The sequence below is a fragment of the Miscanthus floridulus genome, chromosome 12, assembly GCF_019320115.1.
Source record: "Miscanthus floridulus cultivar M001 chromosome 12, ASM1932011v1, whole genome shotgun sequence".
Classification (NCBI taxonomy): Eukaryota; Viridiplantae; Streptophyta; class Magnoliopsida; order Poales; family Poaceae; genus Miscanthus; species Miscanthus floridulus.
The window spans coordinates 69,974,193-70,117,357 of record NC_089591.1 but is presented as its reverse complement, the minus strand read 5'-3'; the positions used below and the strand labels follow the sequence as shown (position 1 = coordinate 70,117,357).

Genomic DNA, 143,165 nt, shown 5'->3' with positions numbered 1-143,165 from the left:
CTAGGCTACAAGACCAACCACCATAAAGATAAACAAGGGACCATCTAGTTCAAGGATAGAATCTATGTACCTTCTGATCTAGCCCTATGAGAGGAAATTCTATCAGAAGCCCATGACTCTAAGTACTGCATTCACCCTAGAAATTCTAAGATGTATCAAGACTTGAAGAGACGCTTTTGGTGGAAAGGCATGAAGACAGACATTGCAGGACATATAGCACGATGTAACACCTGTAATAGAGTCAAGGCTGAACATCAAAGGCCTGCAGGAATTCTAAAGCCTCTTGACGTTCCCAAGTGGAAATGGGAGAGTATATCCATGGATTTCATAATTGGATTGCCCCGTTCACAGAAAGGCAATGATTCCATCTGGGTGATAGTTGATCGTTTGACCAAGATTGCTCACTTTGTACCAGTGAAGACCAAGACCAATGTAGAAAAATTAGCAGATCTATATATTGAGCATATTCTCAGACTGTGTGGAGCTCCCTCTAGTATTGTATCTGATCGTGGTCCTCAGTTTGTATCCCGATTCTAGTAAGCTCTGCACCAGTCCATTGGAACCAAACTTGATTTCAGTACCGCTTACCACCCGCAGATAGATGGACAGACAGAACGAGTAAATCAGATCTTAGAAGACATGCTTCGCACAAGTGTATTGAATTATGGCTCTGATTGGGAGAAGTGCTTACCCTATGTAGAGTTCTCTTATAACAACAGCTACCAAGCCAGTATCAAGATGTCACCATTTGAAGCTCTGTATGGTAGACCATGTAAGACACCATTGATGTGGTCTCAATCGGGTGAAAGATCATTTTTTTATTCCGCTAAGATTCAAGATGCCGAAGAAGGAGTTGCTCAAATAAGAGAGAATTTGAGAATTGCTCAAAGTCGATACAAGAGCTATGCTGACAAAAGGAGAAGAGAACTTAAGTTTAATGTGGGGGACTTCGTCTATCTCAAAGTATCTCCGCTACGTGGGACTGTCAGATTCCATGTGAAAGGCAAGTTTGCCCCTAGATTTGTTGGCCCCTACAAGATTTGCAAGAGAATTGGAAAACTCGCCTACAAAGTTGAGTTACCTAAGGAATTGATGGGTGTACATCCCGTATTTCATGTATCCCAGCTACGCAAATATTTGAGAGTGCCCGATGACGTGATCCCGACTGATACACTTGAGTATAGAGAACATCCTATCAGAATTATGGGTAGAGATACCAAAGAAACCCGAAGCAAGACTATTCCTATATGCAAGATCCAATGGAGTAATCAAGCTGAGAGAGAAGCAACATGGGAGAAAGAGTCTGATCTTCGGCTATGATATCCTTACCTCTTTGAAGAGTACGTTACGCTTTAACCTTAGGGACGAGATTCTGTTAAGTGGGTAGGACTGTAACAACCCAGAAATCCACACACCAAAAATACCAACTACAATTTTTTTTTGAAAATCCCATGAGATGATGAGTGTCATGTATAGGAACCTAACCTAAGAGTTGCATTAGAAGTAACCCAACCCAAGTCATCACATAAGCATGTCATTTATTGATTATGAATATTTAATCTCTAACAAATAAGTGTTGCATACATTTTGTGAGTTGGACTTTTCATTTGTCTCATGTAATGCCTAACGACCCCTTTTAAAGTAATGAACCAAAAGAAATCAAATCAAAGGTTTAAGTGAAAACTACCCATATTTTTGTATAACAAAACTACACCTACTTTTGTTATACAAAATGGCTAAATAAATTCCTAATATATATATTTAAGGAAGTTGTGGGTCACATATCTAAAACCCTAATGAATTTGGTGCACCAATTTTTGAATTCAAAAACCAAAACCAAATTTAAATTTAAACAATGGAGATGAAATGAAAAATAGAAAAGAAAAGAGAAGAGGAGAAGGCCTCGAAAGCCCAGGCAGCTCGGCCCAGCCAGCCCCAGCGCGCGCGGGGCCCAGCTTGCGGCCCAGCAACGCCCACGCGCTCCCCGCCTTCGCTCGTTGCCACTGCCACTGGACCCTGCGTGTCAGACGCACAACGCCCACGCCTGCACATCTCCCTGCCTCCACTTGCAGCCGCTGCCGCTAGACCCCGCAAGTCAGCCCTACTATTCTTCTTCTCCACGCCGTGCACGACCACCGCACGACAGAGCCCTGACAGCAATGGCAGGGTGGGCCAGGGGGTCACGCCCAGGGCATGGCCTTGCCCCCCCTTGCGCCACGCCCACGCAACTACGCACGGCCATCGGATGGGATGCACGCCTCCGATCCCCCACAATCTCCAGCCGCCGAACGCCGGGCTCCATGGCCAAGCTCTGCTATAAAAGCCCTAGCCTCGGAGCCCTAGCGCTCGTTCCATCGCCCTGCCACCACCTCGGTGGCCGTCCACAACCCACCCGAGCCAAGAGAGAAGAGGGAGAAGAGGAAGAAGGGGGGAAAGACGCCAGAGCTTGGAGCGCCGCCGCGGATCAAGCCGGAGCGGACGACACGGCACTGCTTCCGGAGCTACACGGCCACAACTCTTCCCTGCGCCGCTATCTTCTCGCCCTCAACACCGACAGTGAGCCGTACACCGCTGAGACCCTCTCCTAAGCCCCATGGACACGAGCACGCACGGGCGCATGCCGGGAACACGCGCATGGCCGTGGTGGAGCCACCGCGGCCGCATCACCGCAGTAGATGTCACGCCACCGCCTTGGCTGGTTTCTTCCCGCCACAGGAAGACGCCACGATCGCGATCACGGGTAGGCGTAGGCCACCGGAGGACCCCAGAGGCCACACCGCACCATGGCTAGAGCACCACCGCCGCCGCGACAACTCCACCGGGGACAGGATCGCTGGGAGCGCCTGGCGTTCCCTCATCTCGCCCGTCTTGATCGCTAGAACCACACGCACGCCGTGACCACCCCACTAGAGCCACATAGAGACCCGCACTGCCTCGCCGCCGTTATGCTCGGAAGTCCACCGCCAGTGGCCAAAGTCACCTGGAGCCCCTGGAAGACCTCTCGACCTGCCCAACATGCTCGCTGGAGCACCGTGTCGCCCACGCGCACCACAGAAATGGCCTATGCCACAGCACCCGCGCCTTCCCGCATGTCGGTGGAGCTTGAGCCACTGATTGCCATGGCCAGCGCCACAGGAAGCCATGGCCGCCACCTTGACCCCATAGACGCAGTCGTCGTGACCCGAGGAAGCTTTTCCCCTCTCCAATCGGACATCAGCAGTGCCACGGGGGCTCACCGGGCGCTCGCCGCCGATGGGAGCACCACCGCGGAAGAAAACAGGGGAACACCCCCCCCTCGCCGACCACCCGAGCGTGAGCTCAGTGCATGTGAGCCAAGCCAAGGAGAAGAGGCGGTGGACTTGGTCCACCATGCGCCCTGCCGTAGGTCTATGGACCATGAGCGCTGGTCCACCGTGAACCACACAGTGTGAGCCACGCTGTGGACAAAGCCCAATAAAGGCCGACGGCCGCGACGTGCTAGCATCACAGCGTGCCACGTGTTCGGGTCAGCCCGGCCCAGACCGACCCAACCCGAGCCCACCAGAGCCCAGTTCGGACCCAGCCCGTATTGACCGTTGACCGGTCAACGTTGACCATTGACCTGGCCCCACATGTTAGCGACACAGTGTTGTTGGACCCACACGTCAGCTGATGACATCATGCTGGCATCGTGATAACGTCACGCGGGACCCACATGTCAGAAGCTAGCACAACCGAGGTGACATCATGCTGACATCACGCTGACATCAGCTGATGACGTCAGCAGCCCTGGCCCCACATGTCAGTGACCCTGACCGTTGACCAAAGACGTTCACTGTTGACTCGCCGTTGACTTTGACCGGACCCACCTGTCAGTGATTCAATAGCCTCTGACCCCACCTGTCGGTGAACATGACGTTGACGACGTCATGCTAACATCATGCTGACGTCATCCAGACCCCACTAGTCAGCTCGGAACCATGATGCTAACGTCATACTGACGTCAGCAAGCCACGTGGACCAACCCCAGCATGACACGTGTCAGCCCAGGATTAATTCAGCCTTTTTCCATTTTCAGAAATAGATTTAATCTTCCGAAATTGATAACTAATTCATACGACCTCGAAAAAATATGAAACCAGGACCAAAATTCATCTAAAATCAAGCTCTATGCAATGGACCCATGTTTGAGTGCATTTGGCTCTTTTGAATTTTCATTGCTTCTTTGTGCTATTCTATAGACGTCGCTAACGCGACTATAATGCGGTCGTTTGTAGACTCGGAGGAGAACCGGACAGACGAGGATCGTGAGTACCGTAAGGAGTACGGAGATGACTACACTGAAGGTGCCAAATCCCACCCAATCTCGTAGCACCTATTACGCATAGCTAAAATAGAAATGCTAGTGCTTACTTTATTGTCATGATCACATTGTGGTAGGACTTGCATGCTAGTATGTTTTCTTGATGGCCTATACCTTGATGCAACCTTACCCCTACTCACCCTGCTATTAGGCTAGTCACACGCTTGCTATGATATTTCATTGCTTACTACTTCTACTACGCTTGCACTATAATCATGCGTGGTGGAAACTGGTGTTATCTGGACCATGGGAAGAGTGCTGCGAGTGTGACTTGGGTGCGTAGAGGGTGAGGGTTGTGTCGACCAAGTTGGAGTATACGACGAGCCTGGGGCAAGTCTTGCCGTGGGGTGCTACCTGGGCACCCCTAGAATGGATACCTGTGGTGGGTAAATGGTAAATGAGGTGGCCTTGGGTGTGATCTTGTGATGGGAGGAGCCCAGGGTGGAGGTGCTATGGTGGCACAATAAATGGAAACCCTGATGAAGAAATTCTAACTTGGTCAAACCTAAGGACTTACTAGTACTCAGACTCACCGAGAAGCTTTACGTACCACTCGCCCTATATGGTGCGGGACGGCCGGACTACTTGGTAGGATATTGCTACTACTGCTAGGTTGATAGCGGACAGTGTGAGAAAGGTACGGGATTCGGAGGATTTCCCCCACACCCTTCCGAGACTTCATGGAGACCTTGTGGACCCGGCTCATGACTCACAATTTCAGCCACCCCAGACCGGACTTGGGGTGTACTAGGGCTGAATGGTAGAGTGGCATTATCCTAGGCTAGCAAGCGGTCGGAATCAGCCCAGTTGACGACGGTCAGCGATGAAGGCGGATCTTATGGTTATGTAAAACCTCTGCAGAGTGTATGGTTGATCGATCGATACATATGCCGACTGGTCGGCTATGGACCTTTCTTGGGTTTCGCTTAAACTAGATAGAGAGATGAGTCCTTTTCTTCCTGGGAATGAGTGTTCGGACGTAGCCAGGGGCTACGGGCCTTGAGGCAGTGCCGAGAGGGAGTTGGCCTATCGACTGAGCGATGGTATGGCTGTGGTATGATGATGGTGTGGGGATGGTGGTTGTCATTCCTGGCTCTGGAAGGGGAAGGGGGTGGAATGGGTGTGTGAATGGAGTTAAAACTCGACCGACTATTATTATATACTTGATTTACTAATGCATAGGAAACCCCAGCCTTATAGGTTCCTCTTGATTACATCCAATTTGCATCCAATTTCTACAAAGCAATGCTCATAGGGTTGGGAGTGGCCAGTACAAATCGTACTGATAAATTTTGGCACACAGGTTCTGCTGAGTAGTATAGCTCCGAGGAGTTTGACGGTTGAGGGTCTCGTGCCTACGCTCGAGTTTGGCGATCTTATCTTCAAGCTATTCTGAATGAATGCTACTTTTGATTCTGCTAATGCGGCGATGTAATAATTTATGTATTCCGCACTATTTGTACTCTAATATTATCGTTGTATGGATATGATATTTGACTAGAATTTGGGTAATATGATCTACAACGGTCTTATTACACTTTCGACTCTGTGGATTTCCCTTCGTGGGGGTTGTTTTACTGCTGGATCTGAGGCTGAGTGGCTTCGTGATCTTCTTATGGATTTACTGGTTGTTGAGAAATCCATACCAGCTATTTCTATGAACTGCGATAACCAGACTGTGATTACAAAGGTTAACAGTTCTAAGGACAATATGAAATCCACATGGCATGTTAAGAGACGACTAAAATCTGTCAGAAAATTGAGAAACTCCGGAAGTAATAGCGTTGGACTATGTTTATACGTCTAACAATTTAGCAGATCAGATCACTAAGGGCCTGTCACGCAACATGATAGAAAGTGCATGAGAGAGATGGGTTTGAGACCCACTTGAAGTTTACTATAGTGGTAACCTGTTCTATGTGATCGGAGATCCCGTGTGGTAGGACGGTAAAACAAGCTAGTAGTACATTGTGAGGAAAGGTCCTTAGTAAGACTTATTTTTAATGCATATCTTTTCTTTCTGTAAGGTAGGCTGGTTTTTGCCTTAATGTGTTCCAAGTGGCTTGTCAAAGCAAAGATGTTGTCCTACAGAACATCTTTTGAGGAACACACCTATATGAATCAAACTGCTGGTCACAGTCTATGAGATTTGGGTGATATCTAAATACTCATGAAAGGCACTGAAGAATGACTTATATGCTTGAAATAAAGGGGATGCCTTTTGCTGTCCAGTATCAGCTAAGGACTTTAATGACATTCACCTCATACAAAACTATCAATTCAAGAGCTAGTCCATTGTTCAGTTGTGACTGAGTGAAACTATTGTTCTAAATGGATGTTCAACTTAACACTCTCATTTGAAACACTGATATATAAAAGAAATATGGTTCTAAGACTATTTTGTTACAAACCCTATGGTTTGGTGAGGATTGTTGGATATAATATGGGCTTGGCCCATATAATATTTAATGAATCAAATAAAACTATATAGTGCGTAACATTAAGCGTTGTATGGTTTAATACCATACGGGGTTTTGACTGAACGTTGACTCGGCTTATATGATTGGAAATTATTCATCTAAATTAAGAAGCTGAGAAAGGGACAAAGGCTTGCCACATGCGCGCGCGCCGCCGTCGTCGGTCGGGCCGAGGCCGTGGCCGTGGCCGTGGCCATGGCAGGCGGCGAGCGTGCGTGGCCAGTCTTTTGCCACTTAATCTGTATAACAACGGGAGTTACTCCCCTTTGATGGTGGAGACGAACTGAGTGCGGCCGTTACTGTCTCTCCGTCTCCGTCTCCTGAAATTCTCCGTTGTCTCTCTTCTCCCCGTCCATATATCCGAGTCCTCCGTCAGTCCAGATCGACTCCTTCCGCAACCACTTCTGCAGCCTTCTGGTTTCTCCGTCCCGTACCTCTGTGCGCACGGAGTAGCGGGAGAGCAGTTGCCTTCGAAACCCTCGTCCGCGCTGGGTGTCTAATCTTTGTGAGTTCTGTACTTTGTGTTTTTACTGTATTCACCAGTATGTCATCTCTGCATGCTGTAGTGTTCATAAAAAATAAATATATATATATATATATATATATATATATATATATATATATATATATATATATATATATATATATATATATATATATCGTCATAAACCTGCTGACGTTATTTTTCTAAATTAAACTAATAATAAAATTACCTAAATTCCTAGCATGCTGCGAGTGGCAAAGACATGGCCGACGCTGCGAGTGGCAAAGGCAGGGCCTGCCACCCCCTGTACGCTATATACTACACTGATACACGTCTCGATGAAAAAGAAGCTGCGCGTCGCTGCGTAGTAGTAGGTCGATCGCGAGTGCACACGGGACAGTCGTCTGCATGCATGCATGCACGCTCGCATTGACGGCCCCGGTACTAATGTTTGCAGCGATACGACCGGCCCGGAGCTGCCCTCTTTTGAAGCACGCGTGTACGTGACCTGCCTGCAGTGCTTTGTACTTCCTGCGTTTGTATTTACTTGTTAACAACTTTTTATTGTAGTAAATTTAACCATTTATTTTTTCTTTTAAAAAAATCTTAGATACATCAATGTATATAGCACTAATGAAGTATGTTCAATAAAGAATCATATATATGAAAATTTGATGTATCTAAAAATCTTTTACAGAAAAAAACATAGGGTCAAAATTGCTACAGTAAACATTCGGTAGCAAGTAAACGAAAATGGAGGTAGTACTGCCAGGGAAAGAGAAAGATCGAAGTGTAATGTAATTAAGTAAGCGACGCGATGCAAAAGCGAGCGACACGGCCGGTGCGCAGCAACTTTGGTTCTCAGGGCCGTGCGTTTCGCCTGACCCTGACACGGTCAATGCTGCATCATCGATCGATCGTCATGCAGGAAACCCCTCAAAATGGCGCGACCGATTTGACGTCCGAGCCAGAGGAGCACAAAGCAAAGTCATTAAGAACAGAAAGAACCACACACGAAAAGGATCAGTAGGAGTACTTGAAACACATCAGGTGTCTGGGTCCGGAGCTGCCCGCTGTGTTCATTAACAAGGGCTCGCTCAAAAGGCTGCAGCGCGATCTAAGGAGCACGGCCGGAGGATTAGAAATTACAGCTGATCCCGGGCAGTACGGCGGCGTGGATCACCTAGCGTGCATCGATTGGCCGACGGCCAAAAAAAGGCGGGCAGCCTCGCTCGCTCGGCCGCAGGAAAAGATGCACAAAACGCGCGTGCTTGCGGACCCGATCGAGCCGGGCTCTGTTGACGCGACTTGTGCATTATATATATATATACATGCCTGTGCTCGTGCTCGTGCGTGTCATCACAGCGGCGGGGGGACGCCGGGCTCTTTGACCGGCAGCTGCGCGCTGTGTGCAGTGTGCTCGGGAGAACTCCAATCAGTCAGTACGCACGTGTCAACAGTCCGCTCCGCCCGGACTCGGAGCGAGTCAACAGCCAAGCCAGCACGACTCGACTGAACTGGACTGGACTCGAGTGGCCTTTTCCCAAAGGCTGTTCTCGGCGACGTCCGACGTGATCCTCGTCCAGCAGACCAGCAGTGACCAGACGGCGGCCGCACCAACGCGACCCATCCCTCTCGCCTCCCGGGTCCGGCAAACTCCAGGCTCCAGAGTGCAGCCCCCACCCGCTCGGCTCGGGCTCGGTGCAATGCCAATGTGTATATGTATGTGCCGCCGCGCGCGAGCTTTAGCGCTCGCCACTCGCCACGCCTCCCTTTCCGGCCGGCCCCAAAGATTTGCTCGGCGCCTCGCGCCCGCTTTCTCATGGGGGCAAAACCTCGATTTGTCCGCACCACCAACACGCACGCGCCTCCACCACCTCCCCGACGTCTAGTCGTTTTCGGCCCCGATCCACCCCGTTCCCTTTGGCGCCGCATCGAGCGCGAAAACAGAGAGAGCAAACACGGCCAGGGGCAATGCCTGACGCGTCGATGCACATCTATTCTCTGCGCTAGCGCGGTCCAGCACCCATCCAGTCATCAGTCATCAGGTACTACTACTAGAAACAAATCGTGATCCCATCTGATCCGATCCGTAGCGCTAGACGCCGGGTGGCTACAGCAGTTGGTAGCGGAAATAAAGCAGCGCGACCTTGCACTTGCAGCGGGAGCGGAGGGACTGCGATACCATAGCAAGCCGCTGTTGGTCAAAGCTTGGCACAGTGACACAGTGGGCTAGAGCCTACAGGCTACCATAGGCTCTAGCCCGAGCAGCAGGCTAGCCAGCCGGGTCGCCCCGGCCTAGCTAAGTACGGCGCATCAAAAGTTGCGACCGTGGCATGCACGCAGCGCAGCGTATTTCACAGTTCAGCTGGATCACTGGACCCTTGTTACGCTTGCTGCTTGCGTTGCATGCATGCACGATGCACCTGCCACTCTGGCAGCCGCACCGGCCCCGTTGGCATGGCAATTGGCAACGCTCGTCCGCCCGACAGACACGATCCAAATCGCCGTGGAACCCGACGCCCGTACCCGGCACTGACGCGCCTGATTTGCCAACTGGACTTGGACTTGGACCGCACCCCGCGACGCGGGAAGAAAATTAGATGGACACGGTACCATCCACAGAGGCTTCCGTGCATATACCCTCCCATCTTCTGCCGCGTGGACACCCACGGGAATCGACGCATGCGATGCATCCGCTGCTCACCCGTGATTGCGGCTTCCAATCGGCTCCCACGCGGTCAGGCCCTGTACGCTCTTTCTCTCAGCTAATCAGCTGAGGAGCCGCTCTCGGCTGCCGTTTGATGTATTTGGTGGACACGTGTCTTTCATCTGACCAATGTATGCACGGGAGGCCAACTGGAGCCATGCTGAGTCCGGAGGAGCCGTACGTGGTGTGCCCGTCCGTGTGCGCATTGTGCTGGGGGGGCTGCCCGCTGTTAGGATTGGACGGTGACGGCATCAAAATGCGGGAGGAGAGGACGGGCGAGTGCTCGCTCGCTCGCGCGCCACTGCGCCAGCATGCGTGCGTCGCCGCTGCCTCGGCCCCGGGGCCGGCCGGCCGGAGAAAATAAAGGAGGAGGACGCCTGCGCGAGGTGATCTGCCGGCCGGGCGTCTGACGGCCTGAAGGGGGGAATCTGCTTTCGCCTGCTTGCGATGTGATGCTCGTCGGGATCAGAAAAAAAAATCCTGTTGGGGTTTGGGGGGTTGCGTTGCGACCGGAGCATTTATTTGGCATCGTTTTGCTTCCTTTATAATTCGATTTATTCGGCTTTTTTTTTTGAGTCGGAACATCGTTTTTCTCTCACAACAATTCAGTCGGAACAGTATTTTTCAGCTAAATTTAGCCAAACGAACGGGGCCAATTCGTTTTTCTTTTGCCCTCTCAAAAGACTTGATCCACGGGGGGGGGGGGGCTAGGGGGGCTGCAGCCCCGTGAGAGTGATTTTGCTTTGTATTTACTGTAGAAAAAACGTGATTTCACTATTAATCTTCGACATTTGTTCTAAATCTCTATTGATTAGCCCCCCGAGGTGCTCATCTTGGCTCCGCTAATGCTTGCAGTGGGGATAGGTGCCATTTTCAGGTGGATATCACTACAGAAAAAACTGTTGATCGATGGTATTGATACCACGACCACGGTAATGTAAGCTGCTCTCGCTCCTTTTTGCCTTGGAACTATCATTCAGTCACATTGCCCGCTTTCATCTTTAGCTTTTGTTCTGTCGTCCTAACGTTGGCACAAGTGTATATGCTTTCTTTCCCTTGAACTTTCTCAAGAAACCACGCATGCACATTCAGGAATCAGGATTAGACAACCACAATACATTTGCCAGACAGCCACCAATTCATGCACGCCATGGTCTTTTTGAACGCTGAACTCTGAACTCTGAACGCTGAACGCATGAAAGCAGAAAGTTGTCTCGGGGCATTGCTTGGTCAAGCCGAATCTGACGCTCTGTTCGGCTGTTATTGTTTTGGCTGAGCTGGTAGGACTGCTGATCAGCCAACAGTATTCAATCAGGCAGCTTCAGTCCAGCAAGCAGTCGGCCCAGCCATGGCTTACAGCAGCATTAAATGCCATTCAAATTCGAAACTGTTGTCACTGAATACATTCAAATTCTGGCGCCAAACAACAAGGCATGGCATTGCCACTTCAATCTAACAGTTGACAAACAAGTTCATTGAACACTACTACAAGTTTCATATATTACAAACATGGACCCAATTCAACTTCGAATATTGGACAAGTTTACATACAAGTTCTTACATGCCTCAATAGGTTCTAACCATAAATAGAAATTACAGTCCAGTTCAACATTCCATACAACAAATTAATACAACATAGCACTACCTACATATTGGACCATTCCAACGTTATACAATTAGGCATACATACAACAGTTATAAAACTTGTAGCCTTCATCAAGCTACAAAGCAAACTGCATAGACAAGTCTTCGGCTAGACACGTCCACATGCAACATGCAGCTGCACATACACCTTCGCCTTCGTTCTTCGCCTGCATGCACCAACAAGTCTCTTACATGTAATTGAAACCACAGCCCATCTATCTTTAATTCAACTACTTTCCATCCTAATTTACATCACCTTTGCAGAATCATTCTCCCCAGAGAGCCAAAGATATATACTCCCTCATTACTGTTATAGTAATATTTGCATTGAGCTACACCCAGCCGGACGGTGGGTAGGTAGACGAATCCACAAATAATTGTGCATTAAAAAGCATGGCATAATAATCATCTTTTGCTTCTTCCTACGACAGTAAGGTACCCATCCAAAATGTGCCAACGGCCTTTGAGAACCCCAAATATCCATTCGATGATATTGCATAGCCTCGAATGAGTCAAGTTAAATTTCTCCTGTCGAGACAAAGTGTCAACAGGTACGCCCCTAAAATCATCTAGATGGTACTTTGAATTTTTGAAAAAAGGACCCATGTAGCCATACTCTAACGTGTATCCAGCGTCCACCAGATAGTAGCGTCCTGCCACACATGAACCATTTGCACAATTAGTTTTTCTTTTCTGCCCAAGCAACTACAAATTTTGGTCCAATAATTGCATGGCAGTACTCACTAACCGTGTGGTGGATGCGGAAAGTTTGGTTCCTCCCAACAATCTCTCAGGACGGACATATCATGCACCGACCCCACCATCCCGGCACCGACAAATGTGAAACGCCCATCCATGTCGACAAATGGCACAAACATTAATTGTTACATCTCCTTTCCTATTCTTATAGTCAGCTTTGGCTTGCTTATTCACCTTAACTTTAACGTGAGTGCCATCCAAAGGACCGATGCATCTATCACATAATGGTGCATATGTTGCAAGTTGAGATTTCACTCCAGCATATGTGTTATCAGCTGGAACAAGAATATTGTCTGCCCACCTACAGATAACCCCGGCGATATGAGTAACCTTCCTACTAACTGTATCAAAAGACCATTCAAATCTATCCTTGCTCCTTCAAACTGCCTGGTTGTGCGCACAAGTCCACACATATATACCTAAAGCTTCTAGGGATCTTGTCTGTTGTGTACCCTTGGGTCCAAACCCAAGTAAAATGTCATGCAAATGCATGAAGTCATCAGGAGAAATACGCAAGTTGTCGAGGAACTTTCGTGCGTTGCTCAGATTCAGGTGCATCCACTGTTGCCCGGTCATCTTCGGGAAGGGGACTTCAGGGTTGACCACTGGAGCCGCTTTGGCCACTGCTGCTTTGTACCTTGCAAGCGCGATAGATGGGTCAGATACAAGAGGTAACTAGTGGTCACAATATATGGAACTGATCCAGCAAACATATAAGATTATTGTACACTAACATATCAATAATACAATAATAGGGTCTTGTCTTGTTGTTGAACCTAGAACACCAATTAACAGCAATGTAGGAATCAAGTAGATGAACCTAGAACACCAATTAAAAGCAATGTAGGAATCAACAAAGATGAAAAATGAAACGTGTCTTCAACATAGAAAGCAACATTCAAACATTGGCGCAAGCACACACAATTTATTTGGATTCGAAAAAAACAACACACAAAGTTCAGGCCACATACCATATTACAGCGATACAACTTAAACAAACATGGTCCAGGAAACAGTACAACTCAACGTGCACGATTTGGAAAATAAAACTACATAGAATGCTGCAGTAGGAACGATGCTTTAGATAACATCTACTTCGATCTGGATCTCCTGTCCTCCCAGCAGATCTACAGAAAGTTCAGGCAACCCTCTTTTGTTTCCATGGTCAGGAAGTTCCTACAGTCCAGTGTGTTCTTGCAAATAATTAAAGCTTGAGCATACATGGCATTAGACTCTCACAAACCATCTTCTTTCAAAATCTTGACCACTTTGTCCATCTCTTCTTCTTGCTTGCTAATAAGGGCCTATTGCTGCCTATGGTCTTTAATGATGTCGGTTAGCTCGTTAAGGCAGTCATCAATGGAAGCACTCTTCTTACTGGGAGGGCTATTGATAGAATATTCCCTAGTGGATCTCTTGAAGGACTGACCAACACTCTAGACACCTACAGGGTCCTGGGACATGTCATGTGGAGTATCATGGCTAGCAGTACTAAGTGTCTTCTCGCTATGATGTCCACCAGAAGAGAGCAACGTCCCCCTATCACAGGGGGTGTTGAAAGGTTCTTGTTTGGTTTTGGTAATTGAGTGACAACCTTAGGTGAACTAATATGCGCTTCAGTGAGATACACAGGTGATTAGTCCACAAGTACATATGTGTGAGCAACATATGCCATGACGGTGAAGATGGCTCGAAGATGTTGCAAAGCTCACACATGTGATGAAGGAGCTTATTGCACATGAAACATGACATTGAGTCATGTGATCAAGATGGAGAAGATCAAGACATGGCTTGGTTCGACGGACCGGTTGCAAGTGTGAAGGACAAGTTGAGTGATGACTTGGTACCAATGGACAGAAGCAACGGTGAAGAGCAAGTGAAGTCAGGATCGATGAACCAATATGGTCACGTGATGATATGAAATGGATCATATCATTTATGATTGGTTGGTGCATGTGTTGCATCAACGATGGAGGAAATGAAATGAAATGCGTAAGGCAAAGGTATATTTGTAGGGCATTTCATTTCACCGGTCATAGGTGTGTAGAGAAGTTTATGACCGGGTTTAGGATAGATGACCGTACTATTAAGAGGGGCAAACTTGTTTGCATATCGATTATCTAGTGTCACTTGAGCGATCTAACTTTGCATACGTGTTAGGATCGAGTGGCGTGGTGAAAAGAGTGCTAATCCTTTGGAAAAATATTTATGAAAAGCTAACACATGTGCACAAGGTGGTGATCACTTGGTGGTGTTAGCATATTTGCAAAGATGGTGAAAAAGACAAAGAAGAGGAGGCGAAACCGGGCTCGGAGTGCTGCCTAGGTGGCATCGCCACCCCTAGGGCAGTGCCCACCTAGAGACTGAGAAGGAGGAGTTGGCTGGTGCCCTAGGGGGCACCACCACTGCCTGTCCGGTGGCACTGCCATCCCTAGAGCGGTGCCCACCAGACCAAGGGCGAGAGCAGCAGTGGGGTGAAGTGGTTACCACCGTAACCGGTGTACACCGCCGTGGTGAGGGCGGTGCACCATCGCTGGGAGGGCGGTGCCATCGCTGTTTTTTCAGCCGAGGGCTAGCAAGTTGAGGCTAGTCACCGCCTGGGCACCGCCGTGCCTAGGTGGTGCACCGCCCTATTTTTCCAGATGCTGGGGTTCTCGGGGAGTTGGCCCGGGTGGTCATCGCCACCCCCATGGCGATGCACCGCCCCTAGCTGTCCAGTGATCAATGACTAGTTTCTAGCCGTTGGAATTCGACCGTTGGGAGGGGCACTACCGTGTCCGGTGCTCTCACATAAATCAGCAGCTTTGCTCCAACGTCTCTATTTGGCTTGGGGGCTATAAATAGAGGTGGATCTAGGGCATTTGGCTGGTTGAGCACCCTTGGGACTGAGTGTCCATGCTTGGGGAGTGCTTGGGAGCTCTCTAACTCACTTGTGCTTGATAGTGTTCATCCAATCGAGTGAGTGATCGATTCTAGTGCGATTCCATCGTGAGGTTGCATCGAGTGGCACCAGGTGATCAAGTTGCAAGCCGGTGGTGCTTGTTACTCTTAGAGGTTACCACCTCCTAGACAGCTTGGTGGCCTATAACTCCATTGAAGCACACGAGAAGATTGTGCGGTGCTCCGAAGAAGGATTTGTGAGGGGGATTGTGCTCACCCCACGGGGATCGCGAAAGAGCAACTCTAGTTGAGCGTGTCATTAAGCTACCGTCATTTTCGGGGTAGGTTCTTGCGGTGCCCGATATGCGGGCTTGACGGGTGATACCAATTAGCCGCCGAACCACCAAGTGAGCGGTTGACACAATGGGGATGTAGCTTGGTGGCAACCAAGTGAACCTCGGGAGAAAATCACCGCGTCAACACTGTCTTCATCATCTTCTCGGTGGTTTGCATTATGTTAAACACAAGCTTGTATTACTTTCATATACATTGTGGTTGTATAGTTGCTCTTGTAATTAGTTGGCTTATATAGCTTGCTAGTTATCTTCTTGCTTGTATAGCATAGAAGTAGCTCCCTTACGTGGCTAATTTGGTTTTAGTAACCTTGTTAGTCACTTTGCTTAGTTTGTGTAGCTAAGTAATTTACGCTCTATAATTTGGCTTGTCTAGCTTGTTATTGAGCATTGCTAGTGAGCTTAGGTGGCTTTGTGCTTTTGCTTACTAGATTGTGTAGGAGTCCCCTGGTTGGCAAAGTACTAGTTGCATAGGTTTGTGTGACTTTGCCACTAGAATTGATTAGGTGAGCTCTAGCTAGCTCGGCACCTTAGTTGCATAATTAGGATCTTTGTAAGGTGCTAGAGAACATAGATACAGGGGTGTAGTCTTGGCTAGACCGATAGTTTTATTTTCGTATTTGTTACGGTTAGCCGACGCGATTAATTTTAGAAAGGACTATTCACCCCCCTCTTGTCCTTCATATCGACCCTACAGGTGTGTCCCCAAAGAGTCAGCAGTAGGTCAAGGCGTTTAGGAATTTTGGTCCGCTCCACAGCAGATTGGCTATTTTCCTACACGTGTGCCATGGTTCCACAGGTTAGAACGAATAGAATGGGAACATCCCTAGTACTCGGTAGTCAGGGGGTTAGAAAGAAATTTGGTGGAAGTTTGTACCCCGTTGCCACCCTCAAAAAACGAGGGTCAACTGTGGCGCCTCCTGTATTCGGGTCATGGCCTAGGCCAGTGTGGGTTTGAAGGTTGCGCTAATTAAAAAATGCCCGCTCCATCTCGTTGAAATTGTTCTACAGCTGTTTCTTGTCATACGACAACTTCGTTGCCTCTACGAATGCTGGATACAATTTGACCAGCCTATGGTTGGTAGGCCTTTCTGGTTCTAGTGCATTTGGTTTTTCTGAACTATCACTAGTTCCAGAAAGGTTCTTGTAAGGAAAATGGACCCTTGGCCCATTTACTTTGGATTTTGGTGTTTGATGACCAACACAACCAAATTGGACTAATGAATTTGCAAGTGTTTATTTTGTAGTTCAATAGGGTGCAAGACGTGACTTGGACGAAGGCGACGTGATGATCCGATGATCAACACCTTAAGCAAGACCTTAGGAGCATAAGAAAAGACCCAAGATATCAAGCAAAGTCCAAGCATAAAGATAGGAACCAAGCCGTACGCAAGATCATGAAGAAATGAGATCGTAGAGGCGACCGGACGCAAGGACCGGACGCTGGAAGCGCGACCGGACGCTGGACCGGTGGCTCGGTAGACAGGCGACCGGACGCGAGGACCGGACGCTGGCGACAACCGACCGGACGCAGGAACGCAGCGTCCGATCAAGTACAGAGAGGTTCCAGGCGCGCGAAACTGCGACCGGACACGTCCGATGGCAGGCGACCGGACGCTAGCAGCGTCCGATCGGTGGTTCGCGGCTACAACGGTCGGGACGACCGGACGCGTCCGGTCAGGACGATTCAGCGTCCGGTCAGTAGCAGAATTGCGGGAGTTCGACCCCAACGGCTACTTTCTCAGTGGGGCTTATAAATACAACCCCCAACCGGCCATTTGAAGTGTGTGGAGCTGAGGAAACATACCAAGGGTGTTGATACACCATTTTAGTGATCTCCACATACATAGTGCTTAGTGTTTTATTAGGTGATTAGCATAAGTGCTTTGCGAAGTGCTTAGGTTGATTAGACCACCGCTCATGCGCTTGCTCTAGGTGTTTGCCTAGTGTTTAAGTGAGGTTTGCATACCTCTTGCCACCCCGTGCTTGCGAGCACAAGTGATTGTACAACGGAGGGGCTTGAAGTCTTGCGAGATCACACCAACCGCGTTTGTGGTGTGGCCGCCACCGTGTACCGAAGGGAACAAGGCCTGCGGCGTTTCGGCCAAAAGCTTGATAGTGAAGACGGCGGGGAGCATCCGGGAGAGGCTTGCCGAGAGGCACATCGGAGACCCACTTGCGCGTGGGGAAGGCCCGAGGCTATCCACGGAGTTATCCGGCTGGGAGCTTGGCCCTTGCGAGGGATTCCTTGCGAGGGGCTCCAACGAGGACTAGGAGGAAGCTTGCGCGCTTCTCGATACCTCGGTAAAAATACCGGAGTCATCGACGGGAGTTTGCATATCTCTACCTTGCTCTTTAAGCTTCCGCATTTACATTGATCATATTATTATCATTTGCGGTAGAGATAGCAACACACTAGCAAAACCGTAGTTGCACATCTAGATAGATTATCTTTTGCGTAGGTTTTGCTAGAGATTGAAAAAAAGAGGCCATAGTTTAGAGTTAGAATTTTAAGTTGCCTAATTCACCCCCCCTCTTAGGCGTCATGGTCCCTTCAATTGGTATCAGAGCCGGTTGGCTCATATTTGGACCTTTGGCTTAATCGCCGTTGAGCCGACGCTATTGTAGAGTGGTTGGGATGGATACCGCTAGGCCTCCATAATTTGACGGCACTAACTTCCCATACTATAAAGCTAGAATGGCTTGCCACCTTGAGGCGGTTGATTTGGGTGTATGAAGAGTCACTCGCGACGGGATGAAACCCATTAAGAATCCCAAAAAGCCCACAAAGAGTGAGGAAAAAGAAATACATTTTAATGCTAGAGCTAAGAATTGCTTGTTTGAATCATTTAGCATGGATGTGTTTAACCAAGTGTTCACCTTAAATATGGCACATGAAATTTGGTTAAAACTCCAAGAGCTCCATGACGGCACAAGTAATGTCCGTGAGCAAAAACATTGTCTAGCCAAGCAAAATTATGACTCCTTTGCTATGAATGATGATGAGCTTGTTCGTGATATGTACTCTCGATTGAATCTAATCATCAATGAGCTCCATTCAATAGGATTATTAAAGCTAGATGATGCGGACATAGTGAGGAAGATCATCTCCGTTCTACCACAAAAGAAATATGCAAGCATCATCACCATCCTTCACAACATGGAGAACTTGAGCACCATGACCCCGGGCATTATCATTGGAAAGCTAGTGGCATTTGAAATGTCACATAAGATGGGTCAAGGAGAAGCATCTTCATCAAGCAAAGGCAAAGCTCTCGCTTGTAGCGAGAAGAAGAAGATGAAGGGCAAGAAAGTTGAGTCAAGCTTAAGCTCAAGCTCCTCAAGTAAAGAAGAAGATGAGGATGATAATGATGATGAAGATTCAAGTGATGATGATCAATCTTCCTCCTCCACCTCCGACCTTGATGAAGAATCAATCAAATTAATCAACAAGGTGGAGAAGATGATCCAAAGGCTCAATGTCAAGGGTGTGCCATCCAAATTCAAGACCTCGTTTTCACTAATCAAAGAAACGAGCAAAGAAAGAGGGGATGCTATGGATGCGGCGAGTTGGGGCACTTTGTGGAAGTTTGTCCAAACAAGCCCATACCCAAGACAAAGAAGAAGGCGTGCAAGAACAAAGCCCTCACAACAATAAGGTCATGGGATGATTCTTCAAGTGAAGAAAAAAACCATCACAAGAGGCGAGGTCACAAGCACTCATCATCAACCTCTTCTCGTGTGTGCCTTATGGCACGAGGTAACGAAAGCTCATCCTCTAGTGAGAGTGATAGTGATGATGATTTGCCTTCTTACAATACAATTGTGCAACAAAATCTTAAATATGCTAAAGTTTGCACTAGTCAACAAAAGAAGCTCAAAACTTTAAAAGAAGAGCTAGGTAGTTCACAAGAAGCATACAAGAATTTGCTTGAACAATATGAAAACTTTGCAAATCTCAATGTTGAACTATCTACTAAAATTGAGCGACTTGAGGCTAGTGCAACAACAAGTGCATGCACAATTACTGATAAGCAACTTGAAAAGAAAAATGAAAAATTAAAAGAAAAGTTAGCTAGCTCACAAAATGATTATCAAAGTTTGCTTGCTAAAATAGAAATCATGTGCAAACATTGTGATGAGCTAACAAATAAAGTTGCTAATCTTGAGGCCATCAAAAATACCCCCACCAAGGCATCTAAAAGAAATGACATAATTAAAAAGGATGCATCTACCTCTTGCAATGATTTATGTTTAGACTCACATTTGTGCAACCAAGCTTGTGTTGAGAAAGTGATTGTAGATACATGCACACAAGAGGTTGCAAAAGAGAATGATCAACTCAAGCAAGAAGTAGCTCGCCTCACCAAGGACTTGACTCAAGTGAAAGGCAAGGCGAAGCAAACCCAACTTCATCAAGATAACACCATCAAGGGAGTGAAGAAGCTTGATGAAGGACAAACCGTGGTTTGCTACGTATGCCACAAAGAAGGCCACAAGTCCTATGAGTGCAAGGTGAAGAATAGGGGAGGAGCAAAGAAGAAGGAGAAAAAGCAAACAAGCAAGCTCTCCAACACCTACACCAACAAGGTGGACAAGAAGGCCTCCACACCTTATCTCTTGAAGAAGAAGAAAAATAACAAGGTGGTGGCTATCAAGGTGAACAAGCAAGCCAACGATGGGGTCAAACGTTTTTGGGTGCCAAAAGAAATCATTTCCAACATGAAGAGCACCAAGAAGGTTTGGATTCCGAAAGGAAAGTAAGAAGTCCGTCGGAAATTGGGGAATTTGGAGACTTGGCAAAGTATGGGTGCATTTCATGGGGTGCATCTTGATGGACATAGTCATTGCCAAGTAGGTTAGTGAATACTATGGACCCAAATTCCCCTTCCCATGTTAGGTAACTAGATGTCATTACTTTCAATTAGTATTCATTTCAATTGGTTTTGTCCTTCAATTGATATACTCTTAAAGTATCTAGTTATCTTTCATATCTATGTTTACATTTACTTGCTTAAATCTTTTGTCATGCATTCAATAGGTACATCATATGGTAGGCTTGCTCGGTTTCATCATCAACCCTTGGAGCAAACCTACATGGTTTAAAATTGCTTAGAAGCACGGCACATAGCTTGTTTTACAATTATTTATCTAATATGTGCCAAAGTCCAAATTGTAGATAATCTCTCCCAAATATCATCTTTCAAAGTGGTATTTTGATACTTAAATCAATGTGCACAAATGTCACAAGTATTCAACACTTGTGTGCACAAATTTAGGGGGAGCTTAATCTACAAGTTGGATGCCTTGAGACTAACACTTGTTCAAATGATATCAATTTTTCTTGAAAACTATCACATTTGTAGTAGTCTCATTGTAAGGAAATTGGAGTCCCCGGAGTTAAGCATCATTCTTCAATTGGCTTCATCATGTTGATTTCATTTCATATTTACATGCTTTCTCCATGCATTATATAGATTAAACTCTCTTGAACAATAAATTGCTAACTATGCATATGCTTTGTTTTTTATCATATGTATGCATATATTTAGGGGGAGCTTATTCTATATAATATGAGAGTCAAATTTTGTGATCCATTTCACTCTATATAAAAAGGATCATGAAATTTGACCCTCCCTTGTGCTACTAATGTCTTCCTTTTTGGTATTTGATGCCAAAGGGGGAGAATTTGAAGGACCAAAGGCAAGCATCAAGTTGATGTCTACAGGTGGTAATGGTCCGAGAAAGGGAGGAAAGTGAATTATGAATTAGTCTAAGTAGTGGGAGAATTTTTTTTTAGAAAGCTAGGCTTTAAATCCATAATATCATATGGGGACATTTACAAGGGCAAGACAAGCTTTTAAGTAAAGTTTCAATTGGTATCTATCAATTAGTATCATATAAACTTGCCCTTTGCATTGTATCCTAGCAAGTAGGTAGTTTTTAACTCCCAAACTCTTATTATTTGCTTGCTTTGGTCGTGTTAGCATCAATCACCAAAAAGGGGGAGATTGTAAGGAAAATGGACCCTTGGCCCATTTACTTTGGATTTTGGTGTTTGATGACCAACACAACCAAATTGGACTAATGAATTTGCAAGTGTTTATTTTGTAGTTCAATAGGGTGCAAGACGTGATTTGGACGAAGGCGACGTGATGATCCGATGATCAACACCTTAAGCAAGACCTTAGGAGCACAAGAAAAGACCCAAGATATCAAGCAAAGTCCAAGCATGAAGATAGGAACCAAGCCATACGCAAGATCACGAAGAAACGAGCTCGTAGAGGCGACCAGACGCAAGGACCGGACGCTAGAAGCGCGACCGGACGCTGGACCGGTGGCTCGGTAGACAGGCGACCGGACGCGAGGACCAGACGCTGGCGGCAACCGACCGGACGCAGGAACGCAGCGTCCGATCGAGTATAGAGAGGTTCCAGGCGCGTGAAACTGCGACCGGACGCGTCCGGTGGCAGGCGACCGGACGCTAGCAGCGTCCGATCGGTGGTTCGCGGCTACAACGGTCGGGACGACCGGACGCGTCCGGTCAGGACGATTCAGCGTCCGGTCAGTAGCAAAATTGCGGGAGTTCGACCCCAACGGCTACTTTCTCAGTGGGGCTTATAAATACAACCCCCAACCGGCCATTTGAAGTGTGTGGAGCTGAGGAAACATACCAAGGGTGTTGATACACCATTTTAGTGATCTCCACATACATAGTGCTTAGTGTTTTATTAGGTGATTAGCATAAGTGCTTTGCGAAGTGCTTAGGTTGATTAGACCACCGCTCATGCGCTTGCTCTAGGTGTTTGCCTAGTGTTTAAGTGAGGTTTGCATACCTCTTGCCACCCCGTGCTTGCGAGCACAAGTGATTGTACATCGGAGGGGTTTGAAGTCTTGCGAGATCACACCAACCGCGTTTGTGGTGTGGCCGCCACCGTGTATCGAAGGGAACAAGGCCCGCGGCGTTTCGACCGAAAGCTTGATAGTGAAGACGGCGGGGAGCATCCGGGAGAGGCTTGCCGAGAGGCACATCGGAGACCCACTTGCGCGTGGAGAAGGCCCGAGGCTATCCACGGAGTTACTCGGCCGGGAGCTTGGCCCTTGCGAGGGATTCCTTGCGAGGGGCTCCAACAAGGACTAGGGGGAAGCTTGCGCGCTTCTCGATACCTCGGTAAAAATACCGGAGTCATCGACGGGAGTTTGCATATCTCTACCTTGCTCTTTAAGCTTCCGCATTTACATTGATCATATTATTATCATTTGCGGTAGAGATAGCAACACACTAGCAAAACCGTAGTTGCACATCTAGATAGATTATCTTTTGCGTAGGTTTTGCTAGAGATTGAAAAAAAGAGGCCATAGTTTAGAGTTAGAATTTTAAGTTGCCTAATTCACCCCCCCCTCTTAGGCGTCATGGTCCCTTCAGTTCTCAAGGTGGAGCCATCCGAGTTAGCACGATCCGTGGACATCTGTTGCCATATTTTAAATGTATGGTATGATGTACGCAGCATAGAAGGAAAAACCAGCCGTTCTAAGCGTTACAGACATGAGAGTTAGGGCGTAACAAATTGGGACGTGCCTTGGCGAAACGCTTGGCGCGTTTTGAACGAAGATTGTAGTGCATGGCTTCAGGTGAAGAGCACGATGAAGTAGAGGACGCTGCCAGTGTGGGCAACGTTGAGCAGCAGTTGGTAGCACGTCCACAAAATCGTTGTAGAAAGGGTAATACTTCGAATGAGAGCGCTGCATTGCGAGAAACAAGTGAACACGGATGCAGGTGCACGAGAATGAACATAGGGTCCCCGGATCCAGCGAAGCGGCAGACGATTCCGGCGAGCTGAGATGTGGATCCGTGGGTGGCGCTCGGGGTACACCTGCAAAACGAGCACGTGGGGGTCACATCAGGAGGGGGGCGGCCTCGGATCTGGAGTTACCTTGTCGCTGGTGGACGGGCGTCGATGGTGGCGGGTTCTGGGAGGGATACAGAGCTTACGGTCGCCGCGGAGGCTGTCGACGGCGAGAGGGCACCCTCACAGCGTACAGAGGGGGGCGGGGAAGGATCCGCTGACGGCGACCGAGGCGGGCACGACGAAGCAGAGCTCACGGCCGTCGCGGCCCGCGTGGAGGAAAGAGGATGAGGGGCGAGCGAGCGCAAACCCTAGCCGTGCGGCTATAAGGGAACGGAGCGAGGGAGAGAGTGCGAATACAGCCAGACGGTCGTCTTTTAGTCAGCCATTTGGCTGGACCTGAGCCACCGAGGCTGAACAGCCCGCAGCCCGGCCAAAACCAGCCAGTCAGCAGAACGGAGGCTGAAGCACCGTCCAGCGGTCCAGCCTGCTCGGTCACTGTAGGAGCAGTACGCACGATTGCTTGCAGCGGCCTGTGCCGCCGGACAGAGCAGAGAAGGGTCCCAAATATTTGTCTTGCGCACACATGAACAGCCGAAACAAGTTTAAAAAATGTTGGAACGAATAGCGCACGAGAGTAGTAGTGCCGTACACATGGGTAGGCTCGTGCATTTAGGCCTGTTTAGATCTCACCTAAAATTCAAAAATTTTCAAGATTCCCCATCACATCAAATCTTGCGGCATATGCATGGAGCATTAAATGTAGGTAAAAAGAATAATTAATTGTATAGTTTGTCCGTAATTGGCTAGACGAATCTTTTAAGTCTAAATAATCCATAATTGAACAATTTTTACCAAATACAAACAAAAATGCTACAATAGCCAAAAACTAAAAAATTTCGCATGTAAACGGCGCCTTACGCGGGAATCTAAGTAAACTGTTTTGATCGGATGCGTGCGACGGTGGTTCGAACAGATTAGACTAGTCGATCGGCTTTCGGCTGTGCATGCAAAGCCTCCATGCGTGTGCTCAGTACGGCTTCACTACTCACTACGTACTGTACTCAGTAGTTTGTCAGTACAACCAATATATTTATGCCATCGTCCTGTTCATTTGGGTTGGTTTAGTTTATAAGCCATGACTAAAAGTACTATTGATTAGTTTGGTGGGAGAAAAAATACTATTTATTAACTGATAAGGTATGTTTTATAAGTCAAATACGACCAAACGAACATGCTGATTATTTTGCTAATGTACTTATATACCATATAAAAGTGACCGTGCTCCCTGCAATTTTATCGTCTAGTGGAGTACTAGTGTTATTTCAGGTTTTTAACTCGACATGTGAGCGTTGAACTTTTCCCCATACATGTATTTGCCTTCGATCAGGGGCGGATCTAGCGGTGGGGCGGGGGGGCTCAAGCCCCCCCTACCCAAACCGAATCAGTGCAAATTACTGTAGAGCCTCTATAAATTTTTAGGCAAAGTTCTATAGTATAGGGGGAGCTAGGACTTAAGATCGAGCAGCAGTGTTGTTCAGTCCCCCCTAAAATATTTCCTGGATCCGCCGCTGCCTTCGATAGAGGTCATTAATGTGTGACAATATTCCTCGGTCATGTAATATAGTCTACTCTAGAGATGCTAAGATAAATTTAAATAATATACAAAAAAAACATATACCCTTTACTTTAATCGGACACTATCATCAACTTGACTAATGTAGATTAGTTAATAAATGTTAAGTAACGATATAATACCTTCCAAATTTGTGCTACTATTTAATGCAAAAACTATCTCTTGTCTTCTAAAATTCCTTATACTTAAATATAATTTTTAATGCTTGAATGCATTATATTACATGAGAGAGTAGTTATAAAAAATCTGTCGAAATAAAGCTTCATCATTTGTATAAAAACATTGCTTCCATATTCTTAAAAAACGGCACGGTATCGGCCGCTAAACGTATCCACTTTAATTAATAACAATCCTAAATTATCCATTCATTCGTGGAAGCAAATATGCAACATTAGCATGAGCTGCACTGCAATGTGCGAACAAAATGGCCCGATTCCAATTGCAGACGCCAGACGGCAACTACGAGATTTCCCAAACTTTCCATTTCGCATGTTATGTCCGCACGCAGTACGCACGTAGACGTAGGTCTCGGGCGGCGGAGGCAGCATTCAGTTCAGCTCGCCGTCACGATGCCCGTGAGTCCTGACGTGGAGTCGTGGAGACGACGAGGACGGTGGCCAGCGTCCGCAGGCCACAGCCGCCAGGATGACGCCACGGCCCACGGCCACGCGCGCAGGCGCGGTTCTGCCTGCGCTCCGTCCACCGTCCTCGGCTACTCCCGACGGCCGGGGCCCACGCGCATCGTTGCTACGAGTACTTTTGCCACCGTATGTATAGGCTCAGGTGAGGTGGGCACACACACAAGACGACAGCCCACAGGTCTACCAGACCCACACCGAATCCTTGGGTGGGTCCCGCTGCCAGGGGAGTCGCCACACGCCCCGTATCCGACGGCGGGATCCGTTGGACCCACGACAACTCGGGCCCACATATCAACGAAGATGGTTTTGCGGTGACCGTGGACCATGTGGTCGTACCGGGGATCGCGATCTCGGTCGAGAGCGTCGCTGCCCCACCCATACTTTACTTTTACTAGCAGTGTATCCGTACTAATGCTGCGACAGTGTTAGGGCGTGTAAATTACAACCACAAAAAAAATATCACAAACTGGCACTCTCTCAAATTACATTTCAATGTTTTCCTTTATGAGTAATTACATTGCAACTCCACTAATTACCATACAACTACAAGCATAATTGGAACTTGCCGCGAATCCTGACCTGAGCAGTGGAAATAATCTCTACTGCATCACCGTCAAATGTATCATTAGCACAAAAATTTCATCTCTTAGATGTGTTATGAATTTTTCGTTGAGGATGAACCTCGACCTGCACCTAACCTTTTGTGTGTCTTGCCTATTAGCAAGACACCCAAAACTTGCCTTTAAGGTGGAACTTTAGCACTCTTGGATGATCTTGACTCTGCATGGTCATTGATAGGTCCGAAGGAGGTCTCTAATCTCCATCTTAGTCTCTGGTGTGTGATCGAGTATCATGTTTGTTTGACCTGCCACACGAAATGAAGTGCAATGCAAGGAACCCAACAGCCATTTGTGTTCGACCACAAAACATGAGTGACTAAATGAAAAGGAGAAAAAAGAGATTTTGTTAGTTGCGTTTTCATCCACAGTCCTTTGACTTAGAACCAAACAAGAAAAATAGTGACTTCTGGTGCCATGGCAGTACCATGGACTGCTCCTCATATAATGCCCTGCTTGTTTCCTTGGCTATTGGTTAGCACCCTTTCTCTATTTACTAACCAAACAAAATAATAAGACATTGTATAATAACAAAAATGGCTTCTAAGAACTTAAATCTAAGTTCCATAAAAGATAATTGGATCAAAACATGAGAAAAGTGCCACAACAATACACCCGAATGTAGACATGTTGGATATAAAAAAAAGGAAAAGTAGGGACATGTTGGATTATTAATTAAAATAGTAAAATGCAAACAAAAAATATTTTGTTTATAAAATCAATTTTTTCACTGATCTAACTTATTTGATGCAAGGCATAAAAGCGAAACGCTTGACAGCCAATAAGTCTGATATAATAATTGCTACAACTCTGGTCATTAAACTTGCTTTGATAAGCTCTCAGCTTCCATGTTTGTGGGGGGTATGGCCCTCGGTATCCACAAGATAAGACATGAGCTGCACCATCAGAGGTGGTCCAACCCACAAGATCAAGACGTGCACGGCACTGTTTGACGTGCACCGTAAGATATTATATAATACCAAATAGGATACTTTTCTTGTAACCCTACCCCTCCAGAGTATATAAGGAGAGGCAGGGGTCCCCTAGTGGACATCGATCTACATGATCATTCAGATCATACAATACACCAAAGACACATGACGTAGGGTATTACGTCGATCAGACGGCCCGAACCTGTCTAAATCGCTGTCTCTGCGCCTTGTGTCACCATCCGGTTCCTGATTATGCGCACCCCCACCGACAAATCTACCATCGCGGGATACCCCTCGGTGGACTACCGAGCATCTTTTGTCGATAGTTGGCGCGCCAGGTAGGTGCTCGTGTGCGCTGATCCCTGGCTAACCAGATGGCGTAACTCAAGATCAACATCCTTCGCGGCAACTCGACGGATCGCGTCGACATCCTTCGACAACCACGGCGCACGTCTTCGTACGCGGATTGACACCGCCAAGCTCCGACTACATCCATCCTACTCCAACACAAGATCAACTTCATTCTAGCTGTCAAGCGAGCTGCCCACGTCGCGGCCAGATAACGCCATATGCCGCCGACCAGACATTCTGTTTAAAGCTAAGTCACGCTTTAATATTCTTTTAAATATTCTCCAGCCTCCATATATCGCCGCAATGTTTCTCCGAACTGTTTTCTCCATGTTTGCTTTCCAAATGATTTTCTAAACCTCCAAACAGTCATGTTGACACTCGGATGTCCCCAGAGACGGCCATGTCTCTGGCTCCTCCCTACACGTGCACGAGCGTCTGCCCTCTGCATTATGGGTGGTCGATAGCGGTTCCTTAGCGACGCTTTGTGCTTCCTACACGTACATGGGCTCCGCGCTCCGCGTTATGATTAACGGGCTAGCTAGGGCTGGAGACTCAGCTATACACTAACTGGTCGGGCGGTTCATATTAAATATAAACACATCTTCACACCAATTGATCACCGAGCTACATACGCTATTTCATCATCATTGCTAAATTTTCTTCGGAGTTCATATATTTTTACATCATGTACTACCCATTCTATATATTTGTATTGCAGGATCATCGTCCAGGTGATCAGACCACCTGGTGCTCGAACTTCTCCACCGATCAACTGGTCGGACCGCTAGGTTCATGGACTTTGTCGCCGACCAGTTGATCGGACTGTTCGCCGGTCGCTTCTACTCAATGCTCACTTCACCATCAACCAGTTGACCAGACTGTTCGTCGCTCGTGCTTCATCGCCAGCTACGCCGGGGGCTCCTTGGTGCTCGGATATCGCCAGCTACGTCGGTTACTCCTCGGCGCTCGGATTCTTCATGCTCGGGGACTAAGTGGGCACACTTCACCCCACTTCACCTTGCGGACATCGCCAGCTACGTCGGGGACTCCTCAATGCACTAACATCACCAACTACGTCGGGGACTCCTTGGTGTTCGGACATCGCTAGCTACGCCAGGGACTCCTCGGTGCTCGGACATCGCCAGCTACGCCAGGAACTCCTCGATGCTCAGACATTGCCCGCTACGCCGGGGACTCCTCGATGCTCGGACATCGCTAGATACGTCGGGGACTCCTCGGTGCTCGGACGTCGCCAGCTATGCTGGGGACTCCCTTGATGGTCGGATCTTGCTACGCCTCATTGGTGTGCTATCAAGTTGCTCCATGTTGTTCGGATCAGAGTGCTGATCTTGGGCATCACGTTTGGGGTCTTGATATGCGCATGTCAGACAAAGTCGGCAAGCCTTCAGACTTCTTTTTCTTTTACCCTGCTACAAGATTCATTTTTCATCTTCCAGCAGGCTCGGGGACTAAGTGGGCACACTTCACCTTACGGTGAATGTGCGCTTTTCAATTCAGGGCTCCGCCCGTGGACTGGTTGCCTGCTTGGCTGATCTTCTGTCTTTCTTCTACTTTCTGACCCTGGCACCACGTGGCTACATCACCTACTGTTAGGCTCGGGGACTAGCTATGGGGTATGGCCCCCGATATCCACAAGACAAGACATGAGCCGCACCATCAGAGGTGGCCCAGCCCACAAGATCAAGGCATGCACGGCACTATTTGACGTGCACCGCAATATATTGTACAGTACCAAATAGGATACTTTCCTTATAACCCTACCCCTCCAGAGTATATAAGGAGAGACAGGGTCCCCTAGTGGACATCAATCTACATGGTCATCCAGATCATACAATACACCAAAGACACAGGACGTAGGATATTACGTCGATCAGACAGCTCGAACCTGTCTAAATTGTTGTCTCTACATCTTGTGTCACCATCCGGTTCCTGATTACGCGCACCCCCACCGACAAATCTATCATCGCGGGATACCCCTCGGTGGACTGCCGATCATCTTTTGTCGACAATGTTTCACATCAGTACTTAGCATGGCCATCATGTTGAATTGTTGCGATGAATACAACAACTGATAGAAGATGTACTGAACAATAAAAGCATGTCAAGGCTAGTTATGAACCTATTGTTAGATTTCATCTAGAAAAATAAAGGGCATGAGCCAACTGTATTTACAGTTGTGTGTTATTTTTGTCAAACAAGCAGTATGTGGGAATGGCATCAGTGTGACATACACTATGCAAGTTGAACTAAAGTAGAGAAACCTTGAAGCTGACCTATTCGATCGTGAGGCAAACCTCTTGCAGAAAGCTCCTGCAACAAATTAAATAATAGGTTCAGATATTGTGTTGTTATGTTTGCACCAGAACTATTCCTCATATTATGTTGCCACTTCCTTTTGCCCTTTTGCAGTTGCATGGTCGACCTATAACGTTCACCTTGTTTCTACCTTTAGTTGCAAAATAGCAATGGCTCTTTTATGAGCATATGGGCAGCAATGGGTGAGGTTTAGCACAAATCTTATGATACACATGCAAGTATAGAGTACGGTTGATATTGATAAGGAGTTAAGGAGCTAACTGCTTTTCATCAGATAGTAGAGGCAATAAGAATTTGCATTAGTATTCAATTCTAAAGAATCAACTGCAGGCAAGCAATTGACCCAATTCTAAATCACATACCTCCAAGATGTAGATAGGACTAGAACTCCTCTTCATAGTGGAATACCATCGAATACCTACGTTGCATCCAAAAGCAAAACTTGATTAATTTAAACATGACCGCCTGCAATTGCTAGATCCAATGTAGAGGGAGGTAGAGAGTGGATGTCACAGCCATAGAGATCGTGGAGGACATAGACGTTGGCCATGGACGCCATGGAACCAGCTTCCGCCATCGTCATCGGCGGGGGTGGCGCGATCGCCGCCGGCAGCGGCTGGGACCCCTCTCCATCCACGGCAGCCGCCTTGACGACGACGTAGCCATCACGCTCGATCCAGCACCCTCGCAGCCGGCATCCTCGAGGCATGGTGGCCTTTCTTTTCTTTTCTTCCTTTTCTTCCTCTCCTTCCGTATGTAATAACCATCATTATTTGCTTTCCTTCCTAATTCCTTTGACTCCGATTGATTTGCCAAGAGATTAGCGCTTGCCATCGTGCACACGGGTGGGAATATTTTTTTCTGTGTGATTTTTGTGCCGACAATTAGCTGGGGCGTGGGATTCGATCCTCGGTCGCAGAGGATGTGCGGGATGTGGAGCGGAAGTGCAGGTTTGCGTTGAAGCCTAGAGGTGGGGAGATCCAAATAACGTTGGCCATCGGATTGAGTTGAAGCCTGTGCGGGAGGATTAGTAGCCATAGATTTTAAAGATGTTGAAATCTTAGGTGCAATTTCGTTGATGCACATTGGTTGGTTCTCTTAGCGGGGGACGTATTATTGGGTGTACCTAAAATAGTTTGGATTGGTCCCTTATAGTAGAGATATATGCATCAAATTGGTGAATGGATACGGATGCACGTCGCTCTACTTCACCAGATATCAGCTGTTGAATGAACATATTGTATGCTGATGACAAATTTACTTGTCATGTGTTGAATAGATTTTGGTTACTAGTAGGAACATAGATAGCAGATGCCATCGTGCAACACAAGCAAAGATATAGAGTTGATGGTGTGTTCTTCACTGTTTGTTTCCCTCCCGTCTAAAAGCAAGGCAACTGAGTCACACCCTCTAAAAGAAATTGGAAGCAACACAATCTCCAACAAACACTTTATGGCTGGCATTCCACTCAGTAGTACTTCTCTAGCAGATTCATTGTAAGGTTTATTTCAATGAATAAAGGGTTCTCGACAATACAGCTCTGAATAGGACTGTATCAAGGACTATGTGAGTATGTCCGTCGAGGCATAAAACGAACATTTTGGATTCAACCTCTAACTTTCTAGATATTTATTCTTGCCAAAGATACAATTTTTATTGTGATGACAAATATGGTTCAATGGTTGTAATGACTCGAGGACAAATTTTATTCACTACAATAACTATATGTGACAAGTTATATCTACTTTTATTGAACATACATTTCTCAAATTGTGCATTTTTTATTACTAATGAAGACAACCTCTCACCTATATATGCAGCATCAATTAAGGACGAATACAAGACATTTATATTTATACAAGACATTTACAAATCTATCTATATCGGATTTGAAGGCTTGGTAGTGATATAGATAGATTTGTCTGAAGATAGCTTAGAAATATAAATTTTCTATACTTTATAGGTATACTATAATAAAAAATAGTATCAATTTTGAATGCTTGACTTTAGACATCCTAATACTTCATTTTTTATGATTGGATGAAGTAGATCTGTCACCATCATGGAGACCGATCCACTAGACTATATGAAGATTTGGTTCCAATTTTTTTCCACACATCAATCTTAAAGTTATTAGTGGAAGCCTTTAAATGAAGTTGTAGTAGTATCATAGTTGACACTAACCTTTTGTTGTCCTCTATTGATAATTGTTCTCATTAGCCCCATGGGCCTAATTTAGTAGAAAATGACAATAGGACCAAAAAGAAGACTAAGCATGGTAGATGGGCTAGAGGACAACTTTAATGAAGTATGTCGACCGATAGGTGGCATGTGCCCATGAGAGCTATATTGCATGGCAACAGACCGAAAAACTTGGTTGTGGCTAAGCATACTGACAAAGGTTCTATGTATCCAAGACAAAGTTACTAGCTAGCAAAATAAGCTAGTGTCATACTAACGACAAATACACTATGTAGTCAATGCAGGATGGTTGCGTCACTAGGTGTTCCAGTAACACGCTTACAACAAAAATAATTTGTTGGACCAGGCGAATGGATTATGTAGTGTAGTGTGGCATTAGTTGGCTAAGCTCTATAACGACAACGGCAATAACTGGTGCCAAATTGATAGATAGGTCGTGGTATCGTCTAAGCTTGATAATCATCATGATTTTTATAAAAAATGAACAACATGTATATTGATACTTCTCTAAATGGTCCTAAAAGATTAAAAAATAGTTATGTTTTTATGTTATCAAGTCGATTATTCTAAACTTGGTTACATAATAACTTTTGTACATCATATTTGAATGCTTATTAGTGATATAGATATATTTGTCTAAAAAGATAGCATAGAAATGTACATTTTCTAAACTTTATAGATATATTACAATAAAAATAGTATCAATTTTGAATAGTTGATTTTAGACATCTTTAACACTTAATTGATACTATTTTCAAGTGCGATACTAAATTAAGTGTTAAAGATGTCTACAATGATGATTGGAGAAACTAGATTTGTTATCATCATGGAGATCAATCCATTAGACTACATGAAGATTTAGTTCTAGTTTTTTTTTTCTCACATATCAATCTTATTGTTAATAGTGGCATTGAATCCGACAGTTTGGTGTTGGATAATCATATGTCAAAGGCTCTATATATCCAAAACAAAAGTTATTAGCTAGCACAATAAGCCAATGTCATGGTAACGACAAATACACTATGTCGTTGATGTGGGATGGTTGCGTAAATAGGTGTTCTAGTAATGCACTTATGGCAAGAAATATTTGTTGGACTGGTGAGTTATTGTGTAGTGTAGTGTGGCATTAGTTGGCTAAGCTCTATAACGGCAACGGCAACAGTTGGTGCCAAATTAATCTATCGACCGTGGTATCATCTAAGATTGATAATCATCGTGATTTTTATAAAATAAACAACATATATATAGATACTTCTCTAAACGGTCCTAAAAGAAGAAAAAAAAGTTATGTTTTGTGTTGTCAAGTCAATTATTCCAAACATGGATACAAAATAACTTATGTACATCGGATTTGAAGGCTTGGAAGTGATATAGATAGATTTAAAAAGATAGCTTAGAAATGTACATTTTCTATACTTTATAGATATATTATAATAAAAAATAATATCAATTTTGAATAGTTGACTTTAGATATCCTTAATACTTCATTTATTTATGATTGGAGGAAGTAGATCTGTCACCATCATGGAGACCAAACCACTAGACAATGTGAAGAATTAGTTCTATTTTTTCACACATCAATCTTAATGTTATCATTGGATGCCATTTAATGAAGTTGTACTATTGTCATCGTTAACACTAACCTTTCGCTATCGTCTATTGACAATTGTTCTCGGCAGCCCCATGGGTCCTAACTTTCTAGAAAATGGCAATAGGACCAAAAAGAAAACTGAAGCATGGTAGATGAGCTAGAGCACAACTTTAATGAAGTATGTCGACGGATAGGTGGCATGTGTCCCTTAGAGCTACATTGCATGGCAATGGACCGAACAACTTGGTGTTTGCTAAGCATGTGACAAATGTTCTATGTATCCAAGACAAAGTTACTAGCTAGCAAAATAAGCTAATGTCATGCTAACGACAAATACACTATGTAGTCGATGGGGGATGGTTGCGTAACTAGGTGCTCCAGTAACGCATTTACGAACAAAAACCATTTGTTGGACAGGCGAGTGATTTTTTAGTGTGGTGTGGCATTAGTTGGCTAAGCTCTATAACGACAATGACGGGTGCCAAATTGATACATGACAGTGGACTAGAGTAAAACTTTGATGAACCATGTTAACGGATAGGTGGCATGTGCCTCTAATAAGAGCTATGTTGACAATGGACCCAACAACTTGGTGTTGGCTAAGCTTATGACAAAGGTTCTACGTATCCAAGACAAAGCTATTAGCTAGCACAATAAGCCAATGCCATGCTAACTGACAACTATGCTATGTAGTCGATGTGGGATGGTTGCGTAACCAGATGTTCCAGCACTGCACCTATGACAAAAACCATTTGCTGGATAGGTGACTAATTGTGTAGTATAGTGTGGCATTAGTTGTCTAAGATCTATAATGACAACGTCAATAGCTGGTGCCAAATTAATACATAGGCCATGGTATTGTGTAGTCTTAATAATCATGGTGTTTTTTTTATAAAATTAATAGTTTATGTGTCGGTGCAGAAAGTAACCAACACGTAAATATTTATAGTTTTGTCGTACGTTGTGATCGGATGTGGCCTAGCACTCAATGATACAGGGTTTATACTGGTTCAGACAATGTGCCCTATGTCCTAGTTTGAGTCGGTCGGTGACTTTATTCCTGAGCCCAGGTGCTCGAAGTTTGCTGTAGGGTTACAAACGGAAGGGAGAAAGATGGGGGGTACAAGAGGTCCGGTCGAACTCTGGTCTGAAGGGCCGAGAGTGATAGGGAGCTCTACTGTGTGCTAAGTATTCAAGCGTGTGCTCGAGGTTCGAACCTAGTGGTTCTGTTGTTTGAGTTGTTGTGCACTAATTGATCTCTCCTTTTGGGAGAGAGTCACATCCCCTTTTATAGATGAAAGGGATGGCCTTACAAGTGAGAGAGGAAGAGTGCACATATGCTAAGTCTTGTTGCCCACGTCGTCGGGTACAAGATTATTATAGGCGCCCATAATATTATTGATGTTAGATGCATGTGGGAGGTTACGTCTAATTCTTCTGGTATGGCCGGCGTCGGTGTCTGCCATACTGTTGATGCCCAGAGGCATGTAGGGGTTTTTACTATGATCGCCTGGTATGGTAAATGTTGGCGTCCACAACACTGTTGATGCCTAGAGATATGTGGGGGGGAGCCTTTCCGTGTTTGTCTGGTATGGGAGTTGATGGCGCCCACAATACTGTAGGGCAAATGTCGACGCCTACAACACTTCTTGGGTTCTGTCATGCCAGGAAGGTTTATAGGGTACCCTTCTGACATGCCCTGTTGGTACTGTCCTGCAGGTGTACAAGGTACGGTCCTCGGTATTGCGGTTGACTTGAGTGCCTTGCCTTACTTTCTCCGTCCGTTTCCTGGTCCTCACCGAGCGGGCGTCCCCGGTCGGTTGGTCCTAGTTGGCTCCGACTGCGCCAGTCGGAGAAGAGATGTAAGCAGGGGTTCAGGTGCATCCCTGGTCGGAGACGGGGGTCAGAGTAGGAAGTGATGTTTGGCCAGGCCTTCCGGTCGGAGAGGCCGTCCGGAGGCGGGCCGAAATCGGAAGCGAGCAGTTGTTCCTCCTTAGTGAGGCCTTCAGGTCGGAGAGGTGGGCCAAAGTCGGAAGCGGGCGCCGTTCCTCCTCGGCCAGGCCTTTCGGTTGGAGATTTGATCGCCCTTCTAGCCTGTCGTTTAGTTATTTGGGTCGGCCCAGGAGTTGCGCGTCGTTGAGGGACCCCGGGGTGGGAAGCCGATCCATGAGGGACCCCGGGTTTATGAACCTGACAATATGTCAAAGTTATAAAATAAAACAGTCACTTATCTGTAATTGGAGGAAGTAAATCCATCACTACCATTGGGACTAATCTAATGGAGTACACGGAGATTTAGCTCTTGGTTTGTCACATCCAAAGTAAGTTTTAGTGGTGCAAGCCTCTTAGCGAAGCTATAGCATTATCATCGTTAACACTACCCTTTCATTGCCGGGGACCTAACTTTCTAGAAAATGAAAAAAGGATCAAGAAAAATATGCATTTGGGCTAGAGTACAATTTTGATAAATTAATTGATGTATAGGAGGCATGTGCCCTGAAAACTATTTTGCTTATAGCTATGGATCTGACGGCCTGGTGTTGTTGACGGATAGGTGGTATGTGCCCTTGAGAGGTACATTGCATAGAGTGATGGTGCCGACAACCTAGTGTTGTTGGCTAAGCATATGTCAAATGTCCAATGCAACCGAGGTGAAGTTATTGGTTAGCACAATAAGCCAATGCTACGCAAACGACAAATATTCTATTAACTCGACGTGGGTTAGTATGGCGCTTACAACAAAACTATGTGAGATCAGAGCGAGTGATTGTGCGGTATAGCATAGCATGGCACCAGCTAAGCTTGTAACGGCAACTTTTGGTGTAGTACGGCACCGGCTAAGCTTGGTAACGGAGTCGTACAACATGGCACCAGCTAAGCTTGTAACGGAAACTTTTGGTGCGGTATGGCACCAGCTAAGCTCGGCAACGGCAACGTTGGGTGCACATCGATACTTGGGCTATGGTATTAGCTAAGCTTGATAATGGTGGCGGTTTTTATTACAGAAATGCTATACAACACATGTGTATTTTAGCGAAAAAAACACCTGAATTTTTTTCTCTCCTTTTCCCTTCCTATCCGCGGCGATTGCTGTAGCTTGTACTACTACTAGTTGGATGCTGTATACACAGCGTGATTGCTGCGATTGCTGTGCGTGTGCCAATCATTGCGGCGATTGCTGTATACACAGCTCGATCGATATGTACGGTGGTGCTGTGCCTGTGCGCGGTGATACTCCAGTAGGCCTCTCCTCATCTGCTGTGATTTGTCCTTCCATAAAAATAAAATTGTTTCTTGTGATATGTGGATATGAGATCTTGTAATTTGTGATTGTCTGGAGATAGAAGAAGGCTGGAGACTAGAGGTAGAAGGAGGATGGAGGCTGTTGGATCTTGATTCTATGATGTAAAAAAATTCATGTGTTGAAACTACATAAAATACATGGTCGTTGAGTAGACAAACTCTTTTATTAATATAATAAATATCATTTGTATGGATATTTCTTTAAATCGCCCCGAAAGATGGGGAGCAAAGGAACACATATAGGAAAGTACGTGGTGGATCGGTTCACTGGTCATATCGGGCAAGGTTCAACAGCGCACTTGTTGGGAAAAAAATTAGTCTCTATAGAGCAGCCATGGACATTGTTGTGGATTCATATCCGTACACAATCATATAATATTAGTTAGAGAGCCGTAGTTTTTCTTTCTCCAACTTCTCGTGATTTTTTTACTGCAGTCTTACCTGAACATCGTCTTGTTTGTTCCCTACCCGGTGCCACTGCTCTCACTTGCTCTCGAATACCGCCGGCCGCCACGAAATCACACGGCCCCCCACAGAAGCATCATCGGAGTCGCCCCTACGTCGCAGTTCGGGGGCTCCGTTGCCATCCATCCAATGGCAGGGCATGTAACCAGGAGGAGGTGAAGAGCAGCACGGTCCCACGAACGCTCTCGCTTTTCCCGATTCACTCACGCGGTCCGACCCGAGTTTAGCGACGAAAGCGTCGCAAGTGATGATCTGCGCCCTGCGACTTCTCTTCCCTCCACGTCAGCTCCGGTCCTAGTCACCAGTCTGGTGTTGTCGTCGTAAGGGGTCCTTTAAAAAGAAGAGTCCAGCCCAGCCGAGCGCACGAGGCCGTCTTCCCCATCCCGTTCTCCTTCGTTCTCCACCCATTACTCCTCTCCTCTCGGCGAGGGAGACCTCTTCACCGCTTGGACGTGGATTCTATTCTTCATCTGCTGGTAAGTCACCCGCACTACTGCATGCTTCGGATGGATCCCCATGGCCTGTAGGTCCTTGCTTGTAGGCATTGTACTGGTTTTGTTTCTCTGAACCAAATCCTAACCTTTTTCACCGTTTCTACCCAGTTTGTTGCCGTGGCATCGATCAATGGCTTGATTTTTTTATCGTCGTCGCGGTGTTGTTTTTCAGAGCTCAAGATCAGCATCGTCCTCCTGGTACAACAAACGCTAACAACTCCTCTCCTCCTATTTTTTATTCCTCTCTCTTTCTGCTCTGCTTTGTTTGCTCGATGTTCTTCTGCTCGATCTATTTCGTGGTTGAAGTTAGAAAAGCACTATTTCCTACAGAGTAGTTTTTAGTTGGGCCGGTGATTGCGTTGTCCTCTATCGGAGTGGGTACGGTGACTCCGATCCCAAATCGTACGTCTTGGTCGGTCCGGCTCGTCGACGTCGACGCGGCCGGCGGCGGCGGCCAGCCGGGGAACGGAGAAACCGTACGCGGGCAATGCAAACCGCTAGCTGCTGGCGCCGGCGCGGCTGTGGGGGCGCGCACACTGTTTGCACGGCGGGTAACTTCGCGGACGCTGCAAACACGGACACTCTCTAGCTGCTGTGTCCATATACTGCAAGTATCGGCGTATCGCCGTCTCTAGCTAGATCCCGTAGTATTCAATTATCACCTGGCATTGGCAAGGTTTAAGGTTGGTTAGCAAGGCAGCGCCGCCGCAGGTCAAACGTTTCGTCTCGCGATAGCATCTGCAGCACGTCGTAAAGTTCCAACGGATTTAGGAAGGAATTAAAAAAATTCCTACATTCAGATTTCAGAATCGGAAAGGGAAAAGGGCCTCGTGCTGCTAGTAAAATCTTAGGTGGGTCCGGCCCGTTGTTGCCTCGCTGGCTGCTGGGCGCTTAACGGGGCCCGGACGGCGCCTGAGGAGACCAATAAAGTCCAGGCAAGGCAGTACGCTGATCTCGGCAAGAGAGAAGGGAGGGGAGCACGACAGCAGCAGTAGACTGTTGCTACTCACATCTGCGACTGCGCCTCGTGCGCCGAGCTGCTCTGGCTGCTGCTTCGTTTGGAGTCTTCCCCGTACGCGCCTGTCCAGCGTGGGGCTGGGGCTGGGCCAGTAGCAGTAGCCAGTAGGGCGTCCGTGGGCAGGCAGGCGAGAGGCGAGGGCAATGGCGGCCGGGCCGGCCTGCCCGCGCTCTACGCCGTATTTACCTGCCGGTGCCGCTCTGCATCGTATGCATGCAGCCACGACAACAACAGTTGTGGCATGCATCCGCCCATTGCCTGCACAGTGCCTTTACTGTTCGGGAACAACAGCATGTGTGAAGTGAAGCTGATACACTGGCATGTCATGGCGTTGCTTGCTCGCTCCGCTTCCATTTGTTTATGCTGCTCGGTCGATCTGCCGCCCGCCGTGCCTGCCTCGGCCTGGGCTTCCTGTAATTCCGTTTTTTTCAGCTTATTTTTTAAATGATTTTTTTTTCCTCTCAGAACAAAACAGTCGAAACAGTATTTCTACTTTCGGCGAAGCGAACGGGGCGCTTGTTTACGTCTAGCGCCGGTGGAACTGCACGCAAGCTCTAGTGCTCTACTGCTCTATCTGGTCCTCCCCTAGCTAGCCGACTAGCCGCCTATACAGTGCCTCGCATCTGCGGTGTTGTGTTGCCTCCTGGACGGGACAAGAGGCTTCCTTTGCCGGTGCGTGACTGTGTGGTGTGATGCAGCGAGGGACGGAGGCCTTGTCCACGCAAGGCACAGGTACGGATCGTCGTTTGTTCGTGCGCGGTCACCGGCCTGGCCTGGCCTGGTGCTGTGTGTGTACTGTTTGTGCTCTAGCGACTCAACACAACAGTGGTCGTTGTCGTTGTACTTTATACAGTATTTTTTTATGGACATGGATGTCAGCACTCAGCTGGGCAATGCAAGTTTGGTTTGCATTTTACCGTGTTACACGCTGACATGGAAATGGTGTACCACATGCAGGCCCTGCATGTATTATTTTACCATATACAAATGGTGTACCACATCCGGTATACTCCATCTGCCCCAAATTAAGTGTCTTCGTTGGTTTCCGTATCAAAAGTTTGACTTGATTTGTAAAAAATACGTGCAACATCTATATTTTCAAATAAATTTCTTAAAAAAACTAGATTTAAATATCTACCTAATGATATTAATTATGTACTATAAATATTAATATTTTATATATATATTCAGTCAAAGTTGTTTCTCGAGAAGCGAAAGACAGATGACTAGTTTTTTGTGTAGATTGCATGGTTCGAGCGTGTTTAACAATGGATCCAATCCGTGCGTGCACATATTCAACGTGCGGATGCGTTTGTAATTCTACTAGCTGCAGATATACGTCATGTTCGTTTGGCGGATAAGTCATGGTTGAAAGTACTGTTGGCTAATTTGTTGTTAGAGAAAAATACTGTTTGTTGACCGAAAAAATATGGCTTATAAGCCAAGCGAACAGGGACGATTGATATATATACATATTAATTGTTTATTTCTACCTTGATTTCACTTCTCCCAGATATATATGAAACTTTAACCACCTCTTGCAACAGTTGCAGGTTGTAGTAGATAGATGATCTACAGCAGTGACTAGCTAGCTAAGGGCAACTGAAGATGCTGGCATGCATTGCGTGCTCGTCGAAGGAAGGCGGAGAGGACGGCTCCCGTGCCGCGGCCACGACGCCTCGTCACGGCAAAGAAGCCGTCAAGTCTCTCACCTCACAGGTACCACATCCATCTCTATCTCATCTGAGATCCCTACGTACATTTTTTTATTGAGCGGATATCTCCCTCTACATGCATGCTTCTGTCACTGCTGCGCTGTACGTATTATTACTCTTTTGAAAGGCTCGCTCGCTAGCTATACTAGTAGTAGTACTGTGTATCAGAGAGAGAAGAGAGAGAGACAGCATGCACAGCAGCCTCTATCTGACTGACACGCGAGCTATACGCACACGACTGCTTGCGCTGCGCACGACACTGTGCTAACAACATGCCGCTAGGATCGATAGGAATTGCATGCCCAAGCAAAGGGCCAAAGGCCAGTAGTGGACGCCTGCGGGCTGCGGCGCCGGGCCGTGTCGCAACCCGCAACCGAATTGAATTCCTAGCCTAACCGCACCGTGCAGCCGTGCAGGACGAAGACGCCAATTACATCCAAAAAAAGGGCCCCGGTGCATGGTTGACGAGGGCGCATGGGACAAACAACGCATCGGCATCGGCGCATCGCCAACTCCTCCCTGCTGGCTGTCTGTGCGCGCATCGATCCTACGAGTACTTGGCTATCGCCCGCGCGCTGCTGAGTCACAGGAGTAGTTCCGCTGCCCTGACTTGTCCGTTTTTTTTTATCTGAAACAATATTTTTTTCTCTAACAAATTTCTCAAGATTCCTCCAAATTCATTCCAAGCGAACGGGCCAGAGCCTTCAATTGGACGCCTACACATCACCGGTCGTCACGCCTAGCTCACTCGCTCGCTCGTCGTCTTCGGAGGTCATTTGCTTTGTCCATGTCGTCGTCCCTAGCTCCTGGAGCCAAACCACAAAACGAACTCTCTGCATGCATGCCTTTCAGTCCGTCGGTTGGTGTGAGCGACGGGCGTCCAGCAAGCTGTAGCTTTTCCTTTTCCCCTATATACGTACGTACGTCGTATTTACCACGCTGCTACACTCAAAGCCATGTATGGCCTGGCCCCTGATGAAAGCATGCGGCTGGCCACAGTCCACAGAGACGACTTGCTTTGAACAGAGTAGCTACTAGCTACAACAACGGTAGTTTTGTCAAGCTTTGTTTGCTGCAGTGATAAGACTGCTGCTAAACCATGCACGCTCAAAAGCGCAGCGTGAATGACAGCGATCAATCTATCCCCTTTTATCAGTCGTCTAAGCTTGCAGGACATGCATGCATGCTCACGGCGTTAGTTTTCCTCGCCTCATCGGCGGCAAATAAAAGCCGGTCAAGGGAGGATGAGTGGATGCCTGTGTGGTGGGGGATACCTACTGAGAAGAAGCACGCAGCCGGGGCCCTTTTCTTGCCCATCCCCTCGGTGCGCGCCTTTGCAGCTTGCCAACGCTTTGCCGCCTGTGCCGGATTTGAGAGTTTGCTCCCAAACATTCCCCTACCTACGCTACCTTTATTCACTCGCACACCACTGATCACTCATTCTCTTTGCCCCAAAGGAAAAGGCCAGGCTATGCTCCATGCTATATGCTGCGCCGCTTCAGCCACTACAGGATCACGCCATGGCTGCCTCTTTTCCTCGTGGAAAGGCATGCCGCGGCTGCAGTGTATGTAACCTGGGACGTACTGGGATTTGCTTGTTGCTGTCGTTTCTTGAGCTCTCGGCAATCGGCATTCGCCATCGAATAAAGGACGGAGCCGCGGGCCACGGCGGCCGCGCGCGCGTGGTCCACGGCCTCTCGGCCTGCTAGGAATAGGATGCAGCCCCCCACACCCAGGGCCCAGCCTGGGCCTCCCCTTGCCGGCCGGCCGGCCGCGCCCTGGTCACGCACGCACGCAGACACGGAGCGCGGATCATGCCGCGACGTCGACGTGCCGACGTGCCTTGCCGCGGCAACCCAGGCATCTGCAGCTGTAGTCTTTCCGTGCGCGCACGCAACGCATAACACATGCACGCGTTGCACACACACTCGGACCGCAGGAGGGGCCAGCCGGCCAGGGCCATATGCTGCTGCGTGCCCTGCCGTTATGAGCCGCAATCCTTGCATGCATGCATGCATGACACTGTGATACAGCATGGCAAGGTTCCTTGTTGCAGACAAAAGGGTAAAGATTTGCCCCGGACCCGTGTTGTGTCCCTCCCTAGAATGAATCTGATAGATAGAGTGGTCCTCTGTCTGACTGTCTCTGCGAGAGTTGCAGTTCTTCAGCCTGCTTTCTTTCTTTTTCTTCTTCTTCTATCTGTAATCTGTAGCCGTGTTCAGCCTGCTAATCGACGTAGCTGCTTTGATTTAAGCGTGTGCGTTACGGGTATGCTTTGTTGAGCACTCCATCATTAGCTAGGTGATAGTCATGTTTTGGATCCTTCATTAAACAGTCAACACATGCATGGATCCTTCTTGATCCTTCAATATATGTTACTATTGATTGATAATATGATATTCGTTTTTAGACACATTAGGATTTGAAAAAAAATCTTTACAGATGCACTTGGACCACCACTTTCTTTTTACATATACTATATTGTAAAATCAATATCGTGTTAAAAGGTTTTACGCACTAACTGTCCATATAATTGGACTGATTATATATTTATATATTGATCAGTGTTTTTTGAATTTAACCTTTTATAGAAATCCTAAATAGCATGCATACTAAAACCGAACAGGGGCAGTAGTTGATAGCTATTTATATGCTAGTTCGAGTCACCGCTTACGTGCGTTACACTTGTTCATTCACTCTGGCCTATGACAATGACTCTTCGAGTGGTGGTGGCTAACTAGGCGCTCACGATGCAATGTGCTGTCTTCAGCTCAAGGACATGGTGCTCAAGTTCTCCGGCTCCAGCAAGCAGTGCAAGGGGACGGCGGCCGGGACCCAGTCTTTCAGGAGCGGCGGGGGCAGCAGGTACCGCCGCCCCTACCCCAGCTTCATCGACGACACCGGCTTCGCGCCCGCGAGCAAGGTTCTCGGCGACGACTACTACCCGAGGACCGCATTAGCGGGGGCAGGCGCCGCCGCCGGTGGTGGGGCGCGAACCGCGCCGTCGGATACGTTGTACATGACCAGGAGCAACCGCCAGAGCCCCGGGAGTAGCGGCTGGATTCCGAGCAAGGAGGCGGCGGACGACGTCATCGCTGTGGAGGACGCCGCCGTGCCCAGGGAGTGGACGTCGCAGGTGGAGCCTGGCGTCCAGATCACCTTCGGCACCATCCCGAGCGGCGGCAACGACCTCAAGCGCATCCGCTTCAGGTGTGTCGTCGTTACAAGGCCACTGTTTTCGTGTGACCATGCATGTATGTTGTTGAGATCATTGATTCTTGCAACTAACTCCTGAGTGTCCTTGAACATGCGTATACTGCGTCGTCGTCGTCGTCGTCGTAGTCGGGAGATGTTCAACAAGTGGGAGGCACAGCGCTGGTGGGGCGAGAACTACGACCGCATCGTGGAGCTGTACAACGTGGTGACGTTCAGCGGCCGGCTGCAAGGGAGCTCCACTCCGGTGTCCTCCGTCGACGACTCCGTGCTGGTCGGTATCGCTACAGTACACTGCATGCATCCATTGTTTTGATCCGCTTTAACTAACTTGACAAAGTGTTGGATTGCACGCACGCACGCACGCAGAGGGACTCGTCTTACTCCCGTGGAGGCTCGACGAGCAGGGGCGGCAGCCCGATCACAGTGCCGCCGCCGCCGCCACTACCGCTACCGCCGGTGGCAAGCAAAGAACCGTTCTCTCGGAGCGCGTCGTTTAAGGCAACGGCATCAGGGTCCTCGTCAGCACCGTACGCGGCCGCGCATTCCACCAGGGAGGCATACTTCGCGTCCGCGGCCGTGCCCGACCCGTCCGACCACGTCTGGGCGCACCACTTCAACATGCTCAACTCCGGCGGCGGCGGCGGCGGCCGGCACTTCCGCGATGGGCGGCGGCGGGGGCCCGTCGTCCTACGACCCGTCGCGCGCCACCACGTCGTCCCGGGACGAGGCGGCTTCCGTGTCCCTCAGCAACGTGAGCGACCTGGAAGCCACGGACTGGATCGAGGAGGACGAACCGGGCGTGTGCCTCACCATCCGCGAGCTCGGCGACGGCACCCGCGAGCTCCGCCGCATCCGGTTCAGGTATGTATGGCACTGATCAGTCATGGACATGCGGACGGAATCATACATCACTGACTCATCGATAACTAAAATCGTTCTTGATCACACGGTTCATGCCATGCCTGTTCCATGTTTCTGTTGTGTTGCAGCCGGGAGAGGTTCGGCGAGGAGAGGGCAAAGGTGTGGTGGGAGCAGAACAGGGAGAGGATACAAGCTGAATATCTGTAGCAAGCGATCAGACAAGAGCTGATGCAATTTTCAGGCCTGACAGGATAATCAGATGTGTTTGGGGAGATAGATTAGGGAGATGATACCGCTATACATGGTGAAAAGAATGTGAAGGGTGAAACTGTGGAAGTGAAAGAAATGGGAGATGGTACCTGTCTTTAGTTACCTAGACTAAACTAATAATAAGGTTGTACATTGTTGGCACCGTGTCTGGTTTAAAGTTACTTTGTAATGTACATCTTGGTTCCTTCGTTGGTTTAATTTGTTTTTTTTTTAACTCTGTTCATTTCTTTCGGATTTTGGTAAGCGTAGTACGGATTTTGTTGTGGGTGAAAATAGAATAATGCTGGCAAATTGGGGTGGAGACGTGGAATCTGTAGTGCATGAATGGTCATGTCTATTCCCTCCGTCATAAAATAAGTGTCACTGTGGTATTCGTGTCAATCAAATTTTTTTAACTTTGACTAGATTTATATAAAATATTAGCAGTATTTGCATCTCCAAATAAGTATTACAAAAATAATCAATGATTTATCTAATGAGATACTAATTAGGTAATATAAATATTAATATTTTCTTATATATATATATATTTGGTTAAAATAAAAAGTGTTCGACTTTTCGGGAAACGAGAACGACACTTTGAGACGGAGGGAGTACACTCTTGAGCATGGTCGGGATAAGTTGAAGTGGAACATGTCCAGATTCGAGACATGGAGTCACCCTAGTCCGTGAACCCATATATAAGCTTGGCAACCCCTAAAATTAAGTATATTCATAAATTTCTGGGCTAGTCTACTTGCATCCCTAGTTTCTATTCCAAAAAAGAGAGATGCAACTCAATCTATTGGCATTGACAATGGTACATACGGCTGGTTTGGTTTGGGTAATTGAAAGTAGGGAATTGGAGTTAAGAGATAGGAGGTTTAGACATCTTTTTGTGTGTTTTGTCAGAATGGAATTTTTGGTGGGAATGAAGAGGGGGGGGGGGGGGGGGGGGGGGCTCCCACTAATCAGTTCCCTAGGAGCCTAGGGGAGGGGTGGGAATTGGGTTCTTAATAAAAGAAAAATACATCACTGTCCATCATGATTTGTCTTTTAATTTTCCCCTCAAAACCCCCACACCAAACAGGGGATATGAATTCCCTCTTCAATTTCCTTTCTTATTTCCCTCCATGAACCAAACAAGGGATTGGGGCTAAAAGTAAATTTCCCACCTTAATTTTCTCTATCAACCCCCTCCACTGATTCCCATGTCTTTTCCCACCTAATTGCCAAACACACCTGTAGGGATATATAACACAAGGACAATCTGTTTGCAGGCCGTTGAATAATTGGTTACTTTTTCCATCAAAAAAATAATCGATTACTTTCATTTGCATATATGACACTTAGCTTAGGTGGTTGAGTGCTCGTGTTGTGAGCCTGTGATGTTGGCATGTGTAAGAGCATCTCTATGAGTCTTTTTTAAATTTACTCACTGAATTATCATTTGGAAAGATATTTGAGTAAAAATCAGTTTCTATACCCTTGTACCCTCCAAAAGCTTTTATATGTCTTGTGTACATTCTAGAGAGTCATCGTCGCTCTTCATCTTTGACTAACGAGAAATCCAGAATAGAGGATATCTATGTTTATAGATCCAATTAAATATGATGTTTTTTCATCAAAATCTTTATTCCCATAGACTAGTTGAAAGGATATAAAGAGCCCCACTCTAAATTGTCCTAGCTTAAGTACTTAGTCCGTTCGTTTCTGTTAAATTTTCACCCGTATTTATCCTGATTCTGTTTTCATAGCCGGCTGTCTGATCCCAATCTCATTTCCAGTGAATAATGTAGAAATGGAAATAGAAAGGGTATTTTTACCATTGTGTGTTCGTCGGTTCGTCCAGCGAAGACAATGCTACAAGTCACGCTAGGCCGCTGGCCCACTGCACATACGGCCCAAAATAGTCTTGCACAGTCAGCGGTCACCAAAGCCCAAGAAACGACAGGTCCACAGCCGCTGCGCCCAATTGCAACCAGAGACCCTCCCCGCGCCGGCGTCCGGCGATCGCCGGCATCGGAGCGATGGATCACCCATCCACGTGATGGATCCGCCAGCGCCTTCTCCGAGGCCCCCTGCGGGCGATGGGGCACTGCCATCGGAGCGGAACCGGCAGCGACCAAGGTCTGCACTCCGTGGCGCCCTCGGGGTGGCCTTCCCCATCGCGGTATCGTTCCTGTTCTCCTTCCTCGTCGGGCTGGCTGGGCTCGCGCTTGGTGGTCTCTCGTCCACTGCATCGGTCTCCATGCCCTCCACCTGCCGCATCCTCTCCACCGGTCAGTCGCTACTCCCTGCCCGATTTATTTCCGTAACTGTGCTTGTAGATCTTAGTGTTTGGTTAAGGTTAGTGAAATTAATACCGCAGATTAGCTGTTATGTGATATGTTCCAAGAGCTTACTGCAAATTTAAGCTTAATCGTCATTTTGATGTACACATTTTTTAACATTCGTCCGGTTTTACACAGTTCAGATGGTGTGAGCTTGCTATGTTAGCTAGTAAATTGAGGCTTTTCCCCGTGTGCCATTACGAAAGATGCTTCATTTCTACATGCCACTAAAAAATTCACACGGACACTGGTGCCATGACGCTAAACTTTCTTGTCCTCCACGCCATTCCGTTCACCTTGCGTTAGGTTTTCACCGTTTGACAGTCCTGACATACGGGTCCGACCAGTGATAATGTCCAAAATACCCTTCTCTCGTGACCCTGTCCAGAATACCCTTCTCTCCTACGCGGAGGTGAGCTCCATGGCGGAGGAGCAGAACCCGCAACCAGCCGTAGATGCCGTGCTTTCGCGCGCCACGGTGATCACCGACACCCTCACCAAGTTTGCCACATCTGCAGCCTCGCCAGATTGCTTGGCAGCCACTGACGCTGGAACGGTGGGATCCGCTACCGACGAGGAGGCGGCTGCAATCACAGCCTAGCGACGATGCCGAGCTACGTCCTGGATGAGCGCCGCTCTCGCTACGGACCTGTCCGTCTTCGGCATCTACAACCTCAAACCGGCCCCCGCCACCGTCTCCTCGCCGCTGGCCGTGGTCGTCGTCGACGAGTCCGTGAAGCCGGCGGCGGCCGCGGCCACGGCAACAAAATCATCGCCGTCCCCCAAGTCGCGGCTGTCCCCCGTGAAGGGGAAGGCGAGGACGGGGACTGCGTCAGCCGCAGCGGCGCTGACGCCGCCGCCCGCGCCGCCGGAGTGGGAGAGGGGAGGAGGCGCTGAGGAGAGGGGCGAGCTGGCAAAGCGGCTCAGAGAGGAGTCAAGGGGCTGGTTCCTTGGCTTCGTGGAGCGGTTCCTGGACGCCGACGTGGCGGCGTCGGCGCTATGGGACCACGAGCGCGCGGCCAGGATGCTCGCGCAGCTAAAGCGTGTCAACGACTGGCTCGGCGAGATCGGGAAGCGAAGCGAGACTCTGTCGCTGCCGCCGTCAAACGCGGACGGTGAGGCGACCGCCGCGAGCATCGCCCCTGTCCCCGCGAACGGCGGCTGCGGCGTACCTGAGGAGACGATAGAGCGGCCCCTGTCTCCGCTGCTGCCCGCTGCCGTCCCTGCCTCCCTCGTCGGAGCTGAGACCGCCGCTGCCGGCACCAAGGCCGTCGCTGTCGCCCCTCTACTCCGCCTCTTCCCTCTGCTTCTTCTTCCTCCCCGCCTTGCTCCACCGCTCCAAGCGCCGCCGCTCCGCGCCGTTCACACAGACCTTCCCCGCGCTCCCTCTCTGCTTTCCCTTCAGCCCTCTGCTTTGCATCGCGCCACCACCGCGCTGGGAACCGAGCGCCGTCGATGCCGGCCGCCCAGGACCGCCGCCGATGCGGTTGCGCCTTCCCTCGCCGGTGCCGCCGTCGTACTGCTCTCTGCTCTCCGTGGCCCCATCGCTGCTCTCTCCCTCTGTCCCGTTTCCCCCTTCTCCCTTTCTCTCTTTCTCTCTCGCTCTCCTCCTTTCCTCGCTCTGTTGACCGCGCTGTGGGGAGATGAGGACGGATAGAAGCCGTGCCATCCAAAGTGAGGGTATTTGTGACTTTTTTCAACGCAGATCGACATCGTTAGATGGAAAAGTGGATGGAATGGCTTGGGAGGTAAAAAAAAAAAAGGTGTCATGGTACATAGGTGCGTTCAAACTTGTTAGTGGCACGTAGACCGCGACCATCTTTTATAATGACACACAAGTAAAAGGCTCTAGCAAATTGCGTTGCAGTAGCACCACTATTGCTCTTCTATTAGATACTGAAGGTTCCATTGGACCACATCTAGTATGCTTATAATGCAATTGCCTAGCCTTTCAATTGCTTGTTGAAATTGGACTGCTACATACTCCTGCCATTCCAAATTATAAGACGTTTTGGCTTTTCTAGATACATTGCTTTTAGTACGTATCTACACAGAGTGTATATCTATGTGCATAGCAAAAGATACGTATCTAGAAAAGCCAAAACGTCTTATAATTTGGGACGGATTAAGTATATACCATTTGTGCTTGATGTGTTTGCTGGTACATTGTAGGCGTTGACCTTAGGTCATCAAAAGTTTGTGAGCTTGGATTATTGAACTATAGAGCTAAGCATGTCTTCTACCCGTCGAGTAAGAGAAGATTCCGCTGCCATGATGACTACTACTGGGCTTCAGTTTTACAGGTTACAATAACCCTGTTGGGCTTACCCCATATTTGGCTTGTTTGGCTTCTTTTTTCAGCCGGAACAGTATTTTTCTCTCATAACAATTCAGCCGGACCGGAAGGGCGGGCCTGGTGCAAGCGGTAGAGTCTTACCGCCTGTGACCGGAAGGTCCCGGGTTCGAGTCGCGGTCTCCTCACATTGCACAGGCGAGGGTAAGGCTTGCCACTGACATCCTTCCCCAGACCCCGCACAGAGCGGGAGCTCTCTGCACTGGGTACGCCCAACAATTCAGCCGGAACAGTATTTTTTAGTCAGTTTCAGCCAAATTTCAGACCAACGAACGGGGCCAATTGTGTTGTCATGCACTTCCATGCTTACATCTCTAGGAGAACTTCTAAAAATGTTGTTAAAGCTGATGATTGGCTACAATTCCATTGTTAATTGGGGTTAGTTATGGTGCGATTCTGACACTCATTCCTCTAGATTTAGTCCGTACAATACTCTGTTTTGGTTGACAAGGTTTAGAAGTTATGCATAGTTTCTAGTTTGTTTAAATAGGTTCGCATATATTCAAAGAAAGGCAAAAACTTTACATGTTGTGCACCAGCTTTCAGTTTTGCGCATCCTGTTAACCACACACACTTATTTTATTGTGTTTTTAATATTCACGAAGACTTGCGGTATGTGTTTATTTGACTCGTTATCATTTGTGTGGCGAATTGGACTGTAGGTTGAATACACAGAATATTTTTCTGGCCAAGTATCTTATGCAGTGGCAGAGGCCCCAAAAGAGGCTCTTCCCCATAATTGTCGACCTGATTTTGGTGCTGCATGGTCAACAACATTAAAGTTCAAGGTATTTTACTACGAGTTATCTAGTTCCATGTAAGTAGTATTTACTTTCTATGTCCTAACACACTATAAAAGTGCTCTAAGGGTTTCTCCTGTTTTCATGCGAATCTTCAGTTATAACACCACATTTTGCTTGACTGATGTTTAGTTGTCAACTGGCAGTTCAATTTCCGCATTTCCATTTCATGACCTCCTTTATTTGTAGGTAAATGAATCATACAGCTGCAGATATATGCTAGGTAGTAACAAGGCTGACATTCACTCGGACAAGCTATTCAATTGTACTGCTGAGGAGCCTTCCACTACGGAGCTGCTCAAAAGGATTCTTATACTGTGAGTATTATGCTCTCTCTCAAAATCCCCTTAATGTCAGCCACTTGGGTACCGCAACATATGATAATATTGAGCTAATTCAAAGATCAGTCGATCAAGCTTAGATGGTTAGAATTGTATAATCTGTTTGCTAGTTTATTGCTGTAGTCTCTTCCAGATTAATTTTCTAATTTATTACTTTATCAGATGGACAAAAGTCAAGTATGCTTACATGCACTTTCACTACATATATTTTAAGGGACACTACCTCCAGTAGATAATTTGTGACTTTCGGACATCCCTTTTTTGGCCTATGGGCTAGTACAGTTCTCCAATCAGGAACGTCACGACCAGAGGGAGTGCTAGCAGCTTATTTATATCCTTTCTAGGCCTATCTAATTACTGCCACATCTGTACTTTTTGGAAACGGTTCCTTGTTCTCGTTTAGCTGGATACCGCTTTTTTTTTTTCCGTTCCCTTTTGGCTGACTTTGGGAATGGAAAAAAAAAGTGGTATCTTTTTTTTTTGGGCTGACTTTGAAGGGCGGGCCTGGTGCAAGCGGTAGAGTCTTACCGCATGTGACCGGAAGGTCCCGGGTTCGAGTCGCGGTCTCCTCGCATTGCACAGGCGAGGGTAAGGCTTGCCACTGACACCCTTCCCTAGACCCCGCACAGAGTGGGAGCTCTCTGCACTGGGTACGCCCTTTTGGCTGACTTTACATCGAAATGTTACAGGTTTTCAGAGATTTATGTGTCAGAAGATTTCAGTTCAGAACGAATGCTTGGTTATGTAGCAGCAGGTTTTGTGCTCGGCATGCTGAGTTTGATGTTCATTACAGTCTTATTTAGAGGTTTGTATAGATTGTTGCTTGCTTCCGCCAGGTGGGCGGTGAGGAAGCATAGCATCAGAGTATTTGCCAGTCGGTTGAAGCGTGCCTGCCTTCTTGTTGCCTATGTATCTGCTGTTGGCTGGATCACCTTGCAGTATAGCAAATTTATCGGATTGAAAGAACTTTTGTCGGATTCTGAACTCATGGAGCGGTTCTTTTAAACTGTAGATGTATTCACCGGTGTATATTGTACTTGTAATACCATTCGATTGTTTAGGAAGAGTGCAGATTTGGTGCCCAGGGGTACAGAGGTGTATTTTAGCTAACGAGGGCGCCATATGATGTTCCATTTAGGAAGTTTTCTTCTTCTTCTTTTGATCTGAAATCAATCCTCTGTTGTACGAGTATCTACATGCCAGCAACACTTGTCACAGACGTGCTTTTCATGCCACATTTTATCAAGGACAGCTTAGCTGACGACCTGACCTCACAGATGATGCATCTTTTTCCTTGGAAAATGGAAGGAACTGTATGATGCAAACTGCTGGGAATGATTCCACTTGATCACCAATTTCATATAGACCGCTTGAGCTTTTGCCCTTTTCTGATCTGTCGGCCTTCCAAATTTGCTGCAACTGCACGTGCTGCACTTGCATCTTTTGTTCCAAACAACGTGTTTCATGGATCTGTTCATCAAGCAAAGCTAGATAAACATCGCAGTTAATCTGGCATTCAGCTGTTGTATGTTCATTATAAATTTGAGCACGCACCGTGATTATGCATGATTTCTATTCTAGTGAGGTGGAACGAACTGCACCGAAACCTCTCGGAGTGTCCTTTGTTCCGAGGTGGGGAAATGGGGAATGCCTTCGGGGTGTCCTTTGGTCCGAGGGCGCAAATATCTGATTGCTGCTACTGCTCTCATTCTTTTTCCGTCAGGCTAATTGTTACGACATGTCTAGAAACCTTTAGACGAGCAATTTCACTGAATTTTCTGCCGAGAAAGATTCCACTTAATCTCCATTTCGCAGTTGACACTTCAGCTTGACCATTTATCCCTTTCTGAATGGAATCTGGTGTGCTGCACGTGCTGCACCATTTCCGTATTCTATTGCCATTTTTCCAGCTACGGCGAATGGTCAAGTCGCCGCTGGCCACCCGTTTGACCTCCAAAGGCGGATGACGGACGACCAGTAGCCGCGCATCCCATGGCATCGCCGCACGGGGGCGGACGTCCTGGACCCGTTCGCGGCTCGCTGGCCGTCACGTTGTGGGTCAACCATGAGCACAGTAACGATTTCTCGCGAACGGCCCTGGAAGCCGTCGAAGGCTGTTTCTGGCCCGGTCAAGGGCGCATGCGCATCCGTTGGTGCCTTGGTGGGTTCGTCTCTATTGCTTCGGTAGTTCGGTCCCGATCACATCATCTTCCTGCAATCCTGCACGGGCACGGTACGGCACTTGGAGACCACGGCTCACCGCAACGCTGCACCGCCCCGGAAGGCCGGAAGCATCGTGCTGGACTGCTGGGCGTAGCCAAGCCAGGCCCTGCGCACGTATAAAACCCACACCAACGGAAAGCGCCACCATTCCATGCTAACAGGAACAACACAAACCATCAGTTCCGTCCGTATAGCAGGAAAAAAAAAAGGTTTCTTGTCCCACAGGGCAGGGAGACTGGAACAGGAGTCGATTGTGATTAGTTGATCACGGTCCGGACACCATGAGCTCTCGCATGGCCGGGGCAGCGCTTCTGCGCCACCTAGGCCCGCGCCTGTTCGCGGCCGAGCCGGCCGTGTCTGGGCTCACCGCGAGGGGCGTCATGCCCGCGGCCGCGAGGCTTCTCCCCGCGCGGATGGCCAGCACCGCCGCGGAGGCTGCCAGAGAGGATGCCGGTGCAAAACAGCCCGGCGGCACCGAGAAGGCAGCAGACGGGCAGAGCAAGAAGGCCATCGTCAGCTACTGGGGCATCGAGGCGCCCAAGCTCGTGAAGGAGGACGGCACGGAGTGGAAGTGGCCCTGCTTCCGGGTGAGTACATACTGCACATTTTGCAATCACAGGCTGTTTCATGGCGCTTGCGTTGCATGATTAGTCACTCATGATCTCTAAACTGTGACTGACTGGACTTCTGCAGCCGTGGGACGCGTACACGTCGGACACGTCCATCGACGTGAAGAAGCACCACGCGCCGACGACGCTGCCCGACAAGGCGGCGTACCTGATCGTCAAGTCGCTGCGCGTGCCCATGGACCTCTTCTTCCAGCGCCGGCACGCCAGCCACGCGCTGCTGCTGGAGACGGTGGCGGCGGTGCCGGGCATGGTGGGCGGCATGCTCCTCCACCTGCGCTCGCTCCGCCGCTTCGAGCACAGCGGCGGCTGGGTCCGCGCGCTGCTCGAGGAGGCCGAGAACGAGCGCATGCACCTCATGACGTTCCTCGAGGTCACGCAGCCGCTCTGGTGGGAGCGCGCGCTCGTGCTCGCCACGCAGGGCGTCTTCTTCAACGCCTACTTCGTCGGCTACCTTCTCTCCCCCAAGTTCGCGCACCGCGTCGTCGGCTACCTCGAGGAGGAGGCCGTGCACTCGTACACGGAGTACCTCAAGGACCTCGAGGCCGGTATCATCGAGAACACGCCGGCGCCGGCCATCGCCATCGACTACTGGCGCCTCCCCGCCGACGCCAAGCTCAAGGACGTCGTCACCGTCGTGCGCGCCGACGAGGCGCACCACCGTGATGTCAACCACTTCGCGTCGGTACGCACACTACACCTTGCGACAAGATTCATTGTTCTGAGCAACTTTGACCGGTTCTAGCTAATTCATTTAATTGTGTTGCTTGATACATTTCGCAGGACATCCATTACCAGGGGATGAAGCTCAGGGACACGCCCGCGCCGCTCGGTTATCACTAACAAGTCGACGTGGCCTGCTGCTCACTTCAGCAATTTTACACATTATTACCCTATCGTTAATCTTACTATGTTGTGCTAGCCAAAGTTGCTTAGCAGATCGATCAGGACTGGTTTGCTACTCGGAGTAGCTTGTATACTTTGTACGTACTACTATTGAAGATATTTGAAATAACAATATATGAGTATAGTGTTGAATATTTAATCATTTTTTGGCATATTTTAAACTAGAAATAAAACATCTCACATATCATAACACAAATAAGCATGAGCGACCTAGGAACAATATATCCAGATATGTTAACGAACATGCTAATAGCCGTTTCTACCAACAGATCCATCACACACGTAACCGAATATACTAAGTGAAGGTTTATGTTGTACCTTTGACCCAAACCAGTGCTGAAGGCGGCTGGTGGGGCGTTATCACCATGCTAGGTATGCAGTGTGCAGTCCCACGAGCGGTCGTCGGGGGCAGAGAAGCACGAGGAAGAGCAGTCGTGTCGATGCGCTCCCTAGAAACTTATTTTCCATCTACCCATGTAGGTACATAGGCAGACGGAGTTTCCGAGGCCTGCTCACTAAGAGACCTTGTGCGCGCAAGGGATTTGAGCCGGAGATGGCCAAGAGCAGCAGCAAACACAAGAGCTCATTGGAGAAGAGAGTAATGAAGTAGACCTGAGCATTTGCGGGGTGGGTCGGGCCTCGCCAAAAAAAAGGCTGACTATTTTGGGCCGAAAAAGTCTCGCCCATGACCGTCCCACTAGACGAGGCGGACCTACCGCGCAGTTTACAGTGTAAAATAGCTAAAATAAATGTTTCACGCTAGACTTCGGCCAAGAAAAAATTTCTAGGTGGTGGGATATGTGCCCAGGCCCTGTGCCACTAAGGCTCATGGCCTCGTGGGTGGGCCAAAACCTGTTGGGCTCGGGCTCAGGCCTGTGGGGCGAGCTCAAAGTGCTTAAGTCTATAAGGAACCGTATTCAGGATGGAGGAGAGGCGCCTGAGATATAGGCCAGGGACTTGGGGGGTGAACCTGGACGGGTTCCGAAAAAGGTAGAACGGCAAATGCACACTTGTTCTGTTGCTAGTTTTAGACCCACACATTTTACTCATTTGCCCTTCCCGACTATTGCTCATTTACCCATTTTCCGATTGCTCTGAGCAACAAAAGGTGGCTAAACACATCACATCGGGCCAAGCTCAGGCGCGTGCTCGCACTACGGAAGAGGCAAAATTCCCCGAGTGCCAAAAATCGGGCACTTGGCAAAGCCAATCTTCCCCGAGTGTTGCACTCGGGGAAGAATAGTACTTGGGGAAGAGAGGCTTTGCCGAGTGCCGTAGAGTGTCTAGCATTCGGTAAAGAACGGCACTCAGCAAAGGCCCTCTTCCCCAAGTGCAACACTCGGGGAAGAGCGGTACTCGACAAAGAAAAATGTTACTTGACGGCCCATCCCGCCCACACCGTTAAAACTAAAAAAAAATTACTTTGCCGAGTGTCGCACCCTGGCACTCGGCAAAGAGGCTGGCTTCCTCGAGTGCCCTGTCATGGCACTCGGCAAAGGGCCTCTTTGTCGAGTGCCAGGGAAGGCACTCGGGGAAGATTTTTTTTTGTTTTTTTTGCCCCATTTTTTTGTGAGGCCTCTCACATTATTTAAAACTCCTTGTTCAAATTTGGGACAATTTTGACTTTTTTTTGGTATATTTCGTTAATTTTTTTCGTTTCGTTGAATTTTTTTGCATACTTCAAATTTGAACTACAGGTGCATGAAATAATGGAATTTGGTGATTCAAAAAGTGATATTCATGATATTTGGTGTATGTTGAGGTCGTATCCAGGAACTCACATGAAATGTCGAGCATCTTGTTGACGTAACATGACGAGGTACTTGCGGGGAAAATGTATTTAAATCATATAAAATCCGAACAAAATCCGAAAATCACGAAACTTGTCGGGGCCTACCTAAACCTTGGATCTGGTGGTATTAATATTAACTCCTTGAATGATCCTTGTAGTTGGCAACATTTTGATTTGAAATCATTTTGTCATGCAAAAACGACGTTTGAATTTGAAAATTTTAAAATTTGAATTTTTCAAAAGACCTCGGATGGAAAAACTTCCTAAATGAAAATTGTAGATCTCCAAAAGTTACGAAACTATGTAGTTGACAACTTTTTGATTTGAAATCATCTTATCATGCAAAACTACGTTTGAATCTCTCAAATTTAAAATTCGAATTTTTCAAACGACCTCGGATGGAAAAACTTTCTAAATGAAAATTGTACATCTCGAAAAGTTATGAAACTTTGTAGTTTACCACTTTTTGATTTGAATTCGTTTAGGGCCTCAAACAAGCAATTTACTCTCAGTTTAGTATAATATATGAGGATAGATAACGGAATCTAGACACAAGTGACAGTGTAGTGCAGTTGTAGAGCAGCAGACACATGATGGAGAGGTCGTGAGTTCGAATCCCACCGGCCGCGTTAGCCGCGAATTTTGCGGAAAAAATACAGCGACTTCAATGGAGGCGGGCGCGCACTGGCCGATGGCGGCCTCCCCCGAATTTTTTTTTGGGTTTTTTTGCTATTATTTTCGGGGTTTTTTCGTATTTTTATTTTGCCGAGTGTAAATCTTCCCCGAGTATTGCACTCGGGGAAGAAAAAAAAAGAAAACGGCGTCGGCCGTCGACCAACAGCGTCAAATCTTTCCTGAGTGCAAGCACTGCACTCGGCAAAGCCTTCCCCGAGTGCACGATTTTCGGCACTCGGGAAAGACGCCTTTGCCGGATAAGGATTAGCCGGAGGGTCTTCCCCGAGTGCAACTGGGCCTTCTCCGAGTGCAACTAGCACTCGGGGAAGTCACTGGCTGTTGTAGTGTCGGCTTGGCTCGGCATGTCACGGCGGCGCGTGCGTGTGGCCTCCCAACTCTCCTCCTCAGGCTAAAAAGGTGTTGATCATCCTATGAAAGATCACTCAGAGTTAGCATGTTTGAAAAAGGTTTGAAAAACACGTTGTTTGCATTGTTTTTAGGGTCACCAGAGCTCTCCGCTACAAAGGTGCACCTAAGCTTTCGAACAGTGATCCAGTCATGCTATTTTCAAATGCACTTGTTCGCTTCTCTTATAATCCGTCCTTTTCGGCTTGTTTTTTTTTTAGCCGGAACAGTATTTTTCTCTCAAAACAAATCAGCCGGAACAATGTTTCGGCTTGTTTTTTCAGCGAAGCGAATGGGGCCAATGTGCATACAGGAGGTGGCAATTTCAAAAATAACAAAATATGCACCAGGGCTCTATCGTTGCAGCACCGGAGAGCTGCACCAGAGATGAGTGATCCTAGATAGGGCTCTCTCGTGCAATCAAGTAATGCAAGAAAGATAAAGATGTGATGAGACAACTGGTTTTTTCCTATGGTATTGGGTTGTTGCATAACCCCTAATCCATGTTAGAGCATTAAGAGTCCCAAGACTCGGTTAAACTCTCATCCATTAATGAATACCTGTTTGGCACTCAGCATGGTGGGTTTCAATACCGTGAACACCTTTTGGAGCCTCCTCATAATAGTTCCATCGAGGAAGATCACCAAGTCCTTTACTAAGCCATCTAGGCGATGGTAATCACCGGGAGTAACAACTCTTCAAGCTTCAACTCAAGAAATCACAAAAAAGAACATGGTAGCACTCAAGACTAACACTCAATACTCACTTTTTGGTTTTGGTATCTCTCTAATGGTTCACTATTCTCTTTATTAAGTGCCTAACACTCAATACTCACTTTTTGGTTTTGGTATCTCTCTAATAGTTCACTATTCTCTTTATTAAGTGCCGGTAGCAACAGGGTGCAAGAGAAACTCCAAATGAGCCAAGGGTAGCACTGATATAGATAGTGTGGAGTCTGTTGCATGCCTCGAGGTGTGGTGGCCATGAGCACGGTGGTGTGGGCTTGGGGAACCTCTCTCCAGCATGGTGCACATCCTCTTGTGTCGCTCTCGATGGCGGGTGTGGGTTTAGTCGGCTAGGATCTTGTCGGTGGTGGACATTCCAACAGGGTCACTGCACATGCATGTCAACTTCGTCGTCGCGTTTTCTGTCACCTCCATGTGCTGCGCTAACCTTAAGGGCTCTGAAGTTTAGCAACTAGTTGTTAGCACAAGGAATCCAAACATGCCCGTATGAGAGAGAGAATCGTAGGTCCTAGATTTTTGTATGAACTTCAATATGTTTATACATGCCTCGATCTTCGGTGACCTCCACTATTTTAGGCCTCATAATTTATGCTCCCCAAGTTTGTCAAGAACTTAGTACTATCAAAGCATTTTCTCATTTTCTTGCAACTAAAAACAATCCGATGAGTTAATCTTGTTAGACGCCTGTGTTGCTAAGTTCCGTGCACTTGTGTTACTAAATAATGAAAATATTTTCCCCATAGCGATCGAAGCTGATTATAGTATAGCCCTAGCAAGAAAGTCGAAAGGTCAAATGATGGATACAAATATAACGGTATTTTATAAACCGTCTAACGGTATTTTATAAATCGTCTAATCCTTCCTAGGTCTTTCTCGAACCATGTGCAAGACATAAGTATATCAATCATGGAGGCTAGCTGTTGGAGGATGCACTTAGCCGCCGGTTAGTTGCACCGACATATTTTTTGTGTGTGTGTATTGTATCATGGAAGGAAGTCTCAATTCTAATAATTGCTTGGTGATATCCTTAATCTGCGCTCTACGATAGATCCAGCAAGCTAGTAGGATAAATTTTCCCTAAGCAGGGCCCTGGAAGTTTCTGGCTTATGCTTTTGGTATCCTTTTAATCACGCTCTATTAGTAGATTAGCTCTATTTTGTTAGTGGTTTAGATTAGGGATCTTCCTCTTTCTTTTTTTGAATGGGTTAGATTAGGGATCTAATAGATCGCATCTTCCTTTTTGCGTTATTGTTTTTCTTTACACCGTGAGAGACCGTTTGAGGAGAATATTATGCGTGTGATGGGTTGCTTGTACTAGTTTTGGACTGCGTCGTATATCTACCCTAGTCCTGCTTCAAGAACCGTGCAAGCATGTATAGCTAGTACGGATACGTTGTATTACTGTCTGTATAAATTTAGATACAAGCTAATGCAGGTAAATGAACATGTGTTTTTAAAGATGAGGTTAAAATCCTGAGGGGCCACCGGACCTGTCTAAATTGGACTTCAATCTTAAAAGAAAAAAGGTTTGCTGTCCCTGTCAGACAAATTAAGATAATTCAACTAAATATATGAAGTAATTCAGTGTGTGTAAAGATCCGTCTTTGTATTGATTTAAGCATTTGATCGACCCAAAGGTCACTGATTTTAACTTGATTAAAATTTGTACACACGATTTATTGTTTTTAGCATGCGGCAGCAGATATAGTAGCCTAGGCCCGGTATCAAGGGATTCGCTGTCCAGCTGATATATTACTCCGGTAAAAATCACTTAGTCTTTTTTTTAAAAAAAATATAAGGGTCTTTAAGATGATATTTGTTTTGAGTTCTCTTTCTCCCATTACTATGAACATAACACTATTCCATCTATTGCAAATGAAGGTGCTTTACTTTGCATCTTTATTTTTGACTAAGTTTATTAAAGATATATTAACACTACATCTACAATAGCAAATAAATACACTGCTAAAATATATTCTAGGTGGGTTTAATAAAAGTTATCAGGGCCTTGTTTAGATGCCATCCAAATTCTAAGTTTTTTCACTCTCTCTCCATCACATCAATTTTTAGCCGCTTGCATGGAGTATTAAATGTAGGTAAAAAAAATAACTAATTACACAGTTTAGTTGGAAATCACGAGATGAATCTTTTGAGCCTAGTTGGTCCACGATTGGACAATATTTGCCAAATAAGACGAAAGTGGTATTGGACGAGGCCCAGATGTTGTAGACACCATTGTGTTAGTATGTTTATTCTCCATTGTGCATGTGCTATATACTCCATCCATCCTAAATTAAGTCAACTTCTAGAGTTCAATTTGATCAAATTATAGAAAAAGAATCAATATTAAATTGGCATCGCTAAATACATGGAATATATTTCCATAATATGCTTATGTGGTGTCATAGATGTTAATTTTTTCTTATAAAGTTGGTTAAAATGGTTTGACTTAAGGTGAATTTAGGAATTAATTTATTTTGCAATAGAGGTCAAACTTGAGATGCTTTGACTCTTCAAGATTCTTAGAATGACTTATAATTTGGGATGGAGGGAGTACTTAGTAATGTGTTTGTATTGGGCTATTGGCAGTTTCTTTTAGCAGAGACCTCGAGGATTTATTCGCTAATGATTTTACATACTGGCATGTTCTTAAACCTCGCCTTGTCCCTTCTTGCGTGCTAGTATAGAGTTGTGATTATTGTTTACTAGTACCATTTTTTTATAGGGATTGTTTTAGTACAATCTACTATTGGTGCGGGTTTTTTTTTTTAACATTGATGCGGTTGTTGGTACTTGGTGCACTGGTAGTCGCTGACGGCTGACTCGTGCCACTTGAACAGTACTATACGTAGAACTAGATCCAGCTACCACGATGACTACTTGTCGTGCTCTGTTTGGTCGGTCAAATCATATTATGGCACAGAGCTAGTAGATGCCTGCCCTGGATCGGCTCGATCGAGCTCACCTCATCGCGAAACCACCTCGCGGCTGCGCTACTCCATCAGTCCACAGTCCTAAAAGCTTCGCCGCCAGGCGCCCGGGCGCCGGCCGAGTCCAATAGTCCCACTCACCTATAAAACCACTCCACAATGGAAGGACGTCTCGCTGTACCAGAACACCAACAGCACTAAGCCATCTCATCTCCACTCCTGCGAACAAAGCACGTCCACACACACTTCCAGTTTCCGTTCCAGCTTCCAGCTCCTCCAAATATTTCGCGCCACTTGCTGGCTCTGACGGTTTAGTTCCACATCAGCCATGAGCTCCAGGATGGCCGGAGCAGCGCTCCTGCGCCACCTAGGCCCCCGCCTCTTCGCGGCCGAGCCGGTGACCGGGCTCGCGACGAGGGGCGTCATGCCCGCGGCCGCGAGGATCCTCCCCGCACGGATGTCCAGCACAGGGACGGACCTACAGGATATGCAGGGTGGGCCACCGCATACCCTGGGGTTCACCAGTCATAGAGATAGGTAGAAATTTTTAATGTAAAAAAAATTGCATAAGAATTTTTTTTGTTTATCGAATTGCATAATAATTTTTTTTTGCTGCGCATACCCAGAGGTAAAAACCTAGGTCCGTTACTGGTCCAGCACCGCTGCCGCGGAGGCCGCCAAAGAAAAGCCCGAGGCCCCGGTGCCGGAGGGGCAGGACAAGAAGGCCGTCGTCAGCTACTGGGGCATCCAGCCGCGGAAGCTCGTGAAGGAGGACAGCACGGAGCGGAGGTGGTTCTGCTTCAGGGTGAGCACTTGATCTGCTCTACACATTTGCAAACCGCGCAATTCCAACTTGTGATGGTCTCCGTTTGATTGTTTGTTGTTCGTTCATACCTATGCATCATGTACGTACGTGCAGCCATGGGACACGTACAGAGCGGACACGTCGATCGACATGAAGAAGCACCACGAGCCGAAGGCGCTGCCCGACAAGCTAGCCTACTGGCTGGTCAAGTCGCTGATCATGCCCAAGCAGCTCTTCTTCCAGCGCCGGCACTCCAGCCACGCGCTGCTGCTGGAGACGGTGGCGGCCGTGCCGGGCATGGTGGGCGGCATGCTCCTGCACCTGCGCTCGCTGCGCCGCTTCGAGCACAGCGGCGGGTGGATCCGCGCGCTGCTGGAGGAGGCCGAGAACGAGCGGATGCACCTCATGACGTTCCTGGAGGTGGCGCATCCCAAGTGGTGGGAGCGCGCGCTCGTGCTCGCCGCACAGGGCGTCTACTTCAACGCCTACTTCGTCGCCTACCTCGCCTCGCCCAAGTTCGCGCACCGCTTCGTCGGCTACCTGGAGGAGGTGTTATATACTTTGGACCATCTAGGTGTAGATTAGAGAGTGATATCTTTACCAATTGAATCAAATAGACCTAGAGTGTTTCGGGGAAAAGAGATAGAGAGAGATGTAGGAGCATCTGATCGTCAGATGGGTTGGAGGAGCTCCCTGCCATCGCTGGTTCGTCGGTGAAGCTCTGCGCACGGGCAGTGACGGTTGGTGTAGCGGTGGAGTACGGCGGTGGTGGCAAAAGCAGTGGCGCTTCCCGCCGCTGGCAGTGCCTCCCTCTCGATCAGACTAGGGTTAGACGGTGGGGTTGTGGCGGCGGCAGTGAACCTCGTATGCCGAGCCGTTTTGCCCCACCTCCTCTTTATTGGTACTGTGCGACGAGGGCCCACTAACCACTAGATGGCTGGACGTCCCCGATCAGGACGCGGTCAAGGGGTCTGTCTCGATCGTTGGGTCAAGACGGATGAGATCAATTCTAACATTCTCCCCCTTGATCTCAACTCATACTTTAACTTTAAACTTTGACTTTAATCCCTTTCACTTTTATTTGTTCCATCACAGATTAGTGCATAGAGCATGCTTCATCGTCACGGTCAGTCGCCGATAGACTAAACAGCTACAATACGCATCTCTGTTCTGAAACAGATTCTTTAACTTTTGGGCCATTTATTGTCCGGAAATCATAGGCTATACCATAAACCCATGTCGACTGTGTGTTCTCTAAACACACTGGGTGGTAAGCCTTTTATACGTGGATCCGTAAGCACTTGCTTGTTACTTTAATACTTTTAGTATCACTACGTCAGATTGTCACAGTAGGAACGGGGACATTTTTACTGTAGGAGCGGCTGGTGATTCAGCCGCCCCTACAGTGGATGTCCTCGGGCCCCAGCAGCCCAGCCGCTCCTACAGATGGCACTATAGGGGCGGCTGGTAACCTGAGCCGCCCTTACAGTTGGGGCTAATCTGTAGGAGCGGCTCAATCACTAGCCGCCCCTGCAGTGCCCACTTGTCTTTTTTCAAATTTCAAAATTTGAAAGGTTTAAATTTAGTCAAATGACAAGATAACCAAAATAAAAGTTGTAGATCTTGATGACTTGAACAACTTTTGTATTCATCACTTTTACATATGAAAGCATTTAGGGTTTGAAAATTTGGTTTGAACTTGTCAAATTTCAAATTTTAAAATATGTAAAACATTGTCACATCTAAGTTTGATCAAACTTAAATGCTGAAGCATGATTTTAGAAATTTGTAGGAAAAAAACCATTATATTTGGAGTTAGTATGAGGAAGAATAACTAGTTACAAAGTTTATCCACAGATTAAAAAGAGAAATCACACTGTTCACACTGTTCTACATGATCCTTACATGATCATAGTGAACAGTGTGATTTCTTTTTTTAATATGTGGGTCAACTTTGTAACTAGTTTTTCTTCCTCATACTAACTTCAAATCTGATGATTTTTTTCCTAAAATTTTCTAAAATCATTCTCTATCAATTTATTTTGTTGGTTTTATCAATATATACATATGAAAAGTTTGAGCAATTTAAATTTTGAATTTCAAAAAAATGCAACTTCAGACAAGATTTTGGTTCCCCAAATGATTTCAGCTGAAAAAGTGATAAATACCAAAGTTGAATAACTCATCAAGATCTACAACTTTTGTATTGATCATTTCTTCATATGACAAAGTGGTAACAACATTGTTCACAAATGTGACACATCTCTCATATGGTTTTATAAACTATATGAGACATGTGTAAGATTAGTGAACAATGTGTGCTAAGAATTTGTCAAATGAAGAAATGACCAAAATAAAAGTTGTAGATATTCATGAGTTGAACAACTTTGGTATTCATCGCTTTTTATGTTGAAATCAATTTGGGTCTCAAATTTTGGTTCGAACTTATCGTTTTTCAAAATTTTAAATTTGAAAGGTTCAAATTTTGTCAAATGACAAGATGACTAAAATAAAAGTTGTAGATATTAATGAGTTGAACAACTTTGGTACTCATCACTTTTTATGTTGAAATCATTTTGGGTCTCAAATTTTGGTTCAAACTTGTTATTTTTTAAAATTTCAAATTTGAAAGGTTCAAATTTTGTCAAATGACAAGATGACCAAAATAAAAGTTGTAGATCTTGATGAGTTGAACAACTTTTGTATTCATCACTTTTACATCTGAAATCATTTAGGGTTTGAAAATTTGGTTTGAACTTGTCAAATTTTAAATTTTAAAATGTGTAAAACATTGTCATATCCAAGTTTGATCAAACTTAAATTCTCCCGTTGATTCGAATTTAATAATAAAAATAACATCTTTGAATACGCAGCGGAAAATAATTCAATTTGATGAATTTTACCCACAGGAAAATCCTCTTTTCTATTTTCTTTTGAGCCAATTTCTATTTTTCAATTTTCTGGAAAAAAGGAAAAAAATGAAAATTGGGCTCATTCTTTATTGTTTCGGCCCAAAACCGGCAAAAGTCGGCTCGGCCCATCATTGCACACGCGCGTAGACCACACCCAGGCTGCAACCTGGGCCTGGGCCGGCAAAGCTCCGCGCGCCCGCCTGGGCCAGGACGCTGGCCCGTTCAATCTCGGCCGTCCGTCCAGATCCGACGGTGACCCACGCGTTTTGCTTGGAATAAAACTCGACGCAGCGCACCCCCGAGGAAAACCCTAGCTCATTCTTTCCGGCCCTCTCTCTCTCTCTCTCTTCTCTCTCGTCGCTCTCTCTCCTTTCCTCAGTATAGCAGCAGCAGTCACCGAGTGAGAGGCCGAGAGCAATGACGATGGAGCGGGATGCATGGCGCCGTCGCCGGCCCCCTCGCCGGCGTGCGCGCTCCCCAGCGGGTGAGAGCGCCACCGTCGAGCGCCCTGGCCGCGGCGCCTCTTTGGCCGGAGCCCGGCGAGCAGCGCCCCCGAGCCTGTCTTCTTTTCCTCACGCGCCGGCGTGCGAGCAGCGCCGCGCAACGGCGAGGTAGGCCACCCCCTTCCTCTTCTTCCCCTTTTGGTTTTTCTTCGTTTTTGTTCTCGGATTTCATCCGATTTGGGGATTAGGGTTAGGGTTTAGGGATGGGGTTTCACTGTTTTCTTTTTCCCGAATTTATTTCAGGTTTTAGGGTTCGATTTTGACATGAAAACGAGCCCTGCTTCTTTAACCCAGTTAGATCTCTGACAGTCATGTGAGATGGGAGTATGGTGGTTGCTGCAAATAACCATGGGACATGTTACGTTTGGCGCCTGCTTAAGGGTACTCAGGTCAGTCTATTATGCAAATAACCGTATAAATATAGAGTTTGTGATTTCTGAATTTTTCAAATTCTGTTATGTAGACAATTACCTGCTTTGAACCTCTGCACAAACTGCAAGCCCATGATGGCTACATTTAAAGTGCCTGCTTTCACCAGAATTTTGCGATCCTAACAGGTAATGTAATAATAGTCTAAAAGGCTATTTTTCATGGTTCTTCCAGTGTATTATTTTGTCCTCTTGGGTTCCATGTGACATTCTTGGGTTTGTTTGCAGGTATCTTGCCACAGCATCATCTGACCACACTGTAAAGATTTGGAATGTTGATGGCTTCAAGTTGGAAAGAACTTTAGTCGGTAATGTTTGGAGTCTTATTTTAACAATTCTCCATCTCATACTCATCTTATGTTTCCGAATGAGATCCTGAAACATCACTGGCAATCAACTTCTTAGGCCATCAGCGCTGGGTTTGGGACTGTGTATTCTTGGTCGATGGTGCTTATCTGATAACAGGTATGAACTACACCGTGTTGCCCTCTACCTTCCCCGATGATTCATCAGTTGCACAGTTAACCGGTCTGTTCTCTCTTGCAGCTTCTTTAGACACCACAACAAGGCTATGGACGATGTCAATCGGAGAGGCCATCAGGGTGTACCAGGGTCATCACAAGGCCACCGTGTGTTGTGCTCTCCATGATGGGGCAGAATCAACGGCCACATAAGCATGTTGTGACTGCTTTCCTGTACATACTTTGGATTGCAGAACTTTTTTTCACTCTTAACTTATGACCTGGTAGCGTTTAACGCCCAGTTGTTGAAATGCGGGGCTGTATATATGTATATTTGTGGTTACGCATTGAATTTTTGTGGATGTATATATGTATATTTGTGGCGGTCAGATTCGAATTTGAATTATATATATATATATATATTCAGATTTGAATTTGAATTATTTTTTTTGCTGGAAAATCCACTGTAGGGGCGGTTCTTGATTGAACCACCCTTACAAATATACACAACAGGGGCGGCTAGTGATACAGCCGCCCTTACAGAAGTTCACTACAGGGGCGGTTGAAAACACCAGCCTCCTCTACAGAGAGCACTGCAGGGGCGGTCAGGAAACCGCCCCTACAGAGGCATCCTCTGTAAGAATACCCTAGGAAAGGCGGCTGGCGTAGCCGCTCCTACAGAGGCTCTAGAGCCACCCCTACAGTAACATTCTGTAGTAGTGTATGATTCCAGACTTTCTCCTTCACAATGTATAACTTTAACGTCAATGTGTTTGGCACCACACTTGACCCGTTGTTATAGGAGCGAACTACTTAAATTGTTATTGCTGTTGTATACCATTATCAATTCCGGGTGTAAGTTCTTTTAACCATTTCGCCTATCCTTAAGCCTCATAACAAGCTATACTGTGGGTATGCATCTTTGATGACACCACAACTGTTTCTTTAGAGCTTTTCCACAATAAAACTCCAACTGCGAGTGTTAGCTACTATGTGGGTTTCACTAAACATTTCGCCAAAATTTAACATTTGTACCCACAACTATTTGAGAGTACTTATTCTTTCTTACTCATCATGAGGCCTATAAATCTTTGCACAATTGCAAAATATTCTCAACTCCATTCCATTGATCTATATCTGGACTGGACTTCTGCCAAAACATCCCGGATACATGAACTATGTCAGGGTAAGTTCTTACTTATAAGCATTTATTAAGCTTCCAACAGCTGAAGCATATAGGACATCCTTTTGATCGATCTCACATTGGTTCTTGGAACACTAGAAGTTCCCAAAACTATTACCCTTTACTATAGGAACAGGCGCAAGTTTACTCACATATATACTTTATTTCTTTAGAATCTTCTCTAAGTATACACTTGAGATAGTTCTAATACCTCTTTTCCTTTTGTCTCGGTAAGTTTCAATTTCTAGAATGAATGACGCTTTACCAAAATCATTCTCATTGAAACTTGAGGACAAGAACTGTTTCTTCTCCAACAGTAGATTAACACAACTACTAGCGAGTAAGGTGCTACCCACATGCAGGATTAGGAAAATAAAATTTCCATGTTTAAACTTCGCATAAATGCAATTGTCATCTACATTCTCTTTAAAACCCAAACTTTCTTATTGTACTGTCAAACTTCAAGTACCAATGTCTTGAAGCTTGCTTTAATCCATAAATGGATTTCTTTAGGCAACATCCCTTATATTCTTTTCCTTCCACGACAAAACCTTTTGAGTTGTGCCATGTAAACTTTTCCACACAAATCCCCGTTGAGGAATGTGTCTTTACATCCTTCTAATATAACTCTAAATCGTAATGTGCCACTAACGCCATTATAATTCTAAAAGAATCCTTATATTCTCATTAGAATCTATTTCTTCTCTTTGTGTAAATCATTTCGCCACAAGTGGCGCTTTATAGCTTCACATATTTCCTTTGGAGTCACATTTGTCTTGCAGACCCATTACAACCTACTGTTTTGGCTCCATTAGTAATTTCTTCTAAGTCCCAAACATCGTTGGTATTTATCGATTTCATTTCATCTTCCTTTGCTTCTTGCCATTTAGACGAGTGAACGCCTCTCATGGCTTTTTCTAATGAGGTGGAATCACTCTCTATTTGAATTTCTTTCTTAACTTTTACTTCTTAGTCACCAGAAATATCTGATTTTCTTATTCTTTGAGACCTATTGGGGCCTCGTGGCACTTCTTTCATATGGGGCTATTGTTGCTCTTCTTTGCCAAAAGGCAATTGTTCTATAGCCTCCTGTATCACAAGATCCTTATTTACTTATTCATCTTCTTCAAGAGCTAACATCAGGTGTTGTATATGTCATACAACATCAACATGTATTAAGCAATTTGTTGCTCTAAAACACTATAGTGGATATGTATTCCCACTTCTATTCAAGCCTTAGGTATCTACATACCATGCTCCCCCAGATTACTCCATCTTCTGTAAAGATGGTGTATCTTCAAATTTCTAATTTTGGGTTTAATCTGCTAAAAACTCATATGGCGCGTTTAGCATCGCCTTGATAACTCTGACCTCGTCCAGTATGAATACTAGCCGACTATGCTATCTTCCTATTGGAACTGTAAAAGGTCCAGGAATTTAGCTATTTCTTTACTTTAGGGATATCGTTATTATCACCGTCTGAAAGCTCTAGTTTGGTTTTGGTGAATTGATGAAACCCTAAGTGCTAACCTAGTTTATCAAGTGATCATCACATAGGTAGCACACTTCAAGTAAAGAAGCTAATGAAGATCATAGCATGACAATGGTGATGGCATGGCGATGATCAAGGGCTTAAACTTGAAATGAAGAAAGAGAAAAACAAAAAGCTCAAGGCAAAGGTATAAATCATAGGAGCTATTTTGTTTTGGTGATCAAGACACTTAGAGAGTGTGATCACATTTAGGTTTGATAGCCATACTATTAAGAGGGGTGAAACTCGTATCGGAATGCGGTTATCAAAGTGCCACTAGATGCTCTAACTCATTGCATATGCATTTAGTATCTAGTGGAGTGCTAACACCCTTGATAATATTTGTGAAAATATGCTAACACATGTGCACAATGAAATGTCTATTTTCTATTGCGCCGGATGCAAAATTCTTGGTGTTTGGCACATTTGAGCAAGGGTGAAGAAGTTAGAGTTGAAATGGAGTTGGTCAAAATGATGCTGGCGTCGGTCTACTGACCGGACGCTGGGTCACTCAGCGATCGGACGTTGAAAGGCTGCGTCCGGTCGAGCTGTCAGACGGCACAGTAGGCTAGGGTTGAGCACCGGACGCTGGCTGCGTCCGGTTAAGGTGGACCGGACGCGTCCGGTCGGAAAAACATGCCTCGGGGAGCTTACTGGAAACGACCGGACGCTGGGGCTTCAGCGTCCGGTCAGTTTTAATCGGAGCGTCCGGTCAGCTTCATAGCCGTTGGAATCTGACGAACAGCGTTTGAAGCTGGTGACGCGTGGCGTCCATCGGGCGACCGGACGCTGAGGGCCAGCGTCCGATCAGTTTGACCGGAGCGTCCGGTCAGAGCGCGTTTTGCCTAGTGAAGGGGTATAACGGCTCTATTTGATGGGGGCTCTATTTATAGCCCCATGGCCGGCTCAAGGGACAACCCCAGCACATTTTCATTGACATAGCAACCTTGTGAGCCTAGCCAAAGGACTTCCACTCATCTACATCATTGATTCATCATCATAGTGAGATTGGGAGTGATCCAAGTGCATTGCTTGAGTGATTGCATCTAGAGGCACTTAGTGATCGTGTTTTGCTACGGATTTCGCTTGTTACTCTTGGTGGTTGCCGCCACCTAGACGGCTTAGAGCAGCGAGGATCGTCGAGCGGAGGTGGTGATTGTCTCCGGCTCCGATTGTGGTGATTATGAGGGGTTCTTGACCTTGTCCCCGGCGGAGAGCCAAAAGGTACTTTAGTGAATTGCTCATGGCTTGTGTGATCCTCATCTTGTATTGGTTGTGCGGCACCCTATTGAGGGTTTGGCGTGTGAAGCCAATTAGCGCGTGAACCTCCAAGTGAGTGAATCGCCACAACGAGGACTAGCTTGCCGGCAAGCAAGTGAACCTCGGTAAAAAATCATTGTCTTCATCATTGATTCCAAGGTGATTGGTCTTCATTGTTATTCATCTTTGTGATTGATTGGTTCTTCATCTACACGGTGGTATAACTATCCTAACCACTCTCTTTACTTTACCGCAAACTAGTTGACAAGCTCTTTAGTGTAGCTAGTTGTAAGAGCTTGCTTGTTTGGTTGGTGTGGCTCTTTAGTTAGTCTTTGAGAGCACACTAACATAGGATAGTGTCTTTGCTATTGTGTGAATAGACACTATCTAAACTAGAATTGTGGTAGGTGGCTTGCATTTTAAGTAGGCTAGTGCAACACTCGCTTCGCCTCATAATTGTCTAACCATTTGGTTAAGTGTTGTTGTAGAAATTTTTATTAGGCTATTCACCCCCCTCTAGCCATTAGGACCTTTCACCGTCTTACTCCCTCAACGATCATATTCATCTTTTATAGATCACTTTTACCTTCAATGCATAGTATGCATTGCATTATCTGAAGTATGGGGAAGTATCTTTCTTAATTGTCTTTCTTAATTAATCTTACATTTCTCCCCCTCGAAATGTGGTATGAACTTTTCTACCACAATTTCAAAACATTCAGAACTCTTGTGAATGAGGAAACTTTGATTACTTACTTCATCCACATGATTACATCATGCAAACAAAATTCGTATGGGAGTACATTTTCCTCATTATACTTCAAAACTCAACATAGTCTATTATTATCAATACTTCTGCAAGTCACGCTTGCATATCATTCTTATCTTTTGGTTCACATGCAACTTTCTTTTGTTCTTAAACTCATTAAGTATTTAATGACCATGACACAATCAGAGTGTACGGTCAGTACTAGGATAGCATAAGAGCTACCCCAAACTTCTCTCCATGTGCAGGATACGGTTAGAGCACATGAGTCATCATATCCTTCTCCCGCCATGCGGGATAAGTACTATGCCAAACTCTCCCGCCATGCAGGATTGGTTAACATATGTACTATGCCAACTTTACCCCGCCATGCGGGTATTATCTCAAACTTTTCCCACCATGCGGGTACTATCACAAACTTTTCCCGCCATGCGAGATAATTCCCTTGAACGGACATAATTGCCAGGATTGGCTCATGTTCAATCATCAAATTCAGAAATAAATCCAAATATTCTTTTAACACACATGTTTAATCCAATGTTAGTCAAATTAAACATGTATATGACTTTTACAACTCTCATAAGCTTGATGAAGGGGCATCGCCGCACGCCACCGGCGTCTTTCCCTTGTCCAGTCTTAGGCTAGATAGGTCCCCAACCAGGGACCTTGTGCCATCAGCTGGGTATGGGATACCGGCGGAGCGTGGCGTGTCGCCCTAGGTTTGCACAGTGTCGGGGTGGCCCCGCTTGCGTTGTGCCTAGCGAGCGCGACAAGAGCGGCTGCCCAGGCGCTGCCTGTGCTCGGGCTGTGGGTGCGTGACGTCGTCATTGGTCGGTGGGGCTCGGGGTGTAAGAAGTACCATATCGTACTCACATCCTAGAGACATGAACTCTAGGCTCCCGAACTAGATCACCGTGTCGAGACGCAGTGGTCATATGGGATCTACCATCTGAAACTTGTTAGGAAGATGAAGCTGACACACAGGGCCCCTACCTGGCGCGCCAACTGTCGGTGTTTTGGACTGGCGGGTCCTCAACCAACTAGTAAAAATGTGCTACGTGCCCCTAATCCTAGATGGTGATGCAAAGAGACACAAGGTTTATACTGGTTCAGGCAATGGATGCCCTACGTCTAGTCTGAAAGATCGATCTTGTATTCCTTGCACCGAAATGCTCGTAGTAGGGGGTTACAAGCAGGGTGAGAGAGGGAGCTAGTCTCAGGTCTCTACATGGAGCGGCGTGGATTGCTTGAGATGTTGATCTCAAGCAGTGGAGAAGCTCATGTGTTCGTTCATGCGTTTATGCGTGAGTTCATCGCGTGGGCATAGGCCTAATTGTAAGTGTCCGATCCCCAGAAACGGCCATGGTCCCTCCCTTTTATAGTTGAAGGGGGGACCATGGGTGATACATGTGCTAGCTACACGGCGTCGTGTGAACAGAGGCGGCATGTCCGAGCCCTGTAGCCTATTACTATAGCGGCGTGGTCGATGGAGTGGTCCTATCCTTGAAGTACTGGGGCGACGCGCCTGTCACATCCGATCTTGTGCGTCGTGGGAGCTCCAGTGTTATCTTGAAGCGGGCGTGGCGGTCGGCGTGCTGTTCACTGTGTGTTGACTGCGTGAGAAGCCGAGGCTCAGTTGGTGCTGAGGCCGAGCCATCGTGGGAGGCTCGGTGGGTGCGAATCCCAAGGTTGCCTAGACCCTGAAGTATATTGCCAAGGCTTGGGGGGAGCAGTTGGTCCTATGCGCTGATTCCAAGGCTACGGTGACCTGAACTTGACTCCCCACACCGTGTTGTTCCTGGGGTAGGGGTTAGGTGCATAGTGTAGTGCGGGCGCTGGTCGTGGGCACAGTACCAGAACACAGTAGCCGGTAACCCCTGCCTCGTCCTGTCCTGGACGCGCAAGTGGGTCTTCGACGTGCCTTCCGGCAAGCCTCTCCCAGATGCTCCCCTCCGTCTTCACTATCAAGCTTTCGGCCGAAACACCACAGGCCTTGTTCTCTTCGGTACACGGTGGCGGCCACACCACAACCACAGTTGGTATGATCTCGCAAGACTATAAGCCCTCCGATATACAACAATGGTGTGCACAAGCACCGAGTGGTAAGAGGTATGTAAACCTCACTAAATACTAGGCCTAAACCTAGAGCAAGCGCATAAGCGGTGGTCTAATCAACCTAAGCATTTCGCTAAGCACCTATGCTAATCACCTAATGAATCACTAAGCACTATGCAAGAAATTAGCCCCTAGATCACTAAAATGGTGTATCAACACCCTTGATATGTTTCCTCAGCTCCACACCCCTCAAATGGTCAGTTGGGGAGGGTCTATTTATAAGCCCCATTGAGAAATTAGCCATTGGGGACAAAATCCCCACTTTTCTGCTACTGACCGGACGCTGATCACGTCCCGACCAGACGTGTCCGGTCGTCCCGACCGTTAGAGCTGCGATCAACTGATCAGACGCTGCTAGCGTCCGGTCACATGTCACTGGACGGGTCCGGTCGCAATTTTGCCGCTCTGAAACCTTTATGTACTTGATTAGACGCTGTAGTCATGCATCCGATTGGTTTGTCTCCACCGTCCAGTCGCGTCTGCTGCTGTCGAGCCTCTTGATTGGAGCGTCCGATCGCTTTTCACCAGCGTCCGGTCACCTCTGTGAGCTCGTTTCTTCATGATCTTGTGTCTGGCTTGGTTCATATCTTCATGTTTGGACTTTGCTTGATATCTTGAGTCTTCTCTTGTGCTTCTAGGGTCTTGCTTAAGGTGTTGATCATCGGATCATCATGTCGCCTTCGTCCAAGTCATGTCTTGCACCCTATTGAACTACAAAACAATCACTTGCAAATTCATTAGTCCAATTTGGTTGTGTTGGTCATCAAACACCAAAATCCAAAGTAAATGGGCCTAGGGTCCATTTTCCTTACAACCTCTCCCTTTTTGGTGATTGATGACAACACGACCAAAGCAAACAAATAATGAGAATTTGAAATTTAAAAACTATCTACTTGCTAGGATGCAATGCAAGGGACAAGGTTATATGATGCTAAAAGATACTACTTGTAGGACTAAAAGATATCACATAAAAACTTATCTTGCCCTTGCAAATGTCCCCGTGTGGCATTATGGATTTAAGCCTTGCTTCCTACAAATTCTCCCCATTACCTAGGCAATCCATAATCCATTATCATCCCTTTCTTGGACCATTACCACTTGTAGACACTACTTGTAGACCATTGCTACTTGTAAATTATTATGATCTAGCTTTTGGTCCAACAAATTAATGCTTGCTTTTGGTCCTCTAAATTCTCCTCTTTTGGAATCAAACACCGAAAAGGAAGACATTAGTAGCACAAGGGAGGGTCAAACTTTGTGATCCTTTATGTGTAGAGTGGAATAGGTCACAAAATTTGACTCTCACATTATATAGACTAAGCTCCCCCTAAATATATGCATACATATGGTAGAAGGCAAAGCATATGCATAATTGGTAAATTATTGCTCAAGGGAATTTAATCTATATAATGCATAGAGAAAGTATATAAATATCAAAATGAAATCAACATGATGATATTGGTTTAGAAATACCACATATGGAAACCAATTTGATTTCTACCACTTGCAATCGGTGATGGATATTTGAAGTATGATGCTTAACTCTGGGGACTCAATTTTCTTTGCAATGAGACTACTACACACATGATAAGCTTGAAAAGGTGTTAGTCTCAAAGCATTCAACTTGTAGAGTAACCCCCCCTAAATTTGTGCACACAAGTATGGAATACTTATAGGAAACATGCACATTGTTTTTAGAATAATAAATACCACTTGAAAGATGACATCACATGCATGTGAGAGTCATTTTCGAAGGCGATATTCAGGAGGAATTATCTACAATTTGGACTTTGGCATATATTAGATGAACAATCGAAAGACAAGCTATGTGCCGTGCTCCTCAACAATTTTAAACCATATAAGTTTGCTCCAAGGGTTAAGAATGAAACCGAGCAAGCCTACCATAAGATATACCTAGTGTATGCATGAGAAAAGATATAAGCATGCAAATACAAACCTTGGCATAAAAAGTAACTAGATGCTTAAAGATATCACTTGTAGGAAATTAAATCTAGTACTACTTGAGAAAAATTGAATCTAGTTACCTAATCATGGGAAGGGGAATTTGGGTCCATAATATTCACTAACCCACTTGGCAATGATCTTATCCATCATGATGCACCCCATAAAATGCATCCATACTTTGTCAAGTCTCCAAATTCTCCGAAGTCCATCGGACTTCTCACTTCTCTTTCGGGATCTAAACCTTCTTGGTGCTCTTCATGTTGGAAATGATTTCCTTTGGCACTCAAAAGCGTTTGACCCTTGTGGAGGCCTTCTTGTCCACCTTGTTGGTGTAGGTGTTGGAGAGCTTGCTTGTTTGCTTTTTCTCTTTCTTCTTTGCTCCTCCATTCTTCACCTTGCACTCATAGGACTTGTGACCTTCCTTGTGGTACACGTAGCAAACCACGGTTTATCCTTCATCAAGCTTCTTCACTCTCTTGATGGTGTTATCTTGATGAAGTTGGGCTTGCTTTGCCTTACCTTTCACTTGAGTCAAGTCCTTGGTGAGGCGAGCTACTTCTTGCTTGAGTTGCTCATTCTCCTTTGCAACCTCTTGTGTGCATGTATCTACAACAACTTTCTCAGCACAAATTTTGTTGCACAAAGATGAGTCTAAACATAAATCATTAGAAGAAGTAGAGGCATCCTTTTTAGACATGTTAAAGATAGAACTTTTCTTTTTAGATGCCTTGGTGGGGGTTATACTAACAGCTTCAAGATTAACAACTTTATTAGTTAGCTCATCACAATGTTTGCACATGGTTTCCATTTTAGCAAGCAAACTTTTATAAGCATCTTGTGAGCTAGCTAACTTTTCTTTTAATTTTTCATTTTTCTTTACAAGTTGCTCATCATTGATTGTGCATGCATTTGTTGTTGTACTAGCCTTAAGTTGCTCAATTTTAGTAGATAGTTCAACATTGAGATTAGCAAAGTTCTTATATTGTTCAAACAAAGTTTTGTATGCTTCTTGTGAACTATCTAGCTTTTCTTTTAATTTTTCGAGCTTCTTTTGCTGACTAGTGCAAACTTTAGCATAATTAATATTTTATTGCACAATTTCATCATAAGAAGGCATTTCATCATCACTATCACTCTCACTAGAGGATGAGCTTACGTTACCTCGTGCCATAAGGCACATACGAGAAGAGCTTGATGATGAGTGCTTGCACCCTCGCCTCTTGTGATGGTGTTGATCTTTACTTGAAGAATCATCTCATGACCTTATTAATATGAGGGCTTGGTTCTTGCATGTCTTCTTCTTTGTCTTGGGTGTGGGCTTATTTGGACAAACTTCCACAAAGTGCCCCAACTCACCATATCTATAGTATCATTTCTTTCTTTGCTCATTTCTTTGATTGGTGAAAATAAGATCTTGGATTTGGATGGGCACACTCGTGACATTGAGCCTTTGGATCATCTTATTCACCTTATTGATAAGTTTGATTGATTCTTCATCAAGGTCGGAGGTGGAGGAGGAAGATTGATCATCATCACTTGAATCATCATCATCATCATCATCCTCATCTTCTTCGTCATCTTTACTTGAGGAGCTTGAGCTTGAGCTTGTCTCAACTTGCTTGCCCTTCATCTTCTTTTTCTTGCTACATGCAAGAGCTTTGCCTTTGCTTGATAAAGAGGCTTCTTCTTTACCCATCTTGCATGACATTTTAAATACTACTATCTTGTCAATGACTATGGCCAGGGTCATGGCGCTCAAGTCCTCCATGTTGTGAAGATGGTGATGATGCTTGTATATTTCTTTTGTGGTAGCACGGAGATGATCTTCCTCATGATGTCCGCATCATCTAGCTTTGTTAGTCCTATTGAATGGAGCTCATTGATAACTAGATTCAAACGAGAATACATATCACGAACAAGTTCATCATCATTCATTATAAAGGAATCATAATTTTGTTTAGCTAGACAATATTTTTGCTCACGAACATTAGATGTGCCGTCATGGAGCTCTTGGAGTTTTAACCAAATTTCATGTGCCATATTTAAAATGAATACTTGGTTAAACACATCCATGCTAAAAGATTCAAACAAGCAATTCTTAGCTCTAGCATTGAAATGTATTTTCTTTTCTTCACTCTTTGTGGGTTTATCGGGATTATTAATGGGTTTTATCCCATCACGAGTGACTCTCCAAACTCACAAATCAACCGCCTCAAGGTAGCAAGCCATTCTAGCCTTATAATAGGGGAAGTTAGTACCGTCAAACTGTGAAGGCCTAGAGGTATCCATCACAAACCCTCTAATTAGCGTCGGCTCAACGGCAGTTAAGCCAAAGGTCCAAATTGAGCCAACCGGCTTTGATACCACTTGTAGAGGACCGTGACGCCTAAGAGGGGGGTGAATTAGGCAACTTAAAAATCTAACTCTTAACCATGGTCTCTTTTTTTAATCCTAGCAAAACCTATGCAAAAGATAAACTATCTAAATATGCAACTATAGTTTTGCTAGTGTATTGCTATCTCTACCACAAAAGGAGTAATGTAATCAATGTAAATGTGGAAGCTAAAGAGCAAAGTAGAGATATGCAAACTCCCGTCTACGACTTCGATATTTTTACCGAGGTTTCGAGAAGCACGTAAGCTTCCCCCTAGTCCTCGTTGGAGCCCCTCGCAAGGAATCCCTCGCAAGGGCTAAACTCCTGGTCGGGTAACTCCGTAGATAGCCTCAGGCCTTCCCCACGCGCATTTGGGTCTTCAACGTGCCTTTCGGCAAGCCTCTCCCAAATGCTCCCCGCCGTCTTCACTATCAAGCTTCCGGTCGAAACGTCACGGGCCTTGTTCCCTCCGGTACACGGTGACGGCCACACCACAACCGCGGTTGGTGTGATATCGCAAGACTACAAGCCCCTCTGATGTACAACAATGGTGCGCGCAAGCACCGAGTGGTAAGAGGTATGTAAACTTCACTAAATACTAGGCCTAAACCTAGAGCAAGCGCATAAGCGGTGGTCTAATCAACCTAAGCACTTCGCAAAGCACCTATGCTAATCACCTAATGAATCACTAAGCACTATGCAAGTGGAGATCACTAAAATGGTGTATCAACACCGTTGATATGTTTCCTCAGCTCCACACCCCTCAAATGCCCGGTTGGGGGGGTCTCTTTATAAGCCCCACTGAGAAAGTAGCCGTTGGGGACGAAATTCTGCTTTTCTGCTACTGATTGGACGCTGATCACATCCCGACCGGACATGTCCGGTCGTCCCGACCGTCAGAGCCATGATCAACTGATCGGACCCTGCCAGCGTTCGGTCACATGCCACCGGACGCGTCCGGTCGCAATTTCGCCGCTCTAGAACCTTTTTGTACTTGATCGGACGCTGCAGTCCTGCGTCCGGTTGGTTTGTCTCCAGTGTCCGATCGCGTCTGCTGTTGCCGAGCCTCTTGATCGGAGCGTCGAGTCGCTTTCCGCCAGCGTTCGGTCCAGCGTCCGGTCACCTCTGTGAGCTCGTTTCTTCGCAATCTTGCGTCCGGCTTGGTTCCTATCTTTATGCTTGGACTTTGCTTGATATCTTGAGTCTTCTCTTGTGCTTCTAGGGTCTTGCTTAAGGTGTTGATCATCGGATCATCATATCGCCTTTGTCCAAGTCATGTCTTGCAACCTATTGAACTACAAAACAATCACTTGCAAATTCATTAGTTCAATTTGGTTGTGTTGGTCATCAAACACCAAAATCCAAAGTAAATGGACCTAGGGTCTATTTTCCTTACAGGCGATTAGACCTGCTATGTTGTATGGTGCAGAATGTTGGTCTTCAAAAAGACGACATGTTCAACAGATAAGTGTCGCGAAAATGCGTAAGTTGCATTGGATTTGCGGTCATACAAGAAGGGATCGAGTTCGAAATGATGATATACGTGATAGATTAGGGGTAGCACCAATTGTAGAAAAGCTTGTCTAACACCGGTTGAGATGGTTTGGACATGTCCAACGAAGACCTCTAGAGGCAACGGTGCGTAGTGGAATCGTAAGCCAGGATAGTAACGTGAAGAGAGGTAGAGGAAGACCGAAGTTGACTTGGGTAGAGGCAATAAAAGGAGACTTGAAAGGATGGAATATACTCAAAGACTTAGCTTTAGATAGGAGTGCTTGAAAAATAGCTATTCACGTGTCTGAACCTTGATTGCTTCTGCTGGGTTTCAACTCTAGCCTATTCTAATTTGTTTGGGACTTAAAGGTTTTGTTGTTGTTGCAATAATACCGTAACAGCAAACAAATTTGCGTGATGATTACATACAGTAGCATACGCATACTCAACTGCCTCTCGTCTCCTGCTACTGCTAGCGGCTTAGCTCCCAAACTAAGGAGCTGGGCCGTTTAGCATAGATAGAGCTCCTCGGGGCAGATTCTCTAGGAGAATCATTTCTCTTCAGTCAAACATCAAAATTACATCAAGATTTTAGCGGAGAGTAGGTAATGATCATTTCTCCATTTACATTGAAAGTTGAGAGCTAAAAAAAAAAATCTGTTTCTCACTACTTCATATTCAATCTCCACTAAAATAATTCATGTGATGAATATCACTCCATCAAAAAAATCGAGAAGCTAAAAGGTATAGAATGGAGCTATAATAACAAGCATGCCCTACCATTGTTTATTGAGCCAATATTGTTAGGTTGTGTGGCAAATACAATCAATGCCAGCAAAGATTAATTAAGCAAGGCCCAGAAAGTTTTCGGCCGAATTCCAGTATATATACATATTTCATTTATCCTGGCATTTACATTATATACCGTTGAGTTACGATCTTCGAGCCTGATTGGTTGAAAGCCAAAATTTTGTTGCCAAAATTTTGGCAGCCATTTGGTTTGGTACCAAAATTTACCAATACCTCACAATTGTAAATATATGGCAAATATTTTTGCTCAAGTTTTGGCAACCTCTTCTTGCCAAATCTTGAGCATGGAAAATTTTGGTAGCCAACCAAGCAAACTCTAAATGCAAAAACTGGCTCTATAGAAAAAAGAAACACATCCTAAATATAGTAGCTGCCACATTTGACTGACAACCTGGTTTTGGTCTGGGGTCGCTGGAATCTGGACCGCTAGATTCTTTCTTGGTCCGCAAGACAAAACAAACAAAAGAACGGAAACCATCATGTAGTACCGTTTTGCTTTGCTTTTCTCTTCTTATTTGTATATATGTATGTACTCCAGGGTAGGTGTACTACAAGTACTAGTTCGTACCATGGATGACGATCCAATGGTGTGAACGGAATATTTCAACTGAAACATTACAAAGCAGTTTCGTTTACAAGCATCTAGTATTTTTAGCGTCATCACTCAGGAAAATAAAAGAAAAATAACTTAGTACAAGCTTTGCATGTCTTGTAGGGAGATCTGATGCGTGTACCAATTTCGCATCAACAAAAGCACAGGTTTTAGTTTAGCGTGCAAACACGTGAACCTAAATGACACAGGCTGTTTCCAACCATAAGAAAAAATCACGGGCTAATTAAAACCATTCGACTTGGAGAAGAAGAAAGACCCTCCTGGGTTTCTGGAAGCCCGGCACCTTCCCCTTCGCTGACGGGGCGGACCCACCAGTCCTATATAAAAGTCCTCCCCAAAACATCCGCCTCATTTCCAAACTGCAACGAAGACCCACGTCTAAACAGGTGGCCCACCAACGATTCACTCCCCCGATCCCAGGCGGCGGCGATCGCAATTCGCAACTTCTCCCACGCGGCGACGATCACGAGCGATGACGAGCTCCCGGGCCGGATCCATCCTCCTCCGCCGCGCCGGCTCCCGTCTCTTCACCGCAGCGGCGGTCTCTCCGGCGGCGGCCTCGAGGCCATTGCTCGCCGGCGGCAACAACGGTGTCCAGGCAGTCATGGTACGGCTGATGTCCACGTCCTCCCCCGCCGCCGCCTCGGAGGCGAAGGACGAGGCAGCCAAGGCCCCCAAGGAGGGAGGGGACAAGAAGGCGGTGGTGATCAACAGCTACTGGGGGATCGAGCAAAACAACAAGCTGGTGCGGGACGACGGCACCGAGTGGAAGTGGACTTGCTTTAGGGTACGCGCCCTGCTGCCCTCCGCCTCGCTTTGATCATTGTTCAGTTTTATCTGCCCTTGCTTTGCGGTTCGTCCCGGCGGTGGACCGATTTGCGCTAATTGTGCGTGATTAATATGTTGTTTTTGTTGCAGCCATGGGAGACGTACACGGCGGACACGTCCATTGACCTCACCAGGCACCATGAGCCCAAGACGCTGATGGATAAGATCGCCTACTGGACCGTCAAGTCGCTACGCTTTCCCACGGACATCTTCTTCCAGGTTCGTGCACGCACAATCCATTGATCTTTCTGTTCAATAGCGCGGATGATCAGTTCGGCGTTTCTAATTAGTTGGACCACTAGATACTGACTTCACTAGTACATGGCGTGGCATGGGGGTTAAGTATATCAATGGTTCCTGTTTTCTTTTTTCTCGGTTCTCCTGCTTTCTGGGAAGTCGCAGCTTGTATTTGCAATTTGCAACGTGGATGAAATCGAGTAGTTTACATCGATCACATTGGGGAATCGATTTTATATTCTATATCGAAGGTGGATAGTGACAACTGACAAGAACATCAGCAAACGGATCTATGGCATGGCAGCCCAGTAATAAAATACAGGCTTGATAATTTTTTTTGTTTGTATTAACAATTCATCTTTTTAATCTGGCTTTTAGAAGAATTTCCGTTCGTAGATGCATGTGCAAATGATCTGCATATTTTCAAAGGTTGTGAAAGGTCGATTATTCCTGTACTGTTGTAAGCTGACCCTGTGAATTGGGCGATTTGTCTGCAGAGGCGGTATGGCTGCCGGGCGATGATGCTGGAGACCGTGGCAGCGGTGCCTGGAATGGTGGGCGGCATGCTGCTCCACCTGCGCTCACTCCGCCGCTTCGAGCAGAGCGGCGGCTGGATCCGCGCGCTGCTGGAGGAGGCCGAGAACGAGCGCATGCACCTCATGACCTTCATGGAGGTGGCGAAGCCGAGGTGGTACGAGCGCGCGCTCGTCATCACCGTCCAGGGCGTCTTCTTCAACGCCTACTTCCTCGGGTACCTCCTGTCCCCGAAGTTCGCGCACCGCGTCGTCGGCTACCTGGAGGAGGAGGCCATCCACTCGTACACCGAGTACCTCAAGGACCTCGAGGCCGGCAAGATCGAGAACGTCCCCGCCCCGGCCATCGCCATCGACTACTGGCGCCTCCCCGCTAACGCCACGCTCAAGGACGTCGTCACCGTCGTGCGCGCCGACGAGGCTCACCACCGCGACGTCAACCACTTTGCATCGGTACGAAATAATACTCCCAAATTCCAATAGCAGAACCTCTGCCTGATCTCATTTTGTTGACACGTGTGTGTGTGTTGTTTATGGGATTGGTTCTGAAGTCTGAATTGGTATTTGCTTGTGCCCTGCAGGACATCCATTACCAGGGCATGCAGCTGAAGCAGTCCCCTGCGCCGATCGGATACCACTGAGGCTGTTTGTGCTCTGCTGAATTTTGCATCACTAATAAGCAAATGATGAGTGTTTTGTCTTTAAGGGAAAGAAAGAATGCTTTTGAGTTATGAGTACTACTACCGCGATTAGCAGGATATTTTCCAACCAGTTGTTTGAGAGTAAACCTATTTTATGTACGCCTCAATGTGTCGTCTTTATCAGAGCAAGCTTACTCTACATATCTATGTACATATCTCTAAGTGTGACAGGTGCTTTTCTGGCGTTTATCCACTTCCTGAAGTTCCTTGGTTCTTCATGTCAGCTGAATTGGGCTCTCTGTTCTGGAAAGTAAAATTTCTGCATAGCTCGTATCTTGTTTGGCAGAGGATTAGTTGTGCTTAATTTCATTTGTCGTTGCTTGTACTTGGGCGTCCGATGTGCTTTGGATGGCTGATTATGGCGCTTGATTGCCATGCCAACCTTTGTCGTTGTCCCAAATGGCAGATTATCGAGGGATGCGCGAACTGAAAGCCCTTGGCCCCATCTGCCGTGCCTCCCTCGTTTTCCACCTTCCGCGGCCAATCTGCGGTGCTTCCCTCGTGGCCTCGGTCTCCACCGTCTGCCGCCGCCCTCCGCCATGTCTACCATCTGGTGCCTACAAGCCCGCGTCATCCCGCAACCCAAACCTGCAAAGCTGCCACGCCGCCGCTTCTCACCACCGACCCCGACCCGCAGGTGGCTAACCCCGACCCATAAGCACCTGAAGTGCCGAGCGGACTTCACTGGGATAATTCTGTTCTGCGCTTGATTTTGCAGGGCAAGACCGGGCCGATGGGTGGGTTCTGGACCAAGTGGATGGTCAGTTCTGGTGACTGTTGGTTGAATCAAAGGGGAGCTTGTTGGGGGTTTCGGTGTGATTGTGAGTGATTAATGTGCGCAGGTGGAGAGCGCCGAGGCGAGGGCCAGGGTAGCCAAGCTCGACCTTGTAGCCGTGCTGGCTTACGGCCTGTTCGACGCCGTCACCTACACGACCTTCTTCGTGCTCGCATTCCTCGGCTACGAGAAGAGCATCGGCAAGAACCCTGCGGCCAATCTCAAGGCTCTGCTCGGTGTATGTTCTCTATGGGCTATGGCTTTGCTATGTTGTTTGCTCATGTAGCATAGGTGCTGTGATCCACTTTTTTTCTCTCTCGATTGCTAGTGGCAAATTAGATGGAGAAGTTCATGGTTGGCTAACACGACTAACTGGAATCCTCTGTACCCTTGATATCTGTAGACTAGTTGCAGAATACAATTCTGAGGTGCTTTGCTAACAGATAACTTGGTAAAAATTGTCTCATACTGACAAAATACGCTCATTTTCTTTCTGTAGACGATATCATTTTTTTTCTACTAGTTATTTCAGTGTGATCTGACCTTCTCTCATCCCAGGGTGCCAACTAGGCTAAGTTTGAACTGTTGCTGTCATTAACCATGTTTCTGTCTGCATGTTTGCCCAATGCAAAAGTGTTAGTATCCTAAGATTGATCTTGATCTGCTTTCCTTTTGTCAGATTGTTATCCTAATGTGGACTGGTAACAATGTCACAAGGCCATTCCGTGTCGCCGGTGCAGCTACTTTGGCTCCGGTGATCAACAAAGGCTTGAAAAGCATTCAGGAGAAACTTAACCTTCCAAGCCAAATGTATGCCTTTGCACTTGTGGTTGGCTCTGTGGCCTCAGTATGCTTCACAGTTTTTGGTATCTTGATCCTCTCAAAGTGGGGCAAGTAAAGGGTTGCCTCTCCTGCACATCCACAGTTTTGTTTTGTTGCAATCTTCTGTTTCCATGCTCTTTTCCGTGGGTGTGAGTTTTCTACACATTAGTTTGAGGTGATTGATATTGTACTAATTCAGTTTTCCAAGGATAATATCCTTTTAACTTGGTTAATAATTAAGATAACTTAGTTTTGGTCTTTTGATTTGTGGGTATATTACATTAAAGGAGTGGAATCTCAATATTCCTGGTGCTTAGGAGTATAGGAACTTTAAGGGGTTTTGTTTCTGAGGAATGATTTTGAGGGGTTTTGAGTGTTGCCAAGCGGTAGGCCTGGTGCAAGCGGTAGAGTCTTACCGCCTGTGACCGGAAGGTCCCGGGTTCGAGTCGCGGTCTCCTCGCATTGCACAGGCGAGGGTAAGGCTTGCCACTAACACCCTTCCCCTAGACCCCAGCACAGAGCGGAAGCTCTCTGCACCTGGGTACGCCCTTTTTTTTTAGTGTTGCCAAGCCCGAATACAGTTTGACCAAGCTACAAGAGAAATATTTGGACAATCTTATGTCATAACAAATGAGACATCTTGACTTGATTAATGCTATTATCCAAAAAAGTTTTGTCAGGTGGGCAACTCTGCATTAATACATTACAACTAAGTTAATAGTTCGATAATTGAACTATGGAAAAAACGCTTCAATAACAATCAGAACTAATGACAGAAGTTTTAGTACATATGGCTGGCATGTTAACACCACGGACCTGTATGCAGATAATTCAAACTCAACACTTCATTGCTTCGGTTGTCCTGCTCTTGGCACTCATACAACTTTTTAGCTTTGGTGCATGTATCTTCTTTGGTCAGGGAAACAGGGGGGGAAACTGAACATATTTGATGCACATCAAGTTACTAAATGTCTAGATATGCATATACATTGAGTCTAGATTGATGCAGCTCTCTCATTCTCGTATCCACATTCTACATATGTGTAAAATTCAAGAATTTGAAACAATGCCCACATTTATTTATTCAAAAGCTTCTTTCAGCAAATATAACATTAGAAGAGAGTAAACGAAACTTGTGAGCTGTGGGCATTGGACAAGCATGCTCAACACCCACAGGAAAAAAATTATCTAATAGCAAAGAGTGAACTTCCCAAAACTGACAGCTTTGTGAACAAATTTATACTATCTGCTGGTTGATTTTCAATTCTAGTTCACATACTTGCGTTCCTCTAGAAGAGAGGTCATAATCCTCCTTTAATATTTAAGTCTAGTAGGAGCGAGTCTTCGGTTTTTGGTGTGCATTTGACTTCCTTAGCCTCCTGACTTCCTACATGGTACAGCTGAAAGCCTAGATTATCTTTATCGTTGTCATCCGACAAAGCTTTCACCAATTGCTCCCTATTTTGTTTGCATACTTGAGTTGCATTGTCCATGAAACCTGATAGAGCTAGGTTGAAGTCCATGAGCTGTGATCTTGTTGATTCTATGCCATTGGATGCATTTGTGTCAAAGGAAATATTTGTCTGAGCTTTCTCTAGTATTGTCTTTAAGTACTTCCCTTGGGCCTCAATTCGCATCTGCAGCTTCTTTTGCACCTGATTACAGACATAAGCGCTTGCGGTGTTTATGGAAGAAAGTTTTGGAGTGCAAATCTCATGGCAATGATGTAAATCTGTCTTACCTCAATTTGTTCTTGTAGTTTCCTTTGGACTTCAATTTGATACCTTAGTGCATCGCTAAGTGCTATTTCTCTGATTCACATAAGAAATGCAATACAAATGATTAGTTCAACCAACGCAGAAAAGTTCAACAAAATAAAAAGGGCCCAATTAAAAGGCAATCAGTAGCATCCACATTCGTGGGCCTCTATATGTGGAGGTTTGCATACAAATTTTGGAAATAAGATAGAATAGAAATTGCTTGCTTTTGGTGTAAGTTAATACTACTTGTTTGTAACAGGTGAGGCCCTAAGTATGTTTAGGAGAACTTTAGGCAAGTCGTATTCTGTAGCACTTGGATGCCGTTTGTATGGTAATATCTACTGATAGACAGAATCCTGGTTTTGGATTTTGATTTATCCTGCTTTTGATTACACCTCTACAGTCCCATACTTGCAGTTAAAGAATACATGGTTTGATAATAAACCAATTAAGAAGTTAACGACTCATGTCTCAGTTATTAAGACTTGTGAGAATAGGAGTTGAGATCGAGAAATATTTGAGTTACGGCTTAAGGTTCAGACAGGAAATCCCTATATACTTGCTTGTAACAGTATGATCTTTTTTTTTTCAAGGTAACATTTTCTAGCATCTTCAGCTGTCTACTTGACTCAATGTGCTATATTAGTTGTAACAAATATCGCCCTTATGTTGGGCACAAAAGGTGGATATATCACTTGCAGAAATGTACCAGCTAAAGGTAATTGCTAGTTACCTCGTGTTCTTTCCTTCAGCAGGAACACCTGGAGGATGGGCTGTGGTTGAACTGAGGCCTTGTGAGAAAAGTCCTGGGGAAGCAAGATAAGATCATAAGAAAGGAACCCTTGCACGGAAAATCCTGATGACAGAAAGAGAGGAAGTGCGAGGCTCATACCGTCACTGGCAAGTTCCAGGCCTGTGTTTTTCTTGCCCTGTATTCCCAGTCTATACTTCTGTGCGCATCAGAAAAGCCTCAATGTTTCAGTACAATGGAGCAAGGGAAAGAGACTTGGTGTGTACTAGTAATGCTGAGGCAGTGAAGAAAGAGAGGTCAGACCTGGAGGTGGCTTTTTAGATTGTAAAGAGTGAGGCCTTTTATGCCCATCAATCTGAGCACTGACTTGGGTGTTGCTTCTGTTCCAGGAAGCACAAGAAATGGTTACTCCACAGTATAGGTTTGTGATGTCGTAAGGAAGCAAAATTCAGATGAATATGAGCTTGGAAAGCTAGAGAGTGGCTGTTGGGACTTCAGAGAGAGGAATTGAACTTGACGCGCGACGTGGCCTTTTTTCAAAGGCAATTTGTGGCACCTTTTTTTTTTCAATTCCAACTGCCTTTTGGTCATGTCAGTGGAATTGTACCTGTGCCAGTTTAGGCTGTTTCAACACTACAGCTGTCCTCTGACTATGCTCTAGACTTGGCAACGGCAGCCTTGCAGTGGCTCAAAGCCAGGCAGCGCAGAAATCGGACAGAAAAATTGCACACCGACAACGACAAGCACACCATATATACTAGCAAACTGCAGAGGGCTCGGCTCATCAAGCAATCGCCTTGGCGTCGGAGTGTCAGACGGCGTCATCAGGACAAGCTACACGGGGAACGGATAGAGGAAGGAAAACGAGAGCGATGAACTCACTGTCCGGGCCGCCGAGCTTGGTGACGGCGTCGACGAAGCGCTGGTGGAGTTCCGGCGTCCACCGCAGCCGTGGCTTGGGGGCCTGCGACGCCGCTCCACCGCAGCCGTAGCTCCCCTGCATCATGATCGCCGCTCCCTCTCCGGTGGCCAAAGTCACCCAGCAGCTGGAGACGACGAAGCTCTTGCTCAAGAGAATATAACGTTACCGCCTCCTAGTCCTATAGGGGGAGAAGACGATGCCGGCCGGTGTAACGCGAGCGTCGTGACTCGTGAGCACAGGTGTATGTGAGGACAAGAGGAGAGCGAGAGGAGGAGCGCAGGGCGTGGCGGAGAAGGAGGAGGGCGTCATGTGTGTGAGGAATCTAGGCCGACTTGAGCAGCTGGTGGGGTGCAGCCGTGCAGGCAGATGCAACGCAACGGCACGAGGAATAGAACAAAACGGACGGGCATCTCGCTCGGCCACGCCTCCAACCCGGGGGCGCCACTTGGCCGCCGCGCCTTCAGGCCCAGGCGCCAAGACAGCGGCTGGGAACGTACCCCATCCCAATTGGCAACAAGAAGCACACACAAGGCTGGGACTGGGACGCGTCGATTTTTCACCAGAAAATACCGTCCGATCCCTGGCGTTTCGTCAGATGCTATGCTAGGGGTCAGCGTGAACGGCAAAACGTACTGTACAATTAGTTATTTTTTTTATCTACTATTTAATGCTCCATACATACGTCTAAAGATTGATTTGTGAAAAGAAAATGAAAAAAACTTAGAATTTGGAGGTGATCTAAACAAGGCCCCGGTAGCATTCAGACTGGACAAGACAAGGAGGAAAATCGCAGGCAGACCACGTCGGTTTCGAATCTTTGCGTGGGAACCAAACGGAACGCACGGCCGCACGGGTCGGGTGCGGAGCGGACTCAACGGCGAGTCCAGCTGTGGCTGTGCGGGCAGAACAGCGGAATATTCCGGCGGCGGCCTCCGGTGGGACCCGGGGCGGGCGGGAGATACGGCGAAGATGTTTGGCACTGATATCGCTGGAATATTCGCGCCAGCTGTGGTTGCCGTGTGACCTGCTGACCAGTGACCACACCGCCTCTCCCTCCCTCTTGCTGTTTTAGTTGGATCCACGGACCAGTCTCCATCCCAACCCCCATCACAGATGGCAGAAGATTAGCCGAGACTAATACTAATGCTAAGCCTAGTACTAGATTCGGGCATCTTCGTGACTCTAGTTTGGCTCTTCTCGTACGACGATGCGACATCGTTTTGATCCATTCATTCGTGATACTCCACGATTTGATGCTGCGTGGATAGCGAAGGTAATGAGACCATTGCGGGAAAGATTCCCCGGAGCACCTATTTTGGCATCTCTACTAGCTGCCAATGCTGATCGGTGATGTGATGGCTCTATTTACAGGTCATGTTGGCAATTGGCATCCGATCAAACCCTCAAATATCTGTTGACAAAACCGGTTCACTTTGGTGAACGTTTACCACATCAACCGGCGCCAAACAGCATGGGCCACGACTCAACATCAACTGCATCGATTCTTATTATTGAATACAAACTCAAGCACCGCAAAATGCTACTGTATAAAGTACAGCGGCAGGTCACAGAATTTACACATGCTGCATGGCGAACATACCTATCATTGATATGGAACACAGGGTGTGTGATGGGTAGTTGCATGCTTACCCACAAACCCTATAAATAGCATACACGCGTGACAAGACGGGCCAAGATTGGTTGACACAATGTAATGTAATGTAATCAACAAAGCCAAAAACAAAAAAGTGATAAATCAATAAGGCATATGGAAGGAGCAGCCCGGCCGAGGAGGAAATCGCAGATGACAGGTATTTTCCTGTATGAAAGTTCACGGCTTATTTGAAGCCAAATTGATGCTTCTTGTAGTTGGCTAAGCTCTCGATGCCACCAGCTTGTGTTGGTGGAATACCAGACATTCCTAGGCCAGATCCGGTGCCCATGGTCCAAGAGGGCATGGCCTTCTCATCGGACCCATCACCAAGGCCACCGACGATGCCAATATCAGCTAGGTTCACCTTCTTCGCTGCAGTTTGTCAGAAACAATGAGAAACATAAACATGTCCGGAATTTAGACATTTACATCAAGTTGAATAGATGTCATGACAACAGGGGAAACAGAAACGAGGAACATACGTGCAGTTATGTTCAGATCAATCAATCCTCGGCTCAAAGAGTCTGCCCATATGCCAGACTTGACCTGAAAATTTTCTTTCTTCTTGTTAGGCTTGGAAGCTGCCACAGGTGCTTGGTCTGTCCTTCCAAGGTTGCTACCCGAAGAAAGATCGAAAGGGTCCTTGGCTGCTTCCTCAGTGCTAGATACAAATGCACCAAAATCAGATGCGTCAATCTTGGGAGCTGCCAAAGGTGTTTTCCCGACATTGGCACTTGAAGAAAGATCGAATGGGTCTTTAACTGCTCCCTCATTGCTTGATACAAAGGCACCAAAGTCGGATGCAGCTTGAAGGTTCTGGTTTGATGTGCTGATATTTCCAGTAGAACTGTGTGTGGGTGGTGCTGCGGTAGATGATCCAGCATTTGAGCTGAAGCCACCAAATGGGTCAGATCCATCAAAACTGTTCAAAGGAATAGCACCAAAAGGATCAAAAGGCTCAGGAGCCGCCTTCTTGGATACAGAAGTATTTACTTCAGAAGATGTCCCGGCACTAGGTGGTGGAATAAACCCAGCCTGTGGTGGAAATGCTGCAGGAAAAGATGTCTTTTCCACAAAAAGGTCAACATTGGCCCTGCAGTATTTTTTGTATGATGAGCAACGTGTATCATCATAGAGGATTGCAGAAATACATGATTTGATAACAATATTATTTTTTTTTGAAAATTTTACCACAAGACAATGAACTTTGCTGGCATTTGCAATTTCACACCAAACTTTCACTGTTTAGCTACAATCCATCACAAAATCATTGCTCTTTGCCAATTATATTAGTTTCCCTTCGTATATTTATAGTAAGAGAAAAGAAATTGAAGATGGTGCCCAAGCCCTAAGCCTAGTGCTAATCAGTAAATTTAAGGGGAAAAAATCGATTATTTTGTCTGGGTGAAAATATTTGTTTTATAGCTGTCATGAAAATAGTCTTGAGGGCATTATGTTGTTTGTACAGAATTCATGTTTATGTCCTTGTTTTAGCACTGCTTATTTATTTAATGGCACATGGTATACATGAAGCTACAGAGGCAAGATGGTCACCTCAGTGTGTGCAGTGCACAAAATTAGTGAAGCTCAAATTGAGTTAGTGAATCTACTTAGTTCAAATATGTTTACTTCTTATGCCTGGTGATAACTGAACTAATATGATCAAGCATAACTGTTTTGGTGACACAAGAGTTGGCAAACTTTATCATTTCAAAAGTTCTATTATGTCATCAGGTTTCTTTACATGGATATACATCTGCTAAAGTAGTTGTGGTGTCCTGTGCTGCAACCTGAAGGGCAAAATAGTCTATTCACCAATACTCACCTGAATCCAGGGAATTCATATTCTAGTGGTTGTGGTGTACTGTGGCAAAGAGACAATTCTTTAATGGTACCTAGGTTAATAGTGAAAGTTCAGTGAGATATAGCAAATGGCAGTAAAGTTCAGTCTCCTGTGGCCAATTCTTCCTTAATTTTAGGTTGGAACAGTACAACAGTGCTGCACAGTTTTGTTTATATTCATCCTCTTCCAGGTAATCCAATTGATTGTAGGAATGCACAAGTATTAGATAATATTCTAACATGTATAAAGAAGCCTTAACATGTGGAGAAACAAACCTGGACATCTGTATTTGCAGCTGTCTCTGTTGCCGATTGGAAATCTGCATCAGCAAACAGATCGACCTGTGGCTCTACAGCACTCTCTGTTGCTGGAGTTGCTGCAGATGTATCAATAAAATCATCCATCAAGTTTGGGCCAAACAGATCCACCTCATTTGGTTTAGCAGTTGCTTTGCCTACAAAAAAAAACAAACAGCAATGAGAATCACACATAGACCCTGTTGAAGACATGCCAATCAATAGACATTTTTTGTGCAGAAAGCCATCAAGGAACGCTTCAAGGCCATAGTCTGCGGTGTTTTATGTCGTATAAATTTAAGTACATTTCCTAAGCTAAAAAGGTCTTGGGTGGCAGGAAGAACCCAGGGGCTCATGTGATCTCCTTGGACCCTGTTTTCGCTCTACTTAGTGATTAGGACAACTGGCAGCATTTGTGCAGGTTATCATAAAAAGAAATCACAAATGGACAACTGGAGAAGTCCCTGCCTTAGTTAATTTTGGAAGCCACACGAATCTCAAATTTGTTCCTTTTGCAAGTGTAAAAAAAGGGCAATATCTGCATACTTATTGCTAAATCATACTTGATGAGGACCTATTTCAGGTTTTCAACAAATTAATTCAGTTATGAAAAAGAAATTAATTATGTTATTGTTCTGACAGTATCATTCACTTCTATCTCCGTTTTCTAAAAATAAAACATCACGACCACTGTTCATGTTTAGAACTGGATAGAAGCCCAACATAGAACTTCACTTTTTGCAAAAAATATTGTAACTAAGCACCAAATAGGTAAAAGATTTTACCATTTGATCCACGAGGATCGAAGTCATCAAAGTCGTCCTCAGTGTTATTTGTATTAGATGGGGGGTTCAAAGAGCTGGGTGAACTATAATCCTCATTCCTGGTAATTCAAACAAATCAACATCAGTGACGGAACAAAAAGTCCAGACATGAATCACTGAACTTGCCATGGTCTTGCATGATCCACACAATGATCTCCAATAAAAATAGCACAATACTTTTGTGACAGTGAGTTGTTTTGTTCAAACTATATTAAATTTTACTTCACTTGGGATTTGATTAATATGTCAAACAAACAGCAAAGCAACCACAGACATCCTATCCCACTCGCTAGAAAGATACAGTTCTCTGAAACCCTACTTGGTGCATGAAGAAAATGCAAAGTAATTTGGAACAACCTCCTATCAGGCTTCGCATCCTTCCTCAGCTTGCTGCCAGATTTCCGTCCGCCACTATTACTTGTGGAGGTTTTAACAGGTTCTTTGTCCCTGTAACTGTCACCGTATGAGTCAGCTTCCTTTTTACCACTGAAACTCCCATAACGTTCGCCTGAACTGTAGTTGCTACCAAATGAGGCTGAGCTCGATTTATATGTTATGCCTGTGGATGATAGTCCAACGTACCTTCATCCACAACAAATAGTATTAAGATGAGTACACAATCCAAAAATTCATGGCAAACACTCAAAGCTTTTCCAAGACAACTTACTTATCACGATTACTGGCTGCTTTGTCTCTCACGGCCTTTATTCTCTCCTTGTCATTTATGATGCCCACAATAGTTTCTACTTTTTTCCTCACATTTATTCCAGCATCTTTACCATTAGGTTCGACATACTCAAAACTCGAAAGGACCTTCACGAACACAACACAAGAAAGAAAATATTTAATTGCATTCAAGATCAACAAATGACAAAGTATAGATAAAATCATAAAAGCAAAGAAAATCCATACCGAGATCTTAGAATAATGATCAAGAATGTCATCAACTGCCCTCTCAGAACCATTGGCTATCAAGTACTCAATAATTGTCAATGCCTGAACAAAAAGTCTTTTCTTAGTAAACAAAACAATTGATTAAGAAAATTAGATACACAAGTTGTTCTCTTTGGTGGTTTCTATGGCCAATGTAGAATATATGGAATAAAGACTCATCACTTGATGAGAAACAGTAATATCATAGAACGATCATGAAAGACCAATAACCTTATACACATGACGCCAATTCGCGCCTCTCTCAGACAGTCTAGTCCATAGGACATTCATTACCATCTGGCACTCAGCGCTGCAGATTTCAGAAGCATTTGAGCATTGACAACAAGAAGTTGAGAAGACACAACCCAAGGGACTAGAACTTACAACTTCTTGGTAGTGTGTGCAAGCTCTGAAAGAGCACTTCCATGAGGGCCCCACGGTTCATCACTTGTTGCATCAAGTACCTGATGTTTTTTAAAACATAACAGGGAGAGGTATACATGGGTTAATCCACAGGCTATCATGCCGTAAAGCATTTTTGTTAACTTTATACTTAATTAAAGCAAGCGATCACAGATTTATAATAATATATGTTGCCAAGGCACCATTTAGTGTGCAGAAAAATGGTGTTTCAGGTACCATATAGATTACTAATTATACAAATTTCAACATAAATTTTGCTGGACCAACTAATAATATCTTAATTTGGCAATGTAAACTCGTATCCATTTCAAATTGTAGAAATAAAATAATGAAGTCATACAGAAAACACATCCAAACTACACGATATCGTGAAATGATTGCTCCCTCACCCACCACATGAACCAATCAAAGAACTACGACTCCAACACATAAATAAAAGGGGGAAAAATTTTACAGAGAGATAGTGCTAAGATCTGGGCGGGGCGAGATCCGACCTTCTGCTCGATCTCGGGGACCTTGAGCACCTTCAGATTGACCTCCCTCTTTCTGCACGAGTACACGCGCAACACGCAGATCAAGATCCGAAGGATCGAATCCAATAAGCATCACTCTCAGAATCTAACGACGCCAACGAGAGCATAGACAAGGCCAGAACTTACATCTCGCGCACAGTCTGATCGAAAACCTTCATGAAATCCATCGCCGGCGAGGAGTGGCTGCAGCCGGCTGCAGGTTCGTTGGGATCAGATCTAAGCTCCGCCCGACCGAGTTGCAGTGGCAGCTAGAGGAGTGGCTCAAGCTGTGCCACGATGTGGACACGCCGAACGAATCGCCGTGTCCGTTAAGGACGCAACAGAATCCTCGCGGATCCCGGTCTACAGCCCGGCCTCCGCCCCCACGGCGAGGCCCCTGGCGCCGGCGGCGGAGGGCGCGCGCGGGATGCAGCGAAGGAGAGCGGGGGAGCCGGGGAAGGAAACGTGGGAGAAAGGGGAAGCGGTGAAGTGGGCAGATGGCCACCTGCGATATGAGTTAGCTATGGATGGCCTATGGGTGGGTATCTTTGGACGGTCAGGATCAGATAGGGCCATGATCTGACGGTCCATCTGCAGCCAGTTCAAGTGCACAGTCACGAACACATGCCATGCTAGATTGATGCTGATGTATTACCAGCCTACCACATTTGGTTGCATTGCATTGGATCTGGGAATTACTCTATCTTTCTCTAAGTCAAAGTAATGTGAAATCTCTGCGTTAGAAAATTGGATTGTAGCTCTGATCGGGGATTTTCTGTTGGGTGACCAGAGCACTTTTACAGCGTAGCAATGCTGTACAAAAATCAGGGGTGGAGACTGCATGGCCTGACAGCATGCAGTAGCAGCATTGGGTTATGCTGGTAAGCTTACATGAAAAATTTTCTATTTTGTTGACGGAGAAAGCAAGCAATTCTTAACTGCTGAGCTGACAACATGCTAATATCAGCTACTCTTTCCATTTTCAATTTGTAACTAGTCGCCTGTTCGCTTGAACTTATCAGTTAGAATCTACATTATTTTTCTCTCACGATAAAACAGCTTTAGCCGGCTTAAGCCGGATTTAATACCAGCCAAATAGGCCCTACGTTTAGCTTTGTTTTAAGTCACATGTCTAACTTTGACCAAACTTATAGAAAAATATATTATAACATCTATAATATCAAATAAATATACTATCAAAATAGCTTCCATGTTGTATGTAATGAATCTAGTTTGATGTTGTAGGTGATTTAGGAAAAAGCTAAAATGATCACAATTTGGATCGGAGGAAGTATTTACTATTCCTCTTGCCATCAACATGCTAATATCAGCACAAGATCATGGATAGACTGAAGGCTAAATGAGGATAACTACAAGAGAACCACAGAAATATGATACAAGTTTTTTTTTTATCGAAAACATATGTACATTATGGACCAGTATGGCAGCAACCAATGTTACCAGCATATAGCAAGTTGAAATATAACGTCAATGTGATTACATCCCTAGAAAACCCCAAATAGCCAACAACTGTACACATGTCAACACATAATAGTGTCTGATGATAATCCCTCTATGGAACATCAGGTCAGCGGTTCCTTGTGCCTTGCGGTGATGTTAAAAAGGACCCGTTCCTATCAACAGGTCAGCAGGCTCCGGAAGGTCTCTTGATAACTGCAGAGGGAAGAAAAGATGATCATATATAACCAGTTCCTGATTGCGTGAAATGATAAGTACACAAATGATCGGTATGAAGGGCTAGAGCAATACCAATGATGGCATTTCCTCATCGGATATGGTTGAAACTGTTGAAGATCCCAGTGTAGGAGGCCTTAGGCACGGCTTCAGGAGTTCCAAACACATTCCAGATCCGCAATGTCTCATCTGCTGCAGCAGATGCCACATTGCATCCATCAGGGCTCTGCAGAATTACCGCAAGGCAAGGGCAAGCGAGCCATAAGCAATGCATTCACGGAAATGTAGTGTCAAGCAAGCCACAACACAAGGCAATCGAAAGCACAAGGCGTAAAGGAGCCAAGATTACCTGAGCCATGAACAGGACGCGTGATGTGTGGCCATTGAGTTCAGCCAACTTAACCATCGACGGGTACTTCCACAAGATGAGCTGATTCTGAGTGAATCCATGCGAGCTCAGCAGCTCTCTCTCATTCTTGTTCCAGAGCAGCGCGCACACTTGCGATCCAGTGTCGACTGAATTGACGCATGCACCAGTGTGGGTGTTCCAGAACTTTATGCATCGGTCACCTCCACCACCTCCAGAAGCCAGCAGGTTGCTCTGGAATGGACACCATGCCAATGCCTTGACGGCAGACAAGTGGCCCTGAAGCCTGTGCAACCATTGGGTATGCCCTGCAGTCTGTACAGAGGATGACATGGACACATCCCAGATGTGTAGGAGATTGTCATTTCCACCACTGGCCAGTTGCTGCCCTGATCCTGACCATCTGAGCCCACACACCTCCTGCTCATGCCCATGGTATGTCTGCACAACATTGTTCCTGATCCTCACATCATTGTTCACGATCTTGCCATCCATGCCAGCCAGTTGTCAGGATGCTGTTGTTCCATGCCAGAGAACCAACCCTTGACTCATGCAACCCTCGCAGTGTCCTCAGCTGCAAAGAATCAATCACAATGGGCATCTTAAGCACAATTCACAATGAGCAACTTAAGCACAACCATTGATAAAAGAACATATTATCAGGAGACTACCAACCAGTCGGTTTGAGGTGGAGTCCCAAAGCTGGGCATCAGAGGAATTGAGGCCTATGGCAATGTGCTGGCCATCAGGAGCCCAGCTAACGCTTGTGACAGGACCAGAGTCCTCATCAATGGTAACAAGCTCGGTCACTGACTGACTGGAGGCGTCCCAGAGATACACCTTGCAGCCCAGCGCGATGGACAGCACATTGCTGCTTCCCCAGTCTAGCAAGTTCAGGTAATAATCGTCAACGAGCCCTGGGGCATCCAGAACCTTCTCCGCAGACTACAATAGGTACAACGCGCATTCAGTCAGGAACATCATGGAACGTGCAAGCCAAAGAGTTATTGTATATAGCTAGGCGTGCATACCTGGGGAACTTGTCGGCGCTGCTTCGCCGGCTTGGCTTGGGTCGCATCAGCACGGAGATCCGTGAGCATGCTTTCAGGCTCCGGCGGCTTGTTCCTGAAGGCAAGGATCCTTGTGCGGTTGTTGAGCAGCTTCTCGGCGAGCAGCTTCCGGTACGCCTCCTTGGCCGGGGAAACCCTAGCAGCCGGGTTCTCCTTGCCCTTCCTCGGCTTCCGTCAGCAGGTAGTGCGCCAAGTCCATGTCCATCGCCGACCGCTCCGGGATGAACCTGTCGCCCTGCAAAACAAGGATCCATCAAGCGTTGCGGCATTCCGTCCAACAGCCTGCGTGCGCGTGCCAAGAAAGAGGGGGGATTGGGCCATTGGGGCCGGGAACTCACGTAGCACTTGGCCAACGGGTTGCGGGACCCGGTGCTGAGCGGTGGCATGTACGGCCTGGACCCCGCCTCCTGGAGCGCCGGCCGCGGCGCCGCGGCGCGCCGGCTGCGGCTCTTGTGCGACGAGATGGAGTTCGGTCCTGCGTCCATGGTTTAGAACTGGAGCAAGAAACAGGTCACAACGCAGCCAAAAGGGATGTGCTACTTTATTTATCACAAACAAGAACGACGAGATTCGGTCGCGAGACGGCGCCCGCCCTCGTCGCCCCGATCGCCGGATTCGCTTGAGGCGGCGGAGTAGGACGATGAGATCGGGGAGCCGAGATGGAGGCGGCGGAGACGGGAAGGTTTTCTTTCGCAATTCAGGTGGGATCCGTGGAAGGAGTGTACGGAAGGGGGCGGGGAGAAGGGTTTTGTTTGTAGCACCGCAGCCGCAAGCGGCAAGCCCGTACCTGTAACGGCTAGTGCCCGAGAGAACTTCAGCCGTTGGGTGGCGACGGAGGCTCGCGTGTTGACGTGTTGTATAGCCGGTAGTACAGCAGTTACGCAAGCCGGCAACTATCTACCCTATCTAGCCTATGCTCCTAAAGCTATATACCACCCCCTCCTTCACAGATCACTGTTTACCTACAGCACCCTCTTACAGTGCATACCCATTAACAGCAGAACGTACCCATTAACCATTAACGCCCTTTAATCCGTTTGCAACAATATAAACCCATTAACAACAATACATATCCTTCAAACATTAGCAACCTTTAATAATAAGCAGTACTCAACTACTGTACCAACCCATGCTCCCTCTTCCTTTCGATGTCGTACCTTACTCCTGCAGCGAATGATTTTTCCCTTTTCTTCCCCCTTTTTATACTGCTCTCTTCTTTCTATGCCACATACTGCTTTCTTTTTAACTTACTTCTGTTTTTTTTTTGCTACTTTTGCTCTCTTCCTTTTCAACGCTACACGATCCCAATCAGCTAATGTTTTTTTTATACTAGGTCAGACCATTTCTTTCCTCAGAAAAAAGTAATTCTTTTACATATTAAAGCATGCCAATTCATTTTGTGCAAAACATTAAAAAATACATTCTCTGCACATATTTCTCACTATTATTGCCCGCTGACTGCGCGGGGCCCTGGCTAGTATATAGTATAGCCAAACCGCTTGATCACAGTGATATGTCTCAAACGACCGTGATTACATGGAAATAGGTAATGTCGGCCGTTCGGACCGAACCCGTATAAGTCGCCCGCTCACTCTGCGCCTCGCCAACGCTGCCCCTGCGTCGCCTGCTCGTTCAGCGCGGTGCGCGCCTCTGCTCCGGGACGGACCTCGCCCTCGACCGCGGTGCCCCTGCTCGCATCGCGCGCCCCCGCCGCCCGCCCCGTGCCGCGTGCCCCTGCCAGGACTCACACCTTCCGTCGCGGGCGCGCTCCATCTGCCTGCCTCTGCCCCTGCCAAGGTCTGTGCCGCCGTCGAGCTCCACATGGCGACCTCTGCGCCACTTCGTGGCATCGAGCTCCGCGCCGGCATCAAGCTCCGTGTCGACGGGCCTCCATTCGTCCAAGCAGCAAGCAGATGCTACGCGGAAAAGCACATGTTGCAAATAGTATGTTTCAAGTATTTCAGATGTTTCAGAGGTACTCCCTCCGTTCCAAATTATAAGTCGCTTTGACTTTTTCGGTTCATCCATTTTGCTATGCATGTAGATGTAATAATATGTCTAGATACATAGCAAATTTGATGAATAAAAAAAAGTCAAAGCGACTTATAATTTGGAACGGAGGAAGTATGTTGCAAGTGGTGTATATCGATGTTGTAAAAGTAGATCGGGATGTTGCACATGTTATAGTGGCTATACACTTATGTTTCAAGTGCATATTCTAAATGTTTCATTTGTTCTAGACGAATGTTGTAAGTGTTTTATCTGGATGTTGTAAAAATAGATTTGGATGTTACATATACATGCATGTTGCAAGCATATATTTCAAGTGTTTTCAGGTATTTTTCATACGTATGTTTGTGAGTGTTTCATCTGAATGTTGCATATGTTTGCAATGGGTTTTAAATGTTTTTTAGGCATTTTTGTAAGTGTTTTAGACGCTTGTTTAAGTGTTTTATTTGTCTTCTTTTGTATATTACAACTATTGCATCTGGATGTTTCAAAAATAGATCATGTGTTGCACATGGTATACACGTGAAAAGCGGCCGACGGCGCGGACAATGTGCGGGGCGGTGTGGGCAGGGCAGCACAGGCCCCCTACTAGTGCGCTCCATCACGAGCCCGACCCGCTGTCCATATGCTAGCGCCCCTGACGGACGTCCGGTCCGGGCACGTCCGCATGGAAAATGTTGTTGAGCAGATTAATCATCGCTGGCGATGTGATATGTTTACACACTGTGTGACGCTGTAGTGTTCTTTATCTTTGAGTAATTGGGCTAATATTAGGTCCGGTGCAGTCAAATAGCAGCCAGGACATAGAAAAACGTGTTTTTTTTACGGAATAAAAAAAACACGTGTTTCCAGGGCGTGGAATCTTTAGTTTCGTTGTCGATTGAATCAATTTATAGCACCCGGATCTAATCCACATCAAGAATGTTGCAAGTAAGTTCTCAATTCACGTATCACCAGTCTGATTCTGAACTCAGACACACAAGCACAAAAACACCTCAAAAAAGGATTGCGCTATCTTAGGATGTTGGTAATTAGTAACAGTGGTCGATTTCTCAAGTGAACACGAGGTGACAGCAGCGGCCAAAACATGGAATCTGCAGTCCCGCCTGTTTACCCTGCGGTGCATTCTTTTGCAGATTCAATCACTCAGGATTAACACACGATCAGAAAGTTCAGAGTAAGCAACCGTTGAAGGCCTTTCGAAGTGCAGCTTCGTCCAAATTTCTGCCAATAAACACGAGTTTGCTGATTCTCTTCTCATCAGGTTCCCACGGCTTTCCTGGGCATCCTTCCAGCATAGAGTGCACGCCCTACAAGTGCCGAAGTAAAGAAATAAGAAAAGAGATCTTCTGTGCTAATAAAAAACTAACAGCATCACTCAAAAGTCAAAACAAAACTAAAATTAGGAGATGTATCTTTTCAAATTCATTCAGGTAAATGGAAAAGAAAAAGATCAGCTACCTGAAACACGAAGCGTCCAGTGGACTCATTTACGGATATAACACCTTTTAATCTGTACAGATCTTCCCCTTTCTCATCAACCAGTCTCTCCAGCCAATCATTAACCTTAAAAAGACAGTAATGAAGGGATGAATACCCAAGAGTAGTACTCCCTCCATTCCAAATTATAAGTCACTCCAAGAACCTTGGAGAGTCAAAGTATCTCAAGTTTGACTAAAATTATAGAGAGAATTACAAAGACTTATGACATCAAATAGGTATAGTATGAAAATATAATTAATGAAGAATCTAATGATACTTAGTTGGCATCATAAATGTTATTATCTTGTCATGTAAATTTGGTCAAACTTGAGATGGTTTGACTCTCCAAGATTCTTGGAATGACTTATAATTTGGGATGGAGGGAGTATATTTCAAGTGAGTTCTTCACAGCAATTTTGGTTAATCCAAGTAATTTTACCTCATCAAGATCAAGTAATCCCTCTGAAACAATGCTCACACTAGTGACAGCTGAATCATGGACATGATCATGATGGTGTCCTACATGCCAAAAGAGTAAACTAAAATTGTGACAGAAAGTTAACAAAAATATGTCCACACGAACGTCAGTGCAAAGCACTGGCAGTGAAACTTGGCTGCCACCTCAATTTGAAAGTAACTGTAACCATTTCTTCATCATAAGATTTGATCCGAGATACAAATCCAGAAGATTCAGAGAAAAGGACATCAAAGGGTGCACTTTACCATGTTCATCTCCATGGTGACAATGATCTGTCTCCCTGCTATCTTGCAACTGGACTTCCGCCTCAACCCTATGCATGTTTTATCTCGATTATAGAAGCAATGTATGATATGCAACTCTCAGGCAACACCAAAGAAACGAAACACTACTAACCTGTCAAGGTCATAGCCTCCAATTCCCAGCACAAAGTCCATGTCAACATCACCAAACTTCGCTGTTTTCATCTGTGCCATCCCATTTATGAACTGCAGGAGAATTTTGGTCTTCGTATTTATATAACACAACAAGCTTGCAATTTTTCTATCTAAAGGATTATACCAATCTACCTTCGGTTTGTTAGTCAATGCCTCCAATTCTGCATCATCAACCAAATCAACCTGTATTACAGAATTTATGGAACATTAGGGGAAAAAAAGACAAATTCCTGATAAGTTCTATTCTAGAACCAAAAAATGCAGATAGAAATGTAACTGGCGAACAATTAATAGTGAACTTTTAATACAATATACTACAGAAAATACCTTGTTCAATATAATTCGGTCTGCATAGGCAACTTGTTCTACTGCCTCATTTACAACCCACCTGGCTTTCACTTCATTCAAATGCTTCATGGCATGCTTGCAATCAACCATTGTAACCACACCATCAAGTTTCACATACTTAAGAGACCAACTCATCTGAACAGAATGTCTCAATGACAGGACCAGGCTTCGCAAGACCTGGACTATGAAGTAGAATCTATCAGATAATGAAGAAATCATGGAATCATGCATCTGTAGGGCCTGTTTCATTATTGAAAAGTTTTGGCATCTGCTACAAATTTGAAATAGTACTGCAGGAAAGGATTTTATTCCAATAAGATTCACCTGTTGTTTCAATAACAATATGATCAAACTTGTCCCCCTTCTGCTTCACTAGCTTCAGAAGCATCTTTACAAGATCTCCTCGGACAGTGCAACACAAGCAACCGTTATTCACCATTACAATATCCTCAGTAACAGATGAGTGGCTAGCAACAAGCGAGCTATCAATATCCACCTCACCAAACTACACGGAAAGAAAATATGGCTGATTAACATGGGGGCACTAGGTCTCACGGTGTTTAATTGAGCTAATTCATTGCAAATGTTGGGTCTATAACTAAAACATGCCATAAATGGTTATCTTACATAGCTGAAGCGTACAATATCAAAATCTTAAATTATTACCGATATATGTCTATTGAGATTACCTCATTTTATTAGTCGGGAAAAAAAAGATTACCTCATTTTCAATGACAGCAATTCTCTTCCCATGCTGTGAGGATCAAAATGTGGTTCAGGAGAGTTGTCTGCAAAATTTAGATCTCAGTACAATAAGTCAACCTTACTAGATAATCATCAATGCTTTATACTTTTATAGGCTATAGCCTCATGTATGTGATTCAAAACGGCGACAAGCTTACAATATGTCTAATTCCACAGCAATAGCATTATAGCATTTGCTTTCACAAGTAGAGCACTATGTGGCCACTTATATTTGGGATCAGATTGAGAAATGCAACAATCGCATCAGCCGCTGTCTGAGCTCAAGGGAACTTGCAGCAGCTACATACTGTACACCACGGCACCAATCAGTAAGCACTGTGCGAGAAGGCAGCACCTTGCCGGAGCCGAGGAAGCCCGGTGATGACGGTGGCGGGAAAGCGGGTATCCAGCGCCTGCGCGTCGAAGGCGGCTTCGGAGAGGTTCCGCGAGAACAGGGCCAGCGGCCGCAGAAGCGGCGGCTCGAGCGTTCGGAAGCTGACTGGAGAAGGAATCGAGGGGGCCGCGGAATAGAGCGGTGGCCGTGGTCTTGGCCACCCTCGGAAGCAGCAGCCGCGCAACGGCGGCCGTCATGTGGACGGGCTTGGGTTCGGCGGCGATCGAGGCGTCTTTCTTTTTTCTTTTTCTTTTCTTTTTGGCGGTGTTCGTAGGGTTTAGGCTTAGCTATTAGCAGGAAACCAGGTAGAGGCGTACAGCGGGTGAGACAACGCATCTGACCATCGCTAGAAACCCTCGAGGCAAAAGGCATAAACCACAAGCAGTTCAACACAGTAAACAGTAGTAGTCAACTATGCACTAAACAGACTAGAACAAGCCGTAATAGTTCAAGCCAACGAGAATAGTTCTTCAGTACATCCAGTGCTACTTTTTTTTATATCTCACATCAAATGCTACTAGAGCTGAGCAGCTCACTTCTTGCCACCGCGCTTCTTCTTCGATTTCTTCTTGTTCTTCTGATTCTGGGCTTTCTTTTTTGAAGTCGTGCAGGACACCGTTGCTTCTTCCTTGGCGGGTTCCACCGCGTCACTTCCGCCTGTGTCAGGTTCATTATCTGAGCATCCACTCCATTCATCACCCATGTCCGTGGGGAATTGGGCAGCAGGTGCTTTGTCCTTCATTCTGACACATTCTTTTCCGGAAGCTTTCTCACAGCGCAGGAAACTGATGATCTTCTGCAGTTTTTTCTCGCCATCATTCCACATCGAGTAAAGGTCCTCGACAGTCAGACAAGCTTTCTTATCCCTGTAATGACAAGGCAGTTTGAATTCTCAGATGGGAGTAACCACTTCAGACACAATGAAAATTACTAAGAGCAAGTATAATAGCAGGCTGTAAGCCGACTAAATGCTGAGGTGGAGGAGAGAGAGGAGGAGAGAGAGGAGAAGCGGGCTGTAAGCTTACAGCCGGCTTGGGCACAAGAACCAAAAAAATCTGTGAGAGAGACAAGTGGGCCATGTATTAACTGTAAAGAGCTAACTACTGTATGAGTGGGCTGAGAGAAGGCTGCAAGGAACCTTACAGCCAGCAAGCCGGCTTGTATTATTAGCCTTGCTCTAATTAATGCAAAGTATGGAAATTATGGAAACCACTACTTTTTTTTGGGAACTGGAAACCGCTACTAATCTTCAAATAGGCACCTAAGGTAATAAAGTCCTTGTTCGCTTGAACTTATCAATACGGCTTATCAGCCATTTGTACAGTGTTTTCCTCTCACAACAAATCAGCGAACAGTACTTTTCAGCCTCGCTTTTCAGCGAATCGAACAGGGTACGGAAACAATGGAAATTACAAATCCTCAAATAGGCAGTCAAATTGCCTGTTGTCAGCTAATAAAGATTGAATCGATGGTAATAACATACAGTTTCCAGATGCATTCATTATTGATTTTGCAGGGAACCGTTTTTACAAGAACACTTCATGCATCAAAAGGAGGATGTTGATAGTTAAAGATCACACTCAAATACGCTACTACTAATTAGAGTAGGTGAACTGAAATACCAGTACCATTTCATAACTTCTGAAACATACCTAAAATACTTCTCTTGAAATTGACTGCAGATGTGCCTGACCTCTTCGAATAATTGAGCATCTATATTTTCTGGAGGGTCTCGTAGCTCCAGCCAAGAAAGAAGATTTTCAAGGAATAGAATAATAACCATTGCATCCTTCTACAAAAAAAATAGCATAAAAAATATATGAACCTCACATTCACACGGGATTGAGATAAAAAGTAAAGCTACCAAATGAACCTTACAACTAATCAACTCACCTGGCCATGCATGAAGACTTGAAACGACTCAAACTTCTCCCAAAAGGAAATACTCTCATCACTCAAATGCATTTCAATTGTACTAACCATCTCATTATCTTGTATTCTAGCAATAGGCAAATTTCCAGAAGTAACATTCCAGGTTTTTGTACCTTTTTGCATGGGAGATTTCTGTTCTGGACAAAGTAATGCTATTACTTTGTTAACATCACTCAAATCCGTGTTGCTAATTCTACAAGCATTTAAGCCTTGGCTGATTAGTGGGCCTTTGGGCAAACCAAGAACGACCATGGGATTTCCAATTGCCGCAAGTGCATCACCAAATATTCTTGTGAAGTGGGTTACTGTGCCAGACTTAAAATTCAGGGTAGGTACAATCTTCTTAGAGAAATCGGGAGGTAAATCCTCAAAAATTCTGCACTTATAAAGGAAAGTTGTGACCTCATAGCAGTCCCCAAACTGAAGAGTTAGAGTCACCATATAAAGCATGATTACTAGTCTCAGAAGGACTGGAACGTATGTAATAGCTGGCGTTGTTTTCCTAACCCACTCTTGAATAGCTTGCTTGTTAGCCAAAATATCCATAATTGACCGGCGTATGAATCGTCCTGATGCGAATGCCATATGGTCAAGATCCAAATCCTGGTCACCTGGACCAGAAACCAGGCAAGCACCTAGGTAAGCCTTGCTTGTACGGCACTTTAGCATCTTCACCAACAGAGATTTTGTGCAGAGCACACAACCATTAAGCATATAACAGGACAATGCAAAGAAACCAAGGCATTCCATTAGGTTCATATAGCATATTGGGGACATATAATCTGTCTCACACCTCCAGTTTGCATCGAAAGTGAATTCAAGAGCCAGTTTAAAGTTCTTGACCAATGAGCATCTTTCAATGCCACTGTCAAGAAATATCTTCAAAGATTGAAAGAAATATGCCCACTCAGAGTCACGATTCAGGTATTGTTCAAGTCTTAAATTCAGCGTATCATCAGATTTTGCTGTGTAGAGCAGATACATGGCTATTCTTCCAAGATGCCCATGAGTCAAATTCTGATTCCCTGCCCTAGTATGTGAGCCAAGAGAATCCACAATCAAACCATATGCAGGAGGTGAGTCAAGTATATAGAAAAAGCTCTCTGCTGTCTCATCCCCCCAGGTCCGGAAAAGTAATTCAAAAAAGTTCTGTTCACAGAGAATGAAGGGGTTTCTTAACTTTTTGGAAGATTTTGCCATACAGCACTCAGAGTCTTTTAGAAACATTGCAATATCATATATGATAACAGTACTTCTCCACTGGGAATATGGAGATGATGTTTTCTTCCTAGAAGCTTCAATAATAGACGCCAACTTATGGAGGACACTAAGGCCAACAGAAGAAAGCTCATTTACCAGAAAATTCCGAGCACATGACTGAAAATGGACAGTATCCAGCCAACATCTGTTGCCATCTTGTTCCAAAGAACTTCTACCTGTGTTAGTAAGCCAACCAGAGTCCATATTAAGTACCACATATCGATTACCACTGTATTTTCTCAACCCGAAGAATTTAGCACAAAGATCTTCACACATAGCTGCAGAATCGTTTGATTTCAGATCCTCAGAGGGATAAAGATGAGCAATCACTTTGACGAAAATTAATCTCCACTGGTTCCAAATACAGGCCAGTGTTTCCAATGACATCTGATTACAAGCCAGCATATTATAACACAGCTCATCTTCAGATCCTGGCTCTAACTCAAGATTATATCCAGAGGTTTGAGACTGAAGATGAACATCAATAATGTAACGAGCAGAAATAAGTTCAATTAACAAGTTTCCACATTTTTTACCCTCAAGCAAGCTATAGGTCAAGCTGGCAAGAGATTTATGGGAATCTGACAACAAATCTGCTCCAAAGCAAGCAAAGCAGAAAAAGTCCTCAGATACTTTCTTCGCCATTTCTTTTACTTTTGTAAGCAATTGTTCCTTCTCTGCAAAACTTTTTGGAGGCCATCCTCTACTGTATGGAGACCACAAGGAATTCGCTGTGATATAGAGGAAGAGAAGCTGTGTAGCATTCACAAATGACTCTGCTTTCTCTAGTATGTTTACCTCCAATAAGACATCACCTTTACGCTCTGCTATACCTGCAGCTTCAAGGAAATTGCCCATTTCCATCTCTATACTCAACAGTTCATCCAAAAGATTCCTAGAATTCAAGAATGCACGAATATGATCCATAGAGTTGAAATCCTTGACATATGGCATCATGTGCTTTATGTCCCCACGTTCAAAATAACAGGCTAATGAAGATTTGTAGAAAGAGCTCACATTTTATATAATGAGCAGTTATATAATTGAGACCCTGGTCATTTTGATGAATAAGAAAATTATGTAAAGTGATCACACCTGCTCTTTTGTAGTCACCTAGTTTGATGTAGCAAGTGGCAGCTTTCTCATGCATGCCAATAGACTCATAAATCTCCGATGCCTTCTGCAAGGAAGCTCGGCCCATTTCCAAATTTGTGGAGATGACACGGTCAGCAGTTGCAAGTAGTCCAGCAGCTCTTGCCCATTTCTCTCTATATGCATCACCAGCCTTTTCAAAGCACATTGTAGCCATCTCAAATTGCCCCTCATTAAATAACTACAAAAAACACTTGTTAGATGGACTTGCAATTGTTGAAGAGAAGTACAGTAACATCAAAGGAGGTTTTGTACCATGCTTTGCTTAGAATGAGCATGTGAGAAAATGTTGAATCTAGAAAAAGAATAGCCTCAAGATGTCCAATACAAACCTTGGTACCTCTTAGCCTCCAATCATCAGCACTGCTCCCTGTCTGCATTGCTTGAATCAGTGAAGAATCAAGTAGTCTAACCTCTACAATGCACAATTTCTTCCAATAGTCGAACATCGGTTGACAGTAGTCATCGGCATTTTCACATATCCAGAGTCTTTGCCTAGTTCGTGTGATTGCGACATAGAGCTGCTTCAGTTCTGAACATAGTAGATAATGCTTGTTTCTGTCAAAACCCGGATGAGATATAACTTCAGATGATGACATAACATCTCTTGTTTTCATGTAGTCATATACAACCCTCCATTTGTTCCGTAATGGTGATGAACTGAAAAAGTTGTAGAGCAGCACGTCCTACAGAATATATTTTGTAAGAAAGAGAGACTTCAGTTAAATTTACGAAAACATACTTGAAACTAAAATATATAGAACTACGAGCCAAGTTTGAGACACATACCTGGAATTCAAGGCCCTTGCATTCAACAATAGTCAAGACAAGAGCTTGTTTACCAACGAGGTTAACAATTTGTTTCTTCGTTGCATCATCACGGACCAATATGACTTGCTCAGCACCAAACCCATGCTGGTCACCATGTTCACCTCTACTTTCTCCAAAAATAGCCATAATTGCATTCTCATCATTACCAGACTCGAGGAGAACAGGTGCTTCACCATATACAAGCCCAGTTTCTGGATTAAGCTTGTCAACACATGACGGAAAAAAGTAGTACAGAAGGCTCATTATACTCTGAGCCATACGAAGAACACCACAATGCGTGCGAAAGTTCTGACTTAGTTGGAACATATCCGTGAGACGAGCCTGTTTTCCATGTTTAGTTACCTGGTTGCATGCTTCAGTTTCTGAGAGAAATGAGGTATAAAACAGTGAGCGAACATCTTCAAACCTGAAATCAACACCCCTTGCTATAGTTTGTGCCGTGTCACCAGCAAAAACAAAGCCCTCCTTAAAGTTTCTGCAGACATACTTGAGAAGTGCTATTTGTGACATGGTAAGATCCTGCACCTCGTCTATGTAAATGAAATCCACTAAAGCCCCATTGTATCCCTCAGAAACTAGACTTCTGTGAAGACTGTTGACAAAATCCGACATATCAAATTCCCTAGCAGTGCGCTTCATACTCTCATAATCAAGGAAAACATCATAAATTTTCTCTCGCATTTTACTGCTCAGAGATGAAAATCTTTTATCAGAGAGCATCACATAATCAAGCCTTTCAAGTTTGCCATTGCACGGCATGTTAGCTTTGTATCCACCCTTTATGTGAGAAATTATTTCAGTAAAGACAGTGGATGCATCAAGTTTCTTCGTTACTTCTCCATTGAAATGGGGCCAATAGAAAGCAGCGAACTTCTCAAATGTAACTTCTTTTGATTCAATAAAAGCTTGCAAGGCTCGAGTTTTGGAATGACCTCTCTCAATGCTAGGCTTGAAATCTCCATAGAACATATCAAAAAATGAAGTCTGCAATGTTCCATCAAGCATCATCAAGAATTTACGGTATGTTATCGTAAGAGGATAGTGCTCGTGCTGTAGATCACTAAAATTATCAGGTACATCTGTAAACTCTTCGAGGTCATCAATTACATCATGCATATGAAGAGTGTTGGGCTGGTCAGAAACCTCGCCAGAGCCAAACCTACAAAGGGTTAAAGCAAATATTAAATGAGGAACGTGGTTGACATATCGACAAGGCGGTCAAAGTAACTAAAGTAGCTTGCATATTTTAAAGAAACATTTCAGGGAAAAACTAGAGTGCGAGTCATTGACTGATATAATGAGTATTGGTGGGTGCATACAACTCAAATTAGGACATCGTTACCTTTTAAGCCTGCAAATGTGCTTTTTTATGGCTGAACAAAGCTTAGGGCTTACAGTGATAAGGACTTGTTTTACAAAACTCTCTCTTTTGCTTGTGTCCATTGCCAACCTATTTTTGGGATCAGCCACAGATAAATCAACTTCGTCCAACTCTATCCCTTGAGATGCAATCAAGGAGTGTTGCTCAATTTGATACAGTTTCATTGTCAAAACAGTGGTTTTCCCAGTGCCTGACCTCCCAAGAATGAAACTAGTGAGTGGGAATCGAATTATCACCTCCTCTTCATCAGTCAGTTCAAAGGGGATCTCAATTTCAGTCCCATCAGTAGCTGTCAGCAAATGCTTTGCCACACCAGATGATAAAGAGTAAAATTTCATCAGCAAGAAGCTTTCACTAACTTTTGTATTCTCCAAGTCACATGAGGTGTCCACGTGATCATGATCTTCCTGATCATCAACTCTGCAGTCCTTCTTATACCGAACAATATCATGTTCGGCATCCCAAACTATAGGAACTTCCAGCTTCCTGTCACCAACATTAACAAAGCAACAAAATAAGAATAATACATGTTGAAATGTTGGAATAAAAATATGAAGAAAGCAACGAAACATTGAGGTGCAGAAGTGAAGGGAAAACAAACATAATTAAAAGAGGGATTTCACGTGCAAATCCCAAAATTGCTGGGGAAAACCCCAGTGTACACAATCAATTACAAACAGAGACTGCACAATTGATGTCGCAATCATTATTCCTGCCCATGTAGCTAGATATCTTAGCAAAGCAGGGTACAAAAGGATTTCCCTATCACAAGAGAAAATCCAAAAAAACCTCCGCTTATATTGTATGGCTAAACAATTGCATCCCATTATATTAGTAGCTTTGTTTTGAGGAATTTTAAGTTCCACTATTCACATAGAATCAAATCGAAACAAAATCCAAAAAGTCAGGAAACAGGCATACCCGTCTATCTGCACTCTTCTGCAGTGGTCAAGGTAATCATCTGTGTACATGGAGAAGAGATTTTCCAGATGTTGAACAGTTCTAGCAACGTGTTGGTGTGACAAAAGGTCCCATACTCTTATTATCTGGAAGTATCTTTCGTTTTTCTCCAGATCAGTACTCCAAACAAGATACAGATCTCTGATCCTGTATGCTTTTGCAAGCTGGAAAGCATCAGTGAGATCAAGATTCTTTATAGGTGTCCGCCAACCACCACCAAGTTTAACAAGCTTTTGGAGCAACTCCCTCCTTAGCAGTGGAGATTTTAGTTTCATGAAAGACCTTCTAAAGTTGTCACTCAGAACGACCTGTTGAGTTGTACAATACAAACACAAAAAAGAGAACCTCAGTAAAAAAAACTACCCAAGAAAAATGGTAAGAACTGAAATTTATTGTACTCCCTCCTTTTTGTTATGTTTGTCTAGCACAACGAAAAACCAAGTACTAGTTACAAGAAAAAAATCAAGGTGAAATTAGGGGTAGGGATGCGCAAAGATTGCAATAACTACATTCTTGATATCCTAGATCCTCAATTAACAAACATTGCTGAACGTATTTCCCATTGGCCATGGAACAGAGAGAGTATTCAAACATCAACACAATCAGGACATCCTAACATGGTTTATATGAAGTAACCATGCATTTTATGAATGGAAAATTATATGGTGCCCTTTTTAGCTAAAATATCATGTTGTAATGTTTATAAAAATCATGTATGTAGTACACCTAAAGTTAAGTGTAGCTGCAACAGTTCAGTTTGAAATTCATCTTTGACGTTGAGATTAAAAAAACAGAAGTGCCACTATCAGTGCATGATGAACAGTGCCAGGTTGACTGCTTGTCTATTTTGTTTCTTGACATCTAGGATGAATTTCAAACTGAATTGTTGCGGCTATACTTAACTATAACCGTACTACATACATCATTTTTGTGATGATTTTTGAAACATTGCAACATGGTATTTCACTAATGAGGGCACCAGTCCCCCTGGGGGCCAAATCTGCACACTTTATGTATCACAATATAAATAGCACAGTGGCCTCGTAAATATTAAGAAACCACTTTCTATCCAGTAACATCATAAAACCTAAAGAGATAACTTTATCACAAAATATAGATACACGATCGCAAAAGTAGAAAAAACATATCTGGTCTTAATATTAACATCATAAGGAGATTGCAATTTTATCAGATGATGGAATCCATGATAACAAGGAGATTTCATGTACCTATGAATTTAAGTCAAACATCACAAGATCAAATCAATTAGCTGAGTTAGGAGGCCAAAGACCAGGGAAAGAACATTGTTGATATAAGTAGTGGATAAAGTAACATGTCGCTCCAATACAAGTCAATGTCAATATGTTCAATACTTAACACTATCTAGGCTGAAGAGATCAAACAAATAATAAAACATCATAAAACATTGACAGGTATCAATTGTTCATTATTAGTTACTCCCTCGATTTCTAAATATAAGGTTTGAATTGATTGGCAAAGTCTCCAGATTAGACTTTGATCCATAATTTCTCTTATAGTATAAGGTTTATAGCAACAGAAGCAGAACAATAATAAGGTACTTCAAATGCGAACCCAATATTACTTTTAGACAACAAAAATTACATTTCATAAGGTGTAGGATAAAGATTAGGGGGTCTGAATATTTAAATAAGTGCCTTCAGAAATGGAGTTAGTACTTCCGCATAAGTTTAACTATATGAAGCAGTTGGACCACACACAATTTTTTTTTTGAAAGAAAGACCACACACAATTTTTAGCTAAGAATTTCCAAGAATGCATGGAAGTACAATCAAAGTCAAAGTGATCAAACGTGACTGTCATACTTACCTTCCATCTGGTATTGCTGAAAACTGCTGAGTTGGAACAAAGTAGATCATCGAGTTCATCAAGTTCACTCTTTACACGCAAAATCAACTTACACAATTCTGGGTCATTAGTAGCACTGGAAATACATTTACGTCTCTCCGCATCAGCAACAAGATCTGTCCATACTGTCCTACTTTTATACAGTGTATTAGCATTCCCAAGAATCCAAAGACAATGCCTAGACCAAACAAAGTATTCATTAGATATCATATGGTTATTGCTGTCAGATGTACCTTCGACAACAGTGAAACAACAAATAAATCCACACCTTGCTCTTGTAAGAGCAACATTTGTTCGTTGGTTGTCAGCAAGAAATCCAACATTACCCCTCTCATTGGATCTAACTGTTGATAGTATGATAATGTCATCTTCTTCTCCTTGGAAACCATCAATTGACTTGACCCTGACATGAAAGCCGTCAGATGTATCATACTTTTTGCCAAGTCTATCTTTGATAGCAGCAACTTGAGAACTGTAAGGTGAAACTACACCAATGCTAATCCCTTGGCCTCTCTTTCTCCAAGCTGCAGGGGAAAAAGGAACTGATAAGATCACTGGTTCTCCTGGTGGATCATTTCCTTTCATAACATTACTTCACTCGCATGAATATAATTTTCACAAACAAAACATACAATTTTACTAAAGTTGGTCCATTAGATGGCATGTAATTCTATATCGAGCTTCACATTCTAAAAGATGACGGAAAACAATTAATAGATAATTGAGACAGCCAAACAAAGGTTATCTATTGCATTGGAAACAGGAGAAATAGGATAATTAACATCTAGTAACAAGTCATAGAAAATAGATTTCAATATTTCATAATGCAAAATTTAACCAGCACTTACAGTTCTCTAATGCATAAAAAAAGTTAAAGACTATATGATCCTAAGATGTATGTTATGTTAGCCAAGTCGGAAGACCTTTAGTTCAGATATTGATAGTATCAGAGCTATTAAGCAGAGCAGCTTAACATACATTTAAAGATGGTTTGGATCAAGTGCAAAACAACAGCAACTTCAACCAGGTTCCGCCAACTGTTTCCTGCACCTTCCTTTTCTTCCCTCCCATCTGTGATGTTTATGAAAGCATAGCTACCAAAAAGAAGGCCAGTGTAATCCTTGTTGTAGGAAGAAGAATGGACATTTGGACCATCTAAAATCTTTTTCTCATAAAATTTAGCATTTGGAAATAAGCTGATACAAGGATTCATGCGATACTGTATATTCAACAAATGCTTTTCAAAATTCAGTATGACTAATCTCTCAAAAAGACTGATTCCGAATCCAGCTTCCTTGCATACCTAAATATAAACAATGAAAGATCAGAATAATGACCATCATAATAAATGAACAAGAGTCGAACAAAATGCTGACATATGCTTTTTGTAGAAAATTAGTGTCGTAGCATTTCATTGTGGGAATGTCATAAAATTGGTACACGCATTGCAGACCAACGAATGTAAGTAAATAGCATAATAAGGGTAACGCAGAACATTACTTGGCTTCTAACCAGTGGCCTCAGCTGGCAGTCATCCCCCACCAAAACAACATGTTTCAACCAACGCAAACGTAGTGGGATCACCAATTCACATTCTTTCACTTGAGCAGCCTCGTCAACAATCAACACATCAAGCGGAGCAATCTCTGCGTTATGCAACCGATAAGAACTAGAGGCTGTACAGAAAATTAGAGTTGCATTACGCATGCAATAGTTCTGAATCCAATTCCTGTCTTTACCAACAGGTAAATTAAGTGAATTTTGAAGATCTTGCAGCAATTTAAGGCATAGAGACCTTGCTCCACCTAATTCCTTCTCAATGTAAGATATTGGCTCTGCATAAATAGAGTTCTCAGTTGATCGAAAATCAAAGCCCCTTTTCACACTCTCATCAGTTAGATCTCCATCACATAAAAGGGCATCAATTTTTTCTAGCAAACTCAACACCATAGATATATTGCTGACATTTTCATGTGAAAAGCACTTTCCTGGAAGGTGAACCCACAAAGTCATCATGCATTTCTTTACAGCTTTTGCTGCAACATCAAATTGCTTCTTCAGGAAATCCAAAAAGCATACAGAATCACTGTTTCCGTCATCCTCAAGAAGCATATCGTATCGAGAACCACAGTCCTCAAAAAAAGATATCATTGAAGCAATTATGTACCTCCATCCAGACAATGATGAAAAGCACTCTGTAAGCTCATCTGCACGATAATCCAAGAAAACTTCCTGGAGCTCCTCAGTGATGTCCATGTTGTACTTGTTCCCTAATAACAAAACATCTCCAAGAGAAAGAGGTAGACCAGTTTTGTCAATCTGCTTGTTGAATTCCTTCAAATTTTGAAGGAATCGAGTGCAGACACCAACAACAGCAACATTTGTGGGAGCACATGTAAGAGTTCGGCATTTCAAACAAGCCAGAGCCCACAGTATAGCACTAACAGTCTTGGTCTTTCCAGTACCTGGTGGACCCCATATAAGTTTCATTAGGTTCAAATGTCTACATCGTACAGCTGAGATGATAGATTCAATGGCATCCACTTGTGACTGATTTAGATTAACTAGCAGTAGCTGCTCTGCAAAAGACGTTAAACAGTCATCCTTTTTAGCACAGACAGAACAGACATCTTCACCCTACAATGGAACCAACAAAGAGTTAATTAGCTATGACATGGCATGAAAACTAGGAACATACAAAATAATAACTTGAAAGGTATATTACCATATTTCTGGGGGCTAAAAGTGACCTGATTATTGTGAAATTATTATTCATGCTTGAATCGAAGCAAAGTGCTTTCCATATCCGTATGTTTGTCATTATATTATCAAGAAATGTTGCATGCACAAGTTTACTAAAGTCTCCTTCTAAACCAGTATCATTTGAGACTTTCACTTTGAAGCCCTTCTGATATTCATCATTCATGGAAACTTCAGTAACCATTGCCAAGCAATATGTTAAACCATAGCGGTTGAAGTCATCTGCAGCTTCAGGCTTCATGCTGGACAAAATAAATATATCACCGTTCCTAGCAGTGTAGGTCTCGGTAGAAAAACCAGCACCATTGTCCCAAAAGTCAACATCCATAAAATACAGTCCCGATTTCCCTGCAACTTCCATGGAAAGTATTTTCGAAGAGGGTGCTTCTGCGATTTGCTCAAGGCATGAGCTTAGACCTGATCTTGTTTCTTCTATCAGCGGTGCAATATATGACCTCAAGTAGTCATCAAGAGAACTAAAGCTGAAAGGGATCTTCTCCACCTGAATAGGCAAACAGTTGGTGAAAAAACAAAGGTGGGCAGAAGGCAATGGGCACACTATATTTGCTCATTACTTGGAAGACTTGTAAGGAACAAATGGGATCATATGTTTTGATTTTGAGGCTGAGGCCTGCAGGAACTTATCTGGGCTTGTTAGTAATTCTCTCCTGTGTATACTCGGAAAAAAAATGTGAGGCGCCCACTCCAATTTTTAGTAAGTGCAGATTCCTATTTCTACTACTCCAAGTTTATCAGTAATAGCATTTTAGATAAAGTTTAGGAAAAATGGAAATTATGTTATGGAAACACACCAACCTAGGAGGAACTAGTTGGCATTTTATTCTTCTACTGCTACAAGTTTATCAATAGTAGTTTTTTTGACAAAGTTTATGAAAAATGGAAATTATGTTATGGAAACACATCAACCTAGAAGGAACTAGGTGGGATTTTATTTTATTTTATTTAATTTTATTTTATTAAGAACAAAATAGGCACCCAAATTTGCCTCGACGAGAACTTGAACCTGGGTAGTCTAGGTATACATCTACACCATCAACCAACTGAGCTAGCTCAACTTCCTAGATCAAAAGTAGCAGTTATTTGTAAACAGATGGGGTAGCATTAGCAAAACAGCATGGACATATGGAACTTAATGCTAACTTAACAAACATATAACTGATTTCATCTAGTGCAGAATAGCAGAACCAAGCAAAGATCAATACAGGACATTACAGGTGGCATGCCATTAACCATCACATTGTGTACCAGTTGTGGAATAAAGTACAGCAAAAAGATTTTCAATCTCCAACACCAATTTTCATAGAATGTACTGATCTGTCTATCATTAGGCACGATGGCGCTGGCATTTGTGTTCAACAGAACATAATGAAACTTAGGAGTTGTATTTTTTTTTTTTGGAGTTCTTGGGTTGATGCACCGATCATATGTATAGCAACAGAATCAAAGATTACATCATTCAGAAGCATTCGGTCAGACCGAATCTGTGAGACCCATGTTAAACTGAGTTTCGAATGTTAGGTTTTACTATTCAGACACAGGCTACATAATTAAACCTCACAAAAGGCCATGCATGTATGCTACATCACAGATGATAATGCAACATGCACAAAACAAATTAAGGGGCTACAATCGCAACTTAAGGTTGCCACAACAAACTTTAGGTAGTCAGTTTTCCTAGTTAGTAATTGGTTACCGTCATAACTTTTAGCTTTGCCTAGCTTCTCACTTGGCCCACCTATCATAGAGACATAGACTGATCTTTTTTTTTTTTTTGCCTTACTTTGCTTAAAGTTAGGCAACAAATTATTGACATAAAACCGTGGCAGTACTAACCTTAGTAGCCTTATAGGCAAGAATGTGCGGCAAGCATAGCTCTCAATCAAACATGCCCCTAATTTATATAATTCTTTTCAATCAGTACAATCCAGATCATTCGATGGCAAAGCCTTCATGGTCCAGTGGATGAGCAGAATCCGACGCTAAAAAAGTAGACATATTGCCCGAAGTAAACCTTTAATCATCAGTTCATTTGACACCACCAACGCCCAATGTATGACCAGCGTGCATCATCTAGGGACTAGGGGTCCTAACAAACTATGGTCAGATTGGCGCCGCATTAAGCACCGTCTCTCACATTCAAGCTCCAAGTGGCCAACTTCTACGGTTCTACCCCACAGCCACAAGCCTGAACAACAACAGCAGGACATGCGAATCGTCGAACAGATGCATATCAAAACCAAAAACCCAAGGAAACATCTAACCATGACTGAATGAATCGACCTCCTCACACAAATGACGCGAAAACTAACCAACCAAAAGGGGGAAAAAAGCACAAAAACAAAAACGTTCAAGTTGGCAACCGCCGTTAAGATAATAATCGAACCAAGAGCGCGCCAGCCGAAGGATCGATCGATTACCTTCCCCTTGTAGAGATCGTCGTTCATGATCTCCTGCACCGACCAGGAGAGCACGATGTCGCCCAAATCCCTCTCCCTCTCCTCCTCCGCCATATCGCCGCCGCGGTCCTCCCTCATCCCGCTCGCAGACTGTTCACCCGCTCGCGCAAGGACGAGCAGGCCGCATTTGCAGTCGCAAACTCGAGGAGTCGCTTCAAGTGAAGTGAAGGCGATGCGACTGCTGCTCGGTGGAAAGCTGAAGCGGTGATCAGTGAGTGGTGGGGTTTAAATGCGGAGCGATCTTTTGCTTCTCGTGGAAGAAACGAGGCGGTTCGTCTCTCTCTCGCTCTGTTCCGTCTATAAAATGGGCTGGGGCTGGACTGACGAGGGACTGAATGCTAAAGCCTATAAAAAGGCTAAAAGGAGAAGTTGATCCTCGTCAGCTGATAAAGCAGTTTGTTTGTTGATCTTCATGTTACTCCCTCCATCCGTGATGAGGAGTTAATAATTTTACATTTAACTAAATTTATTAAAAAAAACTCATCTCTTAGTTCTAAATTATAAAAAGGCTTTGATATTTCTACGTAATAATGCATCTAATATATCTAAATACATAGATAAAATAATATATCTAAAAAAGTCTTATAGTTTAGATTAAAGGGAGTAGCATTTATAATAATAACAAATAATTGAATATGCATTTCGTATCTACATTGAAATCACACAGCCTTTCAAAAAAAACCTAGAAAATAAAGACATAACTTTTACACTGTTTAATTAAACATACATCAAAGGCTAAGGCAAGCAGCTTGCCAATTCCAAAAACAAACTAAATAGTTTTAAGCTTCTTGCTAAATGCTAAATTATTGTGGCTAAAAGTTTGGGGAAATGCTAGCTCTGATGCTGACTTCCGGTCAGATTTTGCCATAGCTATCGCCCATGCTTAGAGATGTCAATGAGGTCCTAATTCCTAGTTTCTCATGGGAAATTATCTTATTAAAGGACGAACGGACCTAATTCTCCCTCCGTATGGATTTTAAACAGAAGAAAAGATATCTCTAACGGGCCTATAGGGACGGGGACGGTACTCCACCATACTTGATCCCCTTGTTCCCATGTAGTTTTGCATGTATGTGTCGGTATTTTGTAGACCAGTTAGTGAATTTATACGATTACGTTGCTTCAGGAAGACGATGGTAGTATTCAAAAGACACGAGGAATTATACTAGTTCAGGCCGGAGCCCTACGTCCAATCTCAGAGATGATCGAGTGCAGCGACGAAGCCAGCGGGGGGGCTACCCGTGCTCCAGCCCCCCCTACGGCCATGATTTACATGGAGCCCGGGCTTAGCCCGGGCTACCGCCATGAGGAGAGAAGGCAGGGGCTGGAGGAAGAAGAAGAGGAAGCCAGCCCTGGACTTCGTCGATTCCTGGCTTCGTCGCTGATCGAGTGTGTTCCTCGCTTAAATGCTTTGAAGTTCTTACAATGAAGTGCAAGAGTGATGAAAAAGATAGGAAAATGGAGCTAGAGCTAGGAGATAGACTGCGGAACGATCTTTTGCTTCTCGTGGAAGAAACGAGGCGGTTCATCTCTCTCTCCCTCTGTTGCGCCTATAAAAAGGGCTGGGGCTGGACTGGCAAGGGACTGGATGCTAAAACCTATAAAAAGGCTAAAAGGAGAAGTTGATCCTCGTCAGCTGATAAAGCAGTTTGTTTGTTGATCTTCATGTTACTCCCTCCATCTGTAATTTTACATTTAACTAAATTTATAAAAAAAAAAGTCATCTCTTAGTTCTAAATTATAAAATGCTTTGATATTTCTACGTAATAATGCATCTAATATATCTAAATACATAGATAAAATAATATATCTAAAAAAATCTTATAGTTTAGACTAAAGGGAGTAGCATTTATAATAATAACAAATAATTGAATATGCATTTCGTATCTACATTGAAATCACACGGCCTTTCAAAAAAACCTAGAAAATAAAGACATAACTTTTACACTTTTTAATTAAACATACATCAAAGGCTAAGGCAAGCAGCTCGCCAATTCCAAAAACAAACTAAATAGTTTTAAGCTTCTTGCTAAATGCTAAATTATTATGGCTAAAAGTTTGGGGAAATGCTAGCTCTGATGCTGACTTCCGGTCAGATTTTGCCATAGCTATCGCCCATGCTTAGAGATGTCAATGAGGTCCTAACTCCTAGTTTCTCATGGAAAATTCTCTTATTAAAGGACGAACGGACCTAATTCTCCCTCCATATGGATTTTAAACAGAAGAAAAGACATGTTCCCATGTAGTTTTGCATGTATGTGTCGGTATTTTGTAGACCAGCTAGTGAATTTATACGATTATTGCGTTGCTTCGGAAAGACGATGGTAGCATCCAAAAGATACGAGGAATTATACTGGTTCAGGTCGGAGCCCTACGTCCAATCTCAGAGATGATCGAGTGCGTGTTCCTCGCTTAAATGCTTTGAAGTTCTTGCAATGGGGTGCAAGAGTGATGGAAGAGGTAGGAGAGTGGAGCTAGAGCTAGGAGATGGACTGCATGAATGAGAGTTTCGAGAATTTTTTCGAGAAAAAAGAGTTTCGAGAGTCTGATCCCTTGGAGGGGTGCCTTGGCTGCTCTTATATAGAGTCCGGGACCAGGTCACATACAGAGAAGGAGGTTCTCCCAATCGAGGGGTCGTGAGCCTGAGAGAGGGAACCTAGCTAACTTGGCTTGCAAGAAACGCCATCTTGGCTTGGTGTAGCGCTCGTCTGGGCGTGGTTGTCGTCATGGTCTTGTGCCCACATCGCGGCATGGGGTGACGTGGTGCTACTGTGCCGGTTATGGCGGCACTGCAGGCACGGTGGTGATTCGTCAGCCATTCTGTGCGACGTGGTCTCTTCGTGGCCTTCGTCATCGCCTCCAGATCTCCCGGGGGCGTCGTACGGGAGTTGGTGTCCGTCCCTAGATCGCTGGTGGCCACGATCCCGAGCCCCGGGGTCATGGTGAAAGGACCTAGGATGCCGCCTAGAGGGGGGTGAATAGGCGTTTCTGAAAATTAACACCTTTAAATGTGGAAATAGTTAGTAAAGGGAGTTTCCAAATTAGAAACTCCAAATAAGAGTAATACCACTCCTCACAAGTTAGCCACAGAGTATACAAGGTGTAAATAATGTATCTGGAAGTTATAACCCTGCAACACAAAGTTAGAACTGAAAATAAATATTTTCAGCACAGAGCTCTAATACCGAACGTGTCCGGTATAAATACCGAACGTGTCTGGTATACACGATTTCAGCAGAACAGCCCCAAACTTGCTCCCTTCGATTTCTATCTTCAAACCAAACTGCAGGTATCTACAGGAGATGACAATAAACACAGAGAACCTCCACAAGAGCTAGAGCAATACAAATATCGAATGAAATGCAAATTGAGACACGATATTTGTTTTACCGAAGTTCGGACTCGTTCGAGTCCTACTCTCCATTGAGGGGGCTGCAGGCGACCCAGCGAAGGTCAGCCCTAGGGGTACCATGAAGGTCACTGTAACAACCTAGAAATCCACACACCAAAAATCACAACTACAAAATTTTTCTTAAAACTCCCATGTGATGATGAGTGACATTGTAGGAGCCAACCCTAAGAGTTGCATTAGAAGTAACCCAACCTAAGTCAACACATAAGCGTGGCATATCATTTGTTAATTATGATTATTAAATTTCCAACAAATAACATGTTGCATACAATGTTAACTTAAATTGTGATTTGGGTTTTCATTTGCTTTATGCTATGTTTAACAATTCCATTAAAGTAATAACCCATAAAGTATTATTAAATGAAATTCCCTAAATTCCAACGAATAAGTTACCTCAGTTTTGAATTCAAATTCTAAACCAAATTTGAATTCAAATAATGGATATGAAAAGAAAAATGGAAAAAGGAAAAGGAGAAAGCCTCGCAGCCCAGGCCTGCTCAGCTTCTTGGCCCGCCAGCGCGCAGCAGCCCAGCCAGCCCAACCACACCCGCATTCGCTCGGCGCGCGCGCGTGGCCCAGCTTGCGGCCCAGCGTCGCCCGCGGGGCCCTCAGCTCGCCAGCAATCGCTGCCACCTTGGCCTCGCACGTCAGTCACCCCGTCCATAGTGTCATCTTCTCCACGCCAATGCCTCAACCGCCCGCCGACCGAACACCGACAGCGGTGATAGGGGCGGGCCAGGGGGGGTCATGCCCGGGGCATGACCTTGTCCCCTTGCGCCGCGACCACACAACCACTAGCAATCGTCAGATGCAAGCTCGCGCTCCGATCACCCTTAATCCCCATCCGCCGCTCATCCATGCCGTGGTCGAAGCTCTAGCTACAAAAGCCTCGGCCGGGAGCCCTAGCGCTCGTCCCGTTGCCCACCGCCACCTCGGTGGCCATCCACTGCGCACCCAAACCAAGAGAGGGGAGGGAGAAGGGAAAGAAGAGGGAGAAACGCCGAAGCTGCTGTAGGAGGGGAGATCGTCGGAGCCGAGAGCGACGCCGTCGTCTACATCACCGACGCGGTTCGGCACGGCATGGCACGACTTTCAGAGCTACATGGCCTCGAATTGACACTGGCATCGCCATCCATTCTTCCATGCCACCCATGGTGAGCCCCCTTCCGGTCTCTCTCTGCCGCCGGACCTCACCGTTGGCCATGGCGCTCCACACCTGGAGCGCATAGGCCAGTGCCTTGCCTCCGGCCACTAGGAACACACACACCATGTGCACAACCGCAACCATGACGTGACTACCCCGCTGGAGCTCCATAGATCACCCGTGCACCTCGCCATTATCTTCACCGTCGCCATGGCCACTGGAGCCCCTACCGGCCACCGAGAAACCGAAGCCCCGCCTTGAGCTCAGGACGCCCTTGCCACGTCCACGTGAATCTGTAGGAGCCAACACACCCCACCGTGATGCTTCACCATGGCCGTAGCACACCCACGTGCCTCGTCGTCGTCTTCACCGATGCCGTGGCCACCGGGATGTCTCTACCGGCCACCTGGGAACCCGTAGCCTCGCCATGAGCCTAGGACGCCTTCGTCGTGCACCCACGAAACCGTAGAAGCCCCATCTGCCCAGCACTAGCCACCGCTCACCATGGCCAGCACCTTGGGAAGCTCTGGTCGCCACCTTGACCCCGTAGATGCAGTTGCCGTGGCCCGGGGAAGCTTTTTCCCACACCAATCGGACACCAGCGCCACCGTGGGGGCTCACAGCCAGGTCACCGCCGGCAGGAGCACCACCGCAGGGAGAAATACAGGGGAACACCCCCCCTCGCTGACACCCCTTGCGTGAACTCGGAGCATATGAGCCGAGCCGAGAGAAACTAGACAATGGACTCGGTCCACCGTAGACCAGTCTACGGTCCATGGACCGTGAACTTGGGTCCACCTGTGAGCCGAGCCCATGCCCACACCCTAAACACGAGGCCCAGTAGGAGCCCACGGCCCTGATGTGGCAGCATCACAGCGTGCCACGTGTCTGGCCTGGCCCGGCCCAGACTGGCCCAACCTGAAGCCTGTTTGAGACCCGACCGTGTTGACCATTGACTGGTCAACGTTGACTGTTGACCAGGCCCCACATGTCAGTGACACGGACACTTTGTACCCACACGACAGGCACTGACGTCATGCTGACATCACATGGGACCCACATGTCAGCAGCCCACGCAGCCTAGGTGACGTCATGTTGACATCATCTGCTGACGTCAGTAGCCAGGGCCCACATGTCAGTGACCCTAACTGTTGACTGTTGACCGTTGACCGTTGTTGACCGCCATTGACATTGACCGGACCCACCTGTCAGTGACCCAATAGCCTTGGCCCCACCCGTCGGTGTGGACGACGTTGATGACGTCACGCTGACGTCATGCTGACATCAGCTGGGGCCCACCTGTCAGCTCGGAACCATGATGCTGACATCAGCAAGCCACGTGGACCAACCACAACATGACACGTGTCAGCCCAGGATTAATTCAGCCTTTTCCCATTTTCAGAAATAGATTTAAACTTCGGAAATTCATAACTAATTCATATGACCTCAGAAAAATACGAAACCAGGACCAAAATTCATCTAAAATCAAGCTCTACGCAATGAACCCATGTTTGAGTGCATTTGGATCTTTTGAATTTTCATTGTTCCTTTGTGCTATTCTATAGACGTCGCTAACACGACTATAATGCGATTGTCTGTAGACTCGGAGGAGAAACAGAAAGACGAGGACCGTGAGTACCGTGAGGAGTACGGAGACGATTACACTGAAGGTGCCACATCCCACCCAATCTCGTAGCACCTATTACGCATGGCTAAAATAGGAATGCTAGTGCTTTACTTTATTGTTATGAACATGCTATGATAGGACTTGCATGATAGTACACTTTCTTGATGGCATTTACCTTGACGCAACCTTACCCTTGCTCACCCTACTGTTAGGCTAGTAACACGCTCGCCACTATATTTTGTTGCTTATTACTTCTACTACTCTTGCACTACATTAATGCGTGGTGGAAAACTGGTGTTTTCTGGACTATGGGGAGAGTGCTGCGTGTGTGACTTGGGTGCGTGGAGGGTGAGAGTTGTGTCGACCAAGTTGGAGCATACGACGAGCCTAGGGCAAGTCTTACCATGGGATGCTACCTGGGCACCCCTAGAATGGATACCTGTGGTGGGTAAATGATATATGAGGAGGTCCTGGATGTGAACCTATGATGGGAGGAGCCCAGGATGGAGGTGCTGTGGTGGCACGATAAATGGAAACCCTAATGGAGACATTCTGGCTTGGTCATCCCTAAGGACTTACTAGTACTCAGATTCACCGGGAAGCCTTATGTACCACTCGCCCTATATGGTGCGGGACGGCCGGACTACTTGGTAGGATATTGCCACTACTGCTAGGTTGATAGCGGACAGTGTAAGGAGGTACGGGGCATGGAGGATTTCCCCCACACCCTTCCGAGACTTCATAGAGACCTTGTGGACCCAGCTCATGACTCACAGTTTCAGCCACCCCAGACCAGACTTGGGGTGTACCAGGGCTAAATGGTGAAGTGGCATTGTCCTAGGCTAGCAAGCGGCCGAAATCAGCCCAGTTGACGACGGTCAGCGAGGAAGGCAGATCTTGTGGTTATGTAAAACCTCTGCAGAGTGTTTGGTTGATCGATCGATACATATGCCGATTTGTTAGCTATGGACCTTTCCTAGGTTTCGCTTAAGCTAGATAGAGAGATGAGTCCTTCTTTTCTCCCCCTAGAAGTGAGTGTTCGGTCATAGCCAGGGGCTACGGGCCTTGAGACAGTGCTGAGAGGGAGTTAGGCCTATCGACTAAGTGATGGTATGGTTATGGTATGGTGATGGTGTGGAGATGGTGGTATGTTGATTCCAGGATTGAAACCTGGCTCTGGAATGAAGATGGGGTGGAATAGGTGTGGAAATGGTGTTAAAACTTGACTATACTATTATATACTTGATATGCTAAAATACATAGGAAACCCCAGCCTTATAGGTTCCTTTTGACTATATCCAACTAGCATCCAATCTCCACAAAGCAATGCTCATAGGGTTGGGAGTGGCCAGTACAAATCGTACTGATAAATTTTGGCACATAGGTTATGCTGAGGAGTATAGCTCCGAGGAGTTTTGACGGATGAGGGGTTCATGCCTACGCTCGAGTTTGGTGATCTTATCTTCAAGCTGTTCTGAATGAATGCTACTTTTGATTCCAGCCAATGCGGCGAATCTAATAAATTATATAATTCCATACTATTTGTACTCTGATATTATCGTTGTATGGATATGATATTCGACTTGGAATTTGGGTAATATGATCTACAATGATCGTATTACACTTCGATGCTGTGGATTTCCCTTCGCAGGAAATTGGGGTCGTTTCAGTCACTCTAGCCAGAGTCTTTTCCAACTCATTTTCCTCCTTCCACTAGATGATTCCGAGGCGGCGGAATCGACCGTTACAAACTTTCTGTGGCACACCATAAGCTCTCGGGTGCTCTCCTGGCGACTGCCTAACCGTCTAGGACCGAAGAGTCCAAGAGTAACAAATGCGAATCATGAGATTGACAATATGCACAAGTGCTCAAGTGGTTGGATTGCTCTCTTTTTGAATTTTACTCAACCCACAATTTGATTTGACAAATTTGATCAATCACTCACTAAGAGAGGGTTGGAAGAGTTGGCAAGGCTAAAAAACGTGTGTGTATATCAACAGAATCAGCAGCCTCCAAAGGTGGAGGCTTGGGGGTATTTATAGCCCCCTTGGAAAAACTAGCTGTTTTATAGTCGTTGCAATACTGGACACGTCCGGTATGCATACCGGACACGTCCGGTATGACTTACACTGCGCCAACAGGTAACTAACTTATAGTGAAGTTGTGAGGCGTCGAAACTCCCGATGAATGTTGGAACTCTCGACCGTCGGAACTCCCGACCCTCAGCACTTTTTGAAAACCATGTAACTGAGTTGAAGTTTGTGAGGTGTCGGAACTCCCGACTCACGTCGGAACTCCCGACCCTTAAGACTTTTGAAAACTAGCCGTTGGCCTCTGGTCATGCATACCGGACATGTCCGATATGACCAGGACAGCGAACCCTCCAGATTAGTTAAAGTGCGAGACATCGGAACTCCCTGACTTATGTCGAAACTCCCGACGAACCAACTTGAGAACAACAGTTTTAGCACTGCTGGGTAAATACCAGACATGTCCGGCCATATCAGCAAGGATAAAGTTAGCTCTTTTGTCGCTCAAATACTCAAAACTCACATGGATTGGCTTGAGCACTTATGAAATATTATCTATCAACATGATGCATCCCTCTTAATAGTACGGCATACCTATTAAACTCAAGATAAAAGGAAAAATAAAAATATACCACTTGAGTTGATCTCTTTAGAATTGATGCCATCCCTTCCAATCTTCATCAAGTAAGGGTGCTAACATGTTGATGTTGATCTTTTCACTTGAGCATAGCCATCTTAAGCATGTGACTTGATTCCATTCATCAAATTTAAATAATCCCAGATGTATCAAGTCACTTCCATCAAACACTCCAATAGTGATTTGATCCTCCACATAAACGTGGCCATCATAGCTTGATTAGTACCTCAACTAAATGCAAGTACTTCCTTCTTCACCCTAGCTAGGTTCTTTGACCTGCCAAGCTGTCGCTTGCCCTTCACCCTTGCTTAGTACCTCGAAGCCTTTTCTTGTTGTCTTCACCATCTCAAGCCATCAAGTCACATCTTGTGTTGAATCATCAATTCATGTATTGTTATCTTTTTCATTTTAATTTAGCAAGCTTTAAATATGAGACCAATCCATATATAATCCCTTATGACTCATTAATTAATTCTTACAAGCTTGCTTTCACATAGAACATGGAAATCCCATAATAATTAAGCCTTTGCATGAATTCCATTTGCATTGTTGTCTTGTGCTTGAACTAGATTGTTTACACAACAACACATCATTTTGGCTTTCATTAAGTACCTGTGAGATAATCCTATTACCTGTCCACACTTAACAAACGGGTTAGTCCTTTAATCACATTGTCATTCAATCATCCAAAACCCACTAAAGGGCTAGATGCACTTTCAATCTCCCCCTTTTTGGTGATTGATGACAACTTGATTAAAGCTCACAAAATGATATAAACATTTAAACTTTTGGGTTCAATGATTTATGAGAGGCTCCCCCTTAATATGTGCTTATGATTAGAATTCATAAAATGACCTCAAATGTCAATTGCACATACTAAAACATATAGGAGACTCCCCCTAAATCATTGCATCCGTGGGGTGCATGTGTGTGTGACAAAGTGAAACCGTGATGCATATGACAAGATATATCACATAAGAATAAATATAAAGACATCACATCAAATATTTTCATTCTGGCATGCATGGTCCTTATGATAATAAATATAACACATGTAATTCACACATAGCACTCATTACATATTTTCTCAAGTCCAGAAACCACTGATATATAAATAAAGATCATGTCTCAAGAGATACATAGATAAAATATAAGTAAGTCTCATCTCTCACTATGATACAATCTATCTCAAATCCAAGATACATCAATGAAGCTTAAAAACAAGAAACTATAGCCTGCAGTACATATCTTCAGGTACAAAGATAAGCAAATGAAACTATCCTGAAGCTTTAATCAGTCTCTCTCCCCCTTTGTCATCTATCACCACAAAGGTCCAATAATGACATACTAAGGACAAATGGGCTACAAGCTATCACTAAAAGTTGAGATCACTGATCATCATCATCACCACCAGCATCCTCGTTATCTGAGCGTGCAACACCGGCTGGACGAGAACCACCCGCACCAGACGGGTCATAGCCACCAGACCCGTAGTAGCCGCCACCACCTGTCAGGTCACTCCACCAATCTGAAGCAAGGTTGTCTGCAGTGCTGGGACGTGGCTGAGAGTGAGTAGGCATACGAGCCTGAAGTGGTAGAGTGTCAGGGTGCTTAGATGCCTATTGCTGCTATCGCTGAATGAACTCAAAATACACTCTGTCATATCTGGCCTGCTGCTGCTCCTCAGTCTCAGGCTCACTAGCTGCCTCATTTGATAGTTGAGACCTAGGAGGATCAAGCTCAAGCCTAGAAGCAATTTGCTTCAAGGTTCGAGTATCCTTCCTCCTAGCCTCCCTCTCCTTCTGCTGTCGGGTCTGAATGTCTCGGCACATTCCCAAATATAGAGCTGAAGAGCCTACGGATAGGTGAGGGAGGACTGTCATGGTGTGAAGGAAAACATGAAGGAGCACATGGTGGAGGTGAAGCTCCTGTTGGTGCACCACTCCCAAGTGCATCTGCCTCTAGTGCTGCTGCTCCTCCTGGTCCTGCTAGAGGTAATCCTGTCTCAGGTAGATCTGCAACAATCTTCAGGGCCTTATGAATCTTATCATACTAGAATGTGTGCCCTGTCACCTGCTCAATCATATATATGATATAGGAAGCAAAACCACAGCCCTTGAGGGGCCTCTCTCCCACACTCCTGATCTCAGACCAAATAAAGTCAAATACGCTGAATGGCCGAGCATAAGGCTGGACGAAAAACTCGAAGCTTGTTAGCTCACTCGGCTCGTGGCTGGCTCGACTCGGCTCGGCTCGGCTCATTATGATAACGAGCTGAGCCGAGCCAAGATTTTAGCTCATTGGCTATAACGAGCTAACTTGAGTCAGCTCGCGAGCTAAACGAGCCAAGCTTACAGGAAAAAAGTATAAACACTTATATTAATTTTTATATTACTTCATGTCTTACACTTTATAATTAACTGATAACTAGTCTAAACCCTATAAATTGACTGGTAACTAGTATAGATGCATTTCTTTTATATTATTATTATTCTCAAACTTTAAATAAATACAAATATTATATTTTGTGTATTTTTTATATCTGGCTCGCGAACTTAACGAGCCAGCTCGAGCTTTTAACGAGCCGAGTCGAGCTGGCTTTCTGGCTCGTTAGGATAACAAGGTGAGCCGAGCTAGCTCATTATCTTAACGAGCTAGAACGAGCCGAGCCAGCTCGTTATCCAGCCTTAGCCGAGCATTAGGTGTTATCCTGTGGAGTAGGTTCCTAGAGTAATCTACAATGTTGCCCTTGTCTCCACCCTTACAGTCAATAGTCTTCCTGAATATCCTGTCTAGGTATCTATAAGTGGGGTGAAGATCTAGAACCTTCCCCATAGCTCCTCTCTCACCACCTGGAGGGTACATATAGGCGAGCTGCTCAGGAGGTAACACCTGCTCGTGTGGATCTTTTCCCTCTAAAGATCATCCTCTGAGAAGCCAAGCTGGGCGACAAATACATCATAGTCAACACTGTACCACTGGCCCTCAAGCATCCAGTGTATCTGCCTCTCATCCTCCTCAACGAACAGAGTAGCATAGAACTGAGCTACTACCGTTATAAACTTTCCATGGCACACCACAAGCTCTCGGGTGCTCTCCGGCGATGCCTAACCGTCTAGGACCAAAGAGTCCAAGAGTAACAAATGCGAATCATGAGATTGACAATATGTATAAGTGCTCAAGTGGTTGGATTGCTCTCTTTTTGAATTTCACTCAACCCACAATTTGATTTGGCAAATTTGATCAATCACTCACTAAGAGAGGGTTGGGAGAGTTGGCAAGGCTAAAAAACGTGTGTGTATGTCAGCAGAATCAGTAGCCTCCAAAGGTGGAGGCTTGGGGGTATTTATAGCCCCCTTGGAAAAACTAGCTGTTTTATAGCCGTTGCAATACCGGACACGTCTGGTATGGGGTATGACTTACACTGCGCCAACGGTAACTAAGTTACAGTGAAGTTGTAAGGCGTCAAAACTCCCAATAAATGTCGGAACTCCCGACCATCAGAACTCTCGATCGTCGGAACTCCCGACCCTCAGCAATTTTGAAAACCATGTAACTGAGTTGAAGTTTGTGAGGTGTCGGAACTCCCGACTCACGTTGGAACTCCTAACCCTCAAGGCTTTTGAAAACTAGCCATTGGCCTCTGGTCATGCATACCGAACACGTCCGGTATGACCAGGACAGCGAACCCTCCAGATCAGTTAAAGTGCGAGACGTCAGAACTCTCGACTTACGTCGGAACTACCGACGAACCAACCTGAGAACAACAGTTTTAGCACTGCTGGGTAAATACCGGACACGTCTGGTATTGCTAGACCAGCAAGGATAAAGTTAGCTCTTTTGTCGCTCAAATACTCAAAACTCACATGAGTTGGATTGAGCACTTATGAAACATTATCTATCAACATGATGCATCTCTCTTAATAGTACGACATACCTATTAAACTCAAGATAAAAGGAAAAATAAAAATATACCACTTGAGTTGATCTCTTTAGAATTGATGTCGTCCCTTCCAATCTTCATCAAGTAAGGGTGCTAACATGTTGATGTTGATCTTTTCACTTGAGCATAGCCATCTTGAGCATGTGACTTGATTTCATTCATCAAATTTGAATAATCCCAAATGTATCAAGTCACTTCCATCAAACACTCCAATAGTGATTTGATCCTCCACATAAATATGGCCATCATAGCTTGATTAGTACCTCAACAAAATACAAGTACTTCCTTCTTCACCCTAGCTAGGTTCTTCGACCGCCAAGCCGTCGCTTGCCCTTCACCCTTGCTTAGTACCTCAAAGCCTTTCCTTGCTATCTTCACCATCTCAAGCCATCAAGTCACATCTTGTGTTGAATCATCCATTCATGTATTGTTATCTTTCTCATTTTAATTTAGCAAGCTTTAAATATGAGACCAATCCATATGCAATCCATTATGCCTCATTAATTAATTCTTACAAACTTGCTTTCATATAGAACATGGAAATCCCACAATAATTAAGCCTTTGCATGAATTCTATTTGCATTGTTGTCTTGTGCTTGAACTAGATTGTTTACACAACAATACATCATTTTGGCTTTCATTAAGTACCTGTGAGATAACCTATTACCTGTCCACTACTTAGCAAATGGGTTAGTCCTTTAATCACGTTGTCATTCAATCATCCAAAACCCACTTAAGGGCTAGATGCACTTTCACATGGCCTTTGTTGGCTTGGATGGTCTCAAAGTCAAGGCCGCTGTCATGAACCCCATCCCTGTAGCGAGTGGGGTCGTACACCTGTCTTATCGGGCCATATTTGTATGGTGGGCCATCGTACTGGCTGCCACTGCTTTGGTGGTGTTGTCTTATCTTTGCTACGTGGCGTAGGGATGGCGTTTGACCAGGCTGAGGGGACTACTATCCTCTCGGTCCTTACGGGATTAGTGTGGCGTGCCTACTCTCATCAGAGCGGATGCTCCTTGCGAAGCCCGATCTCTCCCTGTCACTCCTAGGGGCCAGGGCGGGGGAGAGGTCGTGCATCATTGTGCGACGCGCGGTGAAGGTAGAGGGAAGAGGTCATGGCCATCCCCTGCCTTAGTGCTTGGCTCAGGCCCACATGGCTTAGGTGGGCCTCGGTCGTTCAGGCTTATACCAGCTCATGTATCGCGGGCCGTCCGAGCGGCTGACTAATCAGTGTCTTGAGATACTCGGGGTATCATGACTCCGACAATATGCGTCTAGACATTATTTGAATCTGTGATGGATTTGTTGTGTAGTGTGTATATTTATACTAGAGCATCAATAATGAACTATACATGTATATTGCAGTTTATTAATTGTGCACTTGTGCTAAAAAATCTCACTTACTTTTATGTTAAATTCAATTTGCTATATATATTTATTTTGTGATGTGTCAATCGATGATGGGGATGTGCATACCCATGTGAAGATGAGGGAAGACATTCTCCGATGAGTAATTCCCTATTACCATCTCCATTCTGTAACCGTGCTCTCTGAGTGTGTTTGGTTTGAGAAATAGGGTGGTACATCATCTTCTCACTCCTCACTTTTTTTATTTGTTTTATGAGATGGAATGAGTTGATCCATCACCACCCACCTCCTCACAACCTAATAATTAATATATACATAAGAAATAAGTTAGGTTCCATCAAAATTCATGGGATAAACTCTCCACGAACCAAACACACATATATAGGACTAGGATATTAGGAGCCCAGGGCTCCAAGTAGCTAATGGAGAGCCCCAGCTAGCCCCCCTAGCTAGCCCAACCATTCAGGTCTGTAGGGCTGACGCGTGTGCAGGTGGGGGACCATTGTAGACCCAACAGATCGGATGCATAAAATCCTAGGTTAAGCTGCTGCAGAAAAGTTTTTATCACGTCGTTGCATAGAAATCAGTAGTTGGATGAATGAAAATTAATTTGTTACCGTATAGAAACCTCTGGCGCGAGTAGGACTTCCAGCTGACACAACCTGATCAAGCTGACGCATGCATCTATGCACGCATCCAATCTAATCTCTTTTGTTTTTCATTATAATTCCTCAATGAAGCATCCGATTCAAAAACAGTTTTCACCATTGAACTCCTAACATTTTTGTGCACGATTCAAGATCCATTGTGAATATGTTTTTGAAAAAAAATAAAGAATCATAAATTTGAAATTTGAATCATGGCACGTGACTGGCCGATTGAATGCATAGAAACAATGGTCAAGATGCACAAAAAAGCTTTTTGCGCAGACGTTGTATAGAAATTAGTAGTTGGATGAATAAAAATTAATTTTGTTACTACGTAAAAACCTCTCCGCAAGATGGACATTTCACCTGAATACAACCGTGATTGCCTCGACCAACATCATGCTTCTAACTATGGGGATGTATAATTAACATGGGAACAATGCATAAACTTGGAGACCGCTAGCGTAAAACATGGAGACGATCTCAAATTCTCCAAAATTTGAAATTTGAATCATGACACGTGGTGGCCGATTGGATGCATAGAATCAATGGTCAAGATGCGCAGAAAAGTTTTTAGCACCGACGTTGCATAGAAATTAGTGGTTCAATAAATAAAAATTAATTTTGTTACCACCTAAAAACCTCTCCGCAAGATGGACATTCGACCTGACACAAGTGTAATTGTCTGCACCAACATCATGCTTCCTATTATGAAGGTGTGTAATTAACATGGGAACAATGCATAGAACATGGAGACCACAAGCGTAAAACATGGAGACTGATCTGGTCTTCTCTAAAATTTGAAATTTGAATCATGGCACGTGATGGCTGATTGGATGCATAGAATCAATGGTTAAGATGTGCAGAAAAGTTTTTGGCGCTGACTGTTGCATAGAATTTAGTGGTTAGCTGAATAAAAATTAATTTTGTTACCGCCTAAAAACCTCTCCATGAGATGGACATTCCACCTGACACAACCGTGATTGCCTCCATCAACATCATGCTTCTCACTATGGAGGTGTATAATTAACATGGGAACAATGCATAGAACATGGAGACCGCAAGTGTAGGCATGGAGACGATCTCGTCTTCTCCAAAATTTGAAATTTGAATCATGGCACTGTGATGATCGATTGGATGCATAGAATCAATGATTAAGATTTGCAGTAAAGTTTTTGTCGCTGATGTTGCATAGAAATTAGTGGTTGGCTGAATAAAAAATAATTTTGTTACCACCTAAAAACCTCTCCGTGAGATGGACATTTCACCTGATACAACTATGATTGCCTCCACCAATATCATAGTTCTGACTATGGGGGTGTATAATTAACATGTGAACAATACATATAACATGGAGACTGCATGCATAAAACACGGAGACGATCTCGTCTTCTTTAAAATTTGAAATTTGAAAATAGCATGTGATGGACGATCGAATTTATAGAATCAATAGTCAAGATGCGCAGAAATGCTTTGGCGCCGGCATTGCATAGAAATTAGTTGTTCGAGGGATAGAAATTAATTTTTGTACCGCATAGAAATTAAGGCTAAATAGAATTGTGTACCAACAATGTATAGAATTATGTAGAAGCGCACACATAATTGTTCCAACAATATATGTCAAAGTGTTCTAACAATGCATAGAAGAGTGCTCCAACCATGTATATAAATTTGTATTAGTGCACAGATAACAGCTCCAACAATATATACATATTTATTGTAATGATTTATAGAATACATACCAAGTTAGCCATGCATAGAAACTTATGTTGTCGGGTTCATAAACTCGGGGTCCCCAATGGACCTGCTTCCCTGCAATACTTGGCCCAGCAGGCAGCGCAGCGACAGCGCGCGTCTAGGCCGGCCCAGATACACAATGACAGGCCGAGACCACAATTCGGTTCTCGACCGGAAGCTCCGGCTAGGAAACCTAGTCGGAGCCCCAACCAAAAGGCCTGGTCGTGGGGGGACCACAGTCTGGCTCTGACCCCGTTCCTCCGACCGGGGATATGTCGGACCTTTGCTCACCTCTCTTTCCCGACCGACACGGTCGGGGCCGACTGGGAACGACCGACCAGGACGCCTGCTCGGTGTGGGTCCGGGGAGCAGGCGGAGCTGAAAAGGTAAGACGCTCAAGTCAACCATAACACCGAGGATCGTACCCTGCCATGCCCTATGTACCTATAAGACGGTGCCACCAGGCCATGTCAGATGGATGCTATACATCCTTCCAGATGTGTTAGAACACAAATAGTATTGTAGGCGCCGTCGTTTGTCGTCCCTGGCAATCACTGTGCAGCCTACCAAGTTATGAACAGTAAGGTAGGCGAACACTGTGCAACCTGTCAGATACAGTAGGTCATGAATAGTAAGGTGTGCGATGGCATGCCGTACCCGATAGTATGGGCAACAAGACTAGATAGCATACGTACACATTCTCTCCCTTTCCGTCTTTGACTTGTAAGGTCACCCCCTTCATCTATAAAAGGCGATACACTCTCTCCTAAAAGGACGACGGCTAAACAGCTCAACAGCTCTAGAAGGAGCAAAGACAGCTCAACAGCTCTAGAACTCGACAGCTGCACAGTCTATATGCTCTCAATAGCTGATAAGCTCGGACACACAGAGCACATGCTCAAATACTTAGCGCACTTATGAGCATCCGTCACTCTCTTCCACTCGGATCAGAGTCCTGATCGGGCCTCTAACATCCCCCTTCTCATTCCTTACTCGTTTGTAACCCCACAGCAAATTTTAAGCACCTAGGCTCAGGAATAAAGTCACCGACCGACCTCAACTAGACGTAGGGCCCGTTGCCTGAACCAATATAAATCCTATGTCATTGAGTGCTAGGCCACATCCGATCATAACGCATGACAAAACTATAAATATTTACTTGTTGACCACATTTCGCACCGACATATGCACATAAGCATAAGAATACAAAAATAAACAAACAAAACAATGAAGATGAATATGCACGAACCACAAACGTGGATCTTTGTATCTCCTGTTGGGATTCAAATGCGTGAGGATCATATCGGACATATGAGCAACTGGTGTGAAAACCTATGCAACTAAGCATACAAATCACTTGATATCTTCGAAATCATAGTTCAACCATGCATAGAAACCTATGCTTGCAAGAAAAAAAAATCCTAGATGAACAATGTTGCTGCCTAGAGGAGCCCTAGGACACACGGCATAGTAACCAAAGGAGGAGCACCCGAATCTCAGGGAGATCGGCCTCCTGCCTGTTGCCCCGACCGGATCTGAGGGGGCTCGACCACCTCACTACTACCGGACTGGCCTCCTTGACTGGTGCTGACCGGATCTGCGCCACCTGGGGTGGGCTGCACAACCATGCGCCCGTCATCGCCGTCCTTGTCGCTAGATCGTAGCCATCCCTGCGCGCGACCATGAGCTGCAGGGCACCGTTGCAGTCCCCGCTCGTCAAGCTGTAGGGCACCGAGGCCAGCAGCGCCCCCTCCACAGTCTGCTCCCTTGCCTCATCATGTGGAGGCGGTGTGCCACCTCCATGGTCCGCTCCCCCTGCCTCGTCGCGTGGAGAGCCGGTGCCGCAACCTACAACCAACCAAATCGATGGTGAGGGGCACACGCGTGGAGAGAGGGTGAGGGGAGGAGCGCATCACCTCGCCGCTAGGGGAGGACCGCATCGTCGTAGGTCGAGGGAGGGGTGGGGCCACATCGCTGGTGGTCAGGGAGGGGCGGGGCTACGTCGCCACAGGTCGGGGGAGGGGTGGGACCGCATCGTCGCTGGTCGACATCGCCGTGAGCTCCAAAGGCGCCGTCGCCGTTGCCGTCAATGCTCCAGGGCCCGGCAGAGCACGCTCTAGGGGCGCGAGCGCGGTGCTCCAGGGGCAGCGAGCCGTGCTCCCATGGGGGATGGTGCGCAGCAGGGGTGACGACGTGCACTCTAGGGTGGGTTGCGGCGAGTTGCAGAGTGTGGCGGCCATGGGTGGGTGGGGTGGGGATTAGGGTTTGGGGGTATATATATATAGGGCCTGATGGGCCGGTGGGTGGGCCAGTGGGCTAGTCCAGTTGGGCTTGGGCTGGAAGTTGGTTTGGTGGAACCAGGAAACACCGATTTGGGTCGGGGCTTCCAGTATTATTAGGAGCCCCCCAATAGCATATATATATAATATATATAGTAACCCATGTATCGTAAATGTGTATAAGTTATTAGGAGCCTCCCAATAGCCTTCCAGTATTATTAGGAGCCTCCCAATAGCATATATATACTGTTCTGTAGCTGGCCGCAGAATAAGTTATTATCATTATGGTAAGTATCATCTTGAATTATAGTAACCCATGTATCGTAAATGTGTATTGTCATTATCGTAAATTGGTACAAATATTATCGTAAATCAAGGTGGCCATAGAATAAGTTATTCTGTGGCCAGCTGCAAAATAGCCTTACCGTAGACGTACTGTTCTGTAACTGGCCGCGGAATAAGTTATTCTGTGGCCACTTTGACTTACGATAATTACTATACTAATTTACGAGATTATGGTAACTCCCTCATAAGTGATTTACTATAGCATTATGGTAAGTATCATCTTGAATTATAGTAACCCATGTATTGTAAATGTGTATTGTCATTATCGTAAATTGGTACAAATATTATCATAAATCAAGGTGGTCATAGAATTAGTTATTCTGTGGCCAGCTGTAGAATAGCCTTACCAGACGTACTGTTCTATAGCTGGCCACATAATAAGTTATTCTGTGGCCACTTTGACTTACGATAATTACTATACTAATTTACGAGATTATGGTACTCCCTCATAAGTGATTTACTATAGCATTATGGTAAGTATCATCTTAAATTATTGTAACCCATGTATCGTAAATGTATATTGTCATTATCGTAAATAGGTACAAATATTATCGTAAATCAAGGTGGTCATAGAATAAGTTATTCTGTGTCCAGCTACAGAATAGTCTTACCGTACACACACACACACATATATATATATATATATATATATATATATATATATATATATATATATATATATATATATATATATATGTATCAACTAGGCCACGGTCACCATGCTAGGCGCCACGCAACCAGCGATGAGTGGTGAATAAATAAAGGTGATTGAGCGAAGGAGGTGTTAATGTGTGAAGGTAAATGAACAAGATTTGGAAGAACTGTTTTTTTCATTGATCTCTGAAATATATTTATACAAGTGAGGGGGTGTCACGAAGGGACACGACTGTTTCCAAAGGACATGCCCTTTGGAGTAAAACTAACTGTCTAATCCTATCCACTAATCTTGTAATTGATGGATGAGATCACTTTGTGAACAGGTGTCTGTTGAGAGACACTGTTTCACAACACTCCCCCTTGATCGAATCTTCCTTGAGATCAATGCAGCTGTAAGCTGAAATTCCTCGAAAAACCCTATGAGAAAAATCTGAGGAATATATGATATGCCATAAAAACTCCATTAAATCTTATTGGAAAATAAGGAGAAAATAGCATATTTATTTGTGATTTAAGTAAACCACTATGTCATTGGTATCCCATTAAAAACCCCAGTGGGGAAAAATATTGGAGATACGACATAAAGATAACTCCTCCAAAAACCTTTTCAGGAAAAATATGAGGAGCAATATAAAGTGATATGTCGCTAAAACTCCTGTAAAAATCCAGTGGGAAAATTAGGAGAAAATATGACGACATATTATTGGTATTGCCTCTTGGATAACTCAAATGAAAAACCTTCTCAGGAAAAAACCATGAATGAGTTGTGAGGGCAATATGTGTCTTTGATATTTCCCACAAAAACCCCAGTGGGGAAAATAGAAAATATGACACATGCTTATATTAATATTACCTCATTAAAAACTTTGACAAGAAACCTTGTAAGTAAAACTTGTAAAGAAAAGAGTATAATATGATGCTGGTACAGGTCAACATTTAGGAGATGTCTCCCCTTGATTCTGGCAAATCTTGAAGTCGACGCATACCAATTCCTATGTACCAATTTTTGAAACATAGAAGTTGATAAGGACTTAGTAAATAGGTCAGCGAGATTATCACATGACTTGATTTGCAAGATGTTTATTTCCCCGCTTTCTTGTAATTCATGGGGATAAACCAGTTTAGGAACAATATACTTAGTGATATTGCTCTTTGTGTAACCTAGTTTGCATCTATGTAACACAAGCAGAATTATCTTCATAGATAATTGTAGGTGATTCAATTGAACCAATACCACATGACTATTGTATGTGGTTAATCATTCTGCGAAGCCATACACATTCTCGTGATACCTCGTATAGAGCAATAATTTCAGAATGATCAGTAGAGGTCGCCGTTAGAGTCTGTTTAGAAGACTTCATGAAATAGCTGTACCTCCATGTAAGAATACAAATCCTAGTTTGGGATGGGGACCAGATAAGTAACCAGCATCCGTGTATCCAATCATATTGGGATCATGATTTCTCTTAAAGAATAAACCAAGATCCTTTGTGCCACTAAGATATCTGAGGATATGCTTCGCTCCCGTCCAATGACGATGAGTTGGATTGGCACTATGTTTAACTAGTATGTTCACTGCAAATGCAATATCAGGCCTGGTGCAATTTGCAAGATACATAAGTGCTCCAATAACACTAAGATATAGAACCTTGGTCCCAATATCTTTTCTCCAATATCTCATGGTCTAAATGGATCTTTCTCTATTTCTAAAGAACGAACAACCATTGAGGTATTGTTATGATATGATTTGTCCATATTGAATTTCTCCAATATTTTCTAGGATATAGACTGATTGATGCACTAAAATCCCTGAAGGATGGTGCTCAAGTTGTAAGCCTAGGCAATATTTGGTCTTACCCAAATCCTCCATCTCGAATCCACATGATGGAAATTGTATCTCAAATGATTGCATAATTATTTCTATATCATGACTGATATCAAAATAACCAATATACGCAATCATGCTTAATTATACACAATGTATGTTGCGATTTGTATTTGGATTCAGAATATGAAGTTCATTGGGACTTATACGTCCGAATCTATCAAATTCATTTGATCCACCAATTATTGAATTTGGAAAACTTCATTTTCACACATACCATGGGGTATACTATGCTGGGTCTCTGCGTGAAACCATATGCTACAAGCTCTCATTGTTCACCACCTTGCTTCTGAAAAGAAACTCTGTGAGGGAAGATATTACTGTGGTAATACTTCTCATCATTGAACAAGAGCAATCTCCTTAATTGCCACCTTTTAGTTTGACCAAATTTGAGTGTGAAGACACTCTGCCTAGGATTTTTGGTCTGGATCCAGTAAGGTAAAAAGGCAATCTTTGAGGAGTATATGCCGCGACAATTTGTAGTCTTTAAATGATTGATTTAGTTCTTGAAATCAAAATAGCATGTGAAAATGTTAACCCTTTTGGACTCCGAGTCATTTCCCATATGGAGTTAGGGTGTTCCAATGTCCCAGGATCAGAGTTTGGGTGCACTGTTGATCTGGGTGGATTTTGATCCAGGTTTTGGATGCTCATCCATTTTGGGTGTCTACCAACTTGAGGTTGACTTGGATTTACTGATTTGGAGGATATTGTCCTCGATATCCTCGGATGCTTACTTGGAGCATTATCCTTAAGAGCGGCCGTACTTCTCCCCCTCTTCTTTGAAAGTGGGAGTTGAATGGTTTTAATTGGTACCTCCATTCTTTCAGGCGCATTATAAGTAGGATAAGAGGATTTTATGACACCCTTATTATCAGTAAATGTTTCTGGCAGATTCTTTGCAGTATGATGCAAATATAAGATATTCTAAATGATTAGGTTTAGAATTTTTTGGTACGTGAATGTGAGGATTGCTCTTTAGATTCCTGGCATTCTTGATGTGGTATAAATCTCCCCCTAATGCCTGAAATTATCCTCAAATGTGATTAACATACGGGCAATTTATAAATCCCCTGCAGAGTTACCTCTTGGGATCCCTAATGCCCATTTGTATGTTGGGGGTGGTGATATGGGTATGTGTAAACATACTCGATGCGCAGATGGGAAATGTTTGGCTGCGGCCAAAGTTTCACGTACATACTGCAACGAAGGGAGTTGTATAAGTGTAGCTTGATGAATTTGAATTAACGATGCAGTGTGTAAGGCCGCATGAAAACAACTTAGTTATGGTAAATTACAATTCTATTTTAATATGTCATGCAATTTGATTCTCAATAAGAGACTCAATAAACCCATTATTGGTATGGACATAAGGTACTTGATATATAGTACCCAAAAACCAAGTAGTTCCATATAAAATGGATTTGATCCCGCGTCCAGGATAATTTGCTCTAAATTGAAGATTTCGAGCAATGTGTTTGATATAGTGATGGTTCTCATGACTAAGAGACACACCTGGGACTATATTTTGGATGCATAAATGTGCATTACATAGTATCTCTATGGTCCATAAAATGATAAATAGAGTCACATGTATATTCTTGAATTTCTTCAAGAAATGTAGTGGCTCATATTGGTGCTATGACCAATAGAATTGACAATAATTCTCAAGTTATCTCTATAGTTGAATAACCAAGGCAAATGTGCCAAGTCTTGTTGACATCAAGAGAGAGAATTATTTGTACGCAACATTGGATACAGGTTATGTATGTGTTGTCAAATCGAACTGAAGATGTTCTATTTAAGTATTGCCATATCCGTTGTTAAGAGAAAAATACTCCTCTTAGTTGTCATCTTGGAGTTTCCATATGAAAACCACATTGACTGGATATCTCTATAATTTTAATTGGGTACATTATGGAATCAGAATACAAGAATGGATTCATGATTATTATTTGAGTACCAATAGGGAGTATGATAGTAGCACGACCAAAGCCCACTATCATGACATTACGTCAAGCGATTAACAAAATATTTTCTTGTCTCTATGTAAGAGTTTAGGATATTTTGCTTCTCTATATATAGAGTTTGTGGTGCAACTATCCACTAGGCAAAATTCCTCTTTGCATTTGGATTGACTCCCGTATAGGTCTATATATAGCATGAAGAATATAATGACATTCTTTGCAGATATATAGATTACATACAAGTTAATTAATGGAATATCAAATGTGATGGCACATTATTGTGATATTCAATTGAAATTGATGACAACATTTTATATTACAACACCAAAATGGGACGTAGAAACTAGGTATGTTTGTAAATGGGAGACAAATTTTGGTCCCCAAAATGGATCAAGCGAAGTAAATTCGATGATCGTGCTCTCCATGCTCATAAGACCCACTTATTAATTAAGTATTTGGTTGCTACTTGGTTTCTTCATGAAACTTGTTATGAACAACTGGCCTTCCTGGTGGTGTCAGGTTGAAGATAGAAGCGTGCTTCATATCTTTATAGTTGAGCCGGATATTTATGTCTAATGGATTTGTAATACTGATCAATTGAATATTTCAAGGCATGACATTTCCAAGTTGTGTGGCTGTAACATACACAATTGGGACAAAATATGGTTCTGTCATATTTGGGAAATGCTTTGATCCTAAAGAATGCACGGGGCTGCTACTTCTTTTTGTGTTAAATCTTACCATTAAAATTCTTTGGATGGCATTATTACATGGCATCGAACTTGTATGATTCTGGAAATTCAATGTACTTCAGATGATAGAGCATCACTATAATGCTAATGATGATTCCTCAATAAGAGTTTATCATACACTTAGATCTGAAGTAATGTAGGAATTAATCTAGAATACATTTGGTAAGTTGTGTGCTTTCGCGAAAACGCAATGTTGGGGATATTTTGGAACAACATAATTATATTCTCAGGTGGACTTAAGATCCTAGAGATAAAGTTATGATCAATCATAGTTGGCATTGAACAGAATGACTGCCTTGTGTTGTTCGTATCACACATTGAAAACTAGCCATATAGTGCTTCGATTTGCACCCATTGAGATACACATACGTGTGACCTGGATGTATATAGTGCTTTATTTAAATAAAACTCCATATTTAAATTGATCATAAGTAGTGATGCTCTCTTATGAGGAGCATCAAATATTGCCATGAATTCATAGAACATCAAGTTTAATATTACGTCCATTGACCATGTTAGATAATGGTGACCATCAAGAGCAAGAGATCAAACTCTTTGCTGGCTATTATTCTAACAAGGTTTAAACCATAGATTTTCTGAATTTACGCTAAGGGTAAATTTAAAATTGCTATGGTGATGCTGTATTAATTAATGTAAAATAAATAGGAGATAAGATCTATCTCACTGATAGTGTAAACCTCATTTATGCTAACACATTAGAGGTAGTCATCATAAAGATGTAGACCTCTAATAATATGGACATAGTCTGTTGAACAGT

General features: G+C 45.0%; 8 protein-coding genes and 4 pseudogenes across 9 annotated transcripts; 7 read left to right on the top strand and 5 right to left on the bottom strand.

The window, feature by feature from the left end:
• Positions 1–37,944: 37,944 nt before the first annotated feature.
• LOC136497293 (protein Brevis radix-like 2) lies at positions 37,945–45,322 on the top strand (annotated as a pseudogene).
• Positions 45,323–47,050: 1,728 nt separating this feature from the next.
• LOC136497302 (uncharacterized) lies at positions 47,051–52,338 on the top strand. Of its 2 annotated transcripts, none has more exons than XM_066493098.1 (5): positions 47,051–47,406; positions 49,630–49,760; positions 50,473–50,598; positions 50,800–50,927; positions 51,641–52,338. In XM_066493098.1, the coding sequence occupies exons 1-5, from the start codon at positions 47,175–47,177 to the stop codon at positions 51,954–51,956; spliced, it is 933 nt and encodes a 310-aa protein (XP_066349195.1). In that variant the 5' UTR covers positions 47,051–47,174; the 3' UTR covers positions 51,957–52,338. The 2 variants fall into 2 exon arrangements, 1 of the variants encoding a protein (XP_066349195.1); XR_010769273.1 differs by adding an exon at positions 49,819–49,954 and having other exon boundaries at positions 47,349–47,406; positions 49,630–49,707; positions 50,800–51,783.
• A 153-nt stretch (positions 52,339–52,491) lies between these two features.
• On the top strand, positions 52,492–54,819 carry LOC136497301 (ubiquinol oxidase 1b, mitochondrial-like). The gene is made up of 3 exons (XM_066493097.1): positions 52,492–53,761; positions 53,868–54,485; positions 54,584–54,819. Exons 1-3 carry the CDS (start codon positions 53,456–53,458, stop codon positions 54,641–54,643), a joined length of 984 nt encoding a protein of 327 aa, XP_066349194.1. The 5' UTR covers positions 52,492–53,455; the 3' UTR covers positions 54,644–54,819.
• Positions 54,820–61,582: 6,763 nt separating this feature from the next.
• On the top strand, positions 61,583–62,644 carry LOC136496080 (ubiquinol oxidase 1b, mitochondrial-like). Its single transcript, XM_066491801.1, has 3 exons — positions 61,583–61,770; positions 61,912–62,059; positions 62,174–62,644. Exons 1-3 carry the CDS (start codon positions 61,583–61,585, stop codon positions 62,642–62,644), a joined length of 807 nt encoding a protein of 268 aa, XP_066347898.1.
• Positions 62,645–65,404: 2,760 nt separating this feature from the next.
• LOC136496079 (target of rapamycin complex subunit LST8-like) lies at positions 65,405–66,576 on the top strand (annotated as a pseudogene).
• Positions 66,577–80,845: 14,269 nt separating this feature from the next.
• LOC136497300 (ubiquinol oxidase 1a, mitochondrial-like) lies at positions 80,846–82,953 on the top strand. The gene is made up of 4 exons (XM_066493095.1): positions 80,846–81,261; positions 81,393–81,521; positions 82,037–82,525; positions 82,654–82,953. Exons 1-4 carry the CDS (start codon positions 80,947–80,949, stop codon positions 82,711–82,713), a joined length of 993 nt encoding a protein of 330 aa, XP_066349192.1. The 5' UTR covers positions 80,846–80,946; the 3' UTR covers positions 82,714–82,953.
• Positions 82,954–83,245: 292 nt separating this feature from the next.
• Positions 83,246–84,634, top strand: LOC136497306 (uncharacterized). Its single transcript, XM_066493103.1, has 4 exons — positions 83,246–83,410; positions 83,492–83,533; positions 83,616–83,786; positions 84,228–84,634. The coding sequence occupies exons 2-4, from the start codon at positions 83,507–83,509 to the stop codon at positions 84,444–84,446; spliced, it is 417 nt and encodes a 138-aa protein (XP_066349200.1). The 5' UTR covers positions 83,246–83,410; positions 83,492–83,506; the 3' UTR covers positions 84,447–84,634.
• Positions 84,635–85,132: 498 nt separating this feature from the next.
• Positions 85,133–87,897, bottom strand: LOC136497303 (myb family transcription factor PHL11-like). The gene is made up of 6 exons (XM_066493099.1): positions 87,764–87,897; positions 87,185–87,261; positions 87,023–87,080; positions 86,864–86,936; positions 86,112–86,181; positions 85,133–86,025 (listed from the first exon to the last, which is right to left on the bottom strand). The coding sequence occupies exons 1-6, from the start codon at positions 87,885–87,887 to the stop codon at positions 85,672–85,674; spliced, it is 756 nt and encodes a 251-aa protein (XP_066349196.1). The 5' UTR covers positions 87,888–87,897; the 3' UTR covers positions 85,133–85,671.
• A 1,389-nt stretch (positions 87,898–89,286) lies between these two features.
• LOC136497291 (clathrin interactor EPSIN 1-like) lies at positions 89,287–94,785 on the bottom strand. Its single transcript, XM_066493091.1, has 11 exons — positions 94,436–94,785; positions 94,271–94,322; positions 93,738–93,817; positions 93,585–93,663; positions 93,333–93,416; positions 93,088–93,233; positions 92,778–93,002; positions 92,382–92,479; positions 91,577–91,754; positions 89,940–90,550; positions 89,287–89,829 (listed from the first exon to the last, which is right to left on the bottom strand). The coding sequence occupies exons 1-11, from the start codon at positions 94,474–94,476 to the stop codon at positions 89,642–89,644; spliced, it is 1,782 nt and encodes a 593-aa protein (XP_066349188.1). The 5' UTR covers positions 94,477–94,785; the 3' UTR covers positions 89,287–89,641.
• Positions 94,786–95,684: 899 nt separating this feature from the next.
• Positions 95,685–98,212, bottom strand: LOC136497292 (cell division cycle 20.2, cofactor of APC complex-like; annotated as a pseudogene).
• A 2,122-nt stretch (positions 98,213–100,334) lies between these two features.
• Positions 100,335–103,510, bottom strand: LOC136497295 (uncharacterized; annotated as a pseudogene).
• A 170-nt stretch (positions 103,511–103,680) lies between these two features.
• On the bottom strand, positions 103,681–118,223 carry LOC136497308 (uncharacterized). The gene is given in 16 exon segments (XM_066493104.1): positions 103,681–104,179; positions 104,966–105,105; positions 105,207–106,681; positions 106,766–107,505; positions 107,507–107,838; positions 107,990–108,343; positions 108,447–109,647; positions 109,831–110,355; positions 110,791–111,147; positions 112,155–112,168; positions 112,678–112,894; positions 112,985–113,240; positions 113,695–114,019; positions 114,217–115,353; positions 115,442–115,978; positions 117,915–118,223. Coding segments are annotated over 16 exon segments (8,061 nt in total). The 5' UTR covers positions 118,032–118,223; the 3' UTR covers positions 103,681–103,845.
• Positions 118,224–143,165: the final 24,942 nt, after the last annotated feature.

Bases quoted from the DNA above. Each gene is read 5' to 3' on its own strand.
- LOC136497303 (XM_066493099.1), bottom strand. From the start codon at position 87,887: ATGATGCAGGGGAGCTACGGCTGCGGTGGAGCGGCGTCGCAGGCCCCC. The intron at 87,081-87,184 runs GTCTGACCTCTC...TGATGCGCACAG, and splicing joins ATCTAAAAAGCCACCTCCAG to AAGTATAGACTGGGAATACA. The intron at 86,937-87,022 runs GTATGAGCCTCG...TTGCTTCCCCAG, and splicing joins CCTGGAACTTGCCAGTGACG to GACTTTTCTCACAAGGCCTC.
- LOC136497300 (XM_066493095.1), top strand. From the start codon at position 80,947: ATGACGAGCTCCCGGGCCGGATCCATCCTCCTCCGCCGCGCCGGCTCC. The intron at 81,522-82,036 runs GTTCGTGCACGC...ATTTGTCTGCAG, and splicing joins CCACGGACATCTTCTTCCAG to AGGCGGTATGGCTGCCGGGC. The intron at 82,526-82,653 runs GTACGAAATAAT...TGTGCCCTGCAG, and splicing joins ACGTCAACCACTTTGCATCG to GACATCCATTACCAGGGCAT.
- LOC136496080 (XM_066491801.1), top strand. From the start codon at position 61,583: ATGAGCTCCAGGATGGCCGGAGCAGCGCTCCTGCGCCACCTAGGCCCC. The intron at 61,771-61,911 runs GTTCACCAGTCA...TTACTGGTCCAG, and splicing joins GGGCCACCGCATACCCTGGG to CACCGCTGCCGCGGAGGCCG. The intron at 62,060-62,173 runs GTGAGCACTTGA...ACGTACGTGCAG, and splicing joins GGAGGTGGTTCTGCTTCAGG to CCATGGGACACGTACAGAGC.
- LOC136497291 (XM_066493091.1), bottom strand. From the start codon at position 94,476: ATGGATTTCATGAAGGTTTTCGATCAGACTGTGCGCGAGAT. The intron at 93,234-93,332 runs GTATGGATTTTC...GTGTTCGTGAAG, and splicing joins ATCATTATTCTAAGATCTCG to GTCCTTTCGAGTTTTGAGTA. The intron at 90,551-91,576 runs GGTTTGTTTCTC...AAAATACTGCAG, and splicing joins GCTGCAAATACAGATGTCCA to GGCCAATGTTGACCTTTTTG.
- LOC136497302 (XM_066493098.1), top strand. From the start codon at position 47,175: ATGGATCCGCCAGCGCCTTCTCCGAGGCCCCCTGCGGGCGATGGGGCA. The intron at 50,599-50,799 runs GTATTTTACTAC...CTTTATTTGTAG, and splicing joins CAACAACATTAAAGTTCAAG to GTAAATGAATCATACAGCTG. The intron at 50,928-51,640 runs GTGAGTATTATG...GAAATGTTACAG, and splicing joins CTCAAAAGGATTCTTATACT to GTTTTCAGAGATTTATGTGT.
- LOC136497301 (XM_066493097.1), top strand. From the start codon at position 53,456: ATGAGCTCTCGCATGGCCGGGGCAGCGCTTCTGCGCCACCTAGGCCCG. The intron at 53,762-53,867 runs GTGAGTACATAC...GGACTTCTGCAG, and splicing joins GGAAGTGGCCCTGCTTCCGG to CCGTGGGACGCGTACACGTC. The intron at 54,486-54,583 runs GTACGCACACTA...TACATTTCGCAG, and splicing joins ATGTCAACCACTTCGCGTCG to GACATCCATTACCAGGGGAT.
- LOC136497306 (XM_066493103.1), top strand. From the start codon at position 83,507: ATGGGTGGGTTCTGGACCAAGTGGATG. The intron at 83,534-83,615 runs GTCAGTTCTGGT...TAATGTGCGCAG, and splicing joins GGTTCTGGACCAAGTGGATG to GTGGAGAGCGCCGAGGCGAG. The intron at 83,787-84,227 runs GTATGTTCTCTA...TCCTTTTGTCAG, and splicing joins ATCTCAAGGCTCTGCTCGGT to ATTGTTATCCTAATGTGGAC.